The following is a 144,179-nucleotide window of genomic DNA, read 5'->3' as shown; positions in this document are numbered from 1 at the left end:
TCAGCATTGCTTACTCCTGCCAAACATGGTTGGTTATGTGTGTGTGTGTCTGTTCGAAATGTTCAGCATACTTCCCAACATGCTACACACCTGAGATTTGGCATGTGGTTAGGTTCTATGGTGTAGACAACGTAAAAAGTATTTAATATACATTTTTAAAATGTTTCAAATGTTTCTGTTTTTTTATGCTGTCTTAAAAGCTTACCCCTGTCATATGGTTCTTCGCTCTTCACGGCGTAGTTCTACGTAAATTTCAGCAGTTCATTGTTCCTAAACTTTCCACACTATCAGCATTCTAGCTGACATTAGCGGCACTCACTTTTGAAGTCATGCGGGTGGCACAAAATGATGCTTTTGTAGTAATGCGGGTGATAGGAAACGGTGCTTGTCTCTTCAATGGTGTCCGCAATGACGTTGTCCATCAAATCATGGCAAATCTCTCATGATAATTATAGAAACATCCATTTCCCACGGAGGTTGATGTATGTATGCCCACTCAACAGTACAAAGCTTACATGCTTCAGCCGCACACGTACGGGTAAGGCACTTCAACCTCACACGCTTCAGCCCTAAACATACAGCACTTATGTTGAGGTTGCTGCTGCCTCGGCTGTAGATCAGGACACCAATAATGTTGCTATGTAATCTCAACAATGTGAAGTAGGGATTACCATGCGTAGCATCGGCACAACTGCTAGTATTGTATACAAGAAATAATTCAGCTCTAGTGGATCACTGTTAAGAAAGATTTCTCTTTACAACACCTTTCCCTCCATTTTTATGGACCCCCAAACTTTTTGCTTTTTATTTTTGAGTTTGACCTGAACTTTTTACAGTGCATTGAAGCCTTCAGTTTCATTAAACTGGCTTTTGCTCATCTTTCATGGGCAAACTGAAATTCCCGTCAGGCTGTCAGTACAGGGAAACATTGTTTCCCTTAGTCGTGTTACATTGTTGCCACTTTTGGTAACTTTTTATCATTGTACAATGCATTTTACAATGCAGTACAATGGGGTACACATTTGTTTTACGGTCAGAGGATTTTTGGTTACTTATATTGTGCCTAAGGTACAGGCTGGTGGTAGCAGTTACATTTTGCTATTTTTTAGTGTCATTTTATTTAGACTTGCCACATTTACTGCATTTGGCTACCTACTGTGGCTAGTGTCCAAACATTGCCGTGTCACAAGGTATTTCGATTGTCCCTTGGCCATCTTGTCACTAACCCTTCTTCCTGACCTTTGAGGACAGGAAAATCCTTATATGGACTTCAGTGTCCAGGAAAGCTCTGGCTTTTCATGGGGTACTGCACGGCCTTGTGTGTTTGCTGCCAGGAGGTGGGTTTGAACTGCCTGGACCCAATCCACAAACTGGTTTCAGTGTGTCTTAATTGTATGCATGAGCTGTGCTACCGGTGGTCCTGACTGGATGTGTGTGTGGGCCAGATCTTTGAGTAGCTAGTGGGAGTTTTGTTTCTTACCTGCCTTTTGGTTAAGAAGACGACCCCCGCACCCGTCCCAGAGAGATCCTGGAAGAAACATGAATGAGCCAAGTATCCTATCCAGCTGCAAGACATGCAAGGAGACCGTGAATCCATAGGAAGAAGGCCTGGCAACCAACTTCTGCTGCTGCCCTGGAATAGACCTGTCTTGTAGGTGATCTTCAGAAGTCCTGTGAAAGAGCTTTGACCCTTGTACTGGAGGGAACATCCATTCTTGATGTCAGCTCAGAGTCCTGTGAAGAAGAGCCCTCGGAAGTGCCCCCGGATCACCCAGTGGCTGGCCAGCTCTGAGTTTGGGCTACCAGGCTGCAGACGTCGCCGTTCTGCATTGAGCCCCAGATCTTTGGGGATCAACAACTTGTTCTACTGGAGTTGTATCTGCCAAATGTTGTGGTTCCAGCATTGAGAGGACCTGAGATATGAGATGAAGTCTGACTGCGACAAGTGTGTCCCCCTGTGTCACCGTGCATCGCTAGCTGTCATCCAAAACAGCTTTCCTGCATCCAGTCCTGTATTCCACTAACATTCTCCCATCACACAAAACTGTGTGGAACTTTAGTGAACTTTTGGGCACAAGGTCCCATACATCTCAGGAATTGACTTTTAAAGCTAGCCTTGTATCTCGGTGGACCTCTAGTGCTGCATACTAATACTTACCTTTCCTTTTCAGGTTTTTTTAAGGTATTTTGCCCTAATCCAGTGATTATATGAATGTATATTTTATTTAGTCTTGTGTGATAATATTACATGCTAGTAGTCATTGTCATAGTGCTATATGCCCATTAATAAATAAGGATTTGTATAACTGTTTGTCGAAGTGTGTTCCTTAGCATTTCCCTGTGTGTGCTCATTGTGGACCCCTTTCTAGACTCACCCTTGCTGAGGCTTAGCCTTGACCACTCGACTAGCTACCTTGAGCTAATTTGGCTACAGCTTCCAGAGTTGTCCCTGTCACTAAACTAGGTCAACCCCCTATTCATCTGTCCACCAGGCCAGCATATAAAAATCCAGTCCTAACAAATTGGTGTGCAGTGGTGAGGACCAGGTATTGGGCACATCAGTGTTGTTGACTGGTGGAGTGTCTGGAAAACACTTTAACAGTACACTGTGATCTTTGATTGCCTTTAGTTGACAGTAACCTACTATAATTGTAAGCATGGAGACAATCATGTTCACTTCTCTAAGCTATTCTAAAGTGAATCGCTTAAAAAGGTTCTGTGGTGACAGATGCCTCACAGCCTCTGGCACCAGAGCTTAATTTACTGTCAAGATTCTGTATTTTGAAATGGGCAAGGGTGTACCTTCCCTAATGGTACTGGTACTGATGTTCGGCTGTGCCCAGCAGCAGTAATGAAGTTGCTGCCACTGCAGCTACTGTGGAAAGGGATGATGAGGGCGAGGGTGACTTTTCTAATGTGTCTGTAGCAACCTCAGAGGCTGAGGCAGTTTTCTATCTGAAAAAGTATAAGCTTAGGCTCAAGAAGAAGGAGCTTGACTTCAATTTAGCAAAATTGGACTTTGAGAGAGTTGAGAGGCAAAAGGATAGAGATCACCAGATGGATCTTGGCAGGTTACAGGCTTCACAGATCTATTCCCAAAAGATCTGCTCAATGTGTAAGAGAAAAATGACACAATTGATTGGCTTGCAACTTTGGCTATGCACATGAAGTACAATGAGTGAGTGATGCTGATAGAATGTCATGGTTGCTCAGCAGACTGCCCCATTCTGGCTGCAGTGCCATTATGGAAATGTCAAAAGCAGTCAAGTTTTTACAAAACCTAAGCAAACTCTCATCTTAAAGTTTGGGAAGACTCCTCCCCAATACTTTAGGAGATTTAGAGAGTACAAGAAAAATAATTATGACTTATGTTACTTTTGCTGCAGAGTCCTTAAAGAACATGTGTGGCTGGGTAGAGGGTTATCAAGTAACCACCTTTGAGGGCATGATCCACTTGATCATGCTTGAGCACATGTTTGCCTCTTGTTCCACAGTGCGTAAGCAACATTTGGCTGACTCTAAGGAGTAAAATCCTAAGGGGTTAGCCATTGCGGTTGACTAATGGGTATCACATAGAGTATCCCATAAGAACACACTTGCTTCTCGTAAGAAGGAGGAGGGAAAGAAGCAGAAAGAGAAAGATGATGGGGGTACAGATAAACCTTCATCCCACAAGGACCATACAATGTTTTAAAAGGGGAAATCACAAGAGTCAGGTCAGTGTAGTGGAACTAATCCTCCTAAGCATGAGAGTGGTTACTCTAAGCCTCCCTATGTGTCAACATCCAGTGGGACCTATTGCACGTGGGGGGGCAGTGACCAAAGGAAGGGGGACCCCAAATAAAAGGGTAAGACCATGGGGTCCCACTCTGTAAGTCTGGCCTTTCCTCAGGATGAGGAAGAAGAGTTTGCAAGGCTGGGGGGGTCCTTCTCTTTAGAATCCCTCCCCATAGGTGAAGAATCTGAAGTTTGACTTTGATTCCTTCGAACCAAGTAATGCTGGAGCTTCTGCACCCAGCCTAGTCCTGTCCATTAGATATGTTCTTCTGAGGGTAGTGTTCAGGAGCAGGTGTAAGTGCCTCTTCTGTTAGAAACACTGGGCCTGGTCTTACTGATGTAGCTTCCTCCATGGTAAACGCACAGGGTCTTGCCAGAGATCCTGTGGGGGATACTCAGTTGGCTGGTAGACCCTCTCTCAATGTTCCAGGAGCACCTATCATGAGAGCTGTGAATAGAAAAATTGTCAGGGCATCTGTCAATATTAGGAGAACAGTTCCTAGAAGAGTGCTGGGTGAGATCAATCTTCAAGACTTAGGTCCTGCAAGACATTCCTCGGGTCCTTCAAGCAATAGGTCTCAGAATCAGGCTGCATTAGCCAAGCCTAAGGGAATGCCTAGGCCCAAGGGTGATCCCAAAGGCCAAGGAGTCAACAAAAGAGGCAGAGGAAAGGACAATATTCCCCCTGTCCTACTTATACCATCTGTTGAGGTAGTTGGTCTGTCCCTAATCCAAGCTTGGAAGAAGGACCACCAGAACATCTTGAAGTCTATTGGACTCCTGAACTACATAGCTGGCTGGTTGAGGAGATCCCTAGGGGAGAGATTGGCATGGTCCAACCAAGAATGAAATCATCTTTAAAAGGCCTGCAGAGAAAGGCCTGGTTCCAATGTGAGATCTCCCCCCAGTGAAGCAAAGAATACAACAGAAAGGTGTGTTACTAAAAGATAACCCCATAGAGCCCATCTGAGGACACATTGAGAGGTTGTAGATTCATAAAGATATGCTGCCCTTCCTCCTACAGTTAGTATGTGATATTCTCCTGGTGAAGTCTCCTAATGTCAGGATACCACCAAAGTGGTCTAACATACATTATTGCTGGCCCAGGATGTGGTCCCAGGAGAAGACCACTATAGGGGGATCTCACTGTCACAAAGGTGACAGGAGTAAGAAAAGTATTCAGTCACTCCAGGAATCACATTTAGGAGTGGCCTCCGTTTTACCAGAGACAATGCCTAATTTGGTTAGCCCTTTGGCTCTGGAGGCCTCAGGCAATAAGTTACGATTGGTGGTTGCTGATCACAACACCATTTGTCTTTGTGCCAACCCACAGAAAATGGTTGCCAAGTCAGTAATTGACACCTTATTGAGAGTCAGAACCAGAGGTAGCTCCTCTGCGGCACTCACTAATGGGCAGGCACCAGTGGAAGGAAGGTACAGTGACCTGCCATGTGTCACTCAACTGTCATCCACAGGAAGCTGGTATGGTGGGGGGTACGTGTTAGGTCTCTCCTAAGTTTGACTAGAGCCCTTAGTGAGCCCCAGAGAAGGGAGTGAGACCTCTCATGTCAAACGTATTTCCTAAATTCCTGATAACATGTGAGTGGTCTGGGCCTTGGCAAGTTTCTCAATCTAGCAAGGTGAACTATTCATAAGGCCTTGGTTGATGTAGAAAGGTTACCATAGAGTTCCCTATGAATAGTGTGGAGGATTCTATCTTGAGGGATAGATCTTGAGCCCTGCTTATGACTTCAAAAAGGGGGCCAGTGGAACTTGAGTGTCTCCCTGTGCCGTGTCAGAGCAGCCTTATAATGGCTTTTGTGAGGGTTGCCTAGTGCCTCCTCACCTGACCCCACATCAGCAAGGTGAGGTGGAGATTTTGCTGAGGCAATCTCCCCCGTGTTTACACTGAAACCCCTTATAACAGATTGGTGTGAACCTAACTGCATTATGGGAATTTGTGAACACACCAAGTTTGGATGTTATGGTGGTTCGGACTCACAAGCAAGACATTTTAACAGATGGTGTGAGATCCGCCCTGTGTTGTAATAAGGGTTTTTTGAGCCCTCTAACTGTCATTGGTTCAGTTCTGAGGATCTGGAGAACATGCAGGTACATTTGGGTTAGGATTATGTATGGACTCTAGAGCTCTGTATCCCCAGGACAGATGGATACTCCCCACCAAGAGGTGACAACTTGGTGGAAAATCTCTGTACTGAACCGTGCAGTGGCATGTTTGATCTTTCTTCAGGGTATGGCAACATATCCCTGTCAGTTTATGTTAAGGAGGAGACAACAGTGTCAGCCTTTTCAGATCAGTACTCCAGTGTATTGACTGCTGCATTTGTGGCTGCAACTGGCACCTGTCAAATGACATTATACCCTGTTCTGAATGGGAGAGAGGATCGCTGCAATGCATATCTTGGTGATATGGTCGATTCTGACCCCACTTGGAAGGAACTTGAAATAACTCAGAATACTGTGTGACAGGACATTCATCAGGCCAACCTGTTCAGAAAAACAACCAAGTGCAGACTGAACGGGAGCCATTGGCCTTCCTTGAGCATATGATTGGTGTAAGTGGAGGCACAATTCAACCTCTTGTTAGTGAAGTACATGATGTACAGAAATGGGCATCGACCACAACCAAAGCCCAAGTGAGTACTTTCCTGAGCCTCACTGGGAGGCATAGAAGTAAAGTTGCAGACTATAGCCATATAGCTGCCCCCTGACTGTTCTTACTACTTCAAGGGGCCTAAATAATTCCTATGGACCCTGGACTGTGGGTAGGCCTTCATTGGCCTGAAAGAATCCCTAGGTTAGGACCCTGGTCTCAGGGCACCTGATTGGAAGATACCTTTCATAGTAGTAGAGGCAGATGCCTATGATACTGGGGTAATAGGAAAAATATCAGAGCTTAATGGCAACGGTGAGGAACAACCTATTTGTCACATCAGCTACCAGTTTAGGAGTGGAGAACTCAGGTGGCACAAGAGGGAAAATACATGTATTTCCATCATATGCTGTCTTAGGAAGCTGGAGTCCTAGCTCTATGGGGCTCACTTGACTGTGTATGCTCACCCATGGCCTTTGAAGTGGTTGGTGGATATTAAGGGAGATAATTCAAAGTGACTCAGGTGGTTCATGAGTCTATAGGCCTTGGACCTCACTATTGGGCCTAGGCCAGATCCTAACTTTAGCAATGCTGATGGCGGTCCAACTGGGATAGCCGGCTGGAACAGAGTACACATCCAGGGGTGGATTAGTTCCCCTTGTCCCTAGTCTCGAGGAGGGGTTAGGGGTGAGTGTTAGGAAAGATTTCTATTTACAGTACCTTTCCCTCCATTTTTATGGACCCCAAAAATGTTGCTTTTTTATTTTTATTGGGAGGTAGATGAATACATCATACATAGCTTCTGCCCTGCCCCGTTCCAATACTGCAGAGAAGAGAAAAGTTACTCACCGTACCGTCCTTGTCCCAGGCATGTGCCGCATGACATGAAGACAATCAAAGCTGAATATGGCAAGAGCATTTAAAGTACCCTTGTAACAGTAACAAGCACATGCATTAGACACGAAGCACACATGCACTCCGCACGAAGAACATGCACACTAGGTAATATATGCATGTATACATGAAGCTTTTTAACATTGCATCCACATCCATGAAGAACACTGACATGATCAATGTATAAGTTGAAACAGCAGAACCAATGTACTAATATAACTCGCTAACACAGAAACAAGAGTGTAATTTGGCAGCCATCCTCTTAAAAATGAAAGCTGAAGTATGCCTCAGAATAGGCAGAGGCCTCAAGTCCAGGGGGAAAACTCAAAGACCTGAATTCACATCATTGCAGGTCCGTGCAGACCTCAGACGGTAACTGCCAATTAGTGCATAGGTCACAGGGAAGTAAGGGAGGATGGGAACAGCGGAACAAAGTCACAAGATAGCAGATCCCAAGACGCAAGGAGAATACTCCCAGATTAATTAATGTCTTATAAGAATACAACCAGTCTTTGGTAGCCAGGTGCAGTAAAATAGCAAGCCTAAAGACTCCATGAAAAGCAACTCAAGAGTGTCCCTGCTGGAAATAGAATACACGACACACAAGTTCATTTTAGCCAACATCTCAATGAATAGAAGGTAATTCAACTTCATACACAGTCTTCTTACATGTCATTCATGGCTAGAAAAAACTGGCTATTCATTAGAGGCCGAACACTTGCAATGCTTCCTAGAAGCACACATAGACACAAGCTTGCATACAAGGCCAAGTACAAAGAGATGTCCCGTTCTCATGGGCTAGAAATGAGGGATAGTAATTGTTAATTGAACAAAGGACAGTCTATTGGCCTCTCTCTACCAACTAGACAAAGGGAGAGGATCCAAGATTGGAATCCTCCCGTCCCCTGCACACTATAAAGTACCGCCTATAAGATGGTTAGTAATTCGGTTTAGATAATGGTACTCAAATGTTCAACCATGCACCGTTTCAATGTTAAAGTTCATGAATAATTAATACAGACAAATATTCTAATACAAAAAAGGCAATTTAATCATGAAGAGTGTACAAACAAGGTGTGTCCACTAGTCCAATGCAATCGGCTGACGCGTTTCGAGGAGATTCCTCTTCTTCATAAGCCTAATCGAACTGTGGAAAAATAGCACATAAAAAAAAGACACAACAAGTATGTTGTTGCCCTTATCTGTAAGTTTAAATCTTTACATACATGGAAATAATATCAGGAATATCGGGAAAGAATATCTAGCAGAGAATTATTCTGTGGTCAATACAACATCAACATATTGAGGACTTCATGTCATGGTGGAGTACATATGGAGGGACATACCGGAAAACATGCTTAAAGTATAACTGGACACATGTTGATAGACACTAGTTACCCAGTTAAGTTCAAAATGCAGATCAAAACTAATGTATGGATACATCTAGATAGACAATGACACCACTGTTGTACTAAAAATGAGGAAGATATGAATGTGAAATGCACCGATTGGGGAGAAGTTCATAAAAGTTTCAAATCATTTACACCATTCCCAACGGGTTGCTCAGGAGAAGCAAGCCCATACTGCAAAGGGGATAAGCATTAGTAAACTATAACAAAACATGTAAAAGAGCCTCCCAATAAGATATCAGGGCGGACAAAATTAAGGGAACATAGTGTGATCTAATAGTAATCAGTGGAACACTCACCGGTAGGCGCAGTGTCTCCATATACAGGCGCATATGGAGCTCCATTAACCCCAGAGATAAGTACACTTCATGCTGCTCATGTACGTATGGCGAGTCCGGGTCACTGAGAGATTACAAAGTCCTTGTCAATCTACTCTAGGTACACTCCTGCAGTCATTATGTTAGCTTACAGAGAGTGTAGTTCAAGTGTGACTCACCCTTAATTCTCACATCGGCAGACACCATCTTTCCAATCGGCTGATTGTGGTCTGTCTGAGGATTCAATGTGTGGCCGGGAGAATGGCTAGTGAACCAATCTGTGTCTTCTAAAAGCTAGAAGTTGAAACACAGTATACGTTGGGGTGATCTTAATTCTATCAGATAGACATGTCCTAGATCGAGTGATAGAGTAGAAGTAGTGACCAAAAAGTGGTATACCTGGGGAACGGGAGAAATGCTCATTCTAGTGGTTCAGCTAATCGAGCAGCGTCGGTAACCAAGGAAACAGTAGTCCGTGTTGGTCAAAGAGTGGGAGATAGTGTCATAGCAAGAAGACGATTTTATATGCAGCGGAGTGCTAGAAATAAGATGTAAAGTGGCAGCGAATATCTAGCTTATATGCGCTTAATCTCCTTAATTGTCCCGAGTTCCGCCCCTGCACCTCTAATTTCTTAAAACAGCAGTGCTGGATCCTAATTAAGAAATCCTTTTTCTATTGAGAATTGGTGTGCACCTATAACCCCATTTTCGCATACTCTCTCTCTACCTACTCCCTCTCTGGCTCATATCCTGATGGCCTGTCAAGTGTCCAAGGTTGATTAGCAATAAGCCAACCTATCAAAAGCCCCAGTGTCAGGCCGCCCATCAATTAATATGCCAACCAACTATTCATCTTAGAAATTATGTATTTTTTACTTTATCAATATAGGGGTGATTCCAGGTGGTACCATCAGATATGTCTTAACTCAATAAAATGTTTAACCGCTAGATTATCTATATGTAGCCAACCCCATTAACCAATCCCCATTCCCTGTAGGTTTTGCAAATTGTGATGATGTTATGACATCATCGTTCTGAGTATTAAAGCAATTGTCTTGCATTAATTTGCTGAGAGCTGCAAGATTTGAATGTGTGTATGCTGTCCCAGGTTATTTGGATGACAATAAATCTGGGTTTTAGCTTGCACTTTGTTTACTACGTCTTTGAGACTGGTTTGGATTGACTTTGATTCCTCTTGGTCTGTTGGAGACTTTGGGACCACCTTTGCATATTGTAGCAGCAGAGATCAGCCAAAACATCCTCAGAAGGTCGCGGAGTCTCCACCGTGTCCCCAGAGGATGGCAAAGTGACCTGTGGAGAGCAGAATTATGCGCAGAAGGCTCGACCGGAGCCCCCTTTGAAGTAAAGTCCTGTTTGGTCCCCGAAGGCCGCCCCAGAGGGCATGAAGGGTTGTATACTGAAAGGGGAGGCTTGACACAGAAGGCCTTCAGCAGATCTGTGGATGTAAGTGTGACATAGACATAGCAACATGGGACAGGCGATTTTTGTATATTGGGGGATTGTGAAAAAATAAAGATGTTGTGGAAAAGAATAAGAGTTAACTTCTGACGAGGGTTGGGAATGATTGCGGAATTAAGCCTTGTTACAGGTCAGTAATAAAAGAGATTAATACCCCACAGTGGGTGGGATGACAGCTCTATTGTATTTTAATGTGTAGTGATTGCTGGCGCCAGCCATATGTTGTGAGATACCTTAGGCCTTGTAGAAGTGGATTTTTGGTTTATTTGTGGAGAGCGTAAAGTGTTGGTGTGGATCAGGTATGCGGTCCGGTGTGGAAGCAGCGAGATGGGACTGCTTGGAGCAGAAGTGGCGTTTGTGATGCCGCTCAGAAGGATTGGGGGATGCAGGAGGTGTGGTCTCAGAGAGGGATGCAGAAGTATTAAATAGTGAGAAAGTATTGTTGGGGAGGCAGTGTAACAGAGGAAAAAGGGTAAATGAGAATTAAAAAATAAAGTTTGGTACGTATTGGTAAGTTGCATTGTGAACCATAATAATGGGGGACACTCCAATTATTCATTTATGGATGGCAGTGCCCCAATATAAGGACAAACACCTTAAATAACACGCTAAAAGGGTAAAAGATACGGTGGGAAAGATGTTTATTCCCTGGCCACAAGAAGGCACGCATTCGAAGACAGTACTGCAGCACATGTGCATATATTTACATACCACTTACAAGGGAAAACAGTTATGTAATAGGCTGGGGATCCTCGAAATATGGAAAATGTACAGAGAAGACATAGTTGAGCAACATACAAAGGAGTGGATGCTTAACCAGTATGATAATGGGTTCATGTTGCCCACGGCTCCTCCACCTCTTCCTCAGAGCAAGGAGCAGCCCTCGGTGGCACAGGAATTATACCCATTACATGTATTAAAAGCAGCAGCAGCATACACTAACCCCACATATATACCTTGTGCATACAGCAGTGAAGACATTATAAGTGGAGAGAAAATATGTATTATCTCTGTGTGGACAGCCGTCGGGCTGTCCACACATGTAGAATATGACGAGTGCCGCGAGTTGCAAGTGAGGTTAACGGAAGCCGAGGAAGAGATTCAGAGAGAGAAAGGGGGGCAAAGCTACAGGGGTGAGACAGCACTGGTACCAATGAATGGAGACAAGGACAGATAATGCTCAAATTGGATGGAAAGGGCATCAATGACTCTAAAGAAAAGGCAAAGGAAATAAGAGAAAGACAGGAGCAATAAAAGAGAAATGAGCGGGGGAAGAAAGACAAAAGAGCAAAGGAGAAAAAAGAGAGAGAGAAACAAAGGAAAGAAAAGGAAAGGGAGGACAGATGAAGGGAGGACAGAGAGAAACAAAGTGTATGGGAAGAGAAGGAAAGGTAAGTCAGACGAAAGAAAGACGGGGAAAGACAAAAGAAACAAGAAGAGAAAGAAAGGGCAAGAAAAAGAGAGTAAGAGAAAGAAAGACGGCAAGGTGAGGAAAAGGAATGAGAGAGAAGCATAGAGAGGGGCAGCAGAGAAGTTGATGACATTATGAACAGGCATGCGATGTCAAGCAAAGGGGAAAAAAGTGTTGTGAGAAGGAGAAATTACAGTCCACACAGCAACAGAAAGGGAGACATTGGGGCAATAGGAAGTTGGAGAACAGACATGCAAGAGGAAGGCAGGGACATAATGGAAGAAGTGATGAATGGAACTGAACTGAGGACTTCCAGCTCTTTAAAATGAGTAGCAATACCCTTGCAATGGATGGGGATGCATATTTTAATCAAACATCAATAATTCAGATGACACAAATAGCTTGGCAAAAAGTTTGTCTGTTTTAATGTAAGTAAGTAAAACAGGGAGTACAACGAATATCAGCAATCGCTTGATACTCAGCTCTCAACTTATTTAGGAAAAAACATATTATTTATAGACCAAATGTGTCACTACTGATGTGTAGACCTGCATCACTACCAACGTCATCCTATGTGGAAACTTCTAAAACCTATGGGGAAACGAGATTGGCTCTAAGTGAACTACTAGAAATAGGTGTAATATCTGTATGGAGTAACAGAGAGACATAATTGGATACTTAACATCAGGTGGGGCAGCTAAGCCTTCCTTTCAAAATGGCCACTATGAACGTCAATAAATGTACGACGTCCCATTGGTTACATAACTATAGGACCCCCCAACTACGTGGTCCTCTACAATTAGCTGGCTACTAACCCCTGTCAATAACTTTCCAGCTACATGAGTAGCATGCAGACTGAACAACCAGGTGTGGGTGAGCTTGTCTCGATACCAACTTTTCACCAATTAAAAGAACACTCCATCATCACCTCAATGTTTCAGTGTCAATTACTATCTGAAGTTGGCCTTGAGTTTGTACTGTTCTCTGGGATTTTTAAGGCGTATGGGTACTGCCTGGCTTCTCTGCGTAGGTGTGATCTCCTCATGCGTCCAACTTTCTTCCATCATGTGACTGGACACCATGAATTGAGCTTTCACGTGTATTTAACTGTATTTTCCAATAGTCCTCTGACGTCTTTGTTTATACTTGACCTTCTTGAACAGGAGCTTCTGTTCTTTCACGTTAATTGTATCTAATGTCAGCCAATTTTAGTTCTGATAAGACCATGGCTCTTTGGCTCATCCAACTCCTTAGCTGAAATATATTCTGTTTAATTCAATTGCTTTTGTAACTGCGACACTGATTCCGAGGCCTTCCTTGTTGTTCAAGACTGCCATATACATAGTGGAACCTTCATTCTTGAATCAAGCCATATGCATCTATGAGGTATATATGTACATGTTGGCACGTGTCGCAATCCATTTACTATAAGCATTTGCTAGCTTCATGATTGCTTTGCTGCTTGTGTTTCATTGCATCTGTACACGTTTAAACTAACTAAGTTTCTTCATCAGGTTTGTGGCATAAGTTTCTTCAACTTGATCCCAAAATGTCACTTATCCTTAGTACTTCTTCATTCTTCATAAACCATCTGCCTCTCAGGTCTGATTATCTTCTATCTATGGAATTGATTCAGTTTCAGATGACATCACCATTCGTCCTGGTCATTCAGTTTCTTTGTTTCATCAGGAATTGCATTCAAATGGCCACCATATTGTCTTGGATGTAGGTAGGGTTTTCTTAATGGATACTTTACTTCCCATATTCACTTAGGTATAGGCATTCTTATGGGTATTGCACAGAGTTGTTGCTCTTCTTCTTGCCTTCTGATTGGTGTAGTATATGTCACATACTTTGGTTCATACTTCTCAGGTAATGTAAGTGGGGTAGGTGGAGTAGGGGTACTTGGCTCCTCCTCTACACTCCCCCCTCTGAGTGATTTATCGACCACTCTCACATTTTCTTCCATATCCAAACATCCTAGTCTGAAAAAGTGCATCTTAGGAATCCATATTTTTATAACTCCTTTTAGGCATCCAGCTGCCTTCAGATGCTCATCTTTGTTCCGTGTCATGAGCGTGCACTGTCCACTTGAACTGCAGTAGATCCATCTTCCCATGTACTTCCTGTGGCCCTTTGGATACAGGAACTTCATTCCCTCGGGTGCATGGATGCTAGACTTCACAAAGTCTCTGATATCTTCATCAGTCAAGTCTTTAGGCTTCCATCCTGGTTCAACATCGATCATGATCTTCATCCCCATGGCTTTCTTTACTGTCTTTTTATACTGCAAGATTATTATCTTAATCACACAGAATTCAAGCATCACTAACAATAGCAACGCTCCAAGAAATTTGAACATATCTGCCATCCATTGTGGAACCCATGAGAAGAGATTTTTCCAAACTAGCTGTCATCAGCAATGTCTTCTACTTCTATGACCGACCCTGAAGTTCTGTTAACATGTTTATGGCCTCTGTCAAAGTTCCATTTTCGTCATCGTGAGAAGGTATAAGTGTGCAACATGATTCTCCAATTTTGGCACAAACACCTCCATCCATGGCTATAATCATATCCAGAACATATCTGTTCTATAGAGCCATTAGTCTTACAGCTCTCGGTTATTCTCTGATTGCATTGAATCCTTTTATAGCTGTGTTAATTGTCTGTAGTAATTCCCATCTGGTGATTTGCAACCAGTTGGTATTTGCTCCAACCTGGATTCTTGGCATAAAGATCATTGTGAAAACTGATGAGGTCTGGCTGAACAGCCGGTATTCATACGGAATGGCATCAAAGGCTTCTATTGATTTAGTAGAGAAGTAATTATCTCTCTTTGTTCGACTTATCAGCTCCACAGATCTCCTCCTCCTTAGATGAGCATCTGCTTTTGGAAAACTGTCAATGTTCAGGTCACCTTTAGGAATCACCAATGCAGGGACATAGACATTCACTATTGTGCAAATTCCTCACCAGTCTTTAGGCAGTCTGATCTAGGCTTTTGATCCACAAGCCCAATAAACATCAATTATTACTGCTGTTCCATGTACCATTCCTGGTGCATCGAATATTTATCCACAGTTCTGATTTTTTCCCATTTGTCTTGTACCGTTGTCCTGAAGCAGAACTAACAACTTTCTAATGGTACTATTTGCAATGGTCCTCCCCTGTCTTCGACCCATGTCAGTGATTTAGCAAGCTTTAGTCATAATGGCTTGCATCCATTCTGCACTATATCAATAGTAGGTTGATAACAGCCAATAACTACCCATGCTCTGAAGAGCACCACTCCTTTTTCCCATCCGTCTGGTGATAGCACTGTTCCCCAAATCTGCATGTGTCCTCCGTTCTTCCATCTGCAAGCTTATTCTGTAGTTTTTCCTTTGACATCAAGTTTTTTGTTCACTTCCCATCTAATGCAAAACCAAAAAAGAAGGTAGATCTGCTACTCTACAGGTTCGCACCAACTGTTGTCATTAAATGAAGCAACACAAATTATATTGGGGAACCATTAGAAATGGTACTAGTGGACTGAATCCCTGCGTAATTAGCCCATTCCAATACTCCAGAAAGGAAAAAGAAACTAACACATATCAGGGACTGTGAATAAACCTTATTTGTATTAAGAAAAAACAAAAAGACATTTGTGAAGACTTAAATACAGCAGAATTCTACATTGTACTTAAAGACATGTGGTGAAATCAAAACTTAAAATAATCTTCAATGCATTATTAGTTTCAAATGAATCACATAACTCATGAGAGAAACATATGGAAATCATAGGTGTCAATAGCTCAGCGCTATTGCGGACCTGTAATAGTCTAGGTCCTGTAGCGAGTGTACAAATTAGTGAAATATCTAGTATATCAAAGACATCATATATTTCAAATGCCTAAAACAGGAGTCCAGATTTGTAAAATATCTGGTTCCAGAAACATATGGAAATCATATGTTTCTTGTATGAGCTGTGTTTCTTGTCTTTATGTCTTGTATGCAGTCATCTTCATCTGGATCTGTCTTTTCAGTTGCCCTTTTAAGAGAAGCATTGCTTCCCATAAATTGACCTCTTGTCTTGCAAAGTACTATGTGCGACAGGAAATGCACTGTTTGGACATCTATTTCAATTGCTATGAAGATCTTTGACTTCCCCATGCTGTATGGCAGGAGTGCACATACGAAGCAGTCTTCTCCTGATGTTCTTCTTCCAACTTCTTTCATGTGTTGGTACCTTATGTTGTTTCCCAAGTGTGCTGTGCTGTCTAGATAATAATTCAGTTCATAATTGTCTTCTTGGGTGTTTCTTTTAATTCTCAAAGTCCTTTTGTAGGTTGCTATAACCACATGTCTGAACACATCAGTATAGCTTCTTCTGGCTGGTTGATTTGCAGGAACATCCATCCGGGTTTCCTGAGTAGAAGAAAGTTCAGCAAGTCTTTCTTTATCCCTCTGTCTCTGTTTCTTTCTGGCAATGGCTATAAATGGCCATATTGATTCTGCTATCATCTCTGCACGTGATTGTCTTGTGGGACTTGTGCTTGGGCTCTTTGTCACTAGATCAGGTGTGTCTGCATGCATTATCTGTGTAGGCCCAACCTTTGTCAATTCCTTATTTTTCTTGCTTTGCCGACCCTGTCTCTGGTTTTCAAAAGTACTATGTGTGATGTGTTGCTAATGACATCCATTTCAATCTCAGGTATCTGTCCATTTTTTCTAGGGACGGGAATCACTACAAATGGCCTGGGTTGTTTTGTAGTTACCACGTTTCATTTTTCCTTCTGCTCAGAGAAATATATAGGAACTTTTGCATCATTTGCTCCTATATAGAAAGCAGTTCTAACTGTCACTGAAAGAAATATTATTATGAATACAATACATGTGTAAACGATGCAATGGTAGGTGTCCGATAGCACCTGCTTCTGGGGCAATATGACCTTCTCTCCTCTTGGGGAAGCACAAAGTTGCTGCTCTGGTTACCCATCTCGATCATTTGATGCTAAGGAAGGAAAGATATCTTTAATAGCTCTGCTTTTTTAGATCTGTTCTGGTAGCTATTGTCTTTATTCAGCATTCGTCCTTTATCAGCTTAGCTGCTTTCTGGATGCTTTAAGAAGTGTCTTTATTTTTCTCTCTCTGCAACCAGTTTTTTCAGCAGTCGGGATGCACATGTTCTTTTATTGTGAAGAAAAATGTCTTCTGTGAGCCTCTATGAAATCTGCTTCATTTATTAGTTCCCAATCGATGCCTCGAATCTGCTTCAGACCAGATGACATTGTAGCTTCCATGTCAGCATAAACAAAGTTTTAAGTTTGATCACTTCCTCGATCTGGCCCTCTGAGGAAAAGCTTCTATACAGCTCTGTGGTTTCTTTCAGAATAAATCGCCACCTGGATTATTATGCCTTCCAGGATCACGTTCAAGAATGTAGTATTTCTTAGGTCCCTTAGAAATGACACCACGTCCATGTGCCTTCCAACGAGATGCAGGTAGTCTTCAATTAAACTAAAGAACACCACACTGACCAGTCTATGTGCTGCATCGGGTGATAGGGGCATTTGTGTTTTCTTCACTGAACTTTCGTAATTTCAAAAACCCTTCGGTGATGATTATAAGCAGTCGTCTAACAATTTTTTCATTGTCAGTATTGCCAAGAAAACCAGACGTGGATATGCATACAATACCAACTCAAAGTAAGTGGGTATGTGCCTAGAAAGGTCATCACTGGGTAACACCATAAATAACTCCGAACAAGAGCTCTGTGTGGAACGTGTCTGGATACTGTATCATTTTCCAATTGCTGTGTCCACAATCAAAGTTTGGCATATCCTTATTTTTATCAAGGCTTAAGTGTTCCTCAGTCCAAAGTTAATAACCTTTTTTCACTTTTTTATCAAGGCTTTAAATATGCCTCAGTCCAAAGTCAATAACCTACTGTGGCTTTCACGACTGTAAATCATCTTAAACTCCGCAACTAGGATGCACAGAGTGTTTGAATGTGTCCTTTAACCCTTTTATTTATAGCTGGAAAAAAAGGGAGTGTCCAATTTAAGCCACAGAACACTAAAGAATTCTTCCTGCTTTCCACTTGACAGGTTATGCGTCTTTCTTTCTCGTCATGGATCTCATCTGCACGTGCTGTGGTTCTTCCCTGATGATTGTATCTTCTTTGCGGTGGGGTGTAAGCAGACGTTTCTCTCCGGTGTAGATCTTTATGTCACCCAGGAAGATCCAAGCTCACCTACCCTGCACTTTGACAGCAGATGGCGTGACGTCCTCAACAATGAAAGGACCGTGAAAGCGGGGCTCGTCCCACTTTTTCCTTGTGTGATTACGAATCAGGATTCTGTCACCTGGGTAAATTCTTGGGCATATAAATTTGGGAGTTTGGATTGTTGAAGTATCTCCTTCTGTGTTCTGTACTGCTGTACACTTTCATCTCTGCAACTGTCCTGAAATTACAGTAAAACTAGATGTTAAACAGTTCAAGTAGTTTTGCAATTCAATTCCTAACACTTCTGATGTTGGCTGAGCATCACTTCTAACTCAGGATGGAGGCATTAAAGGAATTCTCATTCTCCTGCCAGTCACAAACTCGTGCGGCATAAGATGGTGGTCAGAACCTGGTTGGTTTCTTAATGCATACAATTCCAGTGGTAGGCATTGCAACCACCCTTTTTTCAAAGTAAGCTTCAATTTAGCTAATCTTTATTTTAACTGGCCGTTGAGCTTTTCACAGACACCATTTCCTTGCGGATGATAAGCCGAAGAAAAGTTATGTTTTATTCCGAGCAGCAAAGTGATTGTCATGTGCCGTATTCGATCCTGGCGCCTGTCACCCCGGGTTTTCCTGTGCACTTCCTGATTCCCTTCATGTACACTTCCACTACGTACATCCAGCGGTCCAGTTCTTTCTGCCTCAGATGTACGTAGGTCTTTTTTAGCCATGCCCCCCCTTCTGCGCCTCGCGTTGCAACCTTAAGGTCAGCTGTTGTTCCACTGCCGCTGTTGCGCTGCGTGTTCTGCTTCCTTTCTCTCCGTTTCCTACAGAGCCTTTCTATATTCCTGTTTCCTCCTTATTTTTACTCTTCTGCTTACCTTCCAACCTTTCGTTCCGTGCGGTGTGCATTCCGTTCGGTTTCTGTCTTCCTTCTTCTTCCTCCCGAACCTCTCTCGTGACTCCTCCTACTTTTTCTTTTTGCTTGGGTCCCGCTGTCGTGCCTCGGTCCCGCTTGTTAATGTTGCATTCACTTTGCTTTATCCTTGGAATCCATAATCTTCCTTTGCATTTCTTCATTCTACCAAACGAGTCCAGTTTCCAGCAGGGTGCCTGCCGTCGTCACTACAGCAGGGGTTTTTTCAGCCTCAATTGGCTTTTTCCGCTCATTTGTCCCTCCCGGGAAGGGGGTCACGGTGGGGTGCTCTTCAGTGGCCTTCATTGTGGCTTCCTCCCGTGTGAGACACAAACAGCAGAAGAAAAAAGAAAAAGATTACAGAATCAGAAGATCTCTCAGCCCAGTGGACGAAGACTACGAAAGTCCAGGTGAGGAGGAGGAGGGAAGTTGGGACTTCACAAACATACAGAACCTAGAGTCTGACAGTTTGCAACGCCCGCCCCCAAAAATGGCTACTCCTGAACAAGTGCAAGAGCTAATAGCCACAGTACAGAATCTCTCTTTATAGATGCAAAATATGAAGGCAGAGAACAACTTATTAAAGCAGATGGTGGCAGCTCGTGAACCACCGTCCACAGACCTACCCCCTATGGCTCTTTCCTCGGGCAAGTTTGAAGGGTCCCCGAAAAAAACTAAAATAATTCCTGGATGACTGCAGGGTGTACTTTACGTTCAGAGTCCGCACTTATGCCTCTGATCATGCTAAGGTGGGTTTCCTTATATCAAATATGTCAGGGAATACCTTAGCTTGGGCTACCCCTTTGGTGACCAGTGCAGATCCGGTGCTTCAGGACTTTGGAGCTTTTGTGGATCTACTAAAATGCACCTTTGAGAGACCCGAGATCGCCATGGCAGCAGGCGAAGATCTGCTAGACATCCGTCAGGGTCAAGCGGATGTATTGTCATACATCTCATTGTTCAAAAGATTGGCTATGGAGACAGGCTGGTCAGAACAATCCCAATTCATTTTGTTCTGGCGCGGTCTCAGAGAAGAGCTTAAGGATGAATTAGCGCATTTTCCACGTCCTGCCTCTTTGACAGGATTGGTGACCGCTGCACTCCAAATGGAATTCAGAATGCAAGAAAGGCGACCCGAAAGACGTAAGACTCGTCCTTCTTTCTTAAGGAACCCCTCTCCTCCTCCACCTACTGTAAAACTGACCAAAGAACCCATGCAGATTGTTGCAACTCAGCGTTCCCTTACTCCTGAAGAACGGAAGAGAAGAAGAGAACAAGGGTTGTGTGCTTACTGTGGTTGGGACCAACATTCAGTACGAAACTGCACAAAGCTGCCCAGTAAGCAGCCGGGAAACAAACGCCCTTGATCCTAGAAGGGACAGGATATCGAGGGGGACATTGCAGTCCCTATGCATCAATGTCGATCGGCTCCACTGACACCTCGGAGGACTCTTGCCTTATGATGGTGGCAGTAAAGGTTACTGTAAATGGCAACCAAGTTGAGGCTTTGGCATTGCTTGACGGCGGAGCCGCAGGCAATTTTACAGACACTCTTCGGGTGGATATGGCTGGGGCAAAGCGCATTGACCGCATGCAAGGTCAAAAGGTAGAGGGTGTGGATGGAAAACCCCTGAGCTCTGGCCCAATTACCCAAACCACCAAACCACTGCCACTCACTATTCGCCAACATACGGAAGTCATCACATTTGACATCATCCGTGCTGCACATTTTCCTCTCATTTTAGGAATAACATGGCTGCGTCAACATAATCCATGTATAGATTGGACATCCAACCGCTTGGACTTTAACTCAACTTATTGTCATAAGAACTGCTTTCAGGAAGTACAATACCAAAAAGTACAAACAGTACCAAGCACTCTTCACACAACTATTGGTGTTCACTCCATTACACAGGTTCTAGACGAATACGACTCAGTGTTTGCCGAAATCAGTCATCTGGAATTACCCCCTCATAGGCCAGAGGATGGTGCCATTGATTTGGTGCCAAATGCACTGGTACCCTTTGGCAGAATGTTCGCATTATCCAACAAGGAAAAAGAAACGCTCAGGAAGTACCTTGACAAGAACTTATACAATGGCCTAATCAGACCCTCTAAGTCACCAGCTGGAGCCCCGCTGTTTTTTATACCAAAACGGGACTCCACTGACCTCCGACCATGCATTGACTATAGGGGCCTTAATAAGGTAACGGAGAAGGACCGTTATCCCATGCCCCTAATTCCAGACATCTTGGAAGCCGTTCAGGGTGCATCTGTTTTTTCCAAACTGGATTTACGCAGTGCCTATCATCTGCTTAGAATACGTTCCGGGGATGAATGGAAGACCGCTTTCAGGATACCCTTAGATCTATTTGAGTACCACATGATGCCGTTCGGGCTTGTAAATGCCCCAGCGATTTTCCAAAGGTTTATGGACCGTATATTTTGTGATCTTCTGTTTCTCTCAGTCGTCGTATATCTCAACGATATTCTGGTTTTCTCCCGAAACATGCAAGACCATTTGCTACACCTTACTGAAGTTTTGGAACGACTCAAAAGACAACATCTTCTGGCAAAGAAGGAAAAGTGTTTTTTGGGGTTAATTCTGTTCCCTATTTGGGATTAATCTTATCGCCTCAAGGGGTCCAGATGGACAAGAAGAAAATAGACGCCATTCTCCAATGGCCGGCCCCTTCTTCAGTCAAAGAAGTCCAAAGATTTCTGCGGATGGCTAATTTCTACCGGTGTTTTATCCCTGGCTTTTCTGGAATAGTTATGCCAATAACCAGTCTCTTAAAAAAGTAATCTACGCCATTAACCTGGAGTATGCAAGCTGAGGACAGTTTTCAACGCTTAAAAAGCCAGTTTTGTAGTGCTCCAATACTACTGCAACCCGATCAAAGTAAACAATTCATCCTCGAGACAGACGCCTCAGCCTCAGCGATAGGAGCAGTTTTGCTACAAGAACAACAAAACGGAGAATATCCTATAGCATATTTGTCAAAGACCCTCACAGAAAGCCAACGAAATTACTTGGTCATTGAAAGAGAGCTTCTGGCTATGAAGAAAGCATGTGAAGTATGAAGGCACTTACTGCAAGGAAGTAACCATCCTTTTGTCATAAGGACTGATCACAAGAACCGACAGGTTCTACAGTCAATGGATTGTATCAACTCAAGGCAAGCCCGGTGAGCGCATTTTTTCTCTCAGTACAATTTTCAGATTACCTTCATCCCTGGTAGTGAGAATACTTTGGCCGATGCTCTTTCCAGGAAGTCGGATGCATCTAACACTCCTTCCAGTACACCAGAAAGACTGTTTCCGAGGAACAGGATCATCAGTAATGTCTCCTCATTTCGGCAACAAATCAGAGAAGCAGTCACCAATCAACAAGAGCCAAAAGGAATGACCAAGACTGATGGCCTACTGTTCAGGAAGAAACAGTTGTGGGTGCCTTCCAAGGTGCTTCAAGATAAAATCCTATCATGGTGTCACAACCATAAAACGGCTGGTCAGAGAGGGCAAGCCGGAACCTTGGACTTGGTCAAAAGAGCATGCTACTGGCCAGGGTTTTCCAAAGACATTAAGCAGTATGTAAGGACCTGCAGTGTTTGTAACCAAAGCAAGTACAGTACACAGAGACCAGTAGGTTTGTTGAAACAAGATACCATCCGTGATCATCCATGGAGCCACGTCACGATGGACTTCATCGTAGATCTGCCGATTTCACAAGGCTGTTACTGTATACTAGTGTCCATGGACTCCTTCACTAAGATGGTTCACTTCTCTCCTATCCCAGGTTTGCCCACTGCAGAAGGGATGGCCCAAATTGTCTCGGACCGTGGGAGCCAATACGTATTTAAGTTTTGGAAAGCCCTCTGTAAGAACATTGGTGTCGAAAGAGCCTTATCCTCGGGCTATCATCCACAGACAAATGGACAAACTGAGCAACTTAACTCTACTCTGCAACAGTATCTATGTAGCTACACCAATTTGGAACAAGACAATTGGGCGGATCTGTTGCCCACAGCATAATTCGCATATAACAACGCAAGACATTCTGCAAGTGGGATGACTCCATTCTACTGTTCGAATGGATTTCATCCCCGGTCCATCATTCCACTCTCTCCCATACAATCTTCTCTTCCTGCTGTGGAGGAGGTACTATTCAGGCTCCAAGAAGCCCATGAAACGGCGAAACTAAGTTTGTCAGAGAGCCTCAAAGCTTATAAACATCAAGCTGACAGACACCGGCAGGGTGTCCCTGGATGGAAAGTGGGCTCCAAAGTATGGCATTCTACTAAATGTCTCCCACGGTGGTCTCATCCGTCTAAGCTCTCACCACGGTTCATTGGTCCCTATCCTATCACAGCACAGATTAACCCGGTGGCATTCTGTCTCAAGTTACCCCCTACCTTGAAACGTGTTCACCCTGTCTTTCATGCCTCGCTGTTAAGAAGTGCAGACCAGTCACACAGTTTTCGATCTCTCCCTCTACCGGCCCATTCTTCCAGGGTTGCTGAATATGAGGTCTAGCAGTTGCGAGATTCTAGATACCAGAGAGATTGGTTGGAATACCTTGATCATTGGAAGGAATTCTCTAGTGCTGAGGATTCCTGGGAACCCCTTTCACATAGTCGTGCCCCCGTCCTCCTTAGGAAGTTTCACAGGGCTCATCCCGGTAACCCGGGGGGTTCGGAGCTGGAAAGAGGGCATAATGTCATGCGCCGTATTCGATCCTGGTGCCTGTCACCCCGGCTTTTCCTGTGCCCTTCCTGATTCCCCTCACGTACACTTCCACTACGTACATCCAGCGGTCTAGTTATTTCTGCCTGAGATGTACGTAGGTCTTTTTAAGCCATGCCCCCCCCTTCTGCGCCTCACGTTGCAACCTTAAGGTCAGCTGTTGTTCCGCTGCCGCTGTTGCGCTGCGTGTTCTGCTTTCTTTCTCTCCGTTTCCTACAGAGCCTTTCTATATTCCTGTTTCCTCCTTATTTTTACTCTTCTGCTTACCTTCCAACCTTTCGTTCCGTGCGGTGTGCATTCCGTTCGGTTTCTGTCTTCCTTCTTCTTCCTCCCGAACCTCTCTCGTGACTCCTCCTACTTTTTCTTTTTGCTTGGGTCCCACTGTCGTGCCTCGGTCCCGCTTGTTTTACTACTTAACGTTGCATTCACTTTGCTTTATCCTTGGAATCCATAATTTTCCTTTGCATTTCTTCATTCTACCAAACGAGCCCAGTTTCCAGCAGGGTGCCTGCCGTCGTCACTATAGCAGGGGTTTTTTCAGCCTCAATTGGCTTTTTCCTCTCATTTGTCCCTCCCGGGAAGGGGGTCATGTTGGGGTGCTCTTCAGTGGCCTTCATTGTGGCTTCCTCCCGTGTGAGACACAAACAGCAGAATAAAAAAGAAAAATATTACAGAATCAGAAGATCTCTCAGCCCAGTGGACGAAGACTAAGAAAGTCCAGTGGAGGAGGAGGAGGGAAGTTGGGACTTCACAAACATACAGAACCTAAAGTCTGACAGTAATCTGCTTGAAAACTGTGTTAACAAAATGCAGTCCATTATCCGATCTCATTACTTCACACACTCCCCATCTGGGAAACACTTCCCTCACCAAAAACCTGGCTGCACAGGTAGCATCTGTGTGCGTACATGGACCTGCCTCTATCCATCTAGAGAAAGGACATACTACAACTAAATGTAAAAACTGTAATGATATCCATTACAAACGTGTATCATGTCGACATAGTTTATATGTAAATGCTGAAAAGGGCCATTTGGTCTTGGGTTTACCACCCTCACTATGCATAGTGTATGCCCAGCCGTGAACTGCTGGCAAATAATACAATTTACCATAAATTATGCGACATGTCCCTTTAGGTTTGGTACAAACCAATCCTCAACAATGGTTACAGCAAGATTCTCCCAAGTTGTATGTGCTGGATAGTGTAACTGTTCTAGCGCTATCCTTAATAAAGCTATAGGCATTACTGGTTTACCAGTGCTGTCTTGTCACCACAATGCTTCAGAGGGGTTTAAAGAACACCCTCTTCGCTTCCATAAGTTCTTTTCTTCTTACAGTGCCTCCCCTTGGAGTTCTACTATCTGTGTTTTAGGCATACGGTTGTATCCCTCATCCATATTTAATATTACAGTAATTCTTTCATTTACATCAATGGTTTAAACATTCATCATTTCTATATCCGTATTTGCTACGCACTTGGCTTCAGCATCTGCGGCTTGATTTCCGTGTGAGATAAAGTCTGTCCCTTTTGAGTGAGCTGCGCATTTAATGACTGCTATGCCCACTGGGAGTTGTAGTGCCTTAATGAGCTGATCCAATAAGGCTGCGTGCTGCTCTGGCATTCTGTCCACTCGGAGGTTGCCCCTCCTTTTCCAGCTTGCTAATCCTGAGTGCAGTGTTGACGTCCCATAGGCAGATTCGCTGTATAGTGTCACTTCCTGGTCTGCGTGATTCTTAATTGCGAGTACCAATGCCAATAATTCAACAGCTTGCACTGACTAATGTGATGGTAATCGAGTACTCAGGAGCACTTTAAATTCACCATTTGCCAAATGTTTCACTATCGCAGCGCTTGTATATCTTTGCCTGTCATTTTTATCGATTCTGGAAGAACCGTCAATGAAGACAATCTCTCCTCCTGCAAGTGCATTTTCCTTTACTCTAGGGAGCTCATCACAAAACTCTCCATAGTTTGCACAATTGTGTATAGGTTCTCCTTCTGTGATTAGTTCAGCTATAAACATAGCTGGATTCACTATTTTACATCAGACTATTTTAATCGCAGGCGTCAATATGATTACCTCATAGGTAGAAGCCCTTTGAGTAGTCAACGTGCCTTTTGGTTTTTCTAAAATTGTGAATAATGCATGTTCAACAAATAACGTCATGGAGCATCCCATCACTATGTTTGTTGGTTTTTCTATAGCGAAAGCAGCAGCTGCCAAACTTTGTTCGCATGTGAAGTGACCTCTCATTACCGGGTCCAAAATTCCACTGTAATATGCAAGGGGTTTGCACCCCAATGTACTTTTCTGTGTAAGTACCGCTGTCATAAAAGTACCATCTGTGTACGAGAATAAAAAGAATTCCTCTGCATAATTGGGAATTTCTAAAACTGGAGCCTTGCAAATGGCTTTTTTCAGTTCATCAAACCCTTCTTCCATTGCCTCAGTCCACACAATATTTTCTTTCGTAGCCTGTGCTTTCTTTAATGCCTTTAAAAGCGGCCTAGTTTATGAACTGTAGTCAAAGACCCATGCTCGAACACAATTGCATAATCCTAGAAAACTCTGCATCTGTTTTATCGTGTGTGGCTTGGCTGTTTTTAAGATACCCTCAGCTCTTTCAGGAGTAACTTTCTTTCCCTCATGTGAAATCAGTTGGCCTATGTACAACACTTCTTGTTGACAATATTGTAACTTTTCGTTTTCGACCCTATATCCTTTGTCAGCAAGTATAATCACACTCTTCCTCTATGGTGCTGCAAACTAAAATGTCATCTACGTATTGAAGTACAACGCTTTCTAAATCAGTATTGCTTAAGTCCTTCTGGAGGACTCTGGTAAAAATCGATGGGGACTCACAGTACCCCTGGGGCAGCCTTGTGCTTTTTAATCGCACTTGTCTAAAACTGAACAATGTCAAATCTTGTGAGTCTTTATGCAATGGGATTGAGAAAAACACATTTTTCAAGTCAATCACTGTGAAATATTGTGCATCAAAAGGTATACTACATGGAATCGTGGATTGGCTTAGGGACTAGAGGGAACTCGGCCTCTATGATCTTGTTTATTGGGCATCAATCTTGGATTAGCCTCCAAGATCCCCCCTATGATTTCTTATTCGGATAAACTGACGTATTACATGGTGACTCTGATGTCACTAGGATATCTTTGTCCATCATGGCAGAAATTGTCTTAAAAATTCCTTCATCTGCCTCTCGAGACATGGCATATTGCTGTGCTCGAGGCGAAATCGCTCCTGGTTTCAATTTAATCTTTACTTCCAACACTCCGAACTTCACCATAGATGGTAACATCATCCCAGTTGTGAAGAACGTGAAAACGTTAGGCTTCTACCTGGACGCCAATACCAACCTCGCCAAGCAAGTTAATATGACTGCCTCAGCCACCGCCTACACCGGAAAATTAATCAGGGCCTGTAGACCGTTCCTATCTACAAACAGTTGCCTCATTCTGGCGAGAGCCCTTATACAATCTAAACTTGACTACTGTAATAGCCTCTACCTTGGTGCCAACCAAGCTATAATCAAGAAACTTCAGATCCTCCAAAATAATGTGCTGAGAGCAGCACTAAATATTCCCAAGAGGGAGCACATTTCCCACACAAGAATATCTTGCAAATGGTTATCCATTCAGCATAAAATTGACCTAAAAACCTTTTGCTTCATCTACAAAGCCTTAAACCACATAGCCCCCCAATACTTGACTAACAAACTCACTCTTAAACCCAACACAAGAGTCACCAGATCATCTAATACCCTCAGCCTCATCGTGCCCAGATTCACCGCCAAAAGAGCGGGAGGCTCGAGCTTCACTGTCCTCGCCCCTCAACTTTGGAACACCTTGCCACTGAATATTAAACTGGTCAAATCCTTCCAATTGTTCAGAAAATTAGTCATTAGCTGGCTACTGGAGAAGGAAACCCTTAGATAGAATACGCTTAGTTCTTGTTGTTTATATTGTACATAATCTGAAATGCTTCTTCTACCTGCCTGTACATGCCATATATGGCATATTCCCGCCACAATTGTATAACTGCTTGCATACTGTAACTTTGTAACTTGTCTTTAAGCGCCCATTTACCCCTGGGTCTGGAGCGCTATACTGAATAAAATAAACAAACAAACAAACAAACTCCTTTCAGGAAGTCTACATCATAGGGGCCTGTAGTCCACAATGAGATTGGCTCTTTTGACATATCTTCATCAAAATATTCAGGACACTTCTTTGCTAGCATCATTCTCTGCAGGACCTCTCTCTTAATCGCTTTGACCCAATAAGTAATGCACATTTTAAACATCACAAAATCGTCAGATTTGTCATCTCCAAACAAATCTTCATCAGTGACATCAGTCACTCTGCGGCCTTCCTCGATGGCAATCACTCTGCACCATCGTCTACCTTTGTCATCATTTGCATCAAGCAAAGCCATATTTCCTCAGAGTATAGCTGCTTCTATGTCCAAGGGGAAAATGTGCCCTTCTTCTTCATCCATGGGTATCTGTGGTCTAAATAGAAACTCATCTGGTATTCTCATGGTTCTGTCTACTAGACCTGGCAGCCATGTCAACAGAATGGGTATCCCATAATGGAACACTTCGGGTTCCAATGGTATTGCTCTAGGCACTATTTGTCCTGCGTATGCCATCGCACACGTTTAAATAATGCATCCCCGGTGTTGAGCATACTATGCCACCATCTGTAAATGAAATGGTCATATTCATTTTTGTCATGAAATGTTGACAGGTGTTTGCCTTGAATAAAGCAGTGGCACCTTCATATCACACTATCCTATGGAGACTGGTAATTCTTCTGTAAAAGGAACATGACTCGTAGCTCCTGGAAAGCCCTGAGTATTCATCGCATCGCCAGACATAACAAATGTGCCCTCGTGCATACACAAGCGTTTTGCACCCGTGTCCACTAGGAAGGAGTAAGCTTTGCTGCCTATATTTACATCTATCCTCGGTTCATCACAAGGATTTGGCGTAATAGGACTGAACACATCAGGTCCCCCAATGATCTGTCCTATTGTGGGTACAGCCTCACTACATTACTTGTGAATGTATTTCGTCCATCTACCTCCGATTCTATGCGTCAATGGCTGCTCTGTGTTTGTGTTTTGCTGAAGTTGCATAGGAGATGGCTGCGATTGTCCTTGCGGTTGATTACCTGTCATTTGCTGTGGTTGCAAGCTTTGCTGTACTCTCAGCGTTTGCTGCTGCACTGTTTGATCTTGTGCAACTCCATTTCCACTCTACTGCGAATATGCAGGTATATTTGGCATACACTGTCCTATAAACTGAGCATTCTGTACCATCCCTTGGCTTGTACACATACAAGCTATATGCCCTGTCATTCCACACGTCCAACACACAAGCGGTTGTCATCCCATTTGCCCATTTTGCATGTTTTGATGACCATTTTGAAAATTCTGATACCCTTGTTGGTTGTTCTGAAAATGTCCTCGATTATTCTGCCAATATCATTGATTACCTTGCCAACCTGTCCCTTGATATCCCCTTCCTCTTGGAGCATATCCATTATTTGTCTGATCAAACTGTCTTTAGTTATTTATTTGCAGCGTAGGTGCTGCTTGCTGTGGGTTTGGTCTGCCCACGTTAGTTAACATTGTCCCTTTAATGGCATACTTAGATAACTTTTTCTGCACTAACTTTGCTTCTTCACCTTTTCGTGCTTCATCTTTTTTTGCGATTCTTATCCTGTAGGAGTCTGCAATAATGTGCGATGGTCAACTGAACTTCCGACCATGGTTTTGCTTCTCTCCCCACTAATTTCTTGAGCTGCTTCTGCACCTGTTCTGGCAGCCCTTGGCATAATATATGGTAAAATACAGGTATAGACTTCCCCCAAGCCTCTCATGTTTCAGGCACCCATGCGTCTTGAAAATTTTGAATATAAAGCAATGAATCCTCTCCTTCTTTCATCTTTCTTGTCATTATAGCTTCCATATCAGACGTATCTGCATATAGCACTAGAAGCGCTTTCCAAATCGCTGCTCTACAGTTATTAAATGGCGCTCCATCATGCGCAGTGTTGACTGTAGTCACACCAGGGTAACCTGCTCGCGTCCATACGTCATCAGCTCTTTCACCAAGTATGGCGATTAGAAGACCTTTAATATCTCCTATAGCTAATGTATTCCCTCCTGTCATTTTTCCTAACTCATGTATCCATTTTCCAGTGCCGGAAGTTAAATTTGGGAGTTTACATTTTAGGTTTTCCCTGTCTATTTGGGGCCATGGTATATACTGTGGCCTTGCTCCTCCTTTTTCTAACAAAGGGAAATGCAATGCTCCAAATTCATTCTCATCTCTCATCATTTGTCTATCTACTGCTGGAGTAAGATTCCCACATCGCTGTCTACCTGGCAATGACCTTAGCCTGCTTACATAGGGTTGGGACTTCCACCTCTGACCATGGGGTTGCCCCTTATGTCTGTCTGACTGTGTCAGTGGCTCTGATGCCTTAGACATAGGAGGTCATTTTAAATCTGACCATCTTACTTCTTTATCCAACGGCGGATGTTCTTCTAGCTCACTTATAAAACTCCTAACTTCCCTCTAGTAGGTTTCCCTTTCTTCGTCTGATACGTCTTGTGCCCAACTTGTGCAACTCCTCTCATTGTTATCTCTATTTATTGTTAACCTGTCTAAAGACAGCTCCTTTTGTCTCATACTACAGGAGGCTTCCTCCGTGTCATACAACTGCGTACTCTCAAGATGCTTATTTTTACCCTTCCTTTGTGATTCTTTCTGAGCTTGCATTTCGTGATATACTTTATCGATCGTTTCCCCAATGCTTTGCAAATCAAATTCGTCTTCCAGATTTACTCCAGAAGTGCTTGGAAATGGGTCAGACTTGGGAAAGAATTCATCTATGTCTTCCCAGTTTACCCGTGGATTGGGATCTCTTACTTCCCTTTCCAAATACTCAAGATCTCGTGCTTCCATGTCATTGTCAACTTCTCTGCACTTTCTCACCTCTTCTCTTACTTTATCTTCCTCTTTCCTTTTCATATCCCTTTATTCATTTGCCCTTCGCCTTTCCTCATCCCTTCTCCTTTGTATTCTTTTCTCTCTTATCCTTTCCTGTTCATAGGCTTATATTCTTTTCTCCTTTAGTCTTTCCTTTTCCTCTGCTGTTCTTCTTTTATCATCATGCTTTTTTGTTCTTCTGCCCTCTCTTGTTTTTTAGCTTGCTCATCTTGATATAACTGCTCTCGTCTTTTTCTATCTTTTCTTCTCGCTCCATCGTGTCTCAATCGTTCTTCCCTTTCCTTGTCTCTCCTGTCTTTTTTGTCTTGATCTCCCCTTTGTCTTACATCTTCCATGCCTTTACCATAGAGTTTAAGTAAAAACTGACCTCCCAGCCATTCTTTCTGTATGAGCGCTATCTCATCAGTTTTATCCTTTTCTCCCTTCCATCTCTTTGTTTCTCTTTCTTTGTCTAGAGGTGTACTTGCTTGATCACTTCTCTCCTTATTGCGTCTCTACTAATCCCTCAGGATGACTTTGGAGGTTATATCTTTCTCCGTGTTCTTCTATGGGCCCTCGTCACTACTTTGCATAGGAGACTCGTATGACGGATTGCTATATCCCATCGCTGCTTTAAGTTCTCTTAATGGGTATAACCCTTCATCTTTCTTAGTCTTGTCTTTTATTTCAGACAGGGCAGGCAGAGAAGAAAGCTCTTCACCCCCCCTCTTGGCATATGTTGGGTATCCAATCTAAAGGAGGCTCCTCCTCCTTCTCGTGTTCATACATTTTCCAAAACTCTAGACTCGCTAGGCGCTTTTCTAACTTTTATTCTGTGTACGCAGCATGCAAATATGTCGTCATATGCTGTAGAACTGTTCTCGATAGTGACCCGCCTTGGGGCCACGGCATAAACATTTTGTCTGCAGTACTTTTAACCCATTCTGCCCTGTATTGTTTAAGTTTAAGCGCGTGCTTTGGTAGCTGTTTGCAAAGATGCACTAATGGCGTAACTTCTTCCATTTCTAACTTTTATTTCTTCTTTTATTATCTGTTTGCTTATGTTCTAGTTACAGTTTCGTTTTTTTTTTCAAAAGACATACTTTTATGAGCGAGCACCAATCGTCACAAGCTCCAATTCCATAAAATACATGCTAAAAAACCACCATCAAAGTTTTATCTCAAAATATCGATTTTGGCATCTTACTTCCACGTTTCTTTATCACTTAAAACATTTCTTTTTCTCAACTGTGACGTCACCACACTTTTCAACCACATAAAACAAAACAGACGGACTTGACCAGTCACATGTACGTGCACCTTACAATCCTTTCCTTAAGACTCGTTTTACCCTCTACAAGTTTTTTGTTCCGACTGGAACTTAAGCCAATTCCTTCAAGAAAGTCTTTAAACTTATCTCGTCTCCTATATGTCCCTCATAAAAAAGGGCTCTGAATTAAGGCTTCTGCTAGCATTCTTTAAAATCTAGGAACAGGGCATATCCTTATAGCGTGGCTACACCTCACAGCTATTTTCCTCATATTACTTAGCAACACTCAAGTCAATGGGCCTCATTACGATTCCGGCGGTAACCTGCTGGTTTTTCCGGCTCGGTTACCGCCGGACTCGTATTACCAATTCTGCCTCTGTGATTCCCAGAATTACCGGGGCATTACAACCCCAGTGACCTGGGAATTCCGGAGGCGGAATTCGGTAAATCCCCATTCCCATTGAGTCCCATAGGACCCATAGGACTCAATGGGAATGGGGCACATGGAAACACCAGCACCATCTCGTGATGGTGGCAGTGTTTCCATGTCCGCCTGCAGGACTCGAGAGCAGGCGATCCGGAAACAACGGTGGAGGCGGGTTTTCCGCCACCGTTATTTCCAGACCGCCTGACTCGTATTGAGGCCCAATATATTTCCCATATACATATATTTTATGTTCTTACTCTTGCATTATATTTGATCCCACTTCCCTCCATTACTCTCTGTTATTTACAGCACATGCATCCCTTTTTACCACACTCTTTGGTCTTTCACTCGCCGTTTGCATGTTTTCGTCTTCAGACCCTCTGGATCACCGCCTTCGTTACCGCCTCATCGAGCTGCTTTTCAATCCGCTTCTCGTAGATGTGGGAGGGGTTCCTATGCAAACTAGGGTTCCCGTCACACCCAACTTGCAAGTTTGTGGGGTTCTATTTCTAACCACGATCTACAGGGAGCTTCACGACCTGTAAGCCGAATGGCAAAGGTTGTGCAATATTGTCATGACCCACAGAACGCGCCCCTTCTGGACTTCCTGGTCCTTGTCACGGCAGAGCTTGCATTCATTGTTTCTCCCAACATGGTTGTATCATGTGACACGCCTCGCACCAGCCTTCACGGCAGATGTAGTACGTTCCATAAATATGCCACGCCCCCACAGCCCCAAGCGTCTCAATGCTATTGCGAAGTAGCGACCAGACGTGTGCTCCGTAGCTCCCGGTATTGTTTCCCTTGCTTCTTCCACTCTAACCCAATTCTAGTCCCTTTCCTTCCTTTCTTGATTCCTGGACTCGTGTGCTAGTTGCGCACCCTGTTATTTCCTGGATTCCTGGACCCCTGCATCCCGGTACTTGAACGCACGCTGGAGTCGGAAGAGACTCGTGCAGCCTTATTCAAGACTCGAGCAGTACGCAAGAAGGCATCAATCAAGAAATCCAGCAAAGATCGAACTCAGGTGAGAAGGGGGGAACTCCTTGACAAATAGTGCCAAGACCCTAAAGTTTACTTATGTCGACGGTCGATGGTATCTTATCTAACCATCAATCTCTGCTGCCAAGTGAACTCGGGACTTCCAGCTCTTTAAGATGAGTAGCAATACACTTGAGATGGATGAAGGTGCAGATTGTAATCAAACATCAATAATTCAGACGACACAAATAGCTTGGCAAAAAGTTTATCTGGTTTAATGGAAGTAGGTAAAACAGGGAGTACAACGAACATCAGAAATTGCTCGATACTCAGCTCTCAACTTATTTAAGAAAAGACATATTATTTATAGACCAAATGTGTCACTACTGACGTGTAGACCTGTGCCACTACCAACGTCATCCTACATGGAAAACTTTTAAACCCTATGGGGAGGCGGGATTGGCTCTAAGTGAACTACTAGATATAGGTGTAATATCTGTATAGAGTACCAGAGAAACATAATTGGATACTTAACATCAGGTGAGGCAACTAAGCCCTCCTTTCAAATTGGCCACTATGAACGTCACTAAATGTACGACGTCCCATTGGCTACACAACTATAGGACCCCCGACTACATGGTCCTCTACAATTGGCTGGCTACTAACCCCCGTCAATAGCTTTCCACCTACATGAGCAGCATGCAGACTGAACAACCAGGTGCGGGTGAGCTTGTCTCGATACCAGCTTCTCACCAATTAAAAGAACACTCCATCATCACCTCAACGTTTCAGTGTCAATTAGTATCTGAAGTTGGCTTTGAGTTTGTACTGTTCTCTGGGATTTTTTAAGGAGTATGGGTACTGTCTGGCTTCTGTGCGTAGGTGTGATCTCCTCATGCGTCCAACTTTCTTCCGTCACATGACTGGACACCATGAATTGAGCTTTTTTGTGTATTTAACTGTATTTTCCAATAGTCCTCTGACATCTTTGTTTATACTTGACCTTCTTGAACAGGAGCTTCTGTTCTTTCACGTTAATAGTATCTAATGTCAGCCAATTTTAGTTCTGATAAGACCTTGGCTCTTTGGCTCATCCAACTCCTTAGCTGAAATATATTATGTTTAATTCAATTGCTTTTGTAACTGCAACACTGATTTCAAGGCCTTCCTTGTTGTTCAAGACTGCTATATACATAGTGGAACCTTCATTCTTTATTCAATCCATATGTATCTATGAGGTATATATGTTGGCGCTTGCCACAATCTATTTACTATAAGCATTTGCTAGCTTCATGATTGCTTTGCTGCTTGCGGTTCATTGCATCTGTACACGTTTAAACTAACTAAGTTTCTTCATCAGGTTTGTGGCATAAATTTCTTCATCTTGATCCCAAAATGTCACTTATCCTTAGTACTTCTTCATTCTTCATAAATCGTCTGCCTCTCAGGTCTGATTATCTTCTATCTATGGAATCGATTCAGTTTTGTATGACGTCACCATTGATCCTGGTCATTCAATTTCTTTGTTTCATCAGGAATCGCATTGAAATGGCCATCATATTGTCTTGGATTTAGGTATGGTTTTTTAATGGATACTTGTCTTCCCATATTCTCTTAGGTATAGACATTCTTATGGGTACTGCACAGAGTCGTTGCTCTTCTTCTAGCCTTCTGATTGGTGTAGTATATGTCACATACTTTGGCTCATACTTCTCAGGTAATGTAGGTGGGATAGGTGAACTAGGGGTACTTGGCTCCTCCTCTACAGAACGTATAAAGGAATCCTCTCAGGAGACTAGATTTTGAGGACACAGTAAATGAGAAAGATTACCTCATGTTGACAGAAGAGGAAGAGGATGAGAATAGTCGAGAAGAGGAAGCTACACAAGCACCGCCTATTGTTAAGTTATGTGTTGTGGGGAGGGACGTAGCTTGGTCAGACCTAGAATAACTAGCGATCAGGGCAGACCCTGTTAAATATCCAAGACGCCTGAAGGTATGTGCAAACAGTTTAGAAGGATACCATACGTGAATAGACTGATAAATGTACTGGGGCGAAAGAGAGTTAGCATGACAGACGCAGTGACAAAGTCAAAAGGTGCAGCCACCTTTGGATGGGGCGATGGCCTGACACAATTTCCCTTGCTAGAGAAGGGGGAGGAGTGCCACAATGCATACCATGGCTATAGCCTAATAGAAAATAACATGATTAATAAATTACCATCACTCATAGCAGGGGCAGGGAAGTGGATCTATGAGTTGATGAGAATGGAAGTGGTATGACGTTGGCTGTGGGTGACATAAAATGCCTGTTTGCTGCTATATTGGGCAAACAATCAGAAAGGCATTTGGAAATGAATAGGGTATCCCGGGGTGACGACCCAAAACACAAAACATGATGGGGCACCATTTAATAATTGTAGCACAGATGTTTTGAGGGCACTTAGAATATAATATCCTGACACGTCAGACATGGGTGCAAATATGACATGGAAAATAGGGACAGATGAAGACCCCTCTGCATACATACAGGGCATTCAAGAGAAATGGAGACTAGAGAACCATGGGACAAGAACATAACCATTTTGATCACATTTTGAGTCAGGGTTTCCAGAAGAGGTACAGAGGCAATGAAAGAAAATTGTCGGGATTGAGATAAAACCATGGCCAGAGACACAAATGAATATGTGTCCTCATTGTAGATTGAAATAAGAGAAGGACAGAAAGAAAGTTGAGTAAAAAAGATAGAGGAAGCGAAGTTAGTGAAAAACAAATTATCAAAATTGACACTGGAAGGGGCCATGTACATGAGTGCGGGAAAAAAGAATGCCATGCAGGAAGCGCAGCAGGCACAGCCAGGGCAGAATGAACACTTTGCAGGGCAGGTGGAATATAACTATTACCCTCAGGTATGAGGGTTTGTCCCCATAGGCAGAGGATTCAGTTTTCAAACTCAGCAAGGAGGGTTTAATGAGAGGCAACCACGATTTGAAGGGCCACTACAACAGTGTTGGACATTTGGCAAATTGGAGCACATTTAGCTTGTATGCTGAAGTAGGGGAGGGATTCAACAAAATTGACAACCATCAGACACAGGAGGGGGGAAGCTTACCCCCACCATCTAGTGCAGAACCACCAGCATATTATGCCCAAGATCACACCTGTATCAGGAACAAGTGCCAAAAATACAGCAGCTGCAACAGGGGATGTCATCTCAAACACAGCAAACACCAATAGAAACACACCAGGCACAAATGCAGACACAGAAAGTACAGATGCAGGCTCATGCAGCAGCACAACAGAAATCAGTCACACCATGGAACGCAAACCTATTGCCACAGGCATCTACACCTCGAATAGAGGATGTGATGGTTGGGAGGGAATCCTTTCACAGGTACAGGACTGATCATGGACCTGCAATAGGAAAGCCCACAGAAAGAATTGATGTGTGCCATCCTATCAATTACACCTGACCCACAAGAGGAAGCACGGGTTGGAGTAACCACAGGTGACAAAACATTTTCCTTTTTATTCGATATAGGAGCTATTTGATCCTGTGTTAGAGAGGGAAAGTTCCAAATGTCAGGTATATCCATGGACGCGCAAGGATTTTCTGGGGTGATGACAAAGGTTCCTTTTACAGACAACTTGCCTATAACCATAGGAGAACGCGGCATGGCTGTACCACTGTTATATTCCCACAAGACACCAGTTAACACATTGGGGAGAGACTTAATGAGAAAACTAAACATGATGATATCATTTACTGACAAAGGGATGCTATGTTGCTATGTTCTATACCAGGGATGAATGATTGTGTGAATGCCTAAGAGTTCATAACAGTATTTTATGATACAAAAGCCACTAAACCCAGAAGTGTTGCTTTACTGAGTACACCTGTTGCTGGCATAGTTTAGAAAATACAGCACAAAATAATGAGACTACCCACAAAGTGTGTTTATCGCAAATGTACCCACGGTTGGTGGAAGGGCAGATAATTACAATCAAGCTAGAAGCAGCAATAGTGAAAGACAGAGTAATCTTACATGGAATTGATGACAAAGGGGTCCATTTGCAAACTGTAACAGCACTTGATGAGGCACGTAGATTGACTGATGTGACAGATGAAGAATTGTTTACAGATGAGGACTCAGGTGACAAAGTGATGTTTAGGATCAGCCTCAGATATCAATCACATATTGAGAACAGGGCTAGTCCCAGAGCATGTGACTAGTAAAGAAAGTACCCTCCTTTCTACAAGTAGATTTGGCAGTCCATATGATATGGGATTATTAAAAGGAGTAGGGGCAGTCAAATTAAGCTTAAACAAAGGACTATTTTACCACTAGTAAGACAGTATCCCATGTCAAATGAAGCTGATGAGGATATCTATGAAACTATTTCTGCCTTTGTACGACAGGGGAAATTAGTGCCTTCAGAATACATATGCACATGCAACACAGCTGTGTACCATATTTAAAAAAGCAACAGGAGGGTCATGGAGATTCATACAGTATCTATGCCTTCTGAATAACATTGTTGAGGCAGAATTCTCATTAATAACAAATTCAGCCTCTATATTATGCAACATCCAATCCAAAGCTAACTATTTTAGTAAGCAATTTAAAGAATGCCTTCTTTTCAATTCCCTTGCATACCGGTTCTCAATGCTTGACTACATTCACTTACCACAGGATTCGCCTGCAACACACCTGTTTGCCCCAGGGGTACTGTGAATTACCCTCTGTCTTTAACTGGGTCCTACAGATGGACTTAGGGAATGTACAACTTGACAGTGAAGTCATCCAATACGTGGATGGCAATGTGTTGTGTAGCACCACGGAAGAACAGTGCAGGGAAGACTCAGTAAAGCTAATTACCATATTGGCAGAGAAAGGGCACAAAGTGGACAAAGAAAATTTGCAATACTGCCAGGAAAAGGTCCTATACATAGGCCCGTGAATACCAAAAAAGGGAGGAAAGTCACACCTGAAAGAGCAGAAGCAGTCATGAAAACACACAGGCACCAGACAGTGAAAGAGTTACAGCAATTTCTAGGCCATTGCAACTAATGTAGGGCATAGGTCTTCGACTATAGCACATATGTCAGATCACCTTTAAATGGACTGAAAGAAGCGCAGAAAGAAAAAATGACATAGCCTGGAAAGATGGGATGATAGATGCCTTTGATGAGTTACAAATAGCAATTATCACAGCTCCAGTATTAGTTATCCCAGATTGCAATGAAGGCTTTTTCCTGTTTTCCCATTCAAATAGAGTAGGGATGACAGCTATCCACACACAGGAAACTACCATGGGAGACAAACCATTAGCATTCTACAGTGGGATTTTAGATCCAGTAATGAGAGGCCATTACCCATGTGAACAGGCATTGACTGCAGCAGCTTTTGCAAACAGGAAGTCTGCCAGCATAACTATGTACTGTTTGTTTACATTATATGTTGAACATGCTCTTTTCACCATCCTTGAAAAACCCAAAAGTACATTGGATCCGCCAGAAGCCCAAAGCTAAGTAAAACTCCTGGTACGACTCAGACCTCGTCACCCTTATACGCAAGTGCAGGGTGGCTGAGAGGAAATGGCGTGCTTCATGTACATCCTCTGACAAACTGGCCTGCCACCTGCTCCAAAGACAATACCGGCTCTCTGTTGTCACAAAGAAGTGAGTTCGCATCCAAGCACGCCTCTCTGCGGCATCTAGCAACTCGGCTGAACTCTTTAAAATCTGCAAGGACTGGCCAATCCTGCCACTGTCTCCACCTCTCCTGTCCCCTCCCAGATCCTCTGCATGGCACTGGCTTCTCATTTCATCTCTAAAACTCAAGACATCCTGTCATCCCTCTTCTCCTCTCCCCTTTCGCCCTCTACTCCCTGCTCTTCCTCTGTCCCTTCCTCGGCCACCCCTCCTCCCTCCTTCTCTGCCTTTCCCCTTTTCTCCCCAGATGAGGTTTCTAGACAAGTCTGATCCATGAAAGTCTCATCAAAACAGGTTCATCCCTGTTCCTCCAAAACCATCAAGGACCACATTGACACCCTGGCTCCTGCTCTGGCCGACTTATGCAACCACTCCTTCACCACTGAAGTCTTCTCTTCCCCCCTGAAGCACTCCCTTGTGCACCCCTTTCTATCGAAATCCTCTGCCATCCCTTCCTGCCTGGCTAACTATCGCCGAATCTCCATCACTCCTTTCCTGGGCAAACTCTTAGAAAAGCTGGATATCTCCCAGCTCAATCTTCACACTGAATCTCTTGGTTGTCTCCATGATCATCAGTCTGGCTTCAGAGCTGCCAGAAGAACGGAAACTGCCCTCCTGAACGTCCGTGAAGACCTGCTCTCCAACCTTGATTCCAACACCCCCTGTGTCCTCATATTACTTGATCTCTCTTCTGCGTTTGACACAGTCAACCATGCCATCCTGCTCAACCCTCTCTGTGATAACCTTGGGATCACCGGTCAGGCCCTAGTATGGCTGACTTCTTTCCTCTCTGATCGACTCTCAGAGGTTCAACTTGGGTCCTTCCTCTCCTCTATCTCTATCTCTACCTGTGATGTTCCCCAGGGGTCTAATCTCTTTCCCTGGCTGTTCAACCAATACCTGGCACTTCTTGCCCACTGCATTGCCGCACTCTGCCCTAACTTCCAGTGCTATGCGGATGACACTCAACTAATATTCAGGCTACCCTCCGCCACCTCTTCTCCCTCTCTCATCTCTGACTGTCCGTCCGCCATCCAGGAGTGGTGTGCCACCAATGATCTCTGCCTTGATGCCAGCAGCTCCAAGATTCTCCTCATCGGAACACCTGCTGTCTCCTTTCCTGTCACTCTCTGGTCAGCCTCTCTTGGCCCTCTTCCTGCTCACACCTGTGAGGCTAAAAAACTCGGGGTCATCTTCGACTCCACACTCTCCTTCTCTCCTCACATCTCCAATGTCTCTAAGAAGTCACACTACTAGTTGCACCTCCTCAGAGGTATTCTTCCTTCACCCAGAATCTCACTGTCTCCAGAGCTCTGGTTCTCTCTAGGCTGGACTTTTGCAATAGCCTCTTTCTAAATCTGCCTGCTTCTACTGTCTGCTCTCTGCAACTCAACCAGAACAGGATTGCGAGACTTGTCATTGGCTTCAAGCCCAGGGATTGTATCTCTCTAGGACTGAAATCTCTGCACTGGCTCCCAGTGGCTGCGAGGATTAAGTACAAAACCCTCTGCATTGTCCACAAGGCCTTCTGGGGCTTGAGGCCTCAATACCTTCAACTCTCTCTTCCTAAATACCTTCCTTCTCGAGCTCTTCGCTCATCAGCCTCCAACTTCCTCAGGGTCAGTCGCTTCTCCAAGCGACGAGTTGGTGGTAGATCTCTGGCTTCAGCTGGGGCCTCCCTCTGGAACAGCCTCCCTGCCTCCCTGAAACTTGAGGAGAACCATCTCCGGTTCCGGAAGCACCTCAAAACCTTTCTTTTTGCTTCTGCCTTTTCTACTTCTCTCCCCTGTTGACCTCCTGGCTGAAACTGAAACTCCACTGATTACCTGGGCACCCTCTGATCTTAGGCCCAGGTCCCCTCCCCCACCAGTCGCACACCTGTACTGGATTCCTGGCAATCCCTGCACTTGGGGACTGTTTTCTGTATCCCTACAGTCCCATTACCAGCACTTGACTCCTGATGCCTGCACTTACCCTTGCACTTGCCACCTGCTGGCCTTACTTTTACTTATTGTTATTAATTCTATTATCCCATGTACTGAACTGTTCCTTCTTCCTTCCCCCCACACTTTCCCCCTTCCCCCATCCCATGCACTTGTGCAATCTGAATGACACCTGGCCTAGTAGGATCATTGTCTGTCTTCCCTCTTTTCCCCCTCCCTTGCCTCGTTGCGCCTTGAAGCACTTGTGCATAGGCGCGTTATAAATGCCATATCATATCATTGACCACACACAGAGCATCTGTTTATGAGGTGATTATATCAAATCCATCGATCAACATTGTCAGATGCTGAGTGGTAAACCCAGCTAGAGTTATAGCAGAATCAGTGAATGAGAGAGATTATCTGCATTATCGCACCAGCTACACTGAATATTATAAGGAAATACCCCATGTTAAGGAAAATGCCCTACGAGGGGGGATGATTCTCTTTATTGATGACTCATCATCAATTGATCAGAGCATGGGTGAGAGGCATAGTGGAACTGCAGTGGTGAAAGCAAGAGAGAATGACAGCTTTGAGATAGCAATAAATGCGAGATTGCCAGTGCATTTTTCAGCACAAGCTGCAGGGTTGGTAGCATTGATCGTGGTGCTTGAAGCACATTGACTGAGAGGATAACAGTGTATTCCGACTCTGCCTATGCAATGTCAACAGTACATGCAGGAATTTGAAAAAGGAGAGGCTTCTTGCATGCAGATGACACACCAGTACAGCATATGCCATTACTAGACAGGCTTATAGACGCACTTGAACTCCCGTCAGCTATCGCTGCTGTGAAGTGTGGCGCGCACACCAGAGGTGCAGACTTGATTTCTCGCTACAATGAGGCCATCATTTTACAAGCAAAAAGAGCAGCATATTTCCCAGAAGTATCAGAAATTTCAATTGTGCCCAACAAATATACACATGCTTGAACATGGTGCTAAAGGAGGGCTTTAATACACTATCCATAGCGCAAATTGTTGAATTACAGTGGAGGGCACCACCAGAAGAGCAGGAGTCATAGAAATGGAGAGGGTGTTCATTGTCCCCCACAGATACAATGTGGCAGCAGAACAGCAGTGGGAAGCCTGTTATGACGGTAGGGTTGCTTACAGTAGCATTGGAACAACTTCACTAACCAGCACATACTTCCGGAAAGAGTCTGCAGTACTGATCTTGGAGGAATGGTCCGTCCCTAACTTGAACAAGCATGTTTCAAATGTTATTGTTAATTGCATGATTTGTCAAAAATTCACTGCTGGCCATACCCTGAGAACTGCGAGAGGAGCAAAACCCCTCCTATGGTACCCATCCAGCATCTGCATATAGAGTATGTAGGGTATGTCTCAAATTCATAATGGCTACAGATATATGTTAGTAGTCACATGTTAGTTTTCCTGCTGGATCGAAGCCGGTCCATTCACACATCCAGATGCCACATGTGCAGTGAAGTTCCGTTAGGAAGAGGTATTTCCAAGGTGGGGAGTGTGTGATGTGCTATGTTCTGATAATGGACCACACTTTGTAAATGAAATATTTGAGCACATCACTATCCTCTTGGAGATAAGGCACACATTCTCCTCTGCCTATCACCCACAAGAAAATGCCATTTGTGAGTGTCTCAATGGCCTCTTAAAAGAGATAATTGGCAAACTAAAAGAGATCTGAAAAAGAGCTAGTTGCATTGCCTCCCTCTAACTCTGTTTGTCTTACGTAATCAGCCAGGTTGTGGCCAACACCTGACTCCATATGAACTGGTGATGGGACGCAGAATGCATACTCCCATTGCTCCTCCTATACAGGCTCACACTGAAAATGCTGCTACTGCACTAGGAAAGTAAATGCATGAATTTTTGACAGCCATGATGGAAACGCTTAAATTTATGTCTCGACAGGTGCAGACGCAGCAGGGGGGTTAAAAGAACGCAGACAAAACCCATGAACAAACTGACCCAAACAATTTGTTGAGATACCGTGCATTGTCCCCTGGGGATAACATTTGATGCTGTAATTTTGTTTGAAAGTGTCACAAGCCACGCTTTCAGGGACTGTATGTAGTAGAAGCTGTCACTCCGTCTGCAGTGAAGGTTGAAGGGAGGAAGGCCAGGATTAATCTCAGTGATGTCAAATTACACAGAGTTGAGACTTTGCTCGCTCAGACCCGAGACTCAAGCGATCACAAGAGCCAGTCAGTAGCAGGGGAAACAGCATTAATAAAAAGGCACATAAATAAGCTTCCAATATGAGCACATTCCTCATCTAACATTTGGCAAAGGACGCACGTTTGTTTCTTCTGGTCCTTGCATTTCCCTTGAGAACATATTACTTTTTAGGAGCTTAGAACATTGGGCCAGCAGTTGGATTGTTTGAAATTGAAAGGATAACAATTCTTCTTGCTGACACTCATCACTTTAAAGAGAAGGGAGAAGCATTTTGTTTGATAGAACAATGCGTTTACTGAATGAGATTATATATTCTCTCTTAGCCTGGAAGTGGAATGCTACCCCTAGGTGTCTGCACCAGGTGGACACAGTAGCAACCATGATTATGGTGACGGTTTTTGCACTTTGTGGTCTTTATTTTCTTATTTTTATTGCTTTAAGATAATTAGTGATTTATAACACAGCCAGGCCAGTAAACATGAGCACAAATACCATCACAATGACAAATGAAATGACACTAGGAATATTCCCTGAATTCCCGAAATTCCCGGAGCGACTTGCCCGCTTTATTACGACATTTGGGCATTGTAACCAACCCGATCCCAAGGCTGCGGCATCCTAGCAACAACAGAGGAACTGTCCGAGTGGGATACGCATAGTGATTGAATTTAGAGGCCAGTGCAATCCATTTCCTAAGGACACTAAGTCCCTATGTTCCTCTACCAGTGACTTCATGGCTTAACCTTAAAGCTACTGCAATTCAAGACTGACAGACAGTCTCCCTTGATAAACAAATTGAGGTGCCCCCACATTAACCTACTCAGGTTAGATGTGATTTCACTTTTTCCAAATTGGAACCTCCTAATAGGAATTTGCCCATGAAAATCTTTCTCCTGACGAATGTTCCTCATTTGTTTGTATAAGAACAGAAACATGTAGAGACTACTGTACTCCGGATGCTAACAGAGACATTTACAAGAATTTCATTTCAACAATTGTTAATGGATTGAAGAGTATACACATGGAACTAGAAGCATTGTGTGACTACAGATTGATTCGTTGTTGAACAATCCATTAATTGGGGTTGATGTTTTCCTATGATACCAGTGTTTTAAACTTATTTTCAATGTTATGGGGGCTTGATGTTAACCCCCATGTAACTGTTCAATACTTGTTTTAACCAGTAGCTCAAATTTATTTAAACATTTGTTTTTGTGAATTGTTTATGAATTTACCAATGTATCTTTGGTTTCACTATGACCTGTAATGTTTTACTCTATCTCATTGATTCAAAAGTATCTACCTACCCCAGGCCTAGATAGAGTGCACACCCCCGACCGTTGGTGGTCAAGTGTGTACCGGGATTCCTCCTATATCCCTGTTGTTTAAAGTACAGCAGTGATAATTAACCACTATTGGGCATGTGGTCCAAAGGCAGCTTCCCCCAAATTGGGGAGGTCTGAGCTCCCTGGTGTTAATAAGTGCAACAGCCTTAGTAGTACCCCACAGTGAAGTGCAAATTGGTGACCTTCCCTGAATGGATGCACATATAAAGAATAAGAAGACCCTATCCCTTAAATGCACAAGAATGGGTAATTATGTTTCAGGAAAAAGACATACCAGATGAGCATACATTGCTCAGCAGAACAGAAATGTCTTTACATTCTTCTTTACTCCGGGAGTGGAGGCCAATACGAATTCCAAATCACAGCAAATAACCTGATGGGAGCTGTTGCAAACTATAAATACAACTGTGAAAGGCTTTAATGCCATAAGGGAGCAGCTGAGGGCAATAAGGCTCATGGCCCTCCAAAGCAAGTATGTCCTCGATTTGATCATGGCCATGGAGGGGGGCGTGTGCAAATCAATTGCCCCAACTTGCTGCACATAACAACCCGCCCACAATGACAAAAATGGGTCCCTCAGAGAGGCCATAGCCACCTTGACAGTTCTGCACACAAAAATGCTGGAAGAGGTGGAAGATATTGCGGATGATGACTGGTTTACCCACTTGTTCTCATGGATGCCCACCTGTTTGCCTAACTCATTAAAAGTACTAATGGCCATACTAGTACTTGTACTTCTAGGTTTCTGTACATTAAGAATAGCAACACATCAATGCAAAACGACTGCCAAAAGGGCAGTAGGAATGAAAATAGTGATAAACTTAGATACTCATGTACATGGATATACACAAACAGATGACTTCCTCCATACCTAGGCAGTGGAAAGCCATACAGCCCCTCCAGGTTCCAAGTTTAAATATCTTCTGGAGCCCCATTACAGAGTACTGGGTGAATTTTGATGCCACTGGGTTATGTAACTACAAGCCATGGAGTATTGACGAACACGTGAGACGTGGAGGTAGCTTGAGGGGTGTGAGCAAAGTATGGATACCCAAAGACCCTATCTGGGGAAAAGCAGGAGAATGAAGGTGGTCGAACACTCGACCAGAGGGGGAAATGTTTGGGGGCAGATGAATACATCATCCATAGCTTCTTCCCGACACCCGGCCCAACGACGCACAGGAGAGAAACGTAACTCAATGAGACAACCGTACTGTCCTTATCCCAGGCAGGTACAGCAGGAATGGAGACAATCTAAGCTGAAGATGGTAAAAGCATTTAAACTACCTTTATAACAGTAACAAGCACATGCATTAGACACGAAGCACACATGCACTCCACGTGAAGAACACGCACACTAGGTAATACATGCATGCAAACATGAAGCATATTAACATTGCATCCACAGACATGAAGAACACTAATGTGATGAATGTATAAGATGACAACATGACCGACGTACTAATATAACACGCTAACACAGAAACAAGAGTGTGATTGGGAAGTCATCTTCTTAAAAGTGGAAGCTGCAGCATGCATCAGAATAGGCATAGGCCTCAAGTCCTGGAGGAAAACTCAAAGAGCTAAATCCACAGAATTACAGTTAAGCGCAGAGCTCAAATGGTGTCCTGCAAAGGAGATTTTACCCTTGGAGTGAAGGGAACATCCATTATCTTAGTCCTGCGAAGAAGAGCCCTTGGAGGTGCACCAGGAGCACCCAGCGGTTTCAGATATCGGCTATCGGCTACAGATGTCACCATTCTGCATTGAAACTCAGAACTTTGGGGATTGACAGCTTGTTCTACTGGAGTTGTCTATGCCACATTTAGTGGTTCCAGCATCGAGGGGACTTGAGATACGAGGCAAAGTCTGACCGCGACAAGTGTGTCCCCCTGCATCAGTGGACATCATCCAAAACAGCTTTAATGCATCCTGTCCTATGCTGAGAGGGGACCTGCATCGAGTTCCTCTGCATTCTCATCCTGAAGACCTTGCACCAGCATTTCTCGCCGACCTGAGATGTGTTTGAACCTGCAAATCCTGGGCAGCAAGGGCCCTAGCTGACAGAGGGAAAAGCGACCTTGGACCTTCTTCTGAACATCTCCCAAGTCCTAAGAATAATCAGAGTATGGGGATGCGTAATAACAGTACTTACCTGAATCCCATATCTCCCTTTTAAAAGTTTGGTAACTTTTGAAAAGTTTTATACCACTTTGGCTTTGCCATTGCTTGCTCACGCAAGCATTCAGAAAGTGGGATGCACGTTTATCCATTAGACCAACTTGTCTTCTAACCCTTGGAACTCTTCATTGGACCACAGAAGCCCTCCACTATCTTTTGGAACTTTGGTGAACTTTTGAGCACAAGGCCCCATATATCTTAGGGATGGACTTTTAAAGTTAGTGTTGTATCTCTGTTGACCTCTAGTGCTGCATGCATACTTACCTTCCTTTTCAGGGGTTTGTGTTTGTTTTGTATTTTGCCCTACTACAGTGATTGTTTGTATGTATCTTTTATTTAGTTTTGTGTGATAATATTACATGCTAGAAGTAATTTTTCACAGTGTTATGTGGCCATAAATAAATATGTATTTTCATTACTGGTTCTCTAAGTGTGTTCCTTAGCTTTTCACTGTGTAGTCTCATTGAGGACCCCTTACCAGGCTTACCCTTACTGAAACTTAGCTTTGACCACTTGCCTAGCCACCTTGAACTGGTTTGGCTACAGCTCCCAGAGTTTTTCCTGTCACTAAATTCGGTTGGCTTCATATATATCTGTCTACCAGGCCACAGTATAGAATCCAGTCCTAAAAACCTCTAGTTCTCCCCAATTATCAATGAATCAATAAATGAGACTTCACTCTAATAGTTAAGTGAATTTACTTTTAATTTTTGTTTATTATTCTTGGTTTAACAGTTTGTTACAGTTTTTACAAGATGTGTGTGTATCCTTAATCCTTTACTCCATTTTTATTTTTTTTTGTTAGTAAAAACTCTCTCTCGAGGTTCCTTCTTCCGCTGTGAGGATTCTTCTTAGTCCACTGCTCTCGTAATTTCTGTGTCCAGACAAAGACTATTAAAAAATCTTACCACTGCAATCACTGATTTCATGTTTTTGCCACTCATCAAATGGATCCACCAATGTGGTTCATCTAAGGTGTAAATGTTTTTAAACAGGTGGCCCATGTGTATGTGTCTGTTTATTGTGGTTCCTTTACACAATAGGAGTAGATGTCTTAGAGTTTCCACCATTTCTTCTACCTTACAAAATCAGCATATGTTGTTTTCGGAAATTCCTCGAATCGCTAAAATCTTGTTTGTTTTTAACCGATTTAAGCAAATTCGTAGGAAGGTTAATCGAAAGCCTTTGTCTGGGAATTTCAACAGGTATTCATTCAACTGTTTTGTTAATTTTTTGTAAGTTTACTGGGAGATGTTGAGTAAGTTTATTTTTTGAAGCATCTTGGAGGGTTTTGATCCAGTCCCAATCTTTTAGTCTGGCTTTTGTTTTGTTGGGATTTTCTTCTAGCTCAGTCTCCAAGCTTCCGATCTCTTGGAGTAGTTCGTGATTTTTCTGAGCCCAAGCTGTCAACATCTTGTTTCGTTTGTTTTCCACCTCCTCTCTGATTAGTTCGAATAGTTTGAGTTTGGAGGTTCTGGTTTTACGGTAGAGCATCAACCCATTTAGCATAACCGTTGCTTTGAGGGAGACCAAAGTTAGTTCTCTCTTTACTGAAGTGATCGGAGTTAATTGCGGTAAGTTCAGTGTTTTTTTCCAGTAAAAACCTTTGAGTCTCGGCCAAATGCTGTCTGGTATGGCAGGCATTGCTTTGGTGCCATAGATGATGGCCGGGATGGCTTTTGCTTTGTAAAAGTTAATTAACGCTTGCATAGAAAACCGTCCGTATTTTCTGTCGATTTTCCTTGCTTGTGATGTCAAAAGCTTTTTTTTTTGCCCATAATGTTTCCTGCATTGGTGTTTCTTGCTGGTTGCAATTTATTGTCACTCCTAGATAAGAAAAGGATGTCACTTTTTCCACATTCTTCCCCTCAATGAACCATCGACCGGGATCTTTTTGATTGCGATGTTTTTCCAAAGTCAAGATTTTTGTTTTGTTGATGTTAATTTCCAGGTTGTTTACTCTTGTGTATTCTTGTAGGCCATCTAGTCTGCGTTGAAGACCGATTGCTGTATAGTCAAGCAGGATGATATCATCTGCATAGACTAGGCGGATGATTTTATCATTGGCTAGTTTAAGTGGGAAGATTCTTAGTTTTGCTTTGTGCTGCCCAGTATCACCCGTGTAGGCGTTATATAATGCAGGTGCTAGCGGGCAGCCTTGCTTGACTCCTCGCGAGGTCTGGATTTCTTTGGACAGTTGGCCCACGCCGCTAAGCCATACTCACATTGTGGTCCTTGAGTGGTCCTTTTGATTGGGTCTAGGATTCAGTTAGGGCATTTCCATGTTGTTAAATCATCCCATAGCCTATTCCTGTCCACACTGTCGAAAGCTTGGGTTAGGTCCACAAAAACCAGGAATATTCTAGGGCTGCCATCCAGGATCTTAGCTTTCATGGCACTCAGTGTCAGGATGTTTACTTGCGTCCCTGAGTTTTTGACAATGCCTGACTGGAATCGGTCTAGGCATTCTGAAGATTTCACCCAAGATTGGAATTTTTCCAACAAAAGCGAGCCAAAGATTTTACCCAGAATGTCTAGCAGTGCTGTAGGGTGGTAGTTCCCAGGATCAGTTTTTTCATTTTTCTTGTAAATGGGGACAACGTTCGAGGTTTCCAAGAAGATGGGATGCTCTTTGACCTGACGCACGTGTCGAAGATGTCCATTATTAAGGGGACCCAAGTTTCCCGGTGGCTTTTAAGTTTTGGTTTTTCATCCCATCTGGCCACGGTGCACAAGAAGATTCTATTTTTTTGATTTTATCTTTGATCATTTCTCGATCGTAATCAAGTTGCCATGTTGTAGTGAGCAAAGGATAATTGGGAAGTTTTGCATTTTCAGGCTTCTTGAAGAGTTTTGAGAAGTGCTCTATCCATTTTTGCTCTCCAACGTTGTTCATTAGCGCATCTTGAGTGGAGTAGCCTGTTAAATCAATCAGGGACCAGAAGTATTTTGTTCTCTTTCCAGTTAGACATCTTAACATGGCCTCCGAATCTTCTTGGTATAGTGTGAGTCTATTATGTTTCAACCAGGATTTGTAGTCTTTTTTTGCCTGTTTTGCAGTTTGTTTATTCCTTATGGTCGGCCAATTTTTAAGCATTCTTATTACTTGTCTCATACTTCTTTTTTCGACCAGCAAACTGGTGTGTAAATGAGTTGTAGTTTTCAGATGTTTCTTCTGTCTTCTGAGGTATGGTTGTAATAGCAGTCTACAGTCCAATTTTGCTTCATCTGGGGTATTTGCTATTTCTTCTTTGTCTCTATAGTACTGAGCTGTAACGTTTATTATTACTGTACTGGTCACCTTTAGTCTTGTGCCCTATTTTGCTAGTTCTATCTGGTGTTCCATATGATGGAGTGAGGGTACAGGCAGGATCTCCCAGCCTGTTGATAAGATGTTATGGTCGCTTTTTGTAGTCCGTCTGACCTCCAGGTTGGTAAATAATGCAAGAATGGATTTGAGACAAAGATATGATCAATATTAGCTCTCAATCCTTCCTGTTCCCAGGTCGAGATGATTAAATTTTGTTTTGGCCTTGTGATTTGGAGGTTGTGGAGGTCTCGGGATAACAAGAGCTGTTCCAACTTGATTCCCCTCTGGGTTGCTGCAGTGGTCTTATTGTCGGAATAGGGCTCTTTGATCGCTAGATCATGATCATTCTTTCCGATGTCTTTTGTGAAGCGTGGACAGATAGCGTTCATGTCTCCACATATCACGGTTTGGCCGATGTTATATTTGGCTGTTGCTTCATCAATGGTGCGTTCGAGCTTGTTTAGAAAGGTTTTGTCGGATTGAGCCTTTGGGTTCCAGCATGTTGTATTTAACAGTAAGAGTGCTTTGCTCTCTCTTCCCTCTGATGTGTATGGCTGGTTTCCTGCAATCGTTACGACCAAGAAAATCACTTCTGATTATGAATTCGAGCTTGTAGCCACTGCCTGAGCGTATTGCTATCAATAGGCCTGCTGATGGTCTCCCCTTTAAACCTTTGATAGCTGGTGAGGTAATGATCTTGAATCCATCCAGAGTAGGGGAATCGAGTAACCAGGTCTCCTGGAGACATAACAAATCGAAAGCTCCTATGTTTACGTCTCCTGGTTGAGTAAGGTGAGACCAGGATCCCAATGTCGCTAAATTCATGTTTTGCCCAGTTGTAGGTCTCTCTGGTTGGGTTCGTATGATCTCTGGGTTGTTGTTTCGTGGCTAGGATCTCACAGGATGGGCTAACGTTTCCGGTATCCTGTCCCATCTTTTACGCTCCATTTCTTCTAGACTCTGCTTATTTGTTTGACTTAGTTCACCTGTTGTTGGGTTCAATAATTCCCTAGTAATGGTAATGTTCCAATTTGGGAGAGGCCCCTGGGGGAGTCGATCTTCATCAATATCTGTATATTCGTGCTCTGTGTTGTTAAGGTCCTTATGGGTCTCCTGTTGACATTGGTATTCCGTTCTAGAGACATATTTTTTATTGTACTCCGTTCGTCTCAATGGTAGGGTGTACCTTGAGGTTCTTTTGTTATCTGTTTCGCTGCTTATGCCTCTCTGAGTTCCATAATGCACATTTTCAGCCTTTTCTTGGTCATGATTCTCATTGCGTCGCTGGTTTCTTTGGTTCTGATGTCCCTCTTTTCCTCTGGGAAGCGAGCGGGCTCTTATATGCTGACTGTGGTACCGCTCTTTGTCCTGTTGGCGGGCGTCTTCTTTAGACCTTCTCTCGGTTATCCTTTCCCGTATCCCTTCACAGGTTCTTTCTGTTGGGTATGTTGGGCTCAGTTCACAGCCCATTGCTCGCAATTTGTCTGTGGCCCCTGACAGCATGTGTCTCACCTCTCTTGATGATATGTGGAGGTAAACACTATCCATGTGATTATTATCCGTGAATTCAATGATATCTATATCGTCTGTTCTGAGCAATTTCAAGGTCTCAATGTGAGTTAAGAGCTTCATCGTTTTTTTTCTATTTAGTATGACATTTCCTCCTTCTTCAAGTATTTTCTCTAGTTTGAAGGAGCAGGTGTTTTTTGTCCTCGAGTTCTCGTCATTTATGCTCTTTTGGTCTCTCTAGAGGTAGTTGATGTTACCTCGCTCCAGGTGTTTGTCTTCCTTTGTATAGCGGTAGAGTTAGATCTGTATTTTTCCTTCCTATTGTGTCTTATTGTGTGTCTAAAGAGATTTGTATCTTGTAGGTTATGTTGGCTTGGCACCGTTCTTGTATTAGGTCTTGAACCACTCCAGTTGTTGGTGGGATTGAATTCTGGTGACACAGAGTCAGGTGTACTTGGTCTTCTTGAATGTTTAAGGTTCAATCCCCCTTGCTGTGCTTGATTGTTTGTCTTCCTCTTTTTGTCCCAGTTTGTGTTTGTCTTTTTCTCTCTACTTCTTCCTCTTTGACCACTAGGCTTTTCTTGGCGCCTGTTGCCATCCTTTTTATATCGCATCTTGTAATTAGTTATTTTCTTACATTTCTCCTCCAGAGTTAGGAAGGTTGGAGATTCTGGGACCTTTTGTCTCCATTGCAGGTCTAGCTGAGTTTTCTTGTAATGCCTTTAGCTGATTCTCGTCTTCTTCCTTAAATGATGGACCATTTACTAGGTCTTCTATTAGGTATTAGCTGATGTCCAGTAAGTCCGTTATCGACCCTTCCTTGTCTCTTGGGGGACTCTTGTATGAGTTGGGGTGCTCGGGGGTTTGTGCTGTAACTTCAATTTCCCCAATTCTAAGTGTAGATTTTTTAAAGGATCTGGTTTCCCCCTGGTGCAGTGGTTTATTGTTTTCATCGTTTCTTGGGATCTTCATTGACCATTTCAAGGTTTGTTGTTTGGATGTTTGTTGAGCCCTAGAACCCTTGTATGTCCATAATTGATTTGTGGTTTTGGCCAGTTTAAAAACTGGATTTAAGGTCGATGAGGTAGAAAAAGTGGGATCCATCTTTGTTTTCCCATCTTTCCACATTGTGTTTTTTCTGGAACATATTCCAGTAGACCCACCAGGCTGGGTCTGGCTTGTTTTAGTCAGAGCTTTCTTTGACAATTTTGCCTGACTATGTGTTTTGCCCATTGTGTTTTTATCTTGAGGATCTTTCCGGTTTTCTTGAGTAAGGTCTACGTAGGCCGGGTTGGAGGAAGGTCTTGGTGAATCTTCTTCCTGGTTTGTTGCGGTAAGTTTCACGAGGTGGTCTGTTTGTACCGCCCAAGATCCTGCCTTTTTCATGGTTTCTTTGTTTGTTTGGGTTCGCCAATCCCTGGTGTTTTGATTATAGGCTTCTAATGACATAAGGTAGCCTTCCAAATATGTAAGTTTAGTTTGCATGTAGGCAACCATAGTTGAGTGGTCCTTTAGTGTGTCATTAATTGATTCATAAAGATTACTAAAGGGAGCCAAAGCTATGGTTACCGTGGACATTATCGTCAACAGATCCGGATTTTTACTTGGCGACTCTTTCTCTGTAGGTTGTTGAGCCGAGCTGAATCTTTTGTTTTTGATTGGCGTATCGTAATTTTCTGGTATAAGAATTGAAACAGGTTCATTTTTTCCATCGTTCCGTTCTTGCAGTGCCAGAGAAATTTCAGCATCCAAGGCTGGGTTTTCCGTACCGATGCCTCTTCATTTAATCGGTAAGGCTTTCGTTTGCTCATTTGTGCACATTTTTGATGGTTCCAGCATCTGTGTTTGATCCACTAATTTGTTTGGTTCAGGTATCATGCTCTGGTTTTCCTGCTTTTTTCTCTGGTCCACTATGTTTTTTTTTCTTGTTCACTTGATTGATTATTTTGGTCTTGTGGGTCGCTGGGCCTGAGTCTGGTATTATGTAGCTCAGTTCTATTTGTCCGGTCTAAGTTGTCTGAAATGGCCCGCTCTGCAAGTTTTCCAAAATGCCATCTGATCAGGGTTACTGTATCGATCACTTGTGTTTTCTTGTATTGCTCCTTAGTTTTTAGATTTGTTTCATCCTCGTAATTTTGAGTAGGTACTAATTTCATTAGGTAAGCTTCCGCACCTTCTGGAGTTCAGCGTCAGACATTTCGTTTAACGCTGTAAATGTCTTTTTTGTTTGTTTGTAGAAGAAGTTGTCAAGTGGCCTGAGTATTTTTCCATTAGATTTATTCAACCTGGCCCGTTTATCGTCTTTGCCAGTCTGCGGGCCATTTTCTTTGTTCGGGCCTGTTTGCAAGGCCAGGTTAGGATCTGTGACTTCCATTTCCTTGCTCAGTTTTGTGCGTTGGCGTAAAAATTTGGGAGGTTGAGAGTTTGTTTTTCTCTTCCTTTTGATAGGTCTCCCAAGGTTCAGGCAGGTTTGCTTCCTTTTCTGTAGTATTACTTGTGTTGGCTCCACATTGTTAGGAAGGTGTAGTTTCCCTTCCTGATCAAGAGTTTCTTTTTTGTTCCTCTTATTGAATTGTTGAAATGTCGGTCTCGTCATCTGTAGAGTATGAGGTACTCATAACTCTACATGATGTGTTGCGAAGGCTCATATCGTCTGGGGGGGATCTCCAGTTTCGCCATAGCTGACACAGGATGGATTTCAATCGCGATTAGAGGCTGTGTTACAGCTGTGATTTCTATATCTGTGGACCCCCCGGCCTCTGGAGTAGCAGTAAGTGAGACCGTGTTCTTTCGGGTTGGTACTTTATTTGGAGGTTCCGGGCCTGGAGGATGGCATTCCCCCTCCTCTAAAATTGCTGTTGGTGAGCCCCCCCGCTGGTGTTTGTAAGTGTCTCCATCACTGAGCGTAACAGTGTTTGCATCGCCGTCTCGGGGGGGGCACAGTCCACGCGTCGGTGGGCACAGACTCCAAGCCAGCCAATTTCTTGTCCTCCTGGGCTCACGCACATCAGATGACCCCCTCCTCCGTCCTCCCTCGTCTTCCCTGTTTCTTCCCTGTTTCTTTTCTGGATGCCGGCACGGGCGGGACAGAGAGCGAGTCAACGGAGGGATTGAGGGTTTGGGACAACACAGATTCAGCGAAAGAAGTCAAGGTAGGAGGGGCAGATGCCGATCCCGGCCCCAGCTTTAGTTTATCAGTGGTTGCAAAAGATAATACATTGGAATGGCCAGTTTTATGCAGTTTCTCCTGCATGTGGTGCGTACCTTGTGGATTGGGCTTTGTCGTTGCTGTTAAGTGAGTCTTGCTGTGAAGACCAGTGGGGTCTAAAGCCAGATCAGGTTTGTACAGGGGGGGGCGTCCCATCTTGCCTCAGGCAACCACTCTGTAGTCTGCTCAGTGGCTCAGCTTCCAGCAATGAGACCAAGGGGCGGGGGGAGCCACCAATGCCGCCATCGCTGCCTAGAATGCTCAGACTGCAGAAACTGCACATTTACTTTTAATGTGTTTACATTAGCCGACAAAAGCTTTGTGCATAATGCACTTTCCAGGCCTCAAAATGTGCACTTGCCACTAGCCATTCGTGAATGAAAATTGACTCATGGTAAATATAAATATATAGGACTGAGGAGTGAGCTATCATGGTTGGCATGTAGCTTGTGTCACAGATGGCCTAGAGAACCCACTAACACCCAGATTTGGTTCAAAGGTATTTATTTCAGTTTTCAATCAACATAGTGGCTGTCACTCTCTCTCTCTTACCTAGGAATGGGCAAGGCCACCGTAACCCAGGAGTCCCTCGACTCCGGACTGGTACTAATGCTTGGTAACCCCTGCTATCTAAAAGCTATCTATGTATAGATGATGGCATAAAGGTAAATGCCATATCTGTCTAGACTTCCTCAGGGAATCTACTGGACACAAGGACCCCGGTGGGAAAGTGCATTCCAATCAGTCTGGGGATCTCGCCTGTTCTTTGATGCCCTTCTATTCCTACTGTTCTAGCCACATCGCTACTCTCCTCCCTTACTTCCCCTCTCTCTTCTCCCACTCTCCTTCTCTATTCTTTGTCCCTATAATGTTCTGCTCTCTCTAATCTATCACCACCCTCTGATTTTACACCCTTGTATGCTCTCCTCTCACACGACTATGACTCCCCCTTCTAAACACCACTCGTCCTCCCACCTTCACTCTCCACTACTACTCCTACCTCCACCTCCCTGCTACTCCACCATCACACCACTACTACTCCCACCTCTGCACCACTGCTCCCACCTCCATAACACTACTACTCCACCCCAGCTTCTCCTCCATCCCCCTCCTTTCACTCCCTCACTCACCAGTCATTGACTCCCTACCCTCCCTATTACCACTCGCACTCGCACACCATAGCTGCACACTGCCAACACAGTACCACTTCCCCTTCTGTAATGGCAGGCAGGCGAAGAACGATGATCTGTAGGGTTGCCAAGAGTAATGCTAGAGATTTAGATCTATTCTAAACCTTCCAGCTATCACCTCTTGTGTTTTGTTATAGTCACCCTGAGTGGGACAGGTATGCCCCAACGTGGTTTCCAGTGCTTGCCGGTATGCCCCAACGTGGTTTCCCCTGCTTGCCGGGTACTGGAGACCCAAGCTGCTCCTCACTGATGACGCCCAGCAAGGTTGAAATATGTCTGGGGATGCTTGTGTTCTTCTGCAGAAGGGATGTGACCTAGCTGTTTGGGCTGCACTACCCCCTTTGGGGTGGGACCAGGCTTGATTTGCATATGGTATTCATCCTTATGTAATGGCTTGGCAGACAAAGACTGATGGTCTGGAGGGTTGCCCAGAGCAATGACAGAGGGTAAGATTAATTCTGAACCTTCCAGCATGATGACTGGGTAAAACGCTCTCAGCTACATGGTCTGGTATTGCTGTGCACCAGAGCACTGTAAGCCTTGAGAAAGCAATTTACAAGCAAAACATGTGCTCGGTGACAGATGAGATAATACCATCCCAAAAAATAATAAATGACCTATAATTTAATTTGATGTCATGTCTTATGTAACCTGAGGGAGAGTGCAAATGAATCGTTAGGACTAGATACTTGCTTTTCTACAAGCCTTTCCAGGAGCACAGGCAGACTCTTGTCATAGTCAGAGCAGTCTCCTTGCTGACTCTCTTAAAAAACAAGAGGCCTTCACTTAACGCAGTGGTCTTCAAACTTTTTTGGCCTGGGCCCCCCCTGAGCAACGTTTGGGCAGGCCAGGCCCCCCCAAAAGTGCCAGTTGGACAGTATGTAGAAATCGCAATGAACTTTTGCGTGCCGTCAATGCACCCTACTCCCAGTACAGACCCTGGGCTCTCCTCACCCTACTCCCATCACTATCCCAGTGCTGCTGCCCATCCTGCTCCCACCACAGTCCCATAACACAAGCATACACACATCCATACACATTTAAATAAATTTTAAAAAATCGCCATAGCGGTACCTTCTGCTGGGGCCTGCGCGTGGTTGCTAAAATGCACCGCTCCAGGTTGCTCTGCCCGTATGAGCGAGGAGGTGCAGGAGCACCCCCTCGCACATACATACATGCAGTGCCCCAGCCAGCATTTCCAATGAGCTAAGCAAGGCTGGCGAAGCAACACACCCCCAGCGTTGCATAGCTCAGTGATTATGTGCGGCTGGAGAAATGAACTGTCAAAGTCAAACAGTGTTTCCCTTTGACAGTTCAGCCAGCCCAGGAGCACTCCCTCAGCTGGAAAAAGCAGCTGAGGGAGTGCTCAGTGTTTCACTGGGCTGGCTCCTTGGCTCCTCCATAATGGGTGAGGTGGCCAGTGGGTGGACGGCCCCTCACCCATTATGGATGAGCCGGCACACTTGGACTGGCCTATAGGGCAATAGGGCGATGACCATACCAAAAATGCAAAATGCTAGTGTAGGCCAGTCAAAATGGCCCACTTTTTTGGCCAATGTGGGCCAGTTTGAGGAGTTACTTCACTATGCAGCTAGTAGTTTTGACGATTGTTGCTGAATAAATATTCTTTAAATATCACAATTTGTTTACATTTGAACAAAAAACAACCCCTTGGCTACTATTCAAACAGTCTGTGACTAAAGGACTGAATATCCATTTGCAACTGCTGGCCATTTTTTCATTGGTGCCTAAGACCGTTTTATGGTCCAGTCTGACCATGTGAACTGCCCCTTCCCATTTCCTCCAATCTCAAAAAAAAAATGTTTTACATTTCATGCTGGGCTCTGGCGCCCCCCCCTGGGATGCGGCCGCGCCCCCCTGGGGGAGCGCGCCCCACAGTTTGAAGACCTCTGACTTAACGTTACAGCCAGTGCTGCCTAGCTCATCTGCCTTTCTCTTTTTCTCATATCCTATGCTATAACCATGGAATTTGACATTTATTGGTCAAACGAAGAGACAGATGAAAAAGCACATTGAGTAGAGTTGTGCGCCCCGGGCAAGGAGGCATGACAGTTGCTCTACAGCTGAAGACACACTGTCGCTCACTGCACGAGGCCTCAAAATGGCTACAGGAGTGAGTGCGTGCACTTTGCACAGCGCTCGTTCCCATCGCCTGAAGTTCACCACCATGCCAGGGGCATGCTCCACCACCTCACGGTCACATTGTGCTTCGCTTCATGGCAGCCACTGCTGGCACATGAGGCCAATGTTTCTTCCGGACAGGTCCTATCCTTGTCCTCCCCATCCTTGGCCTGGAGTGTCGGTGGGAGCACCTGGCATAGATGGCCACTGAGTTCAAAATAGTTTTAAGGATCTTCTTCCACTCTTGTGCTTCATATTTCTGGCGGCTGCTCCTAGCATTCTTACCTACTATTTTCATAGTTACTCTGCCACCTCCCTCATTTCCTCACTTGTCAGTGGCTGCTTCTGGCATACAGAACCACTGCTTTCTTTGCCCTCGCCACCTACTCAACTCCACTTTTCGTGAAGCTATATATGCTGCCTGTGGGTGATACCTCATCCCTTTCAGATCCTTCCATTTTATAGACTCATTTTGCAGGGTTGTGCGTTATGTTAGTTCTGCTGGACTTCTTTTCCTGACCTTGCTTCAGTTCTTGTCTACCTGTACTCCTTGCAGGAGGTCTAGAACCTCATGGACTCGGTTCCCACAGGGTTCTCATGTCTCTTTTCTGTTCCCTCTCTTCTCTGTCTTTCCAGCGCTCTGCTTCCTACTGCTGGAAAGTACCTCGCCCAGAACCAGAAGGACTGCCAGCTGACAACCCTACTCTGCTTCCAGGTAGTGGTGCCACCCACTGGAACCACCCACCCAGGTAGGTGCTGAGGCTCTGGGGTTCTTCTGGGACCAGGAAGGAGGGATTGCTCTTGTAGGTGGACCCAAGCCAAATAATGTTTCCTTGTCTCCACAGCCCCACTAACTTGCTGGCGGTCTGTCAAGTTTCCCAAGTACCTCCACACACTGCTAGCTGTCTGCCTCCTGTTCCAAGGACCTTCTTGTTGGCAGCACCAGTCCTGTTCTAGGCTTCACCTCCTTGGTTTAAGAGGTTTGGTGCTGCCTGAGGGTCTGGATTCCCTTGGCATCGATCCCCATGCAACCCCTGATGAGTTCATTCATAACACATTGATCATGGGTAACTGTGTGCTCAAACACTTACTGGAGAAGAGCCACTAAGCTGATATGTTTGTTTTGTTTTGCAATTGGGAAAGAGAAGACAGTCTGGTGAGAGATATGTGGGGTTTATTACAGTTACTGATGATAGTAAGCAGGGTTCTGCAACCTGGGGTCCTCTGGGTTTTTGACTACGACTTCCATGATCCCGCACCAATGACTATGCAGGCTACAGCTGATGGGAATTGTAGTCCAAAGAACTTTGAGAGCCAAAGGCTCTCATAAGAAGTTGATTATCAATAAAGTAACCATATGCCAGTCTGAGATGGAGGATAGTGTGATCGCCTTTCGCTTGCTGCCATATTGTTAAAGGCAGCATATTTGTATTGCAAAAATGAGTCAGAGTAATAGAAATAATTGCTGGAAATGAAATAAATATCTTGAGATGGGTCACCTTATAACATGTAAACAACAATTCAAGGATGGAAAAAATATTTCACTGTGAGCAATAAATTGATCAGAGCTCCTCTCCTGTCCCCGAAATTCAGAAAGCCTTTGCCAAAGTCTCCCAAAATGCATAGTATATTTAGACCTACTAGGTACCCTCTCTTCACGATAAAAAAAATAATTCTTCACACCAGCCCTAATTACATCAAGAAGCACTGCACATCTAATTCTTAGCTATTAAGATTCGGCAAAAAACGATATTTTTGTATTGTGCGTTTGTAAGGCGCTTATACAAGTAAATTGTGTTTCAAAGCGCCCACAGGGCAACAGGGAAGGAACATGGGAATTAAAATAATATAACAAGGAAAGATAGACGTGGACCTCCTAGGCCTTGTGAGCATTCAGAACGTATATCTTTTGTAATCACTAGAGCATCCACACTGAATCTCTTACGTCTCCCCAAATGTAATATTACTGCATTCCAATACAACTGATTGCCATAAAATCAGCTTCCATCTTTGAGACAACATTGTTCCAAAATCGAGCCAAAAATTGACAGTCAGAAAACAAATTCTCTGCCCGAGGCAGAAAATCTACAGCCGAAACTCCTCCCTCTAGGGTAATATTGGTTGAAACTACTGGGGTCAAGATACTTATGTATCTTGACCCCAGAAAGTGACCTTGCACGGATTTGGAATGTGCTTTGAGGATATGTGTAAAGTCCTGGAGGTTATCAAGCTATATGCTACATTCTCCAGCATATCTGCATGGGGAAATCCTTCTACCAGCCCCCAATCACTCTTTGGCTTGAGGGAGTGTAAGAAATCAAGGGAATTTGGCCCTTCTCCCCAAGGGCAGGCCCCCCCTTGTGAGGCTAGGGAGGTGAGCCTACTCTTTAATAACCTCCCTAGGGGTCGAGGAAAGTGAAACCTCACTGGGAGACACTCCCTCCTTAGGGGACAAGGACACCCATTCCCGTGAGGAACTCCCTAAAGCTCTGCACACTGTGGCCTACATGGCACGCTCCACAATACCAGAAGCTTTTAAATAACACGACTGGGACGAAGAAAATCCTAATAGATGCCAGTATTTTACAGAAAAGGAACATGAGCCTTTAAAGCCAAATACCCAGTACACTGGGACGGGTATGTTAAATACTGTACACTTAACGAACCACAGTGATAAAGAGAGTCACATACACAGACCCAGGAAGGCCCAGCACTGCGTAATACTGGGAAGAGGCAGAGCAAACCCAAACCAGGAAACCCATGAGTTTCAAACTTGCCTGACACTGCAGACTGGGATCCCAAAGTCACGGCACAACCCCAGCACGGGAAACCAGCAGGGCAGTTTCCTGAAGGAAGAGCCTGGGACGCCGAAGTCACAATGCTACCCTGGCATGAGAAACCAGCAGGGCAGCAGCATGAAGGAAGAGACTGGGACGCCAGAGTCACAGTGCAATCTCAGCATGAGAAACCAGCAGGGTAGCAGCCAGAAGAAAGGGCCTGGGATGCCAGAGCCATGGCGCGACCATAGCACGAGGAACCCACAGAGCAGGAGCCCGTGGAAAGGTGGTGGCATGACCAAGGAAGACCTGTGGACGGCCGGTCCTACAAACATCACCAACACAGCCATGCATAGAAAGCCGAAGGATGTCTTACCGTTATTGCAAGAACTGGACACCGGAGAGAAGAGAGAGACCAAAAGTAGCAACACGCCGGTGAACGGAAAGCCGACAACGAGAGAAGGCCATTGAGGAACAAGGCTCCCAAAAGCATTCTCCTTCATCATAGAAGATAACAGGGAGAACTGGAATAACAGGAGGCCAAGAAAGGATTATGATATCCTGCAACCCACTTGTCTCAGTGGAAGCCACAAGATAAAGTTACCATTGAAGCAAATAAAAATAAACGGGTGGAATACAAGGGAGAGAAGCAATATCAACAGAAAAACACAGTGGATAATAATACCATGGGAAAAGGGGAAAGCCAGTAGACATTTTATACAAGAAGAAAGGAATACAAAAAGGAGAGAAAATTGTGAGCAAGAGTTCAGAAGAACTATACAACTGAACCCAGTAAAGAATCAAAGACCAAAGCAAGCTGATCTATAATTGGCCAGGAGAGAAAGGCTATCCCAATGATATTGTCTTCCCAAGCTATGTTGGAGACAGCAACCAGGAATTTATTTCTTGTAAAGGATTCCCATAAGGGACACCAAGGAGAAGGGAAAACTCCAACCCGCATCAGAGGAATTAAAAAGACTGATCCAAGAAATCAAGAGAGACTGTTAGAGGATTATATATTGGTAAAGAATCCTACACCACTGATACTAGAAGTAGCCTCAGGAGAAGGGAGTCGTTCTCAACGTATAAGTTAGATTTCATAGTGGTGGGTTCAGTTAGGGTAGTTTTGGACAGTGGGCTTTATCCTTTTGGACATTCACAACTGACTGACGGTTACCTTAGTTAGAACAACAGGCAGAGATCACACATGGAGATAGGGCAAGTTAGGTATTGTATATTACCTGAATAAAAACTTGTGAACCATATCCACAAAGTGTCTGCGTCCTTCTTCTGACTCGCCACAGGACCCTGTTCCTTCAATAGCAGCTTACAGTGCCTACTGATAACCCTTTTAAGGTACGTATCTTGTTTAAAAAACACACCCAGTAGTTTTGGGATTTTTATAATCATGGACCAAAATGGGTCCAAAACATTTGAGACTCTACATTTCTTTTATAATTGTTCTAGATTGAAATATCGAATAAAAAATAACGAGGCTGAAAAATATTTTTTTTATTGAATTTCCAAAATGCCTTTTCGTTTTTTTGCACTTTTTGTTTTAATGCGGGGGAAGACCTCTTCAATTATTGAAGCAGCATAATAATATACTATTGGGACTAACTCAGTACAAAAAAGCTGCTGGACTATAACGCCACATAATTGGTAAAGCCAGTCACCCTGCACCATAATTTTGGCTAGGTTTATTCAAGCTTCTCTGTGGTGGGTGACCATACCTCAGGATTCAAGGGCAATTCCTTGAAGACGTATAGAGATGATGGAAGAATCATCAGCTGACAAAGTCAGCCTGAGTGTCGCAGCAGCGTTCTCCCTCCCACAATTTGAGGGCCTTCTTCCCTGAGACTAAGTGAGTGGCAATAGTGCTTTGGGTATGGAGGATCTTTGTAGGTAGGCAGGGTGGGCATTTCTAGCTTCGTAGTTAAGGTTCCTGTCAGGGGTGGATTTGCCCCAATGTTATAGGCCGTGATGAGAAAGAGAAGCATGAGGAGTAAGGAACATAACTGGCAAGTAATCTTGGTATTTCCTCTATGTCCCTCTTCCTTGTCCAAGTCTTTAAAATTGAAGATCTCTCACCTCTGAACAGCAACCCTTTCCAAGCATTCACTGAAAATATTGCCCTCTCTAGATATGTAAGCCCTAGCTTTTCCAGAATCTCCCTGCTTGATTTCCTGTCTCCAGGAGAGACAGTGATGCCACGTGATGTTCCTAACTAGAGGGCTGCATACCCTCCCCTTGCTCTTAGGATTTTGATTCAATGATACTGCACATGAACTGTTGTGAGCTGGCACTGACCCTCTGACGTGCCAAACACTCCCCCCTCCCAGGAAATGACAAATTTATCAGAAATATAGTGGGTCAGTACCATCTGGGCAAAGGGGCATCTTTCCTCAAGCATGAGGCGTAGAAGAGCAGGATGGGCTTGGCTATCAGCTGCACAGCAGAACAGTGGTAGCGGGGAGGGATATAGAACAGTCAGTACTTGGGTTTGCCCAGAGTCCTTGCACAACCAGGTTGCTCAGGCCTGTCACAGACTCCAGACCCAGCACAGGAGGACATTCCGGTAGTTAACCACACTGGTTAAAGAGAAAATGCACCTAGAAGGCAGGAACTGTCATGCAATGAGACAAACCTAGCAGAAGGCAGAGGCATGGATGGAAGATAGAGATGAAGTATTGGCGGGCAAAGTCATTCGCTGGAATCAGGCCATGGCAATGAGGAATGACATTATGAGGCAAAGGGTAAGGCTATTGAGCCAGATTTTGTAGGCTACCAGATACACAGGTGGTCTGCATCTTACTGTTGACAGCTGGGCTCGTGCAGAGAACCCTAGACATATTTAACCCCAGTGGTATTTCCCTAGAGAGTACTAAGATCAGTGGAGACAGTGATCCATGAGAAGATGTAAGATGACTCATGACAAAACATGCCCCCCTCCCACAAAGGATCCGCTTTGCAGGGTGATGGGGCTGGAATTGGCATAGAAGCTGGCAGAGTTGAGGAGACAGAACAGGAGGGAGAACGTTCTTGGGGGCCTAGACCTCCAGTGGAGTAGATATTCAAGCATACACCCGTGTATGGAGGAATAAAAAACAGACCGAATCTCAATAGCAGTAGAATCAGAAATACTAATGTCAGGGGAGGTCGAGCACTGATGTGTGGGCTAAGCAGGCTTAGGGAAGGACACCCAAGAAATGGAATGCATGCACAAAGGCTTGGGAAGTTGCAGTTTGGCAGCTACATACCCGGATAGGACCAATAAAGCAGGACTTGAGCTTGCAGAGTCATTGCATGATATGTGTGTTTCATTTATAGGCAACCTCAATCGAGGACTGCATAGGCAGGAACTCGTCGCTGACGTGCTTGTGTGTGTATTTGGCCTGTTGTTGTGTTCTGGGCTCCGTGGTGTACATAGACTATATTCCTGGCTAACTCTTGAGCTGCCGGTAAGGGGATGGTTCTGGGCAGTTGGGAAGGTAACTTTGGAGGGTGGCAATGTGTTAAGGAGTGGAAATTGACAAACCAGTTGTTATGGAATGACGGTTGTTCATCATAAGGTCATTGAGTGGCAGGAGGTCAGTCCAGTTGTCTTGGGCTTGTGATATAAAACAGTGGACATACTTTTCTGTTGCCCGGTTATCCCGTTCCGCCAGGCCATCGGTTTGCGAGATGGAAGCAGTGGTCTGGTGAACTTGGAAACCTAGATGCTTGTCCGGAACATGTCAGAATTTCGTCATGAACCGAAGTCCTCATTCAAAAGGCCGCATTCCATGAAGTTGGAAAATGGGATCATTCTAACTTGGGCGGTAAGGGATAACGGTCACCTTTAAGGAGACCAGTGCCGTTAAACCCTTACCGCCCAATTCCGAGGTCCCTTAGCGGGAGCCGCAAAGAACGTGTGGTCTGACCACACGTCCTTTATGGGTCCCACTAAGGGACCAGGGCGCTAATTACGGGCCTGCTATTCGCGGACCGTAATTAGCGCCTTCACCATTCCAATTGAGCCCTATAGGGGCTCAAATGGGAATGGGGAATGGTTGGTTGAATGGGGACTTACCGGGGCCACACAGGTCATAATGCCCCAATAAGTCCCCATTGAACCAGACCAGACCCGGACCCGTCTACCTCCAAACGTGGAATGAGGCCCAATGTGTTGCACAAACAGATGGGCTTTCTCTAGTGGATAGCACTGTGAGTGAAATGAGTGTTAACGACTGGCCAGATTACAATATTCTTACATGATGGAGGCAACTCGGTGATAGAGGTCACACTGCCCCAGCTTCTGTCAGAAAAATCAAATGGCTGTAATTGGCCAGCAGGTGGCTGTATTTCCATCAGCTACGCACAAATTGTGCATTCCCGTGCAGACGTTTTGATATTCTTTGCTATGGGTAACCACCAAAACCTTTGTTGAACCATTTCTTTTGTCTTATTCTGTCCGGGAAGTCCACTCAGCTTTGAAGCATGACACTACTGCAAGAGTGTGTACGAGTTTCTGGCAAGTGTAGTAGGCACAGTCGATCCGGCAGGTTTTATATGCTTTCCGGTTGGTTGTAGGAAGGTTTTGCTTCACAAATGTCATTACTTCAAGAGTTGTTATCGATACGCTGAGTTGCTTCTACGGCCCTTGCAACGCTCCTGTGGGGGCAGGTTTAAGAGGCTGCAGAATGGGTAGAGGGAAACCAGTTTTGTAGAGTTGCAACTGTTGGGGGACAAGGTAACAGTTTTCACTTGTGTTGTACTGGGATGATAAGACAATGTGCAGTAGAATCAGTTGAAAAACAGCATCCACGTGGCATGCCAACGGCTGCGACATAGGCCTTCTTTTGGAAATGCCAGATTTTAATGGTCGGTGGGGTGAAAATCTCCTTCCAGTGGGTGATGCCATTGGGTGAATCGATCTTAGATAGCAAAAATCTCTATATCACAAATCCCATAATTGCACTCTTCTGGGATTAGCTTTTGTGAGTGATAGGCTAGGGGATGTGACAACCCATCCTTTCCCTTCTGCGGCAGCACGGTTCCCGCAGCACTGCTGGAGGTGCCCGCTTCTAGCAAAAATGACTTGGGAGCATCAGTTTGGTTGACAATGGGTGTTGGAAAGAAGGCCTCTTTGAAATTGGTGAAAGATTCTTGTGTGGCCATTTCTTAATGAAGGGAACAGTATTTTGGGTTAGGTGATTAGGGTGTTACACCATGTAGGAGAAATCTTTTATCAATCATCAGAAAAAGTTGGTGTAACCCAATAAGCACTGCCGCTCTGTGAGACAGGTAGCTATGAACCATTCCAGGGTGGTTTGCGCCTTCTTCTGATACATTTCCACCTCATTGGGGGTGAGGAGGTAATTACATGGTATTTGTATGGAACTGGCATTTCTTCGGTTTAACACATGTGATGTAGTCCCCTACCTAACCTTGGGAGCCGACAGTGAGGTATTCATACTAACTGTGGCCCACCCCAAGCTAATGGAGGCTGGGCCCGGAGGATCCCCACACCAGCCCAAACAAGGCAGAGGGCCCTCACAGGGGCTCTTGTAACCTTCCCATCGCTACAGACACCAACGCCCCAAGAACCCGTGCACTTCCACCACTCCTCTGAAAACACAGAGACCCCCCTAAGGATAGTCATGGGAATAACCTCTATGGCAATCACCACCAAGGTGGTAGTCCCAGAGACCTGCGTTCCCCCTGCGTATGATCCTATGCAGTGGAGATAGAAATAGAGATGGTCAGAGGGCCTTTCATACCCCAAACAACCAGAACTGTACCACTGAGCCTCACAGAAGTATGAGGAGGACCTTCACCCTTAATGAAACTCCTTCCCATTCAGTGAGCATGCAAGAGAGCAATTCCAGCTCCTTAACAAGACACAAACCTCTAGCGCGAGAAAGGAGGTCTTTCCCTTTCAGCGAACAATGTTACAACCGTTTGGTGCCCCAACTGAGCAAGGACATGCATGTGTAACTCTAGCAAGGATGCTGGAGGAAGCAATTCACACTCTGCCTCGTTCGTGAGTGGTCCACTGAGGCCCCACAGGTAAACAATTGGGCACCAAAATAGAGGAGTTAACGTGTAGAACATGCATGATAAAAACAGATCTATATATATAGATATACCTGCGAAACCAACCTGGGAAAGAGGTGGGCAAAAATCCATACTAGATTACATCTTTGTTTCGAACAGAGTAGTGCCAGAAATCGTTTCATTGAACGTGAACAAGTCAAACAAAAGTGACCATAACATCGTGTCAATGGAATGGAAGATGAATAAACCAGTAAAGCTGAAGCAATGGTGTCAAGCTATATCGGTGGTTCCAGGTCGGAAAAGATTACGTTTAAAGAATGCCAAAATAGTGGCAGTAACAGAGTCTATGCACCAGTCTCAGGAGTTGGGTCGAAGTAACCCGATTGAATACCAGCAATTTCTAGAGATGTATAAAATCAATAAGAAGACCTCCCTGAATAGAGTTGGATACAAAAAACACCAATACGACCCTGAAATTGCGAGAAGAAAGAGAGAGTTAAGGAAGACCGTAAGAAGAATTAGCGCGACAAAATTGGGTGATTACAAGAGTCAGATAAAAAAAGCAAAAAACCAATATAATAATTGGTACAAACAGCATAGAGTAGTAATGGTGCAACGGGATGCCGAGCAAATGCTGATGGCCCTAAACAAAAGAAACTCCAGGGGCTTTTGGGCGATAATAAATGAAGCAATGAACTCCAAAAAGGCGATAATAGCAAATTTGGTAAATGAAAATGAGTAGGAAAGGCACTATTCAAAGTTATTTCAAAAAAGAAAAACCACGAGTACCACAAACTTTCAATGGAACCAGCCGTGGGAAATTGCAATAGACAAAGATGACATTCGCACAACAATCATGAAATGCAATGCCTCACGTGCTGCAGGGCCTGGCGGTTTGTCAAATGCGGACCTAAAAGAGAATATTGAAGAGTGGACAGACTTCTGTGACCTCTTGTTTCGATTAATAATAAAAGAAGGTCGGATTCCATTGACATGGAAGTCTGGAATAATCGTACCCATCTTCAAGAAAGGAATCCGCACAGACCCTGCAAATTATCGACCAATAGCCCTACTTGATGTTATGGGAAAAGTGGTTGCATCGCAACTGCTTGCGCAACTGACCACATGGATTCGAAAAGAGAAGATCTATGATGACCGCCAGTCTGGGTTCGTGAAAGGTGTAGGCTGTGGCGTTAATTTGTTAATTTTGAACCTACTAAAAATTGACGCTATTAGATCTGGCCAAAAAATATACCTTGCCTTTATCGACATGGCGAATGTATTTGATGGGGTGGATAGAGAAACACTCTGGAATAACCTGATGGAGAGGGGGTGTAGCATGAGCCTTATCCAAGCCATTAAAGAGCTATGACATTCATACAAGTGCGTATGGATAACGAAGGAAACCTATCGAACCCCATTTCAACAAAGAGAGGCGTGAAGCAAGGGTGCCCCCTAGGGGCAACCCTGTTTAACTTCTATATATCAGAAGTTGGGACCGACCTAGAAAGTGTTGTGTCTTTTCCACCGCTGATAAACGGAACCCAGATAAATCATATCATGTACGCTGATGACATGGTGATCTTAGATCGTACACCAATTGGCCTCCAGCGAAAACTGACAGCACTAAGAACCTTCCTGGAAGATCTGGGATTGGAGATTAACGCGGCAAAATCAAAAATCCTGGTTCTTGAAAACAAAAGAGGAAGAAAATCCAACAAGTTCAGACAAGAGTGGTCGCTTGGGGAGAAAAAGTTGAAGAAAGTTCCACATACAAGGTACCTGGGAACAATTATCAGTTCCAGTATCAATGAGGAGCCGATGTCCAAAAAACTTTTAAACAGCTGCAAACAACTGACTTTGCAAGGTATCATAATCCAAAACAAATACGGAAAATTTTCATGCGAGTCAGTAAGAAAGTTTTACCAGAGCAAAGTCTCTCCAATTCTAACCTATGGAGCAGAAAACATGTTTGGGTGCGACCACAAAATATGGTAACGTTGCGAAGGCTTCTTCTGGAAAAAAGTGCTTCAGATTCCCCAAAGTACGCCGACCGCCTGTGTCCTGTATGAAGTAGGAATCTCCTCTCTTAATATGAGAGTCACATGGAATAAATTAGCACTGTTCAGAAAAATATATGAAGAGGCAAATTTGCCACCTCCTAAAATGTTGGCAGAAGAGAGGACACAAAAGAAATCAGCGCTAAATAAATGGAAACAACAATGTAAAGGGATCCTAAACCAACTAGGAACAAACGAGCGAACCCTATGGTACAATCCAAACTCAGTGAAAAGAAAATTGCTTGACCTCGATTGGATTGAAATCGAAGAGAGAAGATCAATCCATAAATCCATGCAAAATATTCCATCTGAAGCCAAAAAACGCAATACATTCCCAAAATATCTGATGTCATCACCTTGTAAACGCTCAAGAAGGCTGTTGTTAAAGTTCCGTTTGAATATCTTTGAAAGCAAAGAAATTTTAAGACATCGTCAGATGATCCCAGAAAGCAATGTAAAATGCAGATTCTGTGCAAAGGATGATGAAAATTTAAAACGCCTGGTGTTGTCTTGTTTGGAACTTGGAGTTCAACGTGAGAACTGTTTGGGGAAGGTGATGAGCGCATTCCAGACGTACAACTCTGAAGAATGGTGGAAACAACTGTATATTGGGGAAAGCAAAATGCTGATGTTTGGCATTATGCGATTTTTGGAGCAAATTCAAATCAAACTAGAGACAAGCCCATATATTTGAATAGCGATGTATGAAAGTAAGAGAGAATGGAACCGCGATGATCCACGTAAAGGACATTAGAGCCATAGTCTATCCTAACAATGAGTAGAAGAATATGTTACAGGACAAGTGAAGTACCTATAAGGATGTAGATGAATAACTGAGTAATTTTAAAGGCTAGAATTTAGGTAAAAGGTGACAAGTTGCTTTGTCTTTTTTTTCTGACTCTTTCAAAAAGTTTGTATAAACTGAATGAAATAAAAAATAAAAATAAAAAAAAGATAAAAAAAGATCTTATTTTTTCAGTTTTGCTGGGAGCACCACCTTGGAAGTTCCCTGCAGTGAGAGAGAGAGAAATAGGCACAACAAAGGCTACCATGATCACCCAGGGATATGCCTAATTTCTCCCCACATGCTACTGGTGAAAAGGGAATGGCACTTATACAGGCACAGACAATTGAGCTGCCAGAAACAGAGAGGGAGGCTCCACATGTGTCCCGGAACCTTTGTGAATTCAAAATGGTGACTGGCTCCCATAGATTCAGGTCTGGCAAATCAGCTGACCCTCCACCTATGGCCCAATCACCTAGCAGCACATCCCCAGAATCCAAATGCTCCCAATAGTCTTAGGCAATACCCTAGCATAGGGGAAACCCTACTATAAAAGACAGCCAGATAGTTTGGTCGGCTGGTTGTGAAAGTAAAGGTTGGAAGAAATTATTTGGAGAAGAGTGGTGAGAAAGAGTTATACTAAGAGAAGAGTTTGGAGGAGATGTGATTCATTGGTCGAAAAGGTTGCTGGAGAGTGTAGGAGGTTGGGAAAGGAGAAAGCTACTGTCAGAAGGAGGAAAGGTATGTGTGAGTAGAGGAAGAAGATCAGCAGAGAGAAGAAGAGTTTAGGGAGGAGAGTGCATCAAGAGAAAGTTACCATCAAGATGCGGAGAGTTGCTGTGATTAAAGAATAAGTAGTTAAAGTTATTTCTGCACAAAATAATACTATTATCAGCTCAAATTCATAGGTTAAGAAACCTAGTGATAGGCAAATCACTAAATTAAATTAGGTCTATAACCCCTCAACTGAGCAGATGAAACAAAATCGTCGTGACAATACTCCAATAGTAATTTACATGAGTAGAGTAACGAAATCAAAACCTGAAACATATGAATCTCCAGATATGCTACATAAGCAGGCTATAAGGAAAAAAATAGGGAAGTCTGTAATGACCTGTATAAAGATAAACGTGCGGTCGTGACCCCACTCCGGAATTAATAGCAATAGCCAAAGGTTTTTACATGTGCCCTTGCTAGTTACGAGAGCCTTACCGAGATTCTTTAGCTCACTATCTTTCACAGAGAAGAAATATCCAAAACATATCAGTCTCTGAACAAGAGTAACAACAGCAACCCCAGGCACAGGTTTCGGTCTGGTTGAACCTCATCAGCAGTAGGGTGGAGCTGTGCCTCTCTAAGAATAGTGAGCTAGGGGTCCACGTCTGGATTCCCCTAGTAACATAGGGTGAGACCCAAAATTACTTAAATTATGTAAGAAACAAGGATATTTCACCGCTGTGAAAGATAGTGAGCTAAAGAATCTGGGTAAGGTTCTCATAACCGGGAGTAATGTCCAGCAGAGGGACTCCCAGTCTCCACTTGGTTTTTTCATAATTTAAGTAACCTTCTCTGGGATAAACTACTGTTTTCCAGAGTAAGTAAAGTGAAATTAACTTTACTAGTCTTTTTATATTCCTAGACCCAGCACACACTATCTTACTATAGAGTGCTGGAGGGGTTACCTAATATCGCCTATGTCTAGAAACTCATGTAGCAGTCAAATACTACCCTTTCCTTGCAAAATGGCTGGTGGCAGTGGTTTTACAATAAACTACCATGATTTTTCCGGACCGTGAACACCGGTAGTGTTAAATCGCAGGAGCCATGTTTTTCAAGATGGCATCTAAGTCCCCTTTGTTTAAACAGGTCCCGGTCTTCTTTTTTCACCATTTCTTTTTGGAAAGGTCCTTCTAGAGTTTGTCTCTGCGCGCCAAACCAGGTTTGGTCCCTTTGTTCCTATTCCTCAGGACTGAAGATCGCCTCTGGTGCCCAAGTGTCTGGGATGGGCAGGAAGTGAGGGAGGTGCCCGAAACTCCCTGTGCTTAGTCTCCTGAGAGACCCAAATGCACTCTGGCGTGATTGGCTGGCTGACTGTCTGGCAAAGACAGCCACCTTGCTGGATGAGTGACAGCTAGGCTGGAATGAATGGGAGAGAACTGAATAAAAGCTGGGTCTCTTGAACTGGAACAAAAGAACCACAGACGAGTTTGAAGAGGACGGCTGCTATAACTCCTGGACCATTGGTTTGCCCGGTGAAGCCTTGCTGCAGGTCCAAATCGCCAGGTTCATCTCGACAGAGAAGCCCTGCAAGGACGACTTCTCCCTTTGAGTTGGTGGGACCAATCAACTCGACCCGTAAGCCACCTGGATTCCATTCTCGGACACGGTTGTGTTTTCCTCAGAGTGCTGCAGGAAATCGAATAACCAGGGAGAGGGACACCAGTTTGTGTGCTTTACTACAGCTACCAGAATCGTAGATTTGCCAGTTGCCAGCTTTGCGACCAGTCCCAGCGCAGTGCAGGATTCCCCTGACGTCCTCCCTCTTGTCCCCATGACTGAGGCCCAGGAACAGTGAGATCTGCAGGAACTGCCAGGAACAGAAGTCTTCCGCTGCATCTTTTTCTTCATTGTAAGGTACTGTGAAAACCCAGCCGAGAGAACTTACCTCTCACTGCGAAAGTGCTTCAAACTTTAGCAACTTGCAGGCCTAGTCAACATATGAACCTTTCTTTTACAAACTACTCCCGAGAACTTTGCCAAAGACTTTTCCGTTTAACAACCAGAACTGCTTTATCCGATACAAGACTTTAGCCCATTGACTTTGGCCTACCCTATTGCATTGAATTGGCTCCGCTGATGAACTCAAACTATTTGCACTAAGAGTAACTGTAATATTCTTTTTTGAACCTATGCCTTTTTGTTCCTACTTCAACGTACTCTGAATGTCATTATGCTCCTCCTTCAAAGTAGTTTAAATGCCTCAGACCCGTACCGTGTAAAGTACTGAAGTATATGTTTGTGTGATATAGAATGCCTCCTTCTAGTGAATGTTTTATAACTGACTGTGAAATAAATTAATAAATGTTTTACCAAGAAACCTTGAGTATAAGAGTCTATTTGAATACTTATGATTGTAGACATCTGTGTAACATCATTACAGCTCACATTCCCCTCTTGAGATAAGCCTGGCTGCTCAGCAACGCTACCAAAACTGTGTAGTACAGACTTATACCAAAGGTTGGTTTTACTTACACCAGTAGTCCTAGTTGTGTGTAGTGGTCCCAAAGGGTACTGCATACAAACTCTGCCTAATACTTACCGCTAGAGTGCTCCTCTAGTTTGGTAGCTTCAGTGCTCTGCATTACTCCTTTGTTCTTCCTCGTCCTAGTCCATTTGCAAAAAGAAAAAAGGACTAGCAGAGTCCTGTTGTCAGTAGAAAGTGGTTGCACTGGGTCTATATTACAACTGTTACACCCCGCCGTGCACATCACTCCAGAAGACGGGCTTGTTCTTTAAAAGGTACGCACAAACATGTTTTCCTTCCTTATGGTATGCAGCGCTTCATTCCCCCATTCCTTTCACAATGGAGATTGCGGCAGGGATTGAACAAACTACGAGTACCATGATGCTCCACTGCACTATCATGTGCACTGCGCCTCCAATCACCATGCTCTGACGTTTTGCTTTCTCTTTCGGATAAATGCAGTCTTTCCATTCAGCTCGCTGCTTCTGATTGAAGTTGCTGACGCCTTTGAAGTTTCGTCTTCGTCCTTTCTTGATAATCTGGAATTCTTGACCTTTGCCTGCCTAACAGACCGTCTTGTCTGCTGCTTTGTACTTTACTGCCAGGTTAGTGTACCAGGACCTATTTCTTGTTTTCACGGACTGCCTTGCCAAATCGATTTTGTACTTCTGCTGCCCGCACGTTAACAGGACCCTTTCAAGTCTTGCTCCTAGCCCCGAACAGCACATCTAACAGGATTACCGTCTGGGATTCATTGACATTTCTATCAAGTCTGATATTGGACATTGGGAATTGTGTTTACCTTTCTTCAACAAGTGCACAGGGGGACGCTGCGCAGAGTGTGCACCAACCCGGAACTAGTGCGCTCCTCGTGCCGTTCGGGTTAGAACCCTCACTAACATTCCCATTTATTATTTTATACTGCCGTTTGTTTCACCTTGGATTGATCCCAACACTACTAGTGGTAAGGAGTGTTTCTTTCCTATTCCAACCTATTGTCATAGTTCCTTGAATAGTCTTGACAGGGATATTGTCTTGAGGTAGAAATAATCCATCCCCGGTCTGCAATTATAGAACTCATCTCTTCTTCTTTATTTTTACAGCTGGTAAACCGTGACGGTGTGTTCTCCCCGCTCTTTTGGGTGATCGGGCTCTTGTACTGTTCTAATCAGTAGGGGGTCATATCATTTTAAAGATCTATTCCCTCACAGAGAGGAGGCTCGGTTGGAGGCCCCATCCGAGCTCTTCAATCAAACCCTGCGAATACCGGTCCTGGTCACCTCCTTATCCTCATCCTGGTTGGTGAGTAACAGAATCAGCAGCCTTATTAATATGGAAGGAGAGGACCCCTTAGCCGCCATGGTACGTCTGGTGGCAGAACTCCGGGCTGAGATTTCAGTAGTTCATGATGCTCTGAGTCACAGGATTGATAATCTAGAAAGATTTCCGCAGCCGCAGTCTTTGGAGATAGACGTCTCAAACGCTTCTGCATCGACTTCAGGGGTCTCTAATCCCTCAACATCGGGGTTTGCTGCGGCCCCAGTACTGGTGGCTTCCCAATTCCCGTTTGCTCCTCCTGAGAGATTTCTTGGAGACCCAAAAAATTATAGGACCTTTATTAATCAGTGCAAGCTGCACTTTCTTTGTCGCCCTACGGCCTTCCCTAATCCAACGACAAAAGCTGCCTTTATCCTTTCCAATTTTGGTGGAACCACTGCAGCCTGGGCTAACCCTCTACTCGAGTCAAACAGCTACCTGCTATATGACTGCGATGCCCTCATCGCAGCTATGAACCGGGTTTTTGACACTCGTTACAAATCCCAGGCTACGGACCTTGAGTTCCTGAACTTACGCCAAGGGACATCCTCTCTGTTTACCTATCTTACTAGGTTTAATCAACTGGCAGCGGAAACGGACTGGCCAGAAGAGAAAAAATCGGCAGTCTTTTACAAAGGTCTATCAGAGGAATTAAAAGATGTATTAGCAACCGTACCTACAGTTCCCACGGCTTTTGGTGAACTCCTGGATTTGGTTTTGCAGATCGACGCCCGAAGAGCAGAAAGAAAAGGGGAACGCAAACCAGCAGGTTTGACCCCTCCACTGCTGGAAATCGCCAGTTCTTCCTTGTCCGGCCCTGAACCCATGCAAGTGGGGGCTATAAGGGGACCCCTTACTCCAGCCCAAAGGGAACACCGCAGATCTAACAATCTTTGTATGTATTGCGGTTCGGCGGACCATCTACTTAAGGACTGTCCAAAGAAACCTGTTGGGAAGGCGGGAAACGCCAAAACCCGGCGCTAGTAAGAGTCCCTACGCCGGGGGTACATTCTTTGGACTCACACGGGGTCACCTCTGCCCCTGTTAGCTTACCTGTGGTCTTTACAGCGACTCCTGACATCTCTTTTTCTTCTTTAGCCATTATTGACTCCAGCGCCACAGGGAACTACATGGACTATGACTATGCTAGTTCTCATAATGTGCCTATGGTGTCTAAGGTACGTCCAGAAACCGTTCATGCAGTGGACGGTACCTCCTTGGTATCTGGGTTGGTCACCCAAAACACTTCTCTGGTTCGAATGCAAACCAAAGAAGGGCATACCGAGAACATAACATTCGACTTGATCAAGGCCCCCCAGTTCCGGGTCATTTTAGGGGTTCCCTGGCTTCAACAACATAACCCTGCCATTGACTGGGCTAAGGGGGTCGTTCAGTTTCCATCCCCGCTCTGCAATGAACAATGCTTTCTAAGCACTAATGTGTCACCCGATTCTTCTTGTCAGGCATTAGTCGCCTCCACAGCCCTTATCGGGGCTGTTACCACTGCTCCCGATATAACTATTCCATTGGAATATCAGGCCTACCGTGATGTCTTTGACAAGGGTGGAGCCGACCACTTACCACCACATCGTCCATACGATTGTCCTATTGATTTAACACCTGGGGCCAAAATTCCAACTGGCAGAGTGTACTCCCTTACGTTACCAGAGGATAAGATATTAAAAGACTATATTGAGAAAGCCTTGAGCAACGGGTTCATCAGGCCGTCCAGGTCCCCTGCAGCCTCTCGGCTCTTCTTCGTTCCTAAGAAGGAGGGTGATCTTCGCCCTTGCATTGACTATAGGGCCTTAAATTCGGACACAGTAAAAAACCAGTACCCTCTTCCGTTAATCTCTGTTCTTCTGGATCAATTAGGTACTTCTGTTATATTTACCAAACTGGATCTGAGGGGAGCGTACAATCTTGTACGTATACGCAAGGGGGACGAATGGAAGACGGCGTTCAAAACCCGGTACGGATTATTTGAGTATCTTGTCATGCCCTTTGGGCTATGCAATGCTCCGGCCACGTTTCAGGCCTTCATGAACGATATCTTCCGTGACTGTTTGGACCAGTTCGTATTAGTCTACCTGGATGATATCCTTATATACTCTTCATCTAGGCAGGTACATAAGGAACATGTGCTTTTTGTTCTGCAGAGACTGCGAGAGAACCATTTATTCATTAAAGCCGAGAAATGTGTCTTCAATACCACTGAGGTCGAATTCCTTGGTTATGATCTCACTAATCAGGGTATCAGAATGAGCCGTTCGAAAGTTAAGGCAGTCTTAGAATGGCCTATTCCCACCTCAGTCAAAACACTTCAGTCGTTCTTGGGCTTCTCAAATTTCTATAGACGTTTCATACACTCCTTCTCCTCCATCTCAGCTCCTTAGACAGCATTGACTAGTTCCAAGCCACCCTTCCGTTGGACTCTTGAGTCACAAGAGGCCTTTGATGCTCTAAAAGAGGCCTTCTCCTCTGCCCCGGTACTACAGCACCCTAATCCACTGTTACCATACTTGGTGGAAGCGGATGCTTCGGGATCCGCTGTTGGGGCCGTCTTATCTCAGCGTTGTCCTGATTCTGGTGAAATACACCCTATAGCTTATTTCTCTAGGAAACTCACTCCCTATGAGAAGAATTACCCCATTACGCAAAGGGAATTGCTGGCCATCAAGGAGGCTTTTTCAGAATGGAGACATCATTTGCTGGGTGCACAGCATCCTGTTACGGTTTTCTCAGATCATCGCAGTCTGTTGGCTTTCAAATCTATGAAATGTCTCACTGCTCGTCAGGCCCGCTGGCACCTCTTCTTTTCACAGTTCAACTTCACTATCACCTATCGTCCGGCACGTCTCAATACATGTGCTGACGCCTTGTCTCGCCTGCCTCAAGATCCTCAGAGCACCATTCTTGACCGACCTTTGGTTTTACCCTGCAGGGTGGTCTGCGGATGCACCCCACATTCGTCTTTGCGTTCCATAGTTACGGAAGGGGTTGCCACTCATGCAAAGGAATGCCTCGACCTCAATCTTGACATTGTTCAGGGGTTGCCTTACATCCAGGGTCGGCTATACTTACCTCCCGGAGAAGCACATCTTCGTGCTTTTACCTGGTCACACGACTCGATTTCGGCAGCTCATCCCGGTCAACAGAAGACTTTGGAGGCTATTCGCCGTTGGGCTTGGTGGCCCTCGATGTCTAAAGATATCATTGACTACCTTGCCTCCTGTTCAGTCTGCTCCCAATGCAAAACTACTCGGTCCAAGCCCATGGGCCTCCTACAACTGCTCCCTGTGCCACATAAGCCGTGGTATATGGTATCCATGGACTTTGTAGTGGACTTACCTCCTGTGAACGGCTTTAACACCATCTGGGTTGTGGTCGATTATTTCACGAAACTGGCCTTATTTGTTCCCTGTATCGGTCTCCCGTCTGCCCCAGCATTGGCATCCCTCTTTCTTAAGAACGTTTTTAGGTTCTTTGGCCTTCCCTCTATCATTGTTTCAGACCGTGGGTCCCAATTTACGTCACGCTTCTGGAGAGCCTTAACAGCGTCGCTTCAGATCGAGGACCGTTTCAGTTCGGCCTTTCATCCACAAACGGATGGCCAGACAGAGAGGGTTAACGCCACCATGGAACAGTATCTCAGGTGTCTCTGTCTTCAGTTCCAGTCGGATTGGTTGGTGATGCTCCCACCGGCTGAATTCGCATACAACAATTCCTTACACTCCTCATCTGGTGTTTCTCCCTTCTTTGCTTTATACGGGAAACACCCTCGTTCCTTGCCTTCCAATTGATAACCCGGCAGCTCTGGATTCCGTCCGGAACATGCAGATGGTGCATGACTCAGTTCTTGGACACCTATTGAAGGCTCAGAGACGGGCCAAATTCTATGCCGATAAGCATCGGATCCCTGCACCCGATTATACGGTAGGCATGAAGGTATGGCTCTCCACGCGCAATCTGAACATACCTGGCAAACGTGCGCTCCTTCCGAAATTTGTGGGTCCCTATTCGGTGACAGCCGTGATCAACCCGGCAGTGGTGCGTCTTTCTTTGCCTTCTTCGTGGAAAGTGCATCCCGTGTTTCATGTGAGTCTGCTGAAACCATGTATTGCCTCCACCAGGCTGCCGGCGCGTCCTTCTCCAGTGCACGTGGATGGTGACCTGGAATATGAAGTGGCTGGCATACTGGATTATCGTCTGCGCAGGGGTCGTCCCTTCTACCTGGTTGATTGGAAGGGCTATGGTCCCGAGGACCGGTCTTGGGAGCCTTTGTGCAATATACATGCGCCTGCCCTTTTGCGCCGTTTCCATGCCCGTAGGGGGTTGGCGCCGTTTTTGGGGGTGGATACTGTTACACCCCGCCATGCACATCACTCCAGAAGACGGGCTTGTTCTTTAAAAGGTACGCACAAACATGTTTTCCTTCCTTATGGTATGCGGCGCTTCATTCCCCCATTCCTTTCACAATGGAGATTGCGGCAGGGATTGAACAAACTACGAGTACCATGATGCTCCACTGCACTATCATGTGCCCTGCGCCTCCAATCACCATGCTCTGACGTTTTGCTTTCTCTTTCGGATAAATGCAGTCTTTTCATTCAGCTCGCTGCTTCTGATTGAAGTTGCTGACGCCTTTGAAGTTTCGTCTTCGTCCTTTCTTGATAATCTGGAATTCTTGACCTTTGCCTGCCTAACGGACCGTCTTGTCTGCTGCTTTGTACTTTACTGCCAGGTTAGTGTACCAGGACCTATTTCTTGTTTTCACGGACTGCCTTGCCAAATCGATTTTGTACTTCTGCTGCCCGCACGTTAACAGGACCCTTTCAAGTCTTGCTCCTAGCCCCGAACAGCACATCTAACAGGATTACCGTCTGGGATTTATTGACATTTCTATCAAGTCTGATATTGGATATTGGGAATTGTGTTTACCTTTCTTCAACAAGTGCACAGGGGGACGCTGCGCAGAGTGTGCACCAACCCGGAACTAGTGCGCTCCTCGTGCCGTTCGGGTTAGAACCCTCACTAACATTCCCATTTATTATTTTATACTGCCGTTTGTTTCACCTTGGATTGATCCCAACACTACTAGTGGTAAGGAGTGTTTCTTTCCTATTCCAACCTATTGTCATAGTTCCTTGAATAGTCTTGACAGGGATATTGTCTTGAGGTAGAAATAATCCATCCCCGGTCTGCAATTATAGAACTCATCTCTTCTTCTTTATTTTTACAGCTGGTAAACCGTGGCGGTGTGTTCTCCCCGCTCTTTTGGGTGATCGGGCTCTTGTACTGTTTTAATCAGTAGGGGGTCATATCCTTTTAAAGATCTATTCCCTCACAGAGAGGAGGCTCGGTTGGAGGCCCCATCCGAGCTCTTCAATCAAACCCTGCGAATACCGGTCCTGGTCACCTCCTTATCCTCATCCTGGTTGGTGAGTAACAACAACAGGCCATATATGTTTGGGAATTCAATTAGTTAATATACCCTTAGTGGAAAGGGGGATACCATGTCTCTTTCGACGATACCCTTCCACCCCTAGGAGGGTCATCTCCCCTCATGTGGTTCTCCCAGTGAAAATCCAGACCCCCCTGAGACCCTCCAACGTCCATTGACATCAGGCTAAGTGAGGGATGCCTGCAATCATCTTAAGAGGGCCACCGTCCACACAAGCTTTCTCTGATTGCCTCCAAGCTGCTTCCTGCAGCCTTCTACCTGATTGGTCAGCCGCCTATGAAAGGAAAAAAACAGCATCAAGCCAGATGGCGCAGCCGGTGACTAGCACACAAGGCCAGTATGTAAGGACACTTGTGCTCTCTGCCGGTCTCTGCCGGGTCCGCCATGCCGGTATAACAAAAGTCTTCCCCTCTCTCATGGTTCCCAGTGTAAGTGACTTCAATTCAGCAATCCAACTAAGTCAATGCCTAGTCTGGGATGCCAAATGGAAGCCCTTATTTATATATTTTTATGTCAAGTTCTTAAATCTGGATGATGAACCCTTATATTACGCCCCTCTCTTTGAATCCCCCTGACCTCACTGAGCCAAGAAGTAGGTTTGTTTTGCAAATTAAAAGATTTATTGGAAAAATTAAACAATATATATATATCACACTTTTATGAATAAATTAATATTTGATAGCACACTTATGAGTATGAACAGTGATCAACAATGGATAATATTACAGTAGCACCATTCCTTAATTACTTAGGAGTTGGAATAGAAAGGATAAGGTAGCAGAGAATACTTTGTATGGTTTCAAAGAAAAGCAATGATGAGAAAGAATACAGCATAGAAATAAACTGGATATGGTTTCAACAAGAGATAATCTGATCACTTTTTCCTTTGTGACAACTCACTCCCCCCCTATGCAATATGAAGAGATGGAAATGAGGGCACACAGGTTTTCAGAAATACAATCAGAAGCAGTTCAGTTCCCGTTCACCCCAACAAGCTTAGAGAAAACAGGAATGATTTAAACAGGCAAAAATACTTTTAATTGTGATTTGCAATGAAGTGAAAAATATGCTAAAAATGATTTTAATTCCCTATAGGAGATTCAGGGTAGGTGATAGCTACTTTGAATAAGTTCAGGTCAACACTACCAATGATTCAGGAGTGATTATCAGGTTGAAAAACTAATTTCAGCAGTGGAAAGCAAGGAGCAGCTATTTTTACAAGTGGTGAAATTGAGCTAGTTTGCAATTTGCTGCACTTTTTCTGAGTGCGTCGATCGCGATTATGGAACAACTATGAGGAGTTGGAATGTTGTATTGGGTTTGTTGGAAGGCCTAGATCCTTGGCTTTAAGATGACAGTTAAATCTCGCTGCTAGGACATACGGTTCAAAAGATACAGACGTTTTTATGGTAGATTTTCAGAAATGAAGTCAAGATTTCAGAAGGACAGATGACACTTTTGCAGCTTTGAAATCACAGAATGGACACACGATTTCTATGCAGTTCTGGACAGGTTGAAATGGTTTGAATAAGATTACTTTAAACTAAGAGATGGGTTCTGGACAGTTCTGGATACTCACTCCTAGTTTTGGAAGGGAATGGACCTCGTCACAAATCTGGTCAGGTTTGGGCTGCGGTTCTCTCGCCACGGGACGGTCTCTGGCACTGGTTCTGCTCACAGCGGGGCCTCTGGTCTGCTATCGGCACTGCACATCGGTCTGGTCTGGGTCTGGATACAGCTCTGCTTTCTGGGTCTGGATACAGCTCTGCTTTCTGGGTCTGGATATGGTTCAAGCCAGAATCAATCAGCTCGCCCACTGTTGAATAGTTTGGTTAGGTTGCTGGATTCTGAGGCCTGCTGCGAAGGATTCAGCTTTTGGTTCAGGCCTCTCTGCTTCAAGTTCTGGAGTCTATCTGGAGTCTAAGTTCTGGATATGGTCAGGCAACATGCTGCGCAGAAATCGATTAAAGAGTGGAAAATGAATGTCCCTATCTGGATCTCAGTGGTTCTTTTTATGTCTTTTGAAAGTGGGTGGGAAGGCTGACTTTCTATGCCCAACCCTCTGTGGATCCTGATAGGTTAAAGGATTTACTGTGACCTGACTGGAGAAGGGAATTGTGAGTCAGAATGAGTCACAATGATGCTATGTTTATGGCTTGGCTGAAAGAACACTCCCCCTTGCATTTACTTAGAAAACAATTTTTCATAACCAAACATGCTTCCCAGATACACAATTTGTTGAAATTACATGTACACTTCACAAATTAATTAAGACAGGTCTCTGTTCAACCCTGCTCTTTCTAAGAGCTTGGGTTCAGAAATTACAACATTTTGCGCTTTTAGTGGGTTTTGCCATATTGGTTTTTCATCAAATCTGACACGGAGGTACACACCCTCTCTGGGCATATTACAGTAAGTTTTGAGGTCTCTAGCATAAACACAGACATTACAATATTAATAATTACAGGGCTTGGCCTCAGAACATCCCACAACGTCCAGCTTAGTTATTGTTATTGTTTTTTTGTATTTATATAGCGCCTTATATACCATTGGTATGGTTTGAAGGCGCTGGTAGGTTGAACGCCTTTGGGAACCGAAGTTCATATCAGTAGAGAGAGTAGAGTCAAAAAGGTGCGTTTGACCACCGGGTATGTGTACAGCTCGTGTGGTATCCGTGTAATAGCTGCTTTCTAGCTGTAGGTGTGATGGTTGAGAGGGCAGGGGTATGTGTTCGTTCTGGCAGGATTTATCCAGATCAGAAGTGGCTGCGTTAGGCCTGAGGAGAACGCCTGGCTGGGAGGTGTGTAACCAGCAGTGATTACTTAGAGTGATGTGGAGTGAGCAGCGAATGTTGATATGAGAACAGTTATACCGAATGGTGTCATAGTATCTCTGTGTTCTATTTGAGTGGTGATGTAAAGAGAGAGTAAGCGTGTTGGTGAGATATGATGGGTTACATGCCCTTTCACACATTTCTAAATCCACAGAGGCTATTGGGCACGCTTCTAATATTCACAGAGAGGCTATTGGGTACATTTCTATATTCAATTTTCACAGAGAGGCTATTGGGCATACTTCTTAATTCATAGAGAGGCTATTGGGCACACTTCTAAATTCACAGAGCGGCTGTTGGGCACACTTCTAGATTCACAGAGAGGCTATTGGGCACACTTCTAACTTCAGCTTCTAAATGCACACTTCTAGAATCACAGAGAGGCTATTGGGCGCACTTCTAAGTTCGGTTTCCACATAGAAGATATTGGGCACACTTCTGAATTCACAGGGAAGCTAATGAGCACCCTCCTAAGTTCAACTTTCACAGAGAGGTAGTTGAGCACACTTCTAAAATTCACAGAGAGGCTATTGGGTGCACTTCTAAGTTCAACTTTTCACAGAGAGGCCATTGGGCATACTACCTAATTCACAGAGAGGTTATTGGGCATACTTCTAAATTCACAGAGCGGCTAGTGGGCACACTTCTAGATTCAGCAAGGCTGTTGGGCACACTTCTAAATTCACAGAGCGGCTACTGGGCGCACTATGCGTTCACCTGTTGTCATGATCTCTGCTTCCAAAAGGTCAGGGTTTACCCAACTCCCTTGGAAGCAGATCCATAACCCAGGTTCCGAGTGCCAACCAGTCCCAATTGGGACCTTTTGGACCCAGTCCTGGCACCAGTGGCACCAGGCTCATAAATATGCCCAGTCCCAGCGCTGGAAGCGCCGGGCTCATAATGCTTGGGTGGACTTACCTACAGCAGACCATGCTGCTTACTTGCCTGCCAGTTGAGCCTCTGATCCTCTTCTGTTTGGAACTACTTTTCCTGTTGGGTGGGGCAGGAGCCACTCCCTAGATTCAGAACACTGGAACTCTTCTGGAAAGCAGGAACTCTTTTCTTACCTAGGCGTGGCTGTGGAAGGAGATACCTAAGCACTACAGGAGGCTATTTAAACCACACCCGATGGATGAATCTTGCTTTGCGTTATTCTGCATCCTCTGCAGCAGAACGCTCATCGTGTCTTCTGCATCTGGTCCTGGGCCTAAGGAAAAAGGCTTACCATCCTGAATCCAGTCTTCAGCAACACCTATAAAGACAAGAAAGAACAGGTTAGCATTACGGTCTTCAGTGACAGCTCTTCACTTACCTGGTCCATCGGCTGTCACCAACGCCTCGCGCTGCATTCCGGCATCTGAAAGACAAAGGCTTACCTACTCTTCGTGCGCTCCGGAGGTCTTCACACTGCATTCCGGCATCTGAAAGACAAAATCTTACCAACTCTTCGCACGCTCCGGAGGCCTTCGGCGCTGCATCCCGCATCTGAAAGACAAAACAAGGTGCGTTTAAAGACATTGGGGAACTTTAATACTCACGTGCCATTACTCCTTTCCACATCTAACCCAGTGGGTATTCCGGCACCCTGCAGCCGCTCCGAACTTGTACCTGCAAAATAAAAAGACAGTTAGAGCGCATCGTGAAGCAGGCAACAAGTGCTTACTTACGTGCTTCCAGGCGCTTCTAATCATCACACGGGCTCCATCTTCAACTCACTTCAGCCCGTCATCCGCCATCGCCGGAACCCTGCAAAACAAGAAACATCATTACTAAAGACTTTAAAGACATTAGAATTACTCGAAACTTACCGTTCGTGCAGTAAGCGATGGACAGCAGTCCTCTGAAGTCAAGAGGCCTGCTCCCCTTATCCAGTGAAGAAACTGGTTACAGCACCCTGCCCCGAGGCAGATGGAGAGCACGGCGTTCACATACCTAAGATGAGAGCGTTAACCTTTGGGGTTCTACAGGAGAAGAGAAAGGGAAGAAGAGAGAGACATTCAATAACCCAGTTCCTTAATCCCATATTTTCTATCTGCAGACATCTTACCCTTCGAGTCAGATATACAGTGCACAGAGGTCCAGCCCAAAGAGCCAGCCGTGTGTTACACATCACCTTTGAAGATACGGTATACGCCCAGTCAAGACCGGCGCCTCTACGGGAATCAGGTGAGCGTTACAGAACGCAAAGCCTACCACAAAACTCCCGTCCAGGCGCTATGGAAACCTCGGATACCGACCAGCTAGCCCAGTTACTTGGGGAACTAAGGGCAGAAGTGCATGCAGCCCGTCAGGAAACGAACGCTCTAAGAAGGGAACTGATTATTTCCAAGGAGCGAACAGATGATCTCGCTAGACAATTGCTACAGTCACAAGCCGGACAGACCCCGTTACCCGCATCTGGGGGAAATCTTCCTTCTACATCCTCTATGAATCCATTGCAGATCAACCTACCTGGGAATGTACCTCTGGCTCCGCCCGAATGATTTTCTGGTGACCCAAAGAGGTTTGCAGTATTTATCAATCAGTGCCGGTTGCATTTCTTATGCCGGCCAGCAGCCTTTCCAACTGATCAAGCTAAAGTAGCTTTCGTGCTTTCGTACCTTAGTGGCAATGCGGCAGACTGGTCGATCCCTTTAGTAAATCAAGATGATCCGGTCCTCCATGATTTTCAAGCTTTTCAGCTCAGTATGGAAAAACTGTTCGCCAGACATTCACAGGGGCAGGCCTTGGACAACAAGCTTCTTTCGTTGCGACAAGGTAATCAAGACCTTTTGGCTTATATTGCGTCTTTCAACAGACTGATAGTGGAAACTCAATGGCCTGAGGACAAAAGGATTACGCTGTTTTATAGAGGTCTACATGGAGAGCTCAAAGATGTGTTAGCCCAAGTAGTGAATCCCCCACAAGATTGTTCGGACTATATAGACTTAGTCGTTCAAATAGATCACAGACTGCAGAACAGGAAGGCCGATCGTTCCAAGTTTGATGCTCGAGTATTTTCCAAACCGCCAACTCCTTCCAAAGGAGTAGACTCCGGGGAACCCATGCAAATAGGGGGTCTGAAAGGTCCTCTAACACAAAAGGAGCGGGAAAGGAGAAAACAGTTGCAATTATGCCTCTATTGCGGAAACTCAGGGCACTTTCTTCGAGACTGTCCGGTGAAACCTGCCAAGAAGGCAGTAGGAGCTGCAGTTACCAAAGTTATAAACTCTGAGCAGGGAAACGACCTCGCCCGACAAGAATAGAGGTCCTCTTGCCGAGCGTGAAAACCAGTTCCGTGACCTCGCATTTCGTGATACCTATGGTCCTCATTAGCCCTGATAATCCGGATCGATTACATGCAATTGAAGCTTACGTCGACAGCGGTGCCATCGGCAATTATGTGGATCATGAAATGGTTTTGAGGATGAATCTAACTCTTTGTCCCAAGGCTGTAAAGGACGTCATTACTACGGTGGATGGTACGGAGATAGCCTCCGGGCCAGTAACGCATACCACTCAAGAGGTGACGCTAGTAAGTCAAGATGGACACCATGAGAAGATCGTGTTCGATGTGATCAAGGCCCCTCAGTTTCAGATTATTCTAGGAATACCTTGGTTAGAGAAACACAATCCTCTGATCGATTGGCGAGCAAGAACGGTCCAGTTTCCAGAATGTGTCTCTACTTGTCACCCTCCACCTGGTGTTGCACTGGCAGCAATTTCTTCAGAGACTCCCCAGTTACCTCCCGAATACCTAGAATACCAAGATGTTTTCCGGAAGGATCAGGCTAACTCTCTACCTCCTCATAGGTCTTATGACTGCCAGATAGACCTGATACCTGGATCTACTCCTCCTTGTAGTAGAATTTATGCCCTCACCGAGCCTGAGAACCTTCACCTTCGACAATACCTGGATCAATACCTGGCAAATGGGTTTATTCGTCCTTCCAAGTCCCCTGCTTCTTCAGCTTTGTTCTTCGTTCCAAAAAAGGAAGGAGACCTTAGAACTTGTATAGATTATCGCTCCCTGAACCAGATCACCGTTAAGAATAGATATCCGTTACCTTTGATCCCTGAACTCCTGGACCAAGTCAGAAAAGCATGCATATATACAAAGCTGGATCTTAGAGGAGCTTACCACTTGGTACGAGTAAAAGAGGGCGATGAATGGAAGACGGCCTTCCGCACCAAGTATGGGCTATTTGAATATCAGGTCATGCCCTTCGGACTTTGCAATTCCCCGGCCGCCTTTCAATATTTTATGAACGATGTCCTCAGAGAGCTCATAAATGTGTGTGTTGTTGTTTACATTGACGACATCCTCGTTTATTCTTCATCGGAATCTGAACATCGAAAACACGTGAAAATGGTCCTCGAAAGATTGCGTCAACACAAACTTTTCGCTAAGTTGGAAAAATGTGTTTTCAACGTGACTGAAGTTGAATTCTTGGGATTCATATTATCACCTGGCGGAGTGCGTATGGATTCAAAGAAGGTCGATGCAGTTCTCAAATGGCCATCACCATCCTCCGTAAAAGGTGTGCAAAGCATTTTAGGCTTCGCTAACTTTTACCGCAGGTTTATCCCCAAATTCTCTCGAATAGTCCAGCCCATCACTGCCTTGTTAAAGAAAAACAAACGTTTTGAATGGTCTACCGAGGCGGAACAAGCTTTCCAGGATTTGAAGACTAAATTTATCTCTGCACCAATCTTAAAACACCCTCGCCCCGAACTCCCCTACATCGTGGAAACTGATGCTTCAAGCCTTGCCATGGGGGCAGTTCTATCACAAAAGGACCCGGTAACCAATCAGTTGCATCCCGTGGCATTTTGGTCCCGCAAATTCTCAAATTCTCGCCTCCTGAAATCAATTACACGATTACTGACAAGGAACTTCTGGCTATCAAGTCTGCCTTTAAGGCTTGGCGGCATTATCTGCTTGGGGCCCGACACACCGTTACTGTGATTACGGATCACCGAAACCTGCAATATTTGAAAACCGCAAAAGCCCAATCCTCTAGACAACTCCGTTGGGCATTATTCTTTGCCGAGTTTGACTTCATAATTACCTATCGACCTGGTACAAAGAACGGTAAAGCTGATGCCCTTTCTCGGATGGGAGTGGAAGAACACTTGATCAACCCTAAACCTGTACCAATCATTCCCGAACAAAGAATTCTGGGTGTAATCGCCACAGAATCCATAGAGGAAGTTAAGGATAAAGCCAGGCAACTTGTAACTCCTGCAGACATACAGAATTGGCATCTGCAGGGAAAGGACTTTGCAGTAAAGGACAACTTATTGTATTTCCAAGAACGATTATACCTACCCAGCACAGATTTACAGAAAAAAGTAATCTCTTGTTATCACGATTCTTTAATGGAAGGACATCCCGGTATGGCCAAGACCTCAGAAAAGATCAAGCGCTACTTCTGGTGGCCGTCCTGGAAAAAAGATATCAGAGACTTTATAATGTCCTGTGGAGTATGCGCCCAAAACAAGAGTCAAAAGGAAAGACCAGCAGGCCTCTTACGCCCTATTGACATCCCACCTCGCCCTTGGCATACGCTTTCTATGGACTTCATCACCGATCTACCTCCATGCTCCGGATACAATACGATTCTAGTAATCGTGGACTTATTCTCCAAGATGGCGCATTTCATTCCGCTCAAAGGCTTGCCAACAGCAGCAACTCTGGCCCGAGAATTTCTCGAAAACATCTTCCGACTGCACGGTTTTCCTTCGGTTCTAATTTCGGATCGAGGTAGTCAATTTATTTCTCATTTTTGGCGAAGTTGCTGTCGGTCGGCTCAAATTGATGTGAGACTATCGACCAGTCACCACCCTCAGACCGACGGACAAACCGAGAGGACCAATCAAACTCTGGAACAGTATTTACGCTGCATGCTGCAACAAACTGAAAAAACTTGGAAAGACATCCTTTGGATAGCCGAATATGCCTACAATAACTCTGTCAATTCGGGAACTGGGAAAACCCCGTTTTTTCTTTTGTACGGCAGTCACCCTCGAACCTCTGAGTTGGATCCCCTCCAAGATCTTGAAACACCAGCAGTAGACTACCTGCATTCTACAATCACCCAAGCCTTTAAGGAAGCTGTTTCTCACCTTCAAAGGGCTAAAGAACAATACAAGAAAGGAGCAGATCAACATCGGAAGGAAGCCCCTCAATATCAAGTAGGGGATCAAGTCTGGTTATCCACCAAATATCTACCTCTAAAAGGGCCACGCACATTCAACCCAAGATACCTTGGTCCCTATTCCATCACTACCATAGTAAACCCAGTAGCGGTCAAGTTGGACTTGCCCCCGCACATGAAGATACATCCGGTCTTCCACGTCTCTCTATTAAAACCCGTGCAACCTCAAACCCGACTAACTAAATCTCCAAAACCTATCCTAGTTGATGGAGAACTCGAGTTTGAAGTCAAAAGCATTCTGGACTCCAAGATCTCCAAATCTAAACTATTTTACCTAATTGACTGGAAAGGCTACGGCCCCCAAGAGAGATCCTGGGAACCTGCTGAATATGTCCACGCTCCTCGCCTAATCAAAAGATTTCACCGAACATTTCCTGACAAGCCAAAACCCCCGGAGAAGCCCGGTTTGGGAGGGGCCTTGAGGGGGGGTACTGTCATGATCTCTGCTTCCAAAAGGTCAGGGTTTTCCCAACTCCCTTGGAAGCAGATCCATAACCCAGGTTCCGAGTGCCAACCAGTCCCAATTGGGACCTTTTGGACCCAGTCCTGGCGCCGCTGGCACCAGGCTCATAAATATGCCCAGTCCCAGCGCTGGAAGCGCCGGGCTCATAATGCTTGGGTAGACTTACCTGCAGCAGACCATGCTGCTTACTTGCCTGCCAGTTGAGCCTCTGATCCTCTTCTGTTTGGAACTACTTTTCCTGTTGGGTGGGGCAGGAGCCACTCCCTAGATTCAGAACACTGGAACTCTTCTGGAAAGCAGGAACTCTTTTCTTACCTAGGCGTGGCTGTGGAAGGAGACACCTAAGCACTACAGGAGGCTATTTAAACCACACCCGATGGATGAATCTTGCTTTGCGTTATTCTGCATCCTCTGCAGCATAACGCTCATCGTGTCTTCTGCATCTGATCCTGGGCCTAAGGAAAAAGGCTTACCATCCTGAATCCAGTCTTCAGCAACACCTATAAAGACAAGAAAGAACAGGTTAGCATTACGGTCTTCAGTGACAGCTCTTCACTTACCTGGTCCATCGGCTATCACCAACGCCTCGCGCTGCATTCCGGCATCTGAAAGACAAAGGCTTACCTACTCTTCGTGCGCTCCGGAGGTCTTCACACTGCATTCCGGCATCTGAAAGACAAAATCTTACCAACTCTTCGCACGCTATGGAGGCCTTTGGCGCTACATCCCGCATCTGAAAGACAAAACAAGGTGCGTTTAAAGACATTGGGGAACTTTAATACTCACGTGCCATTACTCCTTTCCACATCTAACCCAGTGGGTATTCCGGCACCCTGCAGCCGCTCCGAACTTGTACCTGCAAAATAAAAAGACAGTTAGAGCGCATCGTGAAGCAGGCAACAAGCGCTTACTTACGTGCTTCCAGGCGCTTCTATTCATCACACGGGCTCCATCTTCAACTCACTTTAGCCCGTCATCCGCCATCGCCGGAACCCTGCAAAACAAGAAACATCATTACTAAAGACTTTAAAGACATTAGAATTACTCGAAACTTACCGTTCGTGCAGTAAACGACGGACAGCAGTCCTCTGAAGTCAAGAGGCCTGCTCCCCTTATCCAGTGAAGAAACTGGTTACAGCACCCTGCCCCGAGGCAGATGGAGAGCACGGCGTTCACATACCTAAGGTGAGAGCGTTAACCTTTGGGGTTCTACAGGAGAAGAGAAAGGGAAGAAGAGAGAGACATTCAATAACCCAGTTCCTTAATCCCATATTTTCTATCTGCAGACATCTTACCCTTCGAGTCAGACATACAGTGCACAGAGGTCCAGCCCAAAGAGCCAGCCGTGTGTTACACATCACCTTTGAAGATACGGTATACGCCCAGTCAAGACCGGCGCCTCTACGGGAATCAGGTGAGCGTTACACCTGTTTTGCGCATTCATCCCCTCTACGCACTCATTCCCTCTACGTACTTACCCCTCTACGCACTCATCCCCTCTACGCAGTCATCCCTTCTACGCACTCGACCCCTCTACGTATTCATCCCTCTACGCACTCATCTGCTCCCCGCACTTATCTGCTTTAAGGACTCGTGCTTTACACGCATTCAACAGCAATATCCTGTTCCATATATTCATCTCTACACTCATCTGTTCTATGCCTTCATCCGTTCTGTACACTCATTCTCTCTGTACACTTATCTACTCATCAGCTCTATCCACTCAATCAGCTCATCCGCTCTATCCACTCATCAGGTCTATACATTCATCTGTTCTATCCACTCATCCGCTCTATCGATTCATCCGCACTATCCACTCATCCGCACTATCCACTCATCCGCTCCATCTACTCATCCGCCATATACACTCATCCGCCATATACACTCATCGGTCATATATACTCATTCGCCATATACGCACTCATCCCCTCTAGGCACACATCATCTCTATACACTCATTCCCTCTACGCACTCATTGCCTCTACGCACTCATCGCCTCTACACACTCATCGTCTCTATACACTCATCGCCTCTACACACTGATCCCCTCTACACACTCGTCCCCTCTATGCACTCGTCCCCTCTACGCACTCGTCCCCTCTAAGCACTCGTCCCTTCAGTGCACTCGTCCCCTCTATGCACTCGTTCCCTCTATGCACTCGTCCCCTCTACGCACTCGTCCACTCTACGCACTCGTCCTCTATACGCACTCGTCCCTTCTACGCACTTGTCCCTTCTACGCACTCGTCCCCTCTACGCACTCGTCCTGTCTACGCACTTGTCCCCTCTATGCACTCGTCCCCTCTATGCATTCGTCCCCTCTACGCACTCATCTCCTCTACGCACTCATCTCCTTTAAGCACTCATCCCATTTTACGCACTCATCCCATTTTACGCACTCATCCCCTCTGCGCACTCGTCCCTCTAGGCACTCACCTGCTCTCCGCACTCATCCACTTTAGGCACTTGTGCTTTACACGCATTAACAGCATTATGCTGTTCTATATATTCATCTCTACACTCATCTTTTCTATACCTTCAACCGTTCTGTACACTCATCTTAACTGTACACTTATCCACTCCTCCGCTCTGTCCATTCATCCACTCTATCGACTTATCCGCTCAATCCCCTCATCCGCCCTATCCACTCATCTACTCTATCTACTCATCTACTCTATCTACTCATCCACTATCTACTCATCCGTTCTAATCAATCATCCACTCTTTGTACTTATCCGTTCTATTGACTCATCCACTCTATCCACTCATCTACTCTATCTACTAGTCCGCTCTATACATCCATTCGCTCTATACATTCATCCGCCCGGTACACTCATCTGCACTATACATTCATCTGTTCTCTCCACTCATCCGCTCTATCCACTCATCCGCTCTATCCATTTGTCCGCTCTATCCACTTGTGCGCTCTATCTATTTATCCGCCATATACAATCGTCAGCTCTATACACTCATCTGCGCTATACACTCATCTGCTCTATACACTCATCCACTCTGTGCATTCGCAGGTCTGTACATTCATCTGCTCCAGTGATCTATACACTCTCCGTACTTCCATATTCATCCGTTATCAGTACTCATGTGCTCTACATACTCATCTGCTTCACATATTCATCTGTTCTGCACACTTATCCGCTGTATGCTCATCCGTTCCGGACATTCATCTGTTTTATGCTGTTCTTCCACTCATGCATTCTTCCACTCAGCGCATTCCTTTGACCTACCTGATTTATCCATTATAGCTAATTCATCTGCGCCATTCATTTCGTTCACTCCGCATGCATTTTGTTAATTTCAGGAGTTTTAATGACTTTACTGTTTCCGTATGTTTTACTCTTATTAATCCTTTCGCTCCTTTGATCTACTTTTATTCGTTTAATTCTGTTTGCCCTTCTAGTTTATATTAGGGGTTGTTAGCTGTTAGTTTCTCGCATCAGGTGGTTTGACGGATTGGTGTCCTTGAGTTGCTGTTGGTCTGGTTGGGTTAGTTTGGTACGGGTTGGTTTTAGGGGAAGAGCCAGGTTTTCAGGAGTTTGCGTAAAGACATTAAATCCTCAGTTAGGCGGATGTGGGGTGGGAGTGAGTTCCATAGCGTGGGGGCCACGGCTGAGAATGATGATCCGCCTAACCTTTGTCTTCGGTATGACTAGGAGACCGGCTGAGCATGATCTTAAGGTGCGTTGGGGGTGGTAGGGTTTTAGCTTGTCTTGAAGATAGTGAGGTCCGCTTTTATGCAGTGCTCGATGGGAGATGCACAAGGTTTTGAAGGTCACTCTTCGGGCTACTGGAAGCCAGTGCAGCGTCTTAAGGGCTGGGGAGATGTGGTCCCTTGGGCCGAGCGCAAGTTGCAATTTGGCTGCCGCGTTTTGTGCTCTTTGGAGTTTATTCAGTTGGTACGCGTGAACTCCGAGGTATAGGGGGTTTGCGTAGTCCAGTCTTGATATAACGATTGATTGGACCACAGAGAGTCTGTTGGGAAAGGAGAGATATGGAAAGATGCGCCTAAGGGTTTTAAAATGGTAGTGGCAGGACTTTGAGACATTGTTGATTTGGCGCAAGATTGTTAGGTCAGAGTCTAGGGTGCATCCAAGATTTTTCACTGAGTTGGAGGGGGTCAGTGAGTTGCCCATGGCGGATGGCCAGGGTAGTGGGTGCGGAAGGAGTTCAGAGTTGCCACATACCATGATTTCCATCTTGGAGGGGTTTACCAGGAGGTGGCTTTGGGTCATCCAGAGTTCTATGTCAACGAGGCAGGAGGCTAGGTCAGGTCGGGAGTTGGGTTTTGAGTTCAGGAGTTTTAGAATTAGTTGAGTGTCATCGGCGTAGTTGTAGCACAGGATGTTGTGTGAACGAATTATTGATGGGAGGGTGATCAAGTAGAGATTGAACAAGAGGGCGGATAGGCATGCTCCTTGTGGGACTCCCGTGTCAACTGGTCGGGCTTGGGAGGTATAGGTGGAGAGTATCGTTGTTTGGTACCGATCTTTGAGGAATGAGGCTATCCATTTAAGAGCGGTTCCACGAATTCCTAGGGAGTGGAGGGGGTCTAGGAGGATTGAGTGGTTGATTGTGTCAAAGGAGGCGGATAGGTCAAGAAGGATTAGTGCTGCGCATCCCGCAGAGTCAGCAGTCATTTTAAGGTCATCCCAAATAGAGGTTAGGGTGGTTTTAGTTCCGTGACGGGCTCTGAAACCTGATTGAGCGGGGTCTAGGAGATTGTTGGCTTGACAAAGGCATTTAGTTGGAAGTAGGCAGTTCGGTCAATGAGTTTGGCAAGGAATCTGGTGTTCGAGATGGGGCGGTAGTTTATGGGCTCAAGAGGGTCGAGCGAAGGTTTTTTGATTAGAGGTTTGACGTGAACCATTTTGAATGCGTCGGGAAAGATACCAGATGAAAGGGAGGTATTTATGATGGATCTTGCATGTTCTCTGCGCAGGTGGAAGCGAAAATTTCTTTGAGGATTGTGGCTGGGCAAGCGTCTAGCGGAGAGCCAGATGGTTTGCGGGCAGAAAGGAGTTTGCAAAATTGTTCTGGTGAAATTGGACTAAAGGATTTGAACGTTGGTTGCACTTTGGTCGCAGCTGGTGGGCTGGCTGGTATGGGGGTAGGATTGCTTGGGGGATGTAAGAGAGCCAGTTTGGTGGCTAGGGTATTTATTCTTTCGAGAGCTGTGGTGTAAAAGTGGAGGGAGAGTGAGTTGCACAGTGATTGTGAGGGGGTCGAGATGGTCGTGTTGCAAGTCGGATTGGTGAATTCGGAGATGATTTTGTGGAGTTCTTTGCTTGGGTTTTTGCAGTTTAGGATTCGGGAGTTGTAGTGGGCTTTTTTTGCTTTCCCGATTTCGGCTTTGTACTGATAAAGGTGTCGGGCCAAGGTGGTCCTTTTCTCCTGGGTTTTGTCTTTCTGCCATTTGCGTTTGTTTTGTGATCTTCAACTCAGGAGTGAACCATCTGGGGATGAGGCCACGGCGGGTTGATGGTTTGCAGGGGGGTGTGAGCCACATCAGAGGTCCATTCAGCCATGCGTCGAAGGCGTCGGGGGTTAGTTGTTTGTTGAGTTAGCAGGTAGGTGGTGGAGACTGGAGGAGTGCGTCTGCTAGGTCTGGGAAGATTATTAGTTTTTTCCAGGATTTGCGTAGATTCGGGGGTTCAGATTCGATTACGGGAAGGGGGTCAGGTGAGTGAATGGCGAACGGGAGAATGAAGTGATCGGACCAGAGGATAGGGGAGGGGGGCTTTAAATGAATCAGTGAGTTGGAGCTGAAGATGGCATCAAGAGTGTGTCCTTTATAGTGAGTCGGGCTGTTTATGAGGGGTTGGAGGTTAATTGCATCCAAACCGTCTACCAGAGAGTGTGTCATAGGGTTGGTGGGGATGTCGAGCCATATGTTGAAGTCTCCAAGAAGGGTGAGGTTGGGATGGTTTAGTTGAAGGGTGGCAATATAGTCGCAGAGGTTGTTTGCGAATTGTCTATCATAGCCAGGAGGCCTGTAAATTATAAGGAAGGTGTGTGAGAGCGACAGGGAGAGGGATAGTCTAATGAGGAGAGATTCGCAGGAGGGAATGGAAGGTTGGTTGTCGATGATTGAGGCGTGGAAGAGGGACTTGAAGACGAACGCTACTCCCCCTCCTCTGGAGGGACGGTTCAGTGGGATGAAGGAGTAGTCAGGGGGGAAGGCTTCATTAGCGATCGGGGCGAAGTCGTCCGAGAACCATGTTTCAGTGATAAAGTCCAGGTCTGGTTTGTCTGAGGCGAGAAGGTCAAAGATGCAGTGTCTGTTTTTCGCTATGGATCGGCATTAAATAGGATGCAGTTTACAACCGCCGGCGAGGTTGGTCTTGGGGCTGGAGCGGAAGGTAGTGTGGCGGAGGGAGTGGAGACTGGGGAGGGAGTGGAGCAGGGGGGGTGCTGCTCGATGGGAATAGTGGGCGAGCAGATGGATTGGCGGGCTTCGGGCGGGATTGGATAGCTGTGTGTGGTAGGATGATCGGGTTTGGTTCAGGGAATTTGAAGGTGGGGTGTGGGCGGTTAGGCGTTTCGGTTGCAGTTGATGAAAAATTGAGGGAGAGGGGATTTAGGAAGGGTGAAGCCACAGGGGAAGGAGGTGATTGCGGGAGTGAGGTGATGGGTCGAGACAGGGGAGGTGAGGAGTGCTGAGAGATTGAGGGGGACCATGTACGTTTCCTCTTTAATTTCTTTGTGGCGATTGGAGTATGAGAGAGGGTAGGTGGAGTGGAGGGAGAGAGGGATGCAGCCTTGGTTCTTGCTAGGGCTAGGCGTGCAGTTTTTAGGGAGGGGAAAGGGTGCGGTCGGCGGGGGAAGGTGGCGGGGGTTTGTGGGCAAGGCGGTGGGTTGATGATTGCAGGGCGCAGGGTTTCTGTTGTGGTAGTGAGGGGAGCGGGCCTGGTTAACATTGGCTGGTTTGTGGAGAGGTTCAGGGGAGGAGTGGTCTTAGGGTGGTTGGCTCGCCATCGTGCCCCTCTGGCTTGGTGTTTGGAGAGGGGAATGGTAGGGAATGCGAAGGGGGGTGGAAAGGTTTGGGCAGTGGGGGACGGATGGGAATAAGAAAGGGGGTTGGGTGGGGTCCACGGTGGTCGTTTCCGACAAACACTGGTGGAATGGGTGTACTCATGCTTGGTACAAGTTTTATGAGTGCTTTCTAATTGTAGTTCTAAGTTCAGTGGGAGCACGCTTTTAGGCTCACTTCTAAGTTCAATTTGCACCGGGATGATATTAGACTATTTGGTGCCCTTCTCGGTTCGCCTGTACACGGAGGTGTTATTGGGTTTTTAGGTGTTGCTGGGTACACTTCTAGGTGCAACTGAATACAGAGATGATATTAGGCTATTAGGTACTATTAGGTACACTTCTAATTTCCAGTGCACACATAGATGGTGTTAGGTCTACCTCTAGATTCAATTTTGTACAGAGGGGATATTAGCCTATTGGGCGCAGTTCTAAATTCAACTGAACATTGGGATGATATTAGGTCTACCTCAAGATTTAATTTTGTATAGAGTTGTTATTAGGTCTATCTCTAGATTCAATTTTGTGTCGATGGGGATATTTGCCTATTAGGCATACTTCTCTCAATTCGATGTAGCTTTGTATAGAGTTGTTATTAGTTCAATCTCTAGATTAAATTTTGTGTCGAGGAGATATTAGACTATTAGGCACACTTCTCATAATTCAACTTTATATCCCGGAAGGTTATTAGGCATGGTTTCTAAATTCACCTTTGTACAGCAAGGTTATTAGTGAGATTAGTCAATTCAACCAGACTATTAGACTATTAGTCACACTTCTTACAATTCGACTTTATACAGGGAGGGTATTAGGCATGTTACTAAAGTCAGCTTTCTACAGAGAGGTTATTAGGGAGTTTAGTTGATTCAATTACAGGTTCATAAAGGTTATTGGGCACACTTCTAAGTTCAACTTCTAATGCGCTTCTAAATTCAACATTTACAGAGAAGCTATTGGTCGCACTTCTACATTTAGCTTACAACGAGAGGCTATTGGGCACATTTCTAGATCCAACTTTCATAGGAATGCTATTGGGAACACTTCTAAATTCAGCCTTGCACAGAGGTGTACGGGCACACTTCTAGATCCAACATTGCACAGGGGTGTTACAGGGCACTTCTAAATGCAACTTTCCACAGGGAGGCTATTGGGCACACTTCTAAATTCGACTTTCAAATGGAGGTCCCTGGGCATATTCTAAATTCAAAGAGCAGCAGTTGTGTACATTTCTAAATCAACTTTCCACAGAGAGGCTATTGGGCACACTTCTAAATTCAGCTTCCAAAAGGTGGTTATTGGGCACACTTCTAAATTCAACTTTCAAAAGGAGGTTATTGGGTACACTTCTAAATTCAACTTTCCACAGACAGGCTATAGGCTATTGGGCACATTTCTAAATTCAACTTTCAAGGAGCAGCAGTTGTGCACACTTCTAAATCAACTTTCCACAGAGAGGCTATTGGGCAGACTTCTAAATTCAACTTTCAAAAGGTGGTTATTGGGCACACTTCTGAATTCAACATTCAAAAGGAGGTTATTGGGCACACTTCTAAATTCAACTTTCAAAAGGAGGTTATTGGGCACACTTCTAAATTCAACTTTCGAAAGGTGGTTATTGGGCACACTTCTAAATTCAACTTTCAAAAAGTGGTTATTGGGCACACTTCTAAATCAAATTTCACATAGAGGTTATTGGGGACACTTCTAAATTCAACTTTCAAAAGGAGGTTATTGGGCACACTTCTAAATTCAACTTTCGAAAGGTGGTTATTGGGCACACTTCTAAATTCAACTTTCAAAAGGTGGTTATTGGGCACACTTCTAAATCAACTTTCACAGAGAGGCTATTGGGCACACTTGTAAATTCAACTTTCAAAAGGAGGTTATTTGGCACACTTCTAAATTCAACTTTCCACCGACAGGATATAGGCTATTGGGCACACTTCTAAATTCAACTTTCAAAGGAGGTTATTGGGCACACTTCTAAATTCAACTTTCAAAAGGTCGTTATTGGGCACACTTCTAAATTCAACTTTCAAAAGGTGGTTATTGGGCACACTTCTAAATCAACTTTCAAGGAGCAGCAATTGTATACACTTCTAAATCAACTTTGCACAGAGAGGCTATTGGGCACACTTCTAAATTCAACTTTCTAAAGGGGGTTATTGGGCACACTTCTAAATTCAACTTTCAAAAGGTGGCTATTGGGCACACTTCTAAATTCGACTTTCAAATGGAGGTCCCTGGGCATATTCTAAATTCAAAGAGCAGCAGTTGTGCACATTTCTAAATCAACTTTCCACAGAGAGGCTATTGGGCACACTTCTAAATTCAACTTCCAAAAGGTGGTTATTGGGCACATTTTTAAATTCAGCTTTCAAAATGTGGTTATTGGGCACACTTCTAAATTCAACTTTCAAAAGGAGGTTATTGGGCACACTACTAAATTCAACTTTCAAAAGGAGGTTCTAAATTCAACCTTCGAAAGGTGGTTATTGGGCACACTTCTAAATTCAACTTTCAAAAGGTGGTTATTGGGCACACTTCTAAATCAACTTTCACATAGAGGTTACTGGGCACACTTCTAAATTCAACTTTCAAAAGGAGGTTATTGGGTACACTTCTAAATTCAACTTTCCACAGACAGGCTATAGGCTATTGGGCACATTTCTAAATTCAACTTTCAAGGAGCAGCAGTTGTGCACACTTCTAAATCAACTTTCCAGAGAGGCTATTGGGCAGACTTCTAAATTCAACTTTCAAAAGGTGGTTATTGGGCACACTTCTGAATTCAACATTCAAAAGGAGGTTATTGGGCACGCTTCTAAATTCAACTTTCAAAAGGAGGTTATTGGGCACACTTCTAAATTCAACTTTCGAAAGGTGATTATTGGGCACACTTCTAAATTCAACTTTCAAAAGATGGTTATTGGGCACACTTCTAAATCAACTTTCACATAGAGGTTATTGGGCACACTTCTAAATTCAACTTTCAAAAGGAGGTTATTGGGCACACTTTTAAATTCAACTTTCGAAAGGTGGTTATTGGCCACACTTCTAAATTCAACTTTCAAAAGGTGGTTATTGGGCACACTTCTAAATCAACTTTCACAGAGAGGCTATTGGGCACACTTGTAAATTCAACTTTCAAAAGGAGGTTATTGGGCACACTTCTAAATTCAACTTTCCACCGACAGGATATAGGCTATTGGGCACACTTCTAAATTCAACTTTCAAAGGAGGTTATTGGGCACACTTCTAAATTCAACTTTCAAAAGGTCGTTATTGGGCACACTTCTAAATTCAACTTTCAAAAGGTGGTTATTGGGCACACTTCTAAATCAACTTTCAAGGAGCAGCAGTTGTGCACACTTCTAAATCAACTTTGCACAGAGAGGCGATTGGGCACACTTCTAAATTCAACTTTCTAAAGGTGGTTATTGGGCACACTTCTAAATTCAACTTTCAAAAGGTGGCTATTGGGCACACTTCTAAATTCGACTTTCAAATGGAGGTCCCTGGGCATATTCTAAATTCAAAGAGCAGCAGTTGTGCACATTTCTAAATCAACCTTCCACAGAGAGGCTATTGGGCACACTTCTAAATTCAACTTCCAAAAGGTGGTTATTGGGCACATTTCTAAATTCAACTTTCAAAAGGTGGTTATTGGGCACACTTCTAAATTCAACTTTCAAAAGGAGGTTATTGGGCACACTACTAAATTCAACTTTCAAAAGGAGGTTCTAAATTCAACTTTCGAAAGGTGGTTATTGGGCACACTTCTAAATTCAACTTTCAAAAGGTGGTTATTGGGCACACTTCTAAATCAACTTTCACATAGAGGTTACTGGGCACACTTGTAAATTCAACGTTCAAAAGGAGGTTATTGGGCACACTTCTAAATTCAACTTTCCACCGACAGGATATAGGCTATTGGGCACACTTCTAAATTCAACTTTCAAAGGAGGTTATTGGGCACACTTCTAAATTCAACTTTCACAGAGAGGCTATTGGGCACACTTGTAAATTCAACTTTCAAAAGGAGGTTATTGGGCACACTTCTAAATTCAACTTTCACAGAGAGGCTATTGGGCACACTTGTAAATTCAACTTTCAAAAGGAGGTTATTGGGCACACTTCTAAATTCAACTTTCCACCGACAGGATATAGGCTATTGGGCACACTTCTAAATTCAACTTTCAAAGGAGGTTATTGGGCACACTTCTAAATTCAACTTTCAAAAGGTCGTTATTGGGCACACTTCTAAATTCAACTTTCAAAAGGTGGTTATTGGGCACACTTCTAAATCAACTTTCAAGGAGCAGCAGTTGTGCACACTTCTAAATCAACTTTGCACAGAGAGGCGATTGGGCACACTTCTAAATTCAACTTTCTAAAGGTGGTTATTGGGCACACTTCTAAATTCAACTTTCAAAAGGTGGCTATTGGGCACACTTCTAAATTCGACTTTCAAATGGAGGTCCCTGGGCATATTCTAAATTCAAAGAGCAGCAGTTGTGCACATTTCTAAATCAACCTTCCACAGAGAGGCTATTGGGCACACTTCTAAATTCAACTTCCAAAAGGTGGTTATTGGGCACATTTCTAAATTCAACTTTCAAAAGGTGGTTATTGGGCACACTTCTAAATTCAACTTTCAAAAGGAGGTTATTGGGCACACTACTAAATTCAACTTTCAAAAGGAGGTTCTAAATTCAACTTTCAAAAGGAGGTTATTGGGCACACTTCTAAATTCAACTTTCGAAAGGTGGTTATTGGCACACTTCTAAATTCAACTTTCACAGAGAGGCTATTGGGCACACTTGTAAATTCAACGTTCAAAAGGAGGTTATTGGGCACACTTCTAAATTCAACTTTCCACCGACAGGATATAGGCTATTGGGCACACTTCTAAATTCAACTTTCAAAGGAGGTTATTGGGCACACTTCTAAATTCAACTTTCAAAAGGTCGTTATTGGGCACACTTCTAAATCAACTTTCAAGGAGCAGCAGTTGTGTACACTTCTAAATCAACTTTGCACAGAGAGGCTATTGGGCACACTTCTAAATTCAACTTTCTAAAGGTGGTTATTGGGCACACTTCTAAATTCAACTTTCAAAAGGTGGCTATTGGGCATACTTCTAAATTCAACTTTCAAAAGGAGGTAATTGGGCACACTTCTAAATTCAACTTTCAAAAGGTGGTTATTGGGCACACTTCTAAATTCAGATTTCAAAAGGTGGTTATTGGGCACACTTCTAAATTCAACTTTCAAAAGGAGGTTATTGGGCACACTTCTAAATTCAACTTTCAAAAGGTGGTTATTGGGCACACTTCTAAATCAACTTTCACAGTGAGGCTATTGGGCACACTTCTAAATTCAACTTTCAAAAGGTGGTTATTGAGCTCACTTCTAAATTCAGCTTTCAAAAGGTGGTTATTGGGCACATTACTAAATTCAACTTTCAAAAGGACGTTATTGGGCACACTTCTAAATTCAACTTTCAAAAGGAGGCTGTTGGGAACACTTCTAAATTCAACTTTCAAAAGGAGGTTATTGAGCACACTTCTAAATTCAACTTTCAAAAGGAGGTTATTGGGCAGACTTCTAAATTCAACTTTCAAAAGGTGGTTATTGGGCACACTTCTAAATCAACTTTCACAGAGAGGCTACTGGGCACACTTCTAAATTCAACTTTCAAAGGAGGTTATTGGGCACACTTCTAAATTCAACTTTCAAAAGGTGGTTATTGGGCACACTTCTAAATCAACTTTCAAGGAGCAGCAGTTGTGTACACTTCTAAATCAACTTTGCTCAGAGAGGCTATTGGGCACACTTCTAAATTCAATTTTCTAAAGGTGGTTATTGGGCACACTTCTAAATTCAACTTTCAAAAGGTGGTTATTGGGCACACTTCTGAATTCAACTTTCAAAAGGAGGTTATTGGGCACACTTCTAAATTCAACTTTCAAAAGGAGGTTATTGGGCACACTTCTAAATTCAACTTTCGAAAGGTGGTTATTGGGCACACTTCTAAATTCAGAGGTTATTAGGCACACTTCTAAATTCAACTTTCAAAAGGAGGTTATTGGGCACACTTCTAAATTCAACTTTCAAAAGGTGGTTATTGGGCACACTTCTAAATTCAACTTTCAAAAGGAGGTTATTGGGCACACTTCTAAATTCAACTTTCAAAAGGAGGTTATTTGGCACACTTCTAAATTCAACTTTCAAAAGGTGGTTATTGGGCACACTTCTAAATCAACTTTCACAGAGAGGCTATTGGGCACACTTCTAAATTCAACTTCAAAAGGTGGTTATTGGGCTCACTTCTAAATTCAGCTTTCAAAAGGTGGTTAATGGGCACATTTCTAAATTCAACTTTCAAAAGGAGGTTATTGGGCACACTCCTAGATTCAACTTTCAAAGGAGGTTATTGGGCACACTTCTAAATTCAACTTTCAAAAGGTGGTTATTGAGCACACTTCTAAATTCAACTATCAAAAGGTGGTTATTGGGCACACTTCTAAATCAACTTTCAAGGAGCAGCAGTTGTGTACACTTCTAAATCAACTTTGCACAGAGAGGCTATTGGGCACACTTCTGAATTCAACTTTCTAAAGGTGGTTATTGGGCACACTTCTAAATTCAACTTTCAAAAGGTGGTTATTGGGCACAGTTCTGAATTCAACTTTCAAAAGGAGGTTATTGGGCACACTTCTGAATTCAACTTTGAAAAGGAGGTTATTGGGCACACTTCTAAATTCAACTTTCGAAAGGTGGTTATTGGGCACACTTCTAAATTCAACTTTCAAAAGGTGGTTATTGGGCACACTTCTAAATCAACTTTCACATAGAGGTTATTGGGCACACTTCTAAATTCAACTTTCAAAAGGAGGTTATTGGGCACACTTCTAAATTCAACTTTCGAAAGGTGGTTATCGGGCACACTTCTAAATTCAACTTTCAAAAGGTGGTTATTGGGCACACTTCTAAATCAACTTTCACAGAGAGGCCATTGGGCAAACTTGTAAATTCAACTTTCAAAAGGAGGTTATTGGGCACACTTCTAAATTCAACTTTCCACCGACAGGATATAGGCTATTGGGCAGACTTCTAAATTCAACTTTCAAAAGGTTGTTATTGGGAACACTTCTAAATTCAACTTTCAAAAGGTGGTTATTGGGCACACTTCTAAATCAACTTTCAAGGAGCTGCAGTTGTGTACACTTCTAAATCAACTTTGCACAGAGAGGCTATTGGGCACACTTCTAAATTCAACTTTCTAAAGTAGGTTATTGGGCACACTTCTAAATTCAACTTTCAAAAGGTTGTTATTGGGCACACTTCTAAATTCAACTTTCAAAAGGTGGTTATTGGGCACACTTCTAAATCAACTTTCAAGGAGCTGCAGTTGTGTACACTTCTAAATCAACTTTGCACAGAGAGGCTATTGGGCACACTTCTAAATTCAACTTTCTAAAGTTGGTTATTGGGCACACTTCTAAATTCAACTTTCAAAAGGTGGCTATTGGACACACTTCTAAATTCGACTTTCAAATGGAGGTCCCTGGGCATATTCTAAATTCAAAGAGCAGCAGTTGTGCACATTTCTAAATCAACTTTCCACAGAGAGGCTATTGGGCACACTTCTAAATTCAACTTCCAAAGGGTGGTTATTGGGCACACTTCTAAATTCAACTTTCAAAAGGTGGTTATTGGGTACACTTCTAAATTCAACTTTCCACAGAGAGGCTATAGGCTATTGGGCACATTTCTAAATTCAACATTCAAGGAGCAGCAGTTGTGCACACTTCTAAATCAACTTTCCACAGAGAGGCTATTGGGCACACTTCTAAATTCAACTTTCAAAAGGTGGTTATTGGGCACACTTCTGAATTCAACTTTCAAAAGGAGGTTATTGGGCACACTTCTAAATTCAACTTTCAAAAGGAGGTTATTGGGCACACTTCTAAATTCAACTTTCGAAAGGTGGTTATTGGGCACACTTCTAAATTCAACTTTCAAAAGGTGGTTATTGGGCACACTTCTAAATCAAGTTTCACATAGAGGGCATTGGGCACACTTCTAAATTCAACTTTCAAAAGGAGGTTATTGGGCACACTTCTAAATTCAACTTTCGAAAGGTGGTTATTGGGCACACTTCTAAATTCAACTTTTAAAAGGTGGTTATTGGGCACACTTCTAAATCAACTTTCACAGAGAGGCTATTGGGCACACTTGTAAATTCAACATTCAAAAGGAGGTTATTGGGCACACTTCTAAATTCAACTTTCCACCGACAGGATATAGGCTATTGGGCACACTTCTAAATTCAACTTTCAAAGGAGGTTATTGGGCACACTTCTAAATTCAACTTTCAAAAGGTCGTTATTGGGCACACTTCTAAATTCAACTTTCAAAAGGTGGTTATTGGGCACACTTCTAAATCAACTTTCAAGGAGCAGCAGTTGTGTACACTTCTAAATCAACTTTGCACAGAGAGGCTATTGGGCACACTTCTAAATTCAACTTTCTAAAGGTGGTTATTGGGCACACTTCTAAATTCAACTTTCAAAAGGTGGCTATTGGGCACACTTCTAAGTTCAACTTTCAAAAGGAGGTAATTGGGCACACTTCTAAATTCAACTTTCAAAAGGTGGTTATTGGGTAGACTTCTAAATTAAACTTTCAAGGGACAGCAGTTGTGCACACCTCTAAGTCTACTTTCCACTGAGAGGCTATTGGGTACACTTCTATATTCAACTTTCAAAAGGTGGTTATTGGGCACACTTCTAAATTCAGATTTCAAAAGGTGGTTATTGTGCACACTTCTAAATTCAACTTTCAAAAGGAGGTTATTGGGCACACTTCTAAATTCAACTTTCAAAAGGAGGCTATTGGGCCCACTTCTAAATTCAACTTTCAAAAGGAGGTTATTGGGCACACTTCTAAATTCAACTTTCAAAAGGAGGTTATTGGGCACACTTCTAAATTCAACTTTCAAAAGGTGGTTATTGGGGACACTTCTAAATCAACTTTCACAGAGAGGCTATTGGGCACACTTCTAAATTCAACCTTCAAAAGGTGGTTATTGGGCTCACTTCTAAATTCAGCTTTCAAAAGGTGGTTATTGGGCACATTTCTAAATTCAACTTTCAAAAGGAGGTTATTGAGCACACTTCTAAATTCAACTTTCAAAAGGAGGCTATTGGGCACACTTCTAAATTCAACTTTCAAAAGGAGGTTATTGGGCACACTTCTAAATTCAACTTTCAAAAGGAGGTTATTGGGCACACTTCTAAATTCAACTTTCAAAAGGTGGTTATTGGGCACACTTCTAAATCAACTTTCACAGAGAGGCTATTGGGCACACTTCTAAATTCAACTTTCAAAGGAGGTTATTGGGCACACTTCTGAATTCAACTTTCAAAAGGTTTTTATTGAGCACACTTCTAAATTCAACTATCAAAAGGTGGTTATTGGGCACACTTCTAAATCAACTTTCAAGGAGCAGCAGTTGTGTACACTTCTAAATCAACTTTGCACAGAGAGGCTATTGGGCACACTTCTAAATTCAACTTTCTAAAGGTGGTTATTGGGCACACTTCTAAATTCAACTTTCAAAAGGTGGTTATTGGGCACACTTCTGAATTCAACTTTCAAAAGGAGGTTATTGGGCACACTTCTAAATTCAACTTTCAAAAGGAGGTTATTGGGCACACTTCTAAATTCAACTTTCGAAAGGTGGTTATTGGGCACACTTCTAAATTCAACTTTCAAAAGGTGGTTATTGGGCACACTTCTAAATCAACTTTCACATAGAGGTTATTGGGCACACGTCTAAATTCAACTTTCAAAAGGAGGTTATTGGGCACACTTCTAAATTCAACTTTCGAAAGGTGGTTATTGGGCACACTTCTAAATTCAACTTTCAAAAGCTGGTTATTGGGCACACTTCTAAATCAACTTTCAAAGAGAGGCTATTGGGCACACTTGTAAATTCAACTTTCAAAAGGAGGTTATTGGGCACACTTCTAAATTCAACTTTCAAAAGGTGGTTATTGGGCACACTTCTAAATTCAACTTTCAAAAGGAGGTTATTGGGCACACTTCTAAATTCAACTTTCAAAAGGAGGCTATTGGGCACACTTCTAAATTCAACTTTCAAAAGGAGGTTATTGGGCACACTTCTAAATTCAACTTTCAAAAGGTGGTTATTGGGCACACTTCTAAATCAACTTTCACAGAGTGGCTATTGGGCACACTTCTAAATTCAACTTTCAAAGGAGGTTATTGGGCACACTTCTAAATTCAACTTTCAAAAGGTGGTTATTGAGCACACTTCTAAATTCAACTATCAAAAGGTGGTTATTGGGCACACTTCTAAATCAACTTTCAAGGAGCAGCAGTTGTGTACACTTCTAAATCAACTTTGCACAAAGAGGCTATTGGGCACACTTCTAAATTCAACTTTCTAAAGGTGGTTATTGGGCACACTTCTAAATTCAACTTTCAAAAGGTGACTATTGGGCACACTTCTAAATTCAACTTTCAAAAGGAGGTAATTGGGTAGACTTCTAAATTCAACTTTCAAGGGGCAGCAGTTGTGCACACTTCTAAATCAACTTTCCACAGAGAGGCTATTGGGCACACTTCTAAATTCAACTTTCAAAAGGTGGTTATTGGGCACACTTCTAAATTCAGCTTTCAAAAGGTGGTTATTGGGCACACTTCTAAATTCAACTTTCAAAAGGAGGTTATTGGGCACACTTCTAAATTCAACTTTCAAAAGGAGGCTATTGGCCACACTTCTAAATTCTAAATTCAACTTTCAAAAGGTGGTTATTGGGCACACTTCTAAATTCAGCTTTCAAAAGGTGGTTATTGGGCACACTTCTGAATTCAACTTTCAAAAGGAGGTTATTGGGCACACTTCTAAATTCAACTTTCAGAAGGAGGTTATTGGGCACACTTCTAAATTCAACTTTCAAAAGGTGGTTATTGGGCACACTTCTAAATCAACGTGCACAGAGAGGCTATTGGGCACACCTATAAATTCAACTTTCAAAAAGGAGGTTATTGGGCAGACTTCTAAATCAACTTTCCACAGAGAGGCTATTGGGCACACTTCTAAATTCAACTTTCAAAAGGAGGCTATTGGGCACACTTCTAAATTCAACTTTCAAAAGGAGGTTATTGGGCACACTCCTAAATTCAACTTTCAAAAGGAGGTTATTGGGCACACTTCTAAATTCAACTTTCAAAAGGTGGTTATTGGGCACACTTCTAAATTCAACTTTCAAAAGGAGGTTATTGGGCACACTTCTAAATTCAACTTTCAAAAGGAGGCTATTGGGCACACTTCTAAATTCAACTTTCAAAAGGTGGTTATTGGGCACACTTCTAAATCAACTTTCACAGAGTGGCTATTGGGCACACTTCTAAATTCAACTTTCAAAGGAGGTTATTGGGCACACTTCTAAATTCAACTTTCAAAAGGTGGTTATTGAGCACACTTCTAAATTCAACTATCAAAAGGTTGTTATTGGGCACACTTCTAAATTCAACTTTCAAAAGGAGGTTATTGGGCACACTTCTAAATTCAACTTTCAAAAGGTGGTTATTGGGCACACTTCTAAATCAACTTTCACAGAGTGGCTATTGGGCACACTTCTAAATTCAACTTTCAAAGGAGGTTATTGGGCACACTTCTAAATTCAACTTTCAAAAGGTGGTTATTGAGCACACTTCTAAATTCAACTATCAAAAGGTGGTTATTGGGCACACTTCTAAATCAACTTTCAAGGAGCAGCAGTTGTGTACACTTCTAAATCAACTTTGCACAAAGAGGCTATTGGGCACACTTCTAAATTCAACTTTCTAAAGGTGGTTATTGGGCACACTTCTAAATTCAACTTTCAAAAGGTGACTATTGGGCACACTTCTAAATTCAACTTTCAAAAGGAGGTAATTGGGTAGACTTCTAAATTCAACTTTCAAGGGGCAGCAGTTGTGCACACTTCTAAATCAACTTTCCACAGAGAGGCTATTGGGCACACTTCTAAATTCAACTTTCAAAAGGTGGTTATTGGGCACACTTCTAAATTCAGCTTTCAAAAGGTGGTTATTGGGCACACTTCTAAATTCATCTTTCAAAAGGAGGTTATTGGGCACACTTCTAAATTCAACTTTCAAAAGGAGGCTATTGGCCACACTTCTAAATTCTAAATTCAACTTTCAAAAGGTGGTTATTGGGCACACTTCTAAATTCAGCTTTCAAAAGGTGGTTATTGGGCACACTTCTGAATTCAACTTTCAAAAGGAGGTTATTGGGCACACTTCTAAATTCAACTTTCAGAAGGAGGTTATTGGGCACACTTCTAAATTCAACTTTCAAAAGGTGGTTATTGGGCACACTTCTAAATCAACGTGCACAGAGAGGCTATTGGGCACACCTATAAATTCAACTTTCAAAAAGGAGGTTATTGGGCAGACTTCTAAATCAACTTTCCACAGAGAGGCTATTGGGCACACTTCTAAATTCAACTTTCAAAAGGAGGCTATTGGGCACACTTCTAAATTCAACTTTCAAAAGGAGGTTATTGGGCACACTTCTAAATTCAACTTTCAAAAGGAGGTTATTGGGCACACTTCTAAATTCAACTTTCAAAAGGTGGTTATTGGGCACACTTCTAAATTCAACTTTCAAAAGGAGGTTATTGGGCACACTTCTAAATTCAACTTTCAAAAGGAGGCTATTGGGCACACTTCTAAATTCAACTTTCAAAAGGTGGTTATTGGGCACACTTCTAAATCAACTTTCACAGAGTGGCTATTGGGCACACTTCTAAATTCAACTTTCAAAGGAGGTTATTGGGCACACTTCTAAATTCAACTTTCAAAAGGTGGTTATTGAGCACACTTCTAAATTCAACTATCAAAAGGTTGTTATTGGGCACACTTCTAAATTCAACTTTCAAAAGGTGGCTATTGGGCACACTTCTAAATTCAACTTTCAAAAGGAGGTTATTGGGCACACTTCTAAATTCAACTTTCAAAAGGTGGCTATTGGGTAGACTTCTAAATTCAACTTTCAAGGGGCAGCAGTTGTGCACACTTCTAAATCAACTTTCCAATGAGAGGCTATTGGGCACACTTCTAAATTCAACTTTCAAAAGGTGGTTATTGGGCACACTTCTAAATTCAGCTTTCAAAAGCTGGTTATTGGGCACACTTCTAAATCAACTTTCACAGAGAGGCCATTGGGCACACTTGTAAATTCAACTTTCAAAAGGAGGTTATTGGGCACACTTCTAAATTCAACTTTCCACCGACAGGATATAGGCTATTGGGCACACTTCTAAATTCAACTTTCAAAGTAGGTTATTGGGCACACTTCTAAATTCAACTTTCAAAAGGTTGTTATTGGGCACACTTCTAAATTCAACTTTCAAAAGGTGGTTATTGGGCACACTTCTAAATCAACTTTCAAGGAGCTGCAGTTGTGTACACTTCTATATCAACTTTGCACAGAGAGGCTATTGGGCACACTTCTAGATTCAACTTTCTAAAGGTGGTTATTGGGCACACTTCTAAATTCAACTTTCAAAAGGTGGCTATTGGGCACACTTCTAAATTCAACTTCCAAAGGGTGGTTATTGGGCACACTTCTAAATTCAACTTTCAAAAGGTGGTTATTGGGTACACTTCTAAATTCAACTTTCCACAGAGAGGCTATAGGCTATTGGGCACATTTCTAAATTCAACATTCAAGGAGCAGCAGTTGTGCACACTTCTAAATCAACTTTCCACAGAGAGGCTATTGGGCACACTTCTAAATTCAACTTTCAAAAGGTGGTTATTGGGCACACTTCTGAATTCAACTTTCAAAAGGAGGTTATTGGGCACACTTCTAAATTCAACTTTCAAAAGGAGGTTATTGGGCACACTTCTAAATTCAACTTTCGAAAGGTGGTTATTGGGCACACTTCTAAATTCAACTTTCAAAAGGTGGTTATTGGGCACACTTCTAAATCAAGTTTCACATAGAGGTTATTGGGCACACTTCTAAATTCAACTTTCAAAAGGTGGTTATTGGGCACACTTCTAAATTCAACTTTCGAAAGGTGGTTATTGGGCACACTTTTAAATTCAACTTTCAAAAGGTGGTTATTGGGCACACTTCTAAATCAAGTTTCACAGAGAGGCTATTGGGCAAACCTGTAAATTCGACATTCAAAAGGAGGTTATTGGGCACACTTCTAAATTCAACTTTCCACCGACAGGATATAGGCTATTGGGCACACTTCTAAATTCAACTTTCAAAGGAGGTTATTGGGCACACTTCTAAATTCAACTTTCAAAAGGTCGTTATTGGGCACACTTCTAAATTCAACTTTCAAAAGGTGGTTATTGGGCACACTTCTAAATCAACTTTCAAGGAGCAGCAGTTGTGTACACTTCTAAATCAACTTTGCACAGAGAGGCTATTGGGCACACTTCTAAATTCAACTTTCTAAAGGTGGTTATTGGGCACACTTCTAAATTCAACTTTCAAAAGGTGGCTATTGGGCACACTTCTAAATTCAACTTTCAAAAGGAGGTAATTCGGCACACTTCTAAATTCAACTTTCAAAAGGTGGTTATTGGGTAGACTTCTAAATTAAACTTTCAAGGGACAGCAGTTGTGCTTACCTCTAAGTCTACTTTCCACTGAGAGGCTATTGGGCACACTTCTATATTCAACTTTCAAAAGGTGGTTATTGGGCACACTTCTAAATTCAGATTTCAAAAGGTGGTTATTGTGCACACTTCTAAATTCAACTTTCAAAAGGAGGTTATTGGGCACACTTCTAAATTCAACTTTCAAAAGGAGGCTATTGGGCCCACTTCTAAATTCAACTTTCAAAAGGAGGTTATTGGGCACACTTCTAAATTCAACTTTCAAAAGGAGGTTATTGGGCACACTTCTAAATTCAACTTTCAAAAGGTGGTTATTGGGCACACTTCTAAATCAACTTTCACAGAGAGGCTATTGGGCACACTTCTAAATTCAACCTTCAAAAGGTGGTTATTGGACTCACTTCTAAATTCAGCTTTCAAAAGGTGGTTATTGGGCACATTTCTAAATTCAACTTTCAAAAGCAGGTTATTGGGCACACTTCTAAATTCAACTTTCAAAAGGAGGCTTTTGGGTACACTTCTAAATTCAACTTTCAAAAGGAGGTTATTGGGCACACTTCTAAATTCAACTTTCAAAAGGAGGTTATTGGGCACACTTCTAAATTCAACTTTCAAAAGGTGGTTATTGGGCACACTTCTAAATCAACTTTCACAGAGAGGCTATTGGGCACACTTCTAAATTCAACTTTCAAAGGAGGTTATTGGGCACACTTCTGAATTCAACTTTCAAAAGGTTTTTATTGAGCACACTTCTAAATTCAACTATCAAAAGGTGGTTATTGGGCACACTTCTAAATCAACTTTCAAGGAGCAGCAGTTGTGTACACTTCTAAATCAACTTTGCACAGAGAGGCTATTGGGCACACTTCTAAATTCAACTTTCTAAAGGTGGTTATTGGGCACACTTCTAAATTCAACTTTCAAAAGGTGGTTATTGGGCACACTTCTGAATTCAACTTTCAAAAGGAGGTTATTGGGCACACTTCTAAATTCAACTTTCAAAAGGAGGTTATTGGGCACACTTCTAAATTCAACTTTCGAAAGGTGGTTATTGGGCACACTTCTAAATTCAACTTTCAAAAGGTGGTTATTGGGCACACTTCTAAATCAACTTTCACATAGAGGTTATTGGGCACACTTCTAAATTCAACTTTCAAAAGGAGGTTATTGGGCACACTTCTAAATTCAACTTTCGAAAGGTGGTTATCGGGCACACTTCTAAATTCAACTTTCAAAAGGAGGCTATTGGGCACACTTCTAAATTCAACTTTCAAAAGGAGGCTATTGGGCACACTTCTAAATTCAACTTTCAAAAGGTGGTTATTGGGCACACTTCTAAATTCAACTTTCAAAAGGAGGTTATTGGGCACACTTCTAAATTCAACTTTCAAAAGGATGCTATTGGGCACACTTCTAAATTCAACTTTCAAAAGGTGGTTATTGGGCACACTTCTAAATTCAACTTTCAAAAGGAGGTTATTGGGCACACTTCTAAATTCAACTTTCAAAAGGAGGTTATTGGGCACACTTCTAAATTCAACTTTCAAAAGGAGGCTATTGGGCACACTTCTAAATTCAACTTTCAAAAGGAGGCTATTGGGCACACTTCTAAATTCAACTTTCAAAAGGTGGTTATTGGGCACACTTCTAAATTCAACTTTCAAAAGGAGGTTATTGGGCACACTTCTAAATTCAACTTTCAAAAGGATGCTATTGGGCACACTTCTAAATTCAACTTTCAAAAGGTGGTTATTGGGCACACTTCTAAATTCAACTTTCAAAAGGAGGTTATTGGGCACACTTCTAAATTCAACTTTCAAAAGGTGGTTATTGGGCACACTTCTAAATTCAACTTTCAAAAGGAGGTTATTGGGCACACTTCTAAATTCAACTTTCAAAAGGAGGCTATTGGTCACACTTCTAAATTCAACTTTCAAAGGAGGTTATTGGGCACACTTCTAAATTCAACTTTCAAAAGGTGGTTATTGAGCACACTTCTAAATTCAACTATCAAAAGGTTGTTATTGGGCACACTTCTAAATTCAACTTTCAAAAGGTGGCTATTGGGCACACTTCTAAATTCAACTTTCAAAAGGAGGTTATTGGGCACACTTCTAAATTCAACTTTCAAAAGGTGGTTATTGGGTAGACTTCTAAATTCAACTTTCAAGGGGCAGCAGTTGTGCACACTTCTAAATCAACTTTCCACTGAGAGGCTATTGGGCACACTTCTAAATTCAACTTTCAAGGAGCAGCAGTTGTGCACACTTCTAAATCAACTTTCCACAGAGAGGCTATTGGGCACACTTCTAAATTCAACTTTCAAAACGTGGTTATTGGGCACACTTCTAAATTCAGCTTTCAAAAGCTGGTTATTGGGCACACTTCTAAATCAACTTTCACAGAGAGGCCATTGGGCACACTTGTAAATTCAACTTTCAAAAGGAGGTTATTGGGCACACTTCTAAATTCAACTTTCCACCGACAGGATATAGGCTATTGGGCACACTTCTAAATTCAACTTTCAAAGTAGGTTATTGGGCACACTTCTAAATTCAACTTTCAAAAGGTTGTTATTGGCCACACTTCTAAATTCAACTTTCAAAGGGTGGTTATTGGGCACACTTCTAAATCAACTTTCAAGGAGCTGCAGTTGTGTACACTTCTATATCAACTTTGCACAGAGAGGCTATTGGGCACACTTCTAAATTCAACTTTCTAAAGGTGGTTATTGGGCACACTTCTAAATTCAACTTTCAAAAGGTGGCTATTGGGTACACTTCTAAATTCAACTTCCAAAGGGTGGTTATTGGGCACACTTCTAAATTCAACTTTCAAAAGGTGGTTATTGGGTACACTTCTAAATTCAACTTTCCACAGAGAGGCTATAGGCTATTGGGCACATTTCTAAATTCAACATTCAAGGAGCAGCAGTTGTGCACACTTCTAAATCAACTTTCCACAGAGAGGCTATTGGGCACACTTCTAAATTCAACTTTCAAAAGGTGGTTATTGGGCACACTTCTGAATTCAACTTTCAAAAGGAGGTTATTGGGCACACTTCTAAATTCAACTTTCAAAAGGAGGTTATTGGGCAAACTTCTAAATTCAACTTTCGAAAGGTGGTTATTGGGCACACTTCTAAATTCAACTTTCAAAAGGTGGTTATTGGGCACACTTCTAAATCAAGTTTCACATAGAGTTTATTGGGCACACTTCTAAATTCAACTTTCAAAAGGTGGTTATTGGGCACACTTCTAAATCAACTTTCAAGGAGCTGCAGTTGTGTACACTTCTAAATCAACTTTGCACAGAGAGGCTATTGGGCACACTTCTAAATTCAACTTTCTAAAGTAGGTTATTGGGCACACTTCTAAATTCAACTTTCAAAAGGTTGTTATTGGGCACACTTCTAAATTCAACTTTCAAAAGGTGGTTATTGGGCACACTTCTAAATCAACTTTCAAGGAGCTGCAGTTGTGTACACTTCTAAATCAACTTTGCACAGAGAGGCTATTGGGCACACTTCTAAATTCAACTTTCTAAAGTTGGTTATTGGGCACACTTCTAAATTCAACTTTCAAAAGGTGGCTATTGGACACACTTCTAAATTCGACTTTCAAATGGAGGTCCCTGGGCATATTCTAAATTCAAAGAGCAGCAGTTGTGCACATTTCTAAATCAACTTTCCACAGAGAGGCTATTGGGCACACTTCTAAATTCAACTTCCAAAGGGTGGTTATTGGGCACACTTCTAAATTCAACTTTCAAAAGGTGGTTATTGGGTACACTTCTAAATTCAACTTTCCACAGAGAGGCTATAGGCTATTGGGCACATTTCTAAATTCAACATTCAAGGAGCAGCAGTTGTGCACACTTCTAAATCAACTTTCCACAGAGAGGCTATTGGGCACACTTCTAAATTCAACTTTCAAAAGGTGGTTATTGGGCACACTTCTGAATTCAACTTTCAAAAGGAGGTTATTGGGCACACTTCTAAATTCAACTTTCAAAAGGAGGTTATTGGGCACACTTCTAAATTCAACTTTCGAAAGGTGGTTATTGGGCACACTTCTAAATTCAACTTTCAAAAGGTGGTTATTGGGCACACTTCTAAATCAAGTTTCACATAGAGGGCATTGGGCACACTTCTAAATTCAACTTTCAAAAGGAGGTTATTGGGCACACTTCTAAATTCAACTTTCGAAAGGTGGTTATTGGGCACACTTCTAAATTCAACTTTTAAAAGGTGGTATTGGGCACACTTCTAAATCAACTTTCACAGAGAGGCTATTGGGCACACTTGTAAATTCAACAATCAAAAGGAGGTTATTGGGCACACTTCTAAATTCAACTTTCCACCGACAGGATATAGGCTATTGGGCACACTTCTAAATTCAACTTTCAAAGGAGGTTATTGGGCACACTTCTAAATTCAACTTTCAAAAGGTGGCTATTGGGCACACTTCTAAATTCAACTTTCAAAAGGAGGTAATTCGGCACACTTCTAAATTCAACTTTCAAAAGGTGGTTATTGGGTAGACTTCTAAATTAAACTTTCAAGGGACAGCAGTTGTGCTTACCTCTAAGTCTACTTTCCACTGAGAGGCTATTGGGCACACTTCTATATTCAACTTTCAAAAGGTGGTTATTGGGCACACTTCTAAATTCAGATTTCAAAAGGTGGTTATTGTGCACACTTCTAAATTCAACTTTCAAAAGGAGGTTATTGGGCACACTTCTAAATTCAACTTTCAAAAGGAGGCTATTGGGCCCACTTCTAAATTCAACTTTCAAAAGGAGGTTATTGGGCACACTTCTAAATTCAACTTTCAAAAGGAGGTTATTGGGCACACTTCTAAATTCAACTTTCAAAAGGTGGTTATTGGGCACACTTCTAAATCAACTTTCACAGAGAGGCTATTGGGCACACTTCTAAATTCAACCTTCAAAAGGTGGTTATTGGGCTCACTTCTAAATTCAGCTTTCAAAAGGTGGTTATTGGGCACATTTCTAAATTCAACTTTCAAAAGCAGGTTATTGGGCACACTTCTAAATTCAACTTTCAAAAGGAGGCTTTTGGGTACACTTCTAAATTCAACTTTCAAAAGGAGGTTATTGGGCACACTTCTAAATTCAACTTTCAAAAGGAGGTTATTGGGCACACTTCTAAATTCAACTTTCAAAAGGTGGTTATTGGGCACACTTCTAAATCAACTTTCACAGAGAGGCTATTGGGCACACTTCTAAATTCAACTTTCAAAGGAGGTTATTGGGCACACTTCTGAATTCAACTTTCAAAAGGTTTTTATTGAGCACACTTCTAAATTCAACTATCAAAAGGTGGTTATTGGGCACACTTCTAAATCAACTTTCAAGGAGCAGCAGTTGTGTACACTTCTAAATCAACTTTGCACAGAGAGGCTATTGGGCACACTTCTAAATTCAACTTTCTAAAGGTGGTTATTGGGCACACTTCTAAATTCAACTTTCAAAAGGTGGTTATTGGGCACACTTCTGAATTCAACTTTCAAAAGGAGGTTATTGGGCACACTTCTAAATTCAACTTTCAAAAGGAGGTTATTGGGCACACTTCTAAATTCAACTTTCGAAAGGTGGTTATTGGGCACACTTCTAAATTCAACTTTCAAAAGGTGGTTATTGGGCACACTTCTAAATCAACTTTCACATAGAGGTTATTGGGCACACTTCTAAATTCAACTTTCAAAAGGAGGTTATTGGGCACACTTCTAAATTCAACTTTCGAAAGGTGGTTATCGGGCACACTTCTAAATTCAACTTTCAAAAGGTGGGTATTGGGCACACTTCTAAATCAACTTTCACAGAGAGGCCATTGGGCACACTTGTAAATTCAACTTTCAAAAGGAGGTTATTGGGCACACTTCTAAATTCAACTTTCCACCGACAGGATATAGGCTAATGGGCACACTTCTAAATTCAACTTTCAAAGTAGGTTATTGGGCACACTTCTAAATTCAACTTTCAAAAGGTTGTTATTGGGCACACTTCTAAATTCAACTTTCTAAAGGTGGTTATTGGGCACACTTCTAAATTCAACTTTCAAAAGGAGGCTATTGGGCACACTTCTAAATTCAACTTTCAAAAGGAGGTTATTGGGCACACTTCTAAATTCAACTTTCAAAAGGAGGTTATTGGGCACACTTCTAAATTCAACTTTCAAAAGGTGGTTATTGGGCACACTTCTAAATCAACTTTCACAGAGAGGCTATTGGGCACACTTCTAAATTCAACTTTCAAAGGAGGTTATTGGGCACACTTCTGAATTCAACTTTCAAAAGGTTTTTATTGAGCACACTTCTAAATTCAACTATCAAAAGGTGGTTATTGGGCACACTTCTAAATCAACTTTCAAGGAGCAGCAGATGTGTACACTTCTAAATTAACTTTGCACAGAGAGGCTATTGGGCACACTTCTAAATTCAACTTTCTAAAGGTGGTTATTGGGCACACTTCTAAATTCAACTTTCAAAAGGTGGTTATTGGGCACACTTCTGAATTCAACTTTCAAAAGGAGGTTATTGGGCACACTTCTAAATTCAACTTTCAAAAGGTGGTTTTTGGGCACACTTCTAAATCTACTTTCACAGAGAGGCTATTGGGCACACTTCTAAATTCAAATTTCAAAGGAGGTTATTGGGCACACTTCTGAATTCAACTTTCAAAAGGTTTTTATTGAGCACACTTCTAAATTCAACTATCAAAAGGTGGTTATTGGGCACACTTCTAAATCAACTTTCAAGGAGCAGCAGTTGTGTACACTTCTAAATCAACTTTGCACAGATAGGCTATTGGGCACACTTCTAAATTCAACTTTCTAAAGGTGGTTATTGGGCACACTTCTAAATTCAACTTTCAAAAGGTGGTTATTGGGCACACTTCTGAATTCAACTTTCAAAAGGAGGTTATTGGGCACACTTCTAAATTCAACTTTCGAAAGGTGGTTATTGGGCACACTTCTAAATCAACTTTCACATAGAGGTTATTGGGCACACTTCTGAATTCAACTTTCAAAAGGAGGTTATTGGGCACACTTCTAAATTCAACTTTCAAAAGGAGGTTATTGGGCACACTTCTGAATTCAACTTTCAAAAGGAGGTTATTGGGCACACTTCTAAATTCAACTTTCAGAAGGAGGTTATTGGGCACACTTCTAAATTCAACTTTCAAAAGGTGGTTATTGGGCACACTTCTAAATCAACGTTCACAGAGAGGCTATTGGGCACACCTATAAATTCAACTTTCAAAAAGGAGGTTATTGGGCAGACTTCTAAATCAACTTTCCACAGAGAGGCTATTGGGCACACTTCTAAATTCAACTTTCAAAAGGAGGCTATTGGGCACACTTCTAAATTCAACTTTCAAAAGGAGGTTATTGGGCACACTTCTAAATTCAACTTTCAAAAGGAGGTTATTGGGCACACTTCTAAATTCAACTTTCAAAAGGTGGTTATTGGGCACACTTCTAAATTCAACTTTCAAAAGGAGGTTATTGGGCACACTTCTAAATTCAACTTTCAAAAGGAGGCTATTGGGCACACTTCTAAATTCAACTTTCAAAAGGAGGCTATTGGGCACACTTCTAAATTCAACTTTCAAAAGGTGGTTATTGGGCACACTTCTAAATTCAACTTTCAAAAGGAGGTTATTGGGCACACTTCTAAATTCAACTTTCAAAAGGAGGCTATTGGGCACACTTCTAAATTCAACTTTCAAAAGGTGGTTATTGGGCACACTTCTAAATTCAACTTTCAAAAGGAGGTTATTGGGCACACTTCTAAATTCAACTTTCAAAAGGTGGTTATTGGGCACACTTCTAAATTCAACTTTCAAAAGGAGGTTATTGGGCACACTTCTAAATTCAACTTTCAAAAGGAGGCTATTGGTCACACTTCTAAATTCAACTTTCAAAGGAGGTTATTGGGCACACTTCTAAATTCAACTTTCAAAAGGTGGTTATTGAGCACACTTCTAAATTCAACTATCAAAAGGTTGTTATTGGGCACACTTCTAAATTCAACTTTCAAAAGGTGGCTATTGGGCACACTTCTAAATTCAACTTTCAAAAGGAGGTTATTGGGCACACTTCTAAATTCAACTTTCAAAAGGTGGTTATTGGGTAGACTTCTAAATTCAACTTTCAAGGGGCAGCAGTTGTGCACACTTCTAAATCAACTTTCCACTGAGAGGCTATTGGGCACACTTCTAAATTCAACTTTCAAGGAGCAGCAGTTGTGCACACTTCTAAATCAACTTTCCACAGAGAGGCTATTGGGCACACTTCTAAATTCAACTTTCAAAACGTGGTTATTGGGCACACTTCTAAATTCAGCTTTCAAAAGCTGGTTATTGGGCACACTTCTAAATCAACTTTCACAGAGAGGCCATTGGGCACACTTGTAAATTCAACTTTCAAAAGGAGGTTATTGGGCACACTTCTAAATTCAACTTTCCACCGACAGGATATAGGCTATTGGGCACACTTCTAAATTCAACTTTCAAAGTAGGTTATTGGGCACACTTCTAAATTCAACTTTCAAAAGGTTGTTATTGGGCACACTTCTAAATTCAACTTTCAAAGGGTGGTTATTGGGCACACTTCTAAATCAACTTTCAAGGAGCTGCAGTTGTGTACACTTCTATATCAACTTTGCACAGAGAGGCTATTGGGCACACTTCTAAATTCAACTTTCTAAAGGTGGTTATTGGGCACACTTCTAAATTCAACTTTCAAAAGGTGGCTATTGGGCACACTTCTAAATTCAACTTCCAAAGGGTGGTTATTGGGCACACTTCTAAATTCAACTTTCAAAAGGTGGTTATTGGGTACACTTCTAAATTCAACTTTCCACAGAGAGGCTATAGGCTATTGGGCACATTTCTAAATTCAACATTCAAGGAGCAGCAGTTGTGCACACTTCTAAATCAACTTTCCACAGAGAGGCTATTGGGCACACTTCTAAATTCAACTTTCAAAAGGTGGTTATTGGGCACACTTCTGAATTCAACTTTCAAAAGGAGGTTATTGGGCACACTTCTAAATTCAACTTTCAAAAGGAGGTTATTGGGCAAACTTCTAAATTCAACTTTCGAAAGGTGGTTATTGGGCACACTTCTAAATTCAACTTTCAAAAGGTGGTTATTGGGCACACTTCTAAATCAAGTTTCACATAGAGTTTATTGGGCACACTTCTAAATTCAACTTTCAAAAGGTGGTTATTGGGCACACTTCTAAATCAACTTTCAAGGAGCTGCAGTTGTGTACACTTCTAAATCAACTTTGCACAGAGAGGCTATTGGGCACACTTCTAAATTCAACTTTCTAAAGTAGGTTATTGGGCACACTTCTAAATTCAACTTTCAAAAGGTTGTTATTGGGCACACTTCTAAATTCAACTTTCAAAAGGTGGTTATTGGGCACACTTCTAAATCAACTTTCAAGGAGCTGCAGTTGTGTACACTTCTAAATCAACTTTGCACAGAGAGGCTATTGGGCACACTTCTAAATTCAACTTTCTAAAGTTGGTTATTGGGCACACTTCTAAATTCAACTTTCAAAAGGTGGCTATTGGACACACTTCTAAATTCGACTTTCAAATGGAGGTCCCTGGGCATATTCTAAATTCAAAGAGCAGCAGTTGTGCACATTTCTAAATCAACTTTCCACAGAGAGGCTATTGGGCACACTTCTAAATTCAACTTCCAAAGGGTGGTTATTGGGCACACTTCTAAATTCAACTTTCAAAAGGTGGTTATTGGGTACACTTCTAAATTCAACTTTCCACAGAGAGGCTATAGGCTATTGGGCACATTTCTAAATTCAACATTCAAGGAGCAGCAGTTGTGCACACTTCTAAATCAACTTTCCACAGAGAGGCTATTGGGCACACTTCTAAATTCAACTTTCAAAAGGTGGTTATTGGGCACACTTCTGAATTCAACTTTCAAAAGGAGGTTATTGGGCACACTTCTAAATTCAACTTTCAAAAGGAGGTTATTGGGCACACTTCTAAATTCAACTTTCGAAAGGTGGTTATTGGGCACACTTCTAAATTCAACTTTCAAAAGGTGGTTATTGGGCACACTTCTAAATCAAGTTTCACATAGAGGGCATTGGGCACACTTCTAAATTCAACTTTCAAAAGGAGGTTATTGGGCACACTTCTAAATTCAACTTTCGAAAGGTGGTTATTGGGCACACTTCTAAATTCAACTTTTAAAAGGTGGTTATTGGGCACACTTCTAAATCAACTTTCACAGAGAGGCTATTGGGCACACTTGTAAATTCAACAATCAAAAGGAGGTTATTGGGCACACTTCTAAATTCAACTTTCCACCGACAGGATATAGGCTATTGGGCACACTTCTAAATTCAACTTTCAAAGGAGGTTATTGGGCACACTTCTAAATTCAACTTTCAAAAGGTCGTTATTGGGCACACTTCTAAATTCAACTTTCAAAAGGTGGTTATTGGGCACACTTCTAAATCAACTTTCAAGGAGCAGCAGTTGTGTACACTTCTAAATCAACTTTGCACAGAGAGGCTATTGGGCACACTTCTAAATTCAACTTTCTAAAGGTGGTTATTGGGCACACTTCTAAATTCAACTTTCAAAAGGTGGCTATTGGGCACACTTCTAAGTTCAACTTTCAAAAGGAGGTAATTGGGCACACTTCTAAATTCAACTTTCAAAAGGTGGTTATTGGGTAGACTTCTAAATTAAACTTTCAAGGGACAGCAGTTGTGCACACCTCTAAGTCTACTTTCCACTGAGAGGCTATTGGGTACACTTCTATATTCAACTTTCAAAAGGTGGTTATTGGGCACACTTCTAAATTCAGATTTCAAAAGGTGGTTATTGTGCACACTTCTAAATTCAACTTTCAAAAGGAGGTTATTGGGCACACTTCTAAATTCAACTTTCAAAAGGAGGCTATTGGGCCCACTTCTAAATTCAACTTTCAAAAGGAGGTTATTGGGCACACTTCTAAATTCAACTTTCAAAAGGAGGTTATTGGGCACACTTCTAAATTCAACTTTCAAAAGGTGGTTATTGGGGACACTTCTAAATCAACTTTCACAGAGAGGCTATTGGGCACACTTCTAAATTCAACCTTCAAAAGGTGGTTATTGGGCTCACTTCTAAATTCAGCTTTCAAAAGGTGGTTATTGGGCACATTTCTAAATTCAACTTTCAAAAGGAGGTTATTGAGCACACTTCTAAATTCAACTTTCAAAAGGAGGCTATTGGGCACACTTCTAAATTCAACTTTCAAAAGGAGGTTATTGGGCACACTTCTAAATTCAACTTTCAAAAGGAGGTTATTGGGCACACTTCTAAATTCAACTTTCAAAAGGTGGTTATTGGGCACACTTCTAAATCAACTTTCACAGAGAGGCTATTGGGCACACTTCTAAATTCAACTTTCAAAGGAGGTTATTGGGCACACTTCTGAATTCAACTTTCAAAAGGTTTTTATTGAGCACACTTCTAAATTCAACTATCAAAAGGTGGTTATTGGGCACACTTCTAAATCAACTTTCAAGGAGCAGCAGTTGTGTACACTTCTAAATCAACTTTGCACAGAGAGGCTATTGGGCACACTTCTAAATTCAACTTTCTAAAGGTGGTTATTGGGCACACTTCTAAATTCAACTTTCAAAAGGTGGTTATTGGGCACACTTCTGAATTCAACTTTCAAAAGGAGGTTATTGGGCACACTTCTAAATTCAACTTTCAAAAGGAGGTTATTGGGCACACTTCTAAATTCAACTTTCGAAAGGTGGTTATTGGGCACACTTCTAAATTCAACTTTCAAAAGGTGGTTATTGGGCACACTTCTAAATCAACTTTCACATAGAGGTTATTGGGCACACGTCTAAATTCAACTTTCAAAAGGAGGTTATTGGGCACACTTCTAAATTCAACTTTCGAAAGGTGGTTATTGGGCACACTTCTAAATTCAACTTTCAAAAGCTGGTTATTGGGCACACTTCTAAATCAACTTTCAAAGAGAGGCTATTGGGCACACTTGTAAATTCAACTTTCAAAAGGAGGTTATTGGGCACACTTCTAAATTCAACTTTCAAAAGGTGGTTATTGGGCACACTTCTAAATTCAACTTTCAAAAGGAGGTTATTGGGCACACTTCTAAATTCAACTTTCAAAAGGAGGCTATTGGGCACACTTCTAAATTCAACTTTCAAAAGGAGGTTATTGGGCACACTTCTAAATTCAACTTTCAAAAGGTGGTTATTGGGCACACTTCTAAATCAACTTTCACAGAGTGGCTATTGGGCACACTTCTAAATTCAACTTTCAAAGGAGGTTATTGGGCACACTTCTAAATTCAACTTTCAAAAGGTTTTTATTGAGCACACTTCTAAATTCAACTATCAAAAGGTGGTTATTGGGCACACTTCTAAATCAACTTTCAAGGAGCAGCAGTTGTGTACACTTCTAAATCAACTTTGCACAGAGAGGCTATTGGGCACACTTCTAAATTCAACTTTCTAAAGGTGGTTATTGGGCACACTTCTAAATTCAACTTTCAAAAGGTGGTTATTGGGCACACTTCTGAATTCAACTTTCAAAAGGAGGTTATTGGGCACACTTCTAAATTCAACTTTCAAAAGGAGGTTATTGGGCACACTTCTAAATTCAACTTTCGAAAGGTGGTTATTGGGCACACTTCTAAATTCAACTTTCAAAAGGTGGTTATTGGGCACACTTCTAAATCAACTTTCACATAGAGGTTATTGGGCACACTTCTAAATTCAACTTTCAAAAGGAGGTTATTGGGCACACTTCTAAATTCAACTTTCGAAAGGTGGTTATCGGGCACACTTCTAAATTCAACTTTCAAAAGGTGGGTATTGGGCACACTTCTAAATCAACTTTCACAGAGAGGCCATTGGGCACACTTGTAAATTCAACTTTCAAAAGGAGGTTATTGGGCACACTTCTAAATTCAACTTTCCACCGACAGGATATAGGCTAATGGGCACACTTCTAAATTCAACTTTCAAAGTAGGTTATTGGGCACACTTCTAAATTCAACTTTCAAAAGGTTGTTATTGGGCACACTTCTAAATTCAACTTTCTAAAGGTGGTTATTGGGCACACTTCTAAATTCAACTTTCAAAAGGAGGCTATTGGGCACACTTCTAAATTCAACTTTCAAAAGGAGGTTATTGGGCACACTTCTAAATTCAACTTTCAAAAGGAGGTTATTGGGCACACTTCTAAATTCAACTTTCAAAAGGTGGTTATTGGGCACACTTCTAAATCAACTTTCACAGAGAGGCTATTGGGCACACTTCTAAATTCAACTTTCAAAGGAGGTTATTGGGCACACTTCTGAATTCAACTTTCAAAAGGTTTTTATTGAGCACACTTCTAAATTCAACTATCAAAAGGTGGTTATTGGGCACACTTCTAAATCAACTTTCAAGGAGCAGCAGATGTGTACACTTCTAAATCAACTTTGCACAGAGAGGCTATTGGGCACACTTCTAAATTCAACTTTCTAAAGGTGGTTATTGGGCACACTTCTAAATTCAACTTTCAAAAGGTGGTTATTGGGCACACTTCTGAATTCAACTTTCAAAAGGAGGTTATTGGGCACACTTCTAAATTCAACTTTCAAAAGGTGGTTTTTGGGCACACTTCTAAATCTACTTTCACAGAGAGGCTATTGGGCACACTTCTAAATTCAAATTTCAAAGGAGGTTATTGGGCACACTTCTGAATTCAACTTTCAAAAGGTTTTTATTGAGCACACTTCTAAATTCAACTATCAAAAGGTGGTTATTGGGCACACTTCTAAATCAACTTTCAAGGAGCAGCAGTTGTGTACACTTCTAAATCAACTTTGCACAGATAGGCTATTGGGCACACTTCTAAATTCAACTTTCTAAAGGTGGTTATTGGGCACACTTCTAAATTCAACTTTCAAAAGGTGGTTATTGGGCACACTTCTGAATTCAACTTTCAAAAGGAGGTTATTGGGCACACTTCTAAATTCAACTTTCGAAAGGTGGTTATTGGGCACACTTCTAAATCAACTTTCACATAGAGGTTATTGGGCACACTTCTGAATTCAACTTTCAAAAGGAGGTTATTGGGCACACTTCTAAATTCAACTTTCAAAAGGAGGTTATTGGGCACACTTCTGAATTCAACTTTCAAAAGGAGGTTATTGGGCACACTTCTAAATTCAACTTTCAGAAGGAGGTTATTGGGCACACTTCTAAATTCAACTTTCAAAAGGTGGTTATTGGGCACACTTCTAAATCAACGTTCACAGAGAGGCTATTGGGCACACCTATAAATTCAACTTTCAAAAAGGAGGTTATTGGGCAGACTTCTAAATCAACTTTCCACAGAGAGGCTATTGGGCACACTTCTAAATTCAACTTTCAAAAGGAGGCTATTGGGCACACTTCTAAATTCAACTTTCAAAAGGAGGTTATTGGGCACACTTCTAAATTCAACTTTCAAAAGGAGGTTATTGGGCACACTTCTAAATTCAACTTTCAAAAGGTGGTTATTGGGCACACTTCTAAATTCAACTTTCAAAAGGAGGTTATTGGGCACACTTCTAAATTCAACTTTCAAAAGGAGGCTATTGGGCACACTTCTAAATTCAACTTTCAAAAGGAGGCTATTGGGCACACTTCTAAATTCAACTTTCAAAAGGTGGTTATTGGGCACACTTCTAAATTCAACTTTCAAAAGGAGGTTATTGGGCACACTTCTAAATTCAACTTTCAAAAGGAGGCTATTGGGCACACTTCTAAATTCAACTTTCAAAAGGTGGTTATTGGGCACACTTCTAAATTCAACTTTCAAAAGGAGGTTATTGGGCACACTTCTAAATTCAACTTTCAAAAGGTGGTTATTGGGCACACTTCTAAATTCAACTTTCAAAAGGAGGTTATTGGGCACACTTCTAAATTCAACTTTCAAAAGGAGGCTATTGGTCACACTTCTAAATTCAACTTTCAAAGGAGGTTATTGGGCACACTTCTAAATTCAACTTTCAAAAGGTGGTTATTGAGCACACTTCTAAATTCAACTATCAAAAGGTTGTTATTGGGCACACTTCTAAATTCAACTTTCAAAAGGTGGCTATTGGGCACACTTCTAAATTCAACTTTCAAAAGGAGGTTATTGGGCACACTTCTAAATTCAACTTTCAAAAGGTGGTTATTGGGTAGACTTCTAAATTCAACTTTCAAGGGGCAGCAGTTGTGCACACTTCTAAATCAACTTTCCACTGAGAGGCTATTGGGCACACTTCTAAATTCAACTTTCAAGGAGCAGCAGTTGTGCACACTTCTAAATCAACTTTCCACAGAGAGGCTATTGGGCACACTTCTAAATTCAACTTTCAAAACGTGGTTATTGGGCACACTTCTAAATTCAGCTTTCAAAAGCTGGTTATTGGGCACACTTCTAAATCAACTTTCACAGAGAGGCCATTGGGCACACTTGTAAATTCAACTTTCAAAAGGAGGTTATTGGGCACACTTCTAAATTCAACTTTCCACCGACAGGATATAGGCTATTGGGCACACTTCTAAATTCAACTTTCAAAGTAGGTTATTGGGCACACTTCTAAATTCAACTTTCAAAAGGTTGTTATTGGGCACACTTCTAAATTCAACTTTCAAAGGGTGGTTATTGGGCACACTTCTAAATCAACTTTCAAGGAGCTGCAGTTGTGTACACTTCTATATCAACTTTGCACAGAGAGGCTATTGGGCACACTTCTAAATTCAACTTTCTAAAGGTGGTTATTGGGCACACTTCTAAATTCAACTTTCAAAAGGTGGCTATTGGGCACACTTCTAAATTCAACTTCCAAAGGGTGGTTATTGGGCACACTTCTAAATTCAACTTTCAAAAGGTGGTTATTGGGTACACTTCTAAATTCAACTTTCCACAGAGAGGCTATAGGCTATTGGGCACATTTCTAAATTCAACATTCAAGGAGCAGCAGTTGTGCACACTTCTAAATCAACTTTCCACAGAGAGGCTATTGGGCACACTTCTAAATTCAACTTTCAAAAGGTGGTTATTGGGCACACTTCTGAATTCAACTTTCAAAAGGAGGTTATTGGGCACACTTCTAAATTCAACTTTCAAAAGGAGGTTATTGGGCAAACTTCTAAATTCAACTTTCGAAAGGTGGTTATTGGGCACACTTCTAAATTCAACTTTCAAAAGGTGGTTATTGGGCACACTTCTAAATCAAGTTTCACATAGAGTTTATTGGGCACACTTCTAAATTCAACTTTCAAAAGGTGGTTATTGGGCACACTTCTAAATCAACTTTCAAGGAGCTGCAGTTGTGTACACTTCTAAATCAACTTTGCACAGAGAGGCTATTGGGCACACTTCTAAATTCAACTTTCTAAAGTAGGTTATTGGGCACACTTCTAAATTCAACTTTCAAAAGGTTGTTATTGGGCACACTTCTAAATTCAACTTTCAAAAGGTGGTTATTGGGCACACTTCTAAATCAACTTTCAAGGAGCTGCAGTTGTGTACACTTCTAAATCAACTTTGCACAGAGAGGCTATTGGGCACACTTCTAAATTCAACTTTCTAAAGTTGGTTATTGGGCACACTTCTAAATTCAACTTTCAAAAGGTGGCTATTGGACACACTTCTAAATTCGACTTTCAAATGGAGGTCCCTGGGCATATTCTAAATTCAAAGAGCAGCAGTTGTGCACATTTCTAAATCAACTTTCCACAGAGAGGCTATTGGGCACACTTCTAAATTCAACTTCCAAAGGGTGGTTATTGGGCACACTTCTAAATTCAACTTTCAAAAGGTGGTTATTGGGTACACTTCTAAATTCAACTTTCCACAGAGAGGCTATAGGCTATTGGGCACATTTCTAAATTCAACATTCAAGGAGCAGCAGTTGTGCACACTTCTAAATCAACTTTCCACAGAGAGGCTATTGGGCACACTTCTAAATTCAACTTTCAAAAGGTGGTTATTGGGCACACTTCTGAATTCAACTTTCAAAAGGAGGTTATTGGGCACACTTCTAAATTCAACTTTCAAAAGGAGGTTATTGGGCACACTTCTAAATTCAACTTTCGAAAGGTGGTTATTGGGCACACTTCTAAATTCAACTTTCAAAAGGTGGTTATTGGGCACACTTCTAAATCAAGTTTCACATAGAGGGCATTGGGCACACTTCTAAATTCAACTTTCAAAAGGAGGTTATTGGGCACACTTCTAAATTCAACTTTCGAAAGGTGGTTATTGGGCACACTTCTAAATTCAACTTTTAAAAGGTGGTTATTGGGCACACTTCTAAATCAACTTTCACAGAGAGGCTATTGGGCACACTTGTAAATTCAACAATCAAAAGGAGGTTATTGGGCACACTTCTAAATTCAACTTTCCACCGACAGGATATAGGCTATTGGGCACACTTCTAAATTCAACTTTCAAAGGAGGTTATTGGGCACACTTCTAAATTCAACTTTCAAAAGGTCGTTATTGGGCACACTTCTAAATTCAACTTTCAAGGAGCAGCAGTTGTGTACACTTCTAAATCAACTTTGCACAGAGAGGCTATTGGGCACACTTCTAAATTCAACTTTCTAAAGGTGGTTATTGGGCACACTTCTAAATTCAACTTTCAAAAGGTGGCTATTGGGCACACTTCTAAGTTCAACTTTCAAAAGGAGGTAATTGGGCACACTTCTAAATTCAACTTTCAAAAGGTGGTTATTGGGTAGACTTCTAAATTAAACTTTCAAGGGACAGCAGTTGTGCACACCTCTAAGTCTACTTTCCACTGAGAGGCTATTGGGTACACTTCTATATTCAACTTTCAAAAGGTGGTTATTGGGCACACTTCTAAATTCAGATTTCAAAAGGTGGTTATTGTGCACACTTCTAAATTCAACTTTCAAAAGGAGGTTATTGGGCACACTTCTAAATTCAACTTTCAAAAGGAGGCTATTGGGCCCACTTCTAAATTCAACTTTCAAAAGGAGGTTATTGGGCACACTTCTAAATTCAACTTTCAAAAGGAGGTTATTGGGCACACTTCTAAATTCAACTTTCAAAAGGTGGTTATTGGGGACACTTCTAAATCAACTTTCACAGAGAGGCTATTGGGCACACTTCTAAATTCAACCTTCAAAAGGTGGTTATTGGGCTCACTTCTAAATTCAGCTTTCAAAAGGTGGTTATTGGGCACATTTCTAAATTCAACTTTCAAAAGGAGGTTATTGAGCACACTTCTAAATTCAACTTTCAAAAGGAGGCTATTGGGCACACTTCTAAATTCAACTTTCAAAAGGAGGTTATTGGGCACACTTCTAAATTCAACTTTCAAAAGGAGGTTATTGGGCACACTTCTAAATTCAACTTTCAAAAGGTGGTTATTGGGCACACTTCTAAATCAACTTTCACAGAGAGGCTATTGGGCACACTTCTAAATTCAACTTTCAAAGGAGGTTATTGGGCACACTTCTGAATTCAACTTTCAAAAGGTTTTTATTGAGCACACTTCTAAATTCAACTATCAAAAGGTGGTTATTGGGCACACTTCTAAATCAACTTTCAAGGAGCAGCAGTTGTGTACACTTCTAAATCAACTTTGCACAGAGAGGCTATTGGGCACACTTCTAAATTCAACTTTCTAAAGGTGGTTATTGGGCACACTTCTAAATTCAACTTTCAAAAGGTGGTTATTGGGCACACTTCTGAATTCAACTTTCAAAAGGAGGTTATTGGGCACACTTCTAAATTCAACTTTCAAAAGGAGGTTATTGGGCACACTTCTAAATTCAACTTTCGAAAGGTGGTTATTGGGCACACTTCTAAATTCAACTTTCAAAAGGTGGTTATTGGGCACACTTCTAAATCAACTTTCACATAGAGGTTATTGGGCACACGTCTAAATTCAACTTTCAAAAGGAGGTTATTGGGCACACTTCTAAATTCAACTTTCGAAAGGTGGTTATTGGGCACACTTCTAAATTCAACTTTCAAAAGCTGGTTATTGGGCACACTTCTAAATCAACTTTCAAAGAGAGGCTATTGGGCACACTTGTAAATTCAACTTTCAAAAGGAGGTTATTGGGCACACTTCTAAATTCAACTTTCAAAAGGTGGTTATTGGGCACACTTCTAAATTCAACTTTCAAAAGGAGGTTATTGGGCACACTTCTAAATTCAACTTTCAAAAGGAGGCTATTGGGCACACTTCTAAATTCAACTTTCAAAAGGAGGTTATTGGGCACACTTCTAAATTCAACTTTCAAAAGGTGGTTATTGGGCACACTTCTAAATCAACTTTCACAGAGTGGCTATTGGGCACACTTCTAAATTCAACTTTCAAAGGAGGTTATTGGGCACACTTCTAAATTCAACTTTCAAAAGGTGGTTATTGAGCACACTTCTAAATTCAACTATCAAAAGGTGGTTATTGGGCACACTTCTAAATCAACTTTCAAGGAGCAGCAGTTGTGTACACTTCTAAATCAACTTTGCACAAAGAGGCTATTGGGCACACTTCTAAATTCAACTTTCTAAAGGTGGTTATTGGGCACACTTCTAAATTCAACTTTCAAAAGGTGACTATTGGGCACACTTCTAAATTCAACTTTCAAAAGGAGGTAATTGGGTAGACTTCTAAATTCAACTTTCAAGGGGCAGCAGTTGTGCACACTTCTAAATCAACTTTCCACAGAGAGGCTATTGGGTACACTTCTAAATTCAACTTTCAAAAGGTGGTTATTGGGCACACTTCTAAATTCAGCTTTCAAAAGGTGGTTATTGGGCACACTTCTAAATTCAACTTTCAAAAGGAGGTTATTGGGCACACTTCTAAATTCAACTTTCAAAAGGAGGCTATTGGCCACACTTCTAAATTCTAAATTCAACTTTCAAAAGGTGGTTATTGGGCACACTTCTAAATTCAGCTTTCAAAAGGTGGTTATTGGGCACACTTCTGAATTCAACTTTCAAAAGGAGGTTATTGGGCACACTTCTAAATTCAGCTTTCAGAAGGAGGTTATTGGGCACACTTCTAAATTCAACTTTCAAAAGGTGGTTATTGGGCACACTTCTAAATCAACGTTCACAGAGAGGCTATTGGGCACACCTATAAATTCAACTTTCAAAAAGGAGGTTATTGGGCAGACTTCTAAATCAACTTTCCACAGAGAGGCTATTGGGCACACTTCTAAATTCAACTTTCAAAAGGAGGCTATTGGGCACACTTCTAAATTCAACTTTCAAAAGGAGGTTATTGGGCACACTTCTAAATTCAACTTTCAAAAGGTGGTTATTGGGCACACTTCTAAATTCAACTTTCAAAAGGAGGTTATTGGGCACACTTCTAAATTCAACTTTCAAAAGGAGGCTATTGGGCACACTTCTAAATTCAACTTTCAAAAGGTGGTTATTGGGCACACTTCTAAATCAACTTTCACAGAGTGGCTATTGGGCACACTTCTAAATTCAACTTTCAAAGGAGGTTATTGGGCACACTTCTAAATTCAACTTTCAAAAGGTGGTTATTGAGCACACTTCTAAATTCAATTATCAAAAGGTTGTTATTGGGCACACTTCTAAATTCAACTTTCAAAAGGTGGCTATTGGGCACACTTCTAAATTCAACTTTCAAAAGGAGGTTATTGGGCACACTTCTAAATTCAACTTTCAAAAGGTGGTTATTGGGTAGACTTCTAAATTCAACTTTCAAGGGGCAGCAGTTGTGCACACTTCTAAATCAACTTTCCACTGAGAGGCTATTGGGCACACTTCTAAATTCAACTTTCAAGGAGCAGCAGTTGTGCACACTTCTAAATCAACTTTCCACAGAGAGGCTATTGGGCACACTTCTAAATTCAACTTTCAAAAGGTGGTTATTGGGCACACTTCTAAATTCAGCTTTCAAAAGCTGGTTATTGGGCACACTTCTAAATCAACTTTCACAGAGAGGCCATTGGGCACACTTGTAAATTCAACTTTCAAAAGGAGGTTATTGGGCACACTTCTAAATTCAACTTTCCACCGACAGGATATAGGCTATTGGGCACACTTCTAAATTCAACTTTCAAAGTAGGTTATTGGGCACACTTCTAAATTCAACTTTCAAAAGGTTGTTATTGGGCACACTTCTAAATTCAACTTTCAAAAGGTGGTTATTGGGCACACTTCTAAATCAACTTTCAAGGAGCTGCAGTTGTGTACACTTCTATATCAACTTTGCACAGAGAGGCTATTGGGCACACTTCTAGATTCAACTTTCTAAAGGTGGTTATTGGGCACACTTCTAAATTCAACTTTCAAAAGGTGGCTATTGGGCACACTTCTAAATTCAACTTCCAAAGGGTGGTTATTGGGTACACTTCTAAATTCAACTTTCCACAGAGAGGCTATAGGCTATTGGGCACATTTCTAAATTCAACATTCAAGGAGCAGCAGTTGTGCACACTTCTAAATCAACTTTCCACAGAGAGGCTATTGGGCACACTTCTAAATTCAACTTTCAAAAGGTGGTTATTGGACACACTTCTGAATTCAACTTTCAAAAGGAGGTTATTGGGCACACTTCTAAATTCAACTTTCAAAAGGAGGTTATTGGGCACACTTCTAAATTCAACTTTCGAAAGGTGGTTATTGGGCACACTTCTAAATTCAACTTTCAAAAGGTGGTTATTGGGCACACTTCTAAATCAAGTTTCACATAGAGGTTATTGGGCACACTTCTAAATTCAACTTTCAAAAGGTGGTTATTGGGCACACTTCTAAATTCAACTTTCGAAAGGTGGTTATTGGGCACACTTCTAAATTCAACTTTCAAAAGGTGGTTATTGGGCACACTTCTAAATCAAGTTTCACAGAGAGGCTATTGGGCAAACCTGTAAATTCGACATTCAAAAGGAGGTTATTGGGCACACTTCTAAATTCAACTTTCCACCGACAGGATATAGGCTATTGGGCACACTTCTAAATTCAACTTTCAAAGGAGGTTATTGGGCACACTTCTAAATTCAACTTTCAAAAGGTCGTTATTGGGCACACTTCTAAATTCAACTTTCAAAAGGTGGTTATTGGGCACACTTCTAAATCAACTTTCAAGGAGCAGCAGTTGTGTACACTTCTAAATCAACTTTGCACAGAGAGGCTATTGGGCACACTTCTAAATTCAACTTTCTAAAGGTGGTTATTGGGCACACTTCTAAATTCAACTTTCAAAAGGTGGCTATTGGGCACACTTCTAAGTTCAACTTTCAAAAGGAGGTAATTGGGCACACTTCTAAATTCAACTTTCAAAAGGTGGTTATTGGGTAGACTTCTAAATTAAACTTTCAAGGGACAGCAGTTGTGCTTACCTCTAAGTCTACTTTCCACTGAGAGGCTATTGGGCACACTTCTATATTCAACTTTCAAAAGGTGGTTATTGGGCACACTTCTAAATTCAGATTTCAAAAGGTGGTTATTGTGCACACTTCTAAATTCAACTTTCAAAAGGAGGTTATTGGGCACACTTCTAAATTCAACTTTCAAAAGGAGGCTATTGGGCCCACTTCTAAATTCAACTTTCAAAAGGAGGTTATTGGGCACACTTCTAAATTCAACTTTCAAAAAGAGGTTATTGGGCACACTTCTAAATTCAACTTTCAAAAGGTGGTTATTGGGCACACTTCTAAATCAACTTTCACAGAGAGGCTATTGGGCACACTTCTAAATTCAACCTTCAAAAGGTGGTTATTGGGCTCACTTCTAAATTCAGCTTTCAAAAGGTGGTTATTGGGCACATTTCTAAATTCAACTTTCAAAAGCAGGTTATTGGGCACACTTCTAAATTCAACTTTCAAAAGGAGGCTTTTGGGTACACTTCTAAATTCAACTTTCAAAAGGAGGTTATTGGGCACACTTCTAAATTCAACTTTCAAAAGGAGGTTATTGGGCACACTTCTAAATTCAACTTTCAAAAGGTGGTTATTGGGCACACTTCTAAATCAACTTTCACAGAGAGGCTATTGGGCACACTTCTAAATTCAACTTTCAAAGGAGGTTATTGGGCACACTTCTGAATTCAACTTTCAAAAGGTTTTTATTGAGCACACTTCTAAATTCAACTATCAAAAGGTGGTTATTGGGCACACTTCTAAATCAACTTTCAAGGAGCAGCAGTTGTGTACACTTCTAAATCAACTTTGCACAGAGAGGCTATTGGGCACACTTCTAAATTCAACTTTCTAAAGGTGGTTATTGGGCACACTTCTAAATTCAACTTTCAAAAGGTGGTTATTGTGCACACTTCTGAATTCAACTTTCAAAAGGAGGTTATTGGGCACACTTCTAAATTCAACTTTCAAAAGGAGGTTATTGGGCACACTTCTAAATTCAACTTTCGAAAGGTGGTTATTGGGCACACTTCTAAATTCAACTTTCAAAAGGTGGTTATTGGGCACACTTCTAAATCAACTTTCACGTAGAGGTTATTGGGCACACTTCTAAATTCAACTTTCAAAAGGAGGTTATTGGGCACACTTCTAAATTCAACTTTCGAAAGGTGGTTATCGGGCACACTTCTAAATTCAACTTTCAAAAGGTGGGTATTGGGCACACTTCTAAATCAACTTTCACAGAGAGGCCATTGGGCACACTTGTAAATTCAACTTTCAAAAGGAGGTTATTGGGCACACTTCTAAATTCAACTTTCCACTGACAGGATATAGGCTATTGGGCACACTTCTAAATTCAACTTTCAAAGTAGGTTATTGGGCACACTTCTAAATTCAACTTTCAAAAGGTTGTTATTGGGCACACTTCTAAATTCAACTTTCTAAAGGTGGTTATTGGGCACACTTCTAAATTCAACTTTCAAAAGGAGGCTATTGGGCACACTTCTAAATTCAACTTTCAAAAGGAGGTTATTGGGCACACTTCTAAATTCAACTTTCAAAAGGAGGTTATTGGGCACACTTCTAAATTCAACTTTCAAAAGGTGGTTATTGGGCACACTTCTAAATCAACTTTCACAGAGAGGCTATTGGGCACACTTCTAAATTCAACTTTCAAAGGAGGTTATTGGGCACACTTCTGAATTCAACTTTCAAAAGGTTTTTATTGAGCACACTTCTAAATTCAACTATCAAAAGGTGGTTATTGGGCACACTTCTAAATCAACTTTCAAGGAGCAGCAGATGTGTACACTTCTAAATCAACTTTGCACAGAGAGGCTATTGGGCACACTTCTAAATTCAACTTTCTAAAGGTGGTTATTGGGCACACTTCTAAATTCAACTTTCAAAAGGTGGTTATTGGGCACACTTCTGAATTCAACTTTCAAAAGGAGGTTATTGGGCACACTTCTAAATTCAACTTTCAAAAGGTGGTTTTTGGGCACACTTCTAAATCTACTTTCACAGAGAGGCTATTGGGCACACTTCTAAATTCAACTTTCAAAGGAGGTTATTGGGCACACTTCTGAATTCAACTTTCAAAAGGTTTTTATTGAGCACACTTCTAAATTCAACTATCAAAAGGTGGTTATTGGGCACACTTCTAAATCTACTTTCAAGGAGCAGCAGTTGTGTACACTTCTAAATCAACTTTGCACAGAGAGGCTATTGGGCACACTTCTAAATTCAACTTTCTAAAGGTGGTTATTGGGCACACTTCTAAATTCAACTTTCAAAAGGTGGTTATTGGGCACACTTATGAATTCAACTTTCAAAAGGAGGTTATTGGGCACACTTCTAAATTCAACTTTCAAAAGGAGGTTATTGGGCACACTTCTAAATTCAACTTTCGAAAGGTGGTTATTGGGCACACTTCTAAATCAACTTTCACATAGAGGTTATTGGGCACACTTCTGAATTCAACTTTCAAAAGGAGGTTATTGGGCACACTTCTAAAGTCAACTTTCAAAAGGAGGTTATTGGGCACACTTCTGAATTCAACTTTCAAAAGGAGGTTATTGGGCACACTTCTAAATTCAACTTTCAGAAGGAGGTTATTGGGCACACTTCTAAATTCAACTTTCAAAAGGTGGTTATTGGGCACACTTCTAAATCAACGTTCACAGAGAGGCTATTGGGCACACCTATAAATTCAACTTTCAAAAAGGAGGTTATTGGGCAGACTTCTAAATCAACTTTCCACAGAGAGGCTATTTGACACACTTCTAAATTCAACTTTCAAAAGGAGGCTATTGGGCACACTTCTAAATTCAACTTTCAAAAGGAGGTTATTGGGCACACTTCTAAATTCAACTTTCAAAAGGAGGTTATTGGGCACACTTCTAAATTCAACTTTCAAAAGGTGGTTATTGGGCACACTTCTAAATTCAACTTTCAAAAGGAGGTTATTGGGCACACTTCTAAATTCAACTTTCAAAAGGAGGCTATTGGGCACACTTCTAAATTCAACTTTCAAAAGGTGGTTATTGGGCACACTTCTAAATCAACTTTCACAGAGTGGCTATTGGGCACACTTCTAAATTCAACTTTCAAAGGAGGTTATTGGGCACACTTCTAAATTCAACTTTCAAAAGGTGGTTATTGAGCACACTTCTAAATTCAACTATCAAAAGGTTGTTATTGGGCACACTTCTAAATTCAACTTTCAAAAGGTGGCTATTGGGCACACTTCTAAATTCAACTTTCAAAAGGAGGTTATTGGGCACACTTCTAAATTCAACTTTCAAAAGGTGGTTATTGGGTAGACTTCTAAATTCAACTTTCAAGGGGCAGCAGTTGTGCACACTTCTAAATCAACTTTCCACTGAGAGGCTATTGGGCACACTTCTAAATTCAACTTTCAAGGAGCAGCAGTTGTGCACACTTCTAAATCAACTTTCCACAGAGAGGCTATTGGGCACACTTCTAAATTCAACTTTCAAAACGTGGTTATTGGGCACACTTCTAAATTCAGCTTTCAAAAGCTGGTTATTGGGCACACTTCTAAATCAACTTTCACAGAGAGGCCATTGGGCACACTTGTAAATTCAACTTTCAAAAGGAGGTTATTGGGCACACTTCTAAATTCAACTTTCCACCGACAGGATATAGGCTATTGGGCACACTTCTAAATTCAACTTTCAAAGTAGGTTATTGGGCACACTTCTAAATTCAACTTTCAAAAGGTTGTTATTGGGCACACTTCTAAATTCAACTTTCAAAAGGTGGTTATTGGGCACACTTCTAAATCAACTTTCAAGGAGCTGCAGTTGTGTACACTTCTATATCAACTTTGCACAGAGAGGCTATTGGGCACACTTCTAAATTCAACTTTCTAAAGGTGGTTATTGGGCACACTTCTAAATTCAACTTTCAAAAGGTGGCTATTGGGCACACTTCTAAATTCAACTTCCAAAGGGTGGTTATTGGGCACACTTCTAAATTCAACTTTCAAAAGGTGGTTATTGGGTACACTTCTAAATTCAACTTTCCACAGAGAGGCTATAGGCTATTGGGCACATTTCTAAATTCAACATTCAAGGAGCAGCAGTTGTGCACACTTCTAAATCAACTTTCCACAGAGAGGCTATTGGGCACACTTCTAAATTCAACTTTCAAAAGGTGGTTATTGGGCACACTTCTGAATTCAACTTTCAAAAGGAGGTTATTGGGCACACTTCTAAATTCAACTTTCAAAAGGAGGTTATTGGGCAAACTTCTAAATTCAACTTTCGAAAGGTGGTTATTGGGCACACTTCTAAATTCAACTTTCAAAAGGTGGTTATTGGGCACACTTCTAAATCAAGTTTCACATAGAGTTTATTGGGCACACTTCTAAATTCAACTTTCAAAAGGTGGTTATTGGGCACACTTCTAAATCAACTTTCAAGGAGCTGCAGTTGTGTACACTTCTAAATCAACTTTGCACAGAGAGGCTATTGGGCACACTTCTAAATTCAACTTTCTAAAGTAGGTTATTGGGCACACTTCTAAATTCAACTTTCAAAAGGTTGTTATTGGGCACACTTCTAAATTCAACTTTCAAAAGGTGGTTATTGGGCACACTTCTAAATCAACTTTCAAGGAGCTGCAGTTGTGTACACTTCTAAATCAACTTTGCACAGAGAGGCTATTGGGCACACTTCTAAATTCAACTTTCTAAAGTTGGTTATTGGGCACACTTCTAAATTCAACTTTCAAAAGGTGGCTATTGGACACACTTCTAAATTCGACTTTCAAATGGAGGTCCCTGGGCATATTCTAAATTCAAAGAGCAGCAGTTGTGCACATTTCTAAATCAACTTTCCACAGAGAGGCTATTGGGCACACTTCTAAATTCAACTTCCAAAGGGTGGTTATTGGGCACACTTCTAAATTCAACTTTCAAAAGGTGGTTATTGGGTACACTTCTAAATTCAACTTTCCACAGAGAGGCTATAGGCTATTGGGCACATTTCTAAATTCAACATTCAAGGAGCAGCAGTTGTGCACACTTCTAAATCAACTTTCCACAGAGAGGCTATTGGGCACACTTCTAAATTCAACTTTCAAAAGGTGGTTATTGGGCACACTTCTGAATTCAACTTTCAAAAGGAGGTTATTGGGCACACTTCTAAATTCAACTTTCAAAAGGAGGTTATTGGGCACACTTCTAAATTCAACTTTCGAAAGGTGGTTATTGGGCACACTTCTAAATTCAACTTTCAAAAGGTGGTTATTGGGCACACTTCTAAATCAAGTTTCACATAGAGGGCATTGGGCACACTTCTAAATTCAACTTTCAAAAGGAGGTTATTGGGCACACTTCTAAATTCAACTTTCGAAAGGTGGTTATTGGGCACACTTCTAAATTCAACTTTTAAAAGGTGGTTATTGGGCACACTTCTAAATCAACTTTCACAGAGAGGCTATTGGGCACACTTGTAAATTCAACATTCAAAAGGAGGTTATTGGGCACACTTCTAAATTCAACTTTCCACCGACAGGATATAGGCTATTGGGCACACTTCTAAATTCAACTTTCAAAGGAGGTTATTGGGCACACTTCTAAATTCAACTTTCAAAAGGTCGTTATTGGGCACACTTCTAAATTCAACTTTCAAAAGGTGGTTATTGGGCACACTTCTAAATCAACTTTCAAGGAGCAGCAGTTGTGTACACTTCTAAATCAACTTTGCACAGAGAGGCTATTGGGCACACTTCTAAATTCAACTTTCTAAAGGTGGTTATTGGGCACACTTCTAAATTCAACTTTCAAAAGGTGGCTATTGGGCACACTTCTAAGTTCAACTTTCAAAAGGAGGTAATTGGGCACACTTCTAAATTCAACTTTCAAAAGGTGGTTATTGGGTAGACTTCTAAATTAAACTTTCAAGGGACAGCAGTTGTGCACACCTCTAAGTCTACTTTCCACTGAGAGGCTATTGGGTACACTTCTATATTCAACTTTCAAAAGGTGGTTATTGGGCACACTTCTAAATTCAGATTTCAAAAGGTGGTTATTGTGCACACTTCTAAATTCAACTTTCAAAAGGAGGTTATTGGGCACACTTCTAAATTCAACTTTCAAAAGGAGGCTATTGGGCCCACTTCTAAATTCAACTTTCAAAAGGAGGTTATTGGGCACACTTCTAAATTCAACTTTCAAAAGAAGGTTATTGGGCACACTTCTAAATTCAACTTTCAAAAGGTGGTTATTGGGGACACTTCTAAATCAACTTTCACAGAGAGGCTATTGGGCACACTTCTAAATTCAACCTTCAAAAGGTGGTTATTGGGCTCACTTCTAAATTCAGCTTTCAAAAGGTGGTTATTGGGCACATTTCTAAATTCAACTTTCAAAAGGAGGTTATTGAGCACACTTCTAAATTCAACTTTCAAAAGGAGGCTATTGGGCACACTTCTAAATTCAACTTTCAAAAGGAGGTTATTGGGCACACTTCTAAATTCAACTTTCAAAAGGAGGTTATTGGGCACACTTCTAAATTCAACTTTCAAAAGGTGGTTATTGGGCACACTTCTAAATCAACTTTCACAGAGAGGCTATTGGGCACACTTCTAAATTCAACTTTCAAAGGAGGTTATTGGGCACACTTCTGAATTCAACTTTCAAAAGGTTTTTATTGAGCACACTTCTAAATTCAACTATCAAAAGGTGGTTATTGGGCACACTTCTAAATCAACTTTCAAGGAGCAGCAGTTGTGTACACTTCTAAATCAACTTTGCACAGAGAGGCTATTGGGCACACTTCTAAATTCAACTTTCTAAAGGTGGTTATTGGGCACACTTCTAAATTCAACTTTCAAAAGGTGGTTATTGGGCACACTTCTGAATTCAACTTTCAAAAGGAGGTTATTGGGCACACTTCTAAATTCAACTTTCAAAAGGAGGTTATTGGGCACACTTCTAAATTCAACTTTCGAAAGGTGGTTATTGGGCACACTTCTAAATTCAACTTTCAAAAGGTGGTTATTGGGCACACTTCTAAATCAACTTTCACATAGAGGTTATTGGGCACACGTCTAAATTCAACTTTCAAAAGGAGGTTATTGGGCACACTTCTAAATTCAACTTTCGAAAGGTGGTTATTGGGAACACTTCTAAATTCAACTTTCAAAAGCTGGTTATTGGGCACACTTCTAAATCAACTTTCAAAGAGAGGCTATTGGGCACACTTGTAAATTCAACTTTCAAAAGGAGGTTATTGGGCACACTTCTAAATTCAACTTTCAAAAGGTGGTTATTGGGCACACTTCTAAATTCAACTTTCAAAAGGAGGTTATTGGGCACACTTCTAAATTCAACTTTCAAATGGAGGCTAATGGGCACACTTCTAAATTCAACTTTCAAAAGGAGGTTATTGGGCCCACTTCTAAATTCAACTTTCAAAAGGTGGTTATTGGGCACACTTCTAAATCAACTTTCACAGAGTGGCTATTGGGCACACTTCTAAATTCAACTTTCAAAGGAGGTTATTGGGCACACTTCTGAATTCAACTTTCAAAAGGTTTTTATTGAGCACACTTCTAAATTCAACTATCAAAAGGTGGTTATTGGGCACACTTCTAAATCAACTTTCAAGGAGCAGCAGTTGTGTACACTTCTAAATCAACTTTGCACAGAGAGGCTATTGGGCACACTTCTAAATTCAACTTTCTAAAGGTGGTTATTGGGCACACTTCTAAATTCAACTTTCAAAAGGTCGTTATTGGGCACACTTCTGAATTCAACTTTCAAAAGGAGGTTATTGGGCACACTTCTAAATCAACTTTCAAGGAGCTGCAGTTGTGTACACTTCTATATCAACTTTGCACAGAGAGGCTATTGGGCACACTTCTAAATTCAACTTTCTAAAGGTGGTTATTGGGCACACTTCTAAATTCAACTTTCAAAAGGTGGCTATTGGGCACACTTCTAAATTCAACTTCCAAAGGGTGGTTATTGGGCACACTTCTAAATTCAACTTTCAAAAGGTGGTTATTGGGTACACTTCTAAATTCAACTTTCCACAGAGAGGCTATAGGCTATTGGGCACATTTCTAAATTCAACATTCAAGGAGCAGCAGTTGTGCACACTTCTAAATCAACTTTCCACAGAGAGGCTATTGGGCACACTTCTAAATTCAACTTTCAAAAGGTGGTTATTGGGCACACTTCTGAATTCAACTTTCAAAAGGAGGTTATTGGGCACACTTCTAAATTCAACTTTCAAAAGGAGGTTATTGGGCAAACTTCTAAATTCAACTTTCGAAAGGTGGTTATTGGGCACACTTCTAAATTCAACTTTCAAAAGGTGGTTATTGGGCACACTTCTAAATCAAGTTTCACATAGAGTTTATTGGGCACACTTCTAAATTCAACTTTCAAAAGGTGGTTATTGGGCACACTTCTAAATCAACTTTCAAGGAGCTGCAGTTGTGTACACTTCTAAATCAACTTTGCACAGAGAGGCTATTGGTCACACTTCTAAATTCAACTTTCTAAAGTAGGTTATTGGGCACACTTCTAAATTCAACTTTCAAAAGGTTGTTATTGGGCACACTTCTAAATTCAACTTTCAAAAGGTGGTTATTGGGCACACTTCTAAATCAACTTTCAAGGAGCTGCAGTTGTGTACACTTCTAAATCAACTTTGCACAGAGAGGCTATTGGGCACACTTCTAAATTCAACTTTCTAAAGTTGGTTATTGGGCACACTTCTAAATTCAACTTTCAAAAGGTGGCTATTGGACACACTTCTAAATTCGACTTTCAAATGGAGGTCCCTGGGCATATTCTAAATTCAAAGAGCAGCAGTTGTGCACATTTCTAAATCAACTTTCCACAGAGAGGCTATTGGGCACACTTCTAAATTCAACTTCCAAAGGGTGGTTATTGGGCACACTTCTAAATTCAACTTTCAAAAGGTGGTTATTGGGTACACTTCTAAATTCAACTTTCCACAGAGAGGCTATAGGCTATTGGGCACATTTCTAAATTCAACATTCAAGGAGCAGCAGTTGTGCACACTTCTAAATCAACTTTCCACAGAGAGGCTATTGGGCACACTTCTAAATTCAACTTTCAAAAGGTGGTTATTGGGCACACTTCTGAATTCAACTTTCAAAAGGAGGTTATTGGGCACACTTCTAAATTCAACTTTCAAAAGGAGGTTATTGGGCACACTTCTAAATTCAACTTTCGAAAGGTGGTTATTGGGCACACTTCTAAATTCAACTTTCAAAAGGTGGTTATTGGGCACACTTCTAAATCAAGTTTCACATAGAGGGCATTGGGCACACTTCTAAATTCAACTTTCAAAAGGAGGTTATTGGGCACACTTCTAAATTCAACTTTCGAAAGGTGGTTATTGGGCACACTTCTAAATTCAACTTTTAAAAGGTGGTTATTGGGCACACTTCTAAATCAACTTTCACAGAGAGGCTATTGGGCACACTTGTAAATTCAACATTCAAAAGGAGGTTATTGGGCACACTTCTAAATTCAACTTTCCACCGACAGGATATAGGCTATTGGGCACACTTCTAAATTCAACTTTCAAAGGAGGTTATTGGGCACACTTCTAAATTCAACTTTCAAAAGGTCGTTATTGGGCACACTTCTAAATTCAACTTTCAAAAGGTGGTTATTGGGCACACTTCTAAATCAACTTTCAAGGAGCAGCAGTTGTGTACACTTCTAAATCAACTTTGCACAGAGAGGCTATTGGGCACACTTCTAAATTCAACTTTCTAAAGGTGGTTATTGGGCACACTTCTAAATTCAACTTTCAAAAGGTGGCTATTGGGCACACTTCTAAGTTCAACTTTCAAAAGGAGGTAATTGGGCACACTTCTAAATTCAACTTTCAAAAGGTGGTTATTGGGTAGACTTCTAAATTAAACTTTCAAGGGACAGCAGTTGTGTACACCTCTAAGTCTACTTTCCACTGAGAGGCTATTGGGTACACTTCTATATTCAACTTTCAAAAGGTGGTTATTGGGCACACTTCTAAATTCAGATTTCAAAAGGTGGTTATTGTGCACACTTCTAAATTCAACTTTCAAAAGGAGGTTATTGGGCTCACTTCTAAATTCAACTTTCAAAAGGAGGCTATTGGGCCCACTTCTAAATTCAACTTTCAAAAGGAGGTTATTGGGCACACTTCTAAATTCAACTTTCAAAAGGAGGTTATTGGGCACACTTCTAAATTCAACTTTCAAAAGGTGGTTATTGGGGACACTTCTAAATCAACTTTCACAGAGAGGCTATTGGGCACACTTCTAAATTCAACCTTCAAAAGGTGGTTATTGGGCTCACTTCTAAATTCAGCTTTCAAAAGGTGGTTATTGGGCACATTTCTAAATTCAACTTTCAAAAGGAGGTTATTGAGCACACTTCTAAATTCAACTTTCAAAAGGAGGCTATTGGGCACACTTCTAAATTCAACTTTCAAAAGGAGGTTATTGGGCACACTTCTAAATTCAACTTTCAAAAGGAGGTTATTGGGCACACTTCTAAATTCAACTTTCAAAAGGTGGTTATTGGGCACACTTC

Source organism: Ambystoma mexicanum, chromosome 5q, assembly GCF_040938575.1.
Source record: "Ambystoma mexicanum isolate Mex_15411 chromosome 5q, UKY_AmexF1_1, whole genome shotgun sequence".
NCBI lineage: Eukaryota > Metazoa > Chordata > Amphibia > Caudata > Ambystomatidae > Ambystoma > Ambystoma mexicanum.
This window is presented reverse-complemented; position numbering follows the sequence as displayed.